The sequence below is a fragment of the Lampris incognitus genome, chromosome 6 (assembly GCF_029633865.1).
Source record: "Lampris incognitus isolate fLamInc1 chromosome 6, fLamInc1.hap2, whole genome shotgun sequence".
In the NCBI taxonomy this organism is placed as follows: Eukaryota; Metazoa; Chordata; class Actinopteri; order Lampriformes; family Lampridae; genus Lampris; species Lampris incognitus.
This window is the reverse complement of record NC_079216.1, coordinates 9,229,711-9,373,889: the sequence shown is the minus strand read 5'-3', so window position 1 is coordinate 9,373,889 and position 144,179 is coordinate 9,229,711. Positions and strand designations below refer to the sequence as shown.

Here is a 144,179-nt window from a genome sequence, read left to right as displayed (position 1 = left end):
GCCCCAGGCGGGGCCGTGGTCCTTGGGCCCACCGGACGCAGCAGACCGGGCTCCTTCAGCCAATCCAACGCCAGCTCTCCCAGCCAGACATTTTCGACACACCTCCCTGCACGCCACACCCTAAAAACGCGGTCAACGCTAGGCGAGGCCGCCGCCAGTCCGCCCTCGGTGGTATCGGAACTGCCGGTCTGCATGGGCTAGCAGTTAGCTTAGCCTGCCCCGCTTCCGCATCCTGTCAGACCGCCCTCGGTGTTATCGGAACTGCCGGTCTGCATGGGCTAGCAGTTAGCTTAGCATGCCCCGCTTCCGCGTCCTGTCAGACCGCCCTCGGTGGTATCGGAACTGCCGGTCTGCATGGGCTAGCAGTTAGCTTAGCCTGCCCCGCTTCCGCGTCCTGTCAGACTGCCCTCGGTGTTATCGGAAGTGCCGGTCTGCATGGGCTAGCAGTTAGCTTAGCATGCCCCGCTTCCGCATCCTGTCAGACCGCCCTTGGTGTTATCGGAACTGCCGGTCTGCATGGGCTAGCAGTTAGCTTAGCCTGCCCCGCTTCCGCGTCCTGTCAGACCGCCCTCGGTGTTTCTTCGGGCGCAGCTCCGGGCAGGGCCGTGGTCCCTGGGCCCACAGGACGCAGCAGACCCAAGCTCTCCCAGCCGATACAACGAAATTGACACACGATGACTCAGATGCAGACGTGGACGTGAACAAAGACACCGCATAGTCGGCACTGGGTGAGGCCGCAGCAAACATGAGTTCATGTCTTCATCTTCCCACATGCCTTGCTCGAGGGATGATTCCATTTTTTTCCACCACCTGCTACTTATTTTCATGTCCAGCGGTGGTCCCGTACCCAAAATCTCCACGATGAAGGATGTGCTGGTGTCAACGGTGGTCGCGTACGTGAGGGGACGGTAATACTCGCTCGGTGTTTTCCCAAACGTTTCCTTTTTCAGTCAGTTCAGGGATTCGAACGGCTTTGCAAACTCCTGGTCGTAAAGCCGACTTGCCTGGCCTCGAATGCACTGCTGGCCCACATCTGGAATACTCAGAGCAGAGGATTCTGCTCACAGAGGGGTCCGATCTGTCTCGCTGGAGTTGTGTTGAGGCTGCACAATACGCAAGGGATGTAATGCACGGCAAGGTGTGCGTCGCCTCTGCATCGTGCGTTCAAACCCTGGTACCCCACTTGTACCAAGGTCACGTACCGAAGAATAAAGCAATATTGAAAATAAAAGCATTCACTTTGTTGAACATGTTTGACGCAGAATTAAAAGGTTATGACGCAAAAGTTAGCAGTTAAGCTAACTTTGAATGTTTCCCGCGCTTGCTACTGGTCCAGTGTGTCGCTATGGTTACAGCATATGAATTTATAGCAGAGATTAAACCTGAGCTGAACTACGTGTGCATTAAACGGTTTTAACACGCAGCCAAACAGAGACCAATATTTACTGTGACCATGGTATAATTTAACATCACTACATGGGGGTCAACCCTGTGTTCCCTCATAAATCATAAGTTGATATAGTTGTTAGGTTAGGGTTAGGGTGAAGGAACACAGACACACTCCCTTACACGACTATGTTGAATACGGGTATCTCTGTATTATGGACTGTTGTCAAGCTGCGGCCTCATCACCATTTCAAATGAATGCGCATGACGCAGCCTTTGTAGGACGTTAGCAAGCTAAACACGCGGAAAGAGGTCTGCAGGCTGGTGTCCGGGTTGTGTGGCGGTCTATTCTGTTGCCTGGCAACACAGGGATCGCCGGTTCGAATTCCCATGTTACCTCCGGCTTGGTTGGGCATCCCTACAGACACAATAGGCCGTGTCTGCGGGTGGGAAGCCGGATGTGGGTATGTGTCCTGGTCGCTGCACTAGCGCCTCCTCTGGTCGCTATTCCCCCCAGTGGAGGGGGAACTGGGGGGAATAGCGTGATACTCCCCACGCTACGTCCCCCCGGTGAAACTCCTCACTGTCAGGTGAAAAGTAGCAGCTGGCGACTCCACATGTATGGGAGGAGGCATGTGATAGTCTGCAGCCCTCCCCGGATCGGCAGAGGGGGTGGAGCAGCGACCGGGACGGCTCGGAGGGTGGGGTGATTGGCCAGGTGCAACTGGGGGGAGGGATATCCAATAAATAAATAAATAAACAAATAAACAAATAAGGACCCTCGTGGAGGAACCTCCCCGCCGTGCAGAAGGGTTATTCACTTCGTTTATCGTTATAGTTTAGCATGTTTGAATGGTACTGTATTGGGGTGAAATTTGGACATTGTCACATCATGAAACACAATTTTGCCATCTAAGTTAATGACGAGAATCTTTTCGTAAAAACGTGAGATCTGAAAAATTTGAGGGAGTGAAATCTGAAAGCTAGTTTCGTTCTGACATTATATCCCACACATTATACATGATATCTTACATTACCAAACAGGTCAGTGTGATGAACTCAATTTGGACTCTTAGACATGGTATTTTTGCATACGTTAGCATGATCATAATGTATATGCATACTGTGTAAATGTCACTGTGGTTATTGTGATAACCATGTTTCTGTTCCACACTTTCCGTGATAACAATATTTTCCATTTCGCCCAGCCACCAAGTTATACCTGAACCGGCTGTGTGTGGATTTTCAAGTTTTGCTGAAAGCTTATCATGTTTGAACATACTAAGACCTTGACTCGATGGGATGCTCAGCATTCAGAACACATGGGCATGAACTCAATGTTTCAAAGAAGATTAAAAAAAAGAAAAAGAAAGAATATCTACCACTATCTGTGGGAGGGTAAAGCGGGGTGTGCAGTGAAAGGGTTGGCATTGATGGATGTTCGCTGTACGTTTCTGTATGGGTTTTGGTACGTCTCCGTGACCCGTGTCTCGCATCTTACTTGTTCCTTTTTTCCACACATTATGTTAATTGTGGTGTTTGGGTGATAAATGAATTTTCCCACAGTGAAATCCAGAAGCAATCTTACTACAATTGCTGACATAACCACCAGCAAACCTCGTCCTCATGCAGAGCCCTGATGGCGGGGTGACAGACAACCATACAAACACTGACATTATGTAAGAATCCCACCGGAGGTCTGCAGCCTTTCGATGCGTCCTTGGTAACAATCTCTATGGCACCGCCAATGAAAGGACAAGATTGCATAACAGCCAATTCATCGCCTTCCAAAAGCAGCTACTGCACATCTAAACACACACTCACACAGGTGACGGACTTGAGGAGCCTCGCGCCAGGTCCATATGATCAAATCGCACAAAAGCATCTTTCCAGAAGCCCAAGTTCCAATCTATACATATTACACATACAAACCAAACACCCAGTCTCTCGCTATATTTGTTCTGTAATATACAGCGTCACAAAAAAACACCAATTACGCTCATGTATCATGTAATGCATTCCTAACCTATGTTGCATTACTGGAACGTTGTAATGATTATAATTAACGCTGGGAAATGAAAATATTCATGCCAGTAGACTTTCTGTACATTGAATGTGAGTAGATTGGGATATTTCTGAGTTTTGACTTCAGGAAGCGCTCATGGTAAGGTCACACGGATGGAGCATTCCTCTATGGAGGGAGCAATACGGTTCAGGACTGCATGCATGCAGGAGTGTGGATGCCTGCATCTGTAGAAATGCTACAGATTTTATTCCTGTGGGGATGTTATGATGATTTTGCAAGCTGGTCGTGGTTTGAACATCAGTCTGCACCCCAATATAACCTGCCTCTATATTTGTGTGTGTGTGTGTGTGTGTGTGTTGAGCAGGAAGGGAGCATAATAGATGGACTGTCCTACACTTTGGAGTATGTATGTGTCAGATAATGGTCCAGAACAGCATTGTCGAGCTCCTCACAAACCCTGAGAAGGAGAAGAGCAGTTTTCTATGGCGTGTCCGGCTGCTTGTTTCATGTTGCGGTTTGTATTTGTGCATTGTGCTTTGCTCAATACGGTAACACTTTAGTATGGGGAACGTAGTCACCATTAATTAGGTGCTTATTAGCATGCAAATTAGCAACATATTGGCTCTTAATTGGTCATTATTACGTACTCATTAATGCCTTATTCTGCATGGCCTTATTATACAACCAGTAAGCCATTAACTATGAGTTTTCCCTCTATAACCTCAGAAGTATTGCTTATTAGTAGTACCATCTCAATATGCTTTGCTTAGTATGGCCTTTATAAGGTGGTAGTACCACAAGAAGAGTTATTCCCCCTTACTAACACTTAATGAATATGTTCTGTTCCTACATAACAACACACAAAACTACAAGTGTTCATAGTGTTAAATTACTGTAAATTAAGTTTTTGTTACTTAGAATATGTTCCCCATACTAAAGTGACATCTTGATCATTACTAATTCACTAGTAATTACGTTTTTTTATGTTCCCCATACTAAAGTGTTACCCTTAATACAATGCATTACATTTGATGATCCATAATCTGAACCTTTACAACTGGTCTCCTAAATCTCAGATCTGGCTGCTTAATGGTTACATTAACGGCATTAAAACAACGAGTTGGTCATCAGTTTATGTGTACAGAAAGGCCAAGACATACTGCAAAAGTTCTGTAAACATTTTAACATTTCCAAAGATTCAAACATATTTTTTTTTAAGATACTCTCAGATTGATATAAAGTATGAAGGCCAAATTCTATTTGGGGAAAAAAAACTCTTATTTTTGCCTCGTCTGGTTTTATGTCTTTGTAAAGCACTTTGTAACATTGTTTTAGAAAAGTGTGACATATAAAGTTATTATTATATTATTATTGTTATTATTATTACTCTACGTTGGCCAGGTCCACACAACTCCCTTCATTCACCAACCAGCTCAGACGGCAAGCCTGTCAACCCCCCAAATGTAGGAATCCCAATTTCGATGGCGGCGGCATTTGGGACTGATGGCCAGGTACACTACCAAGCAGAGAACAAATTACTGGTAGTGACTCGCAAGGAAAGGCAGCGCCCCTGGAAACACTTGCAGCTTGTGAAGCTGGGGGGAGATGCCTCCGTTTGCAGCGGCGCAGCGCCTCCAGTTTCAGGTGGACAAGCAGGTTTCAGTCTGCAAGATGGTGCACGTGTCAGAAGATCGAGCGTGCCCCCAGTGTCCACGGTGTGCCCAAATTCTCTGACCATGTAAACTGAGCGGTGTTTCCCTTTCACACCCCCCACCCCTCCAGAAAGTCAATTTTATATTTCCTTGTGCGACAGCTAAGAGGCTGAAAAAGCTTAATGTCAAGCCTTGTCGGTGGATGTTTAGAAACTGAAACATTAAGCGATAGATTAGATTAAAAGACACCGTCAATCTGTTCTGTTTAACTGATCTATGAATGAAACCAAACATAAATTTGTAGGTTAGCTTAAAAAAAAATGTCTCCAAAAACTACAGAGTTATGCAGTATAAAACTTCGGTTTACTTGTCTAGGAGACAGGTCCCTGCAAAAGGTTAACGTCAAGTCCTGTCAACGGATGTTTTGACACTGAAACACTAATACACAAATGTGATTAAAAACTGCCTCTAAAAGCTAACAGTCTGTGTTTCATTAGAATGCAAGAGCCACATACTTAAAAGGTATTCACTTTTATCTCTTTATCTTTATCTCTGTGATCTCCCCTTGATTAGTTTGGTAAGAAAAACAAAAAGAATAAACACAGACAGACACGTACTGTCACAGATATGAAAGCCCGATAGTTACATGTGACTTTGCTGTGAACAGAATGATACGGGACCGTTGCCTTAAGTTTGCCATTGGAAGAAGGCCTAATGCTGACTGCACGTGTTCAACTGAGTAGCTAATGTTACAAGTCTACGTCTGATCCCCATTGGATGTCTATTTTACACAAGTTCAACAGAGCTAAGTTAGCTTGCCTGTGTTGCATTTTTAACCAGAGACACTTCAAAACTCTTCCCTTCAAGATTGACCGGTCTGAGCATGTTAAATGTGAGAGAGGACGTCTTTACTTACATCTCCGTTGACGGCGGTTCATGAAATCCTACCTCGAATGAAACCTCACGGACAACACCAAGGGACAGAAAACAAGGGCCAGGCTGAGAGAGAATAGTGGTGGAGATGCAGAAAAAAATAAGGTTTGCCCCCCTTTTTGTTCCCTTTTTTTTTTTTACCAATGAAGATTTTAGTGTTCATTAAAAAAAATAGATCTCGAACCTCTTACAACACATCTTCAAATGCACTCAAAACATTTTTGAATGAGTCCTAAACCCCCCCCCCGAATCTACGCAGATGGTACAGCTAAATGTGAGATTAAATGCCAGTTTGTGGAGCTGGGTTCATGAGGTGCCTTTGCCATCTCAGCCGCTGCTATACCACCACCTGCCTATAGGTGACGCCAAGTTAGCGTGTCTAGACCTGCAGAATCAGATCCTGCTGGTTTTCTGCAAATGGGTGGCAGTGGTTTGAGGGGGACCCACTGCTGAAAGAGCAGCCTCGCCTCTGCGTGTGTTGCAGGGGTGGAAGGTGGAAAATGTCTCACGCTGATCTGGAGGATCTGAAATGGAGGTATGTATATTATTGATTTAAATGAACAGCACCTAATGCAAGATATCACATAGAAGCATATTCTGCATAATCAGAAGCATATTCTGCATATGCGACTCGTGGCTGGGGGGGGGGCAGCGGGGGGGGCAGGGATAGTGTCAGGGTGGCCGTGGCCACCCCTTGGGGGCGCCACTGGCGAGGAGGTGGACAGCAGAAGCGGAAGGCGTCTGAGGATGGAAGTGAGTCAAACCAACGTTCTTCTACAACAGTGTTTCTCAACCGGGGGTCCGCGGACCCCTAGTGGTCCGTGGTGTAATTGCAAGGGGTCCGTGAAAATAAAATATCTTTTAAAAAAATGATCCTATGACGTTTATAGAAATAGGATTATTTTACCCAAATGTGACTGAGAGCTTTATCTACCTAAACTATAAAGGGTAACAGGACTTTTTTCTCTAATTACATCTGTTTCACAAGTGTAATTTATTGTATTTTAATAAGAGATCTCGCTCCCGTTTGCATTGTTAAAAGTTACTGCATAAAAATTCAGTTGTTACATATATCTGAAAGTTACTGAATACATATTCTGTGTTGTTACATATATCTGAAAGTTACTGAATACATATTCTGTTTTGTTACATATATCTGAAAGTTACTGAATACATATTCTGTTTTGTTACATATATCTGAAAGTTACTGAATACATATTCTGTTTTGTTACATATATCTGAAAGTTACTGAATACATATTCTGTTTTGTTACATATATCTGAAAGTTACTGAATACATATTCTGTTTTGTCACATATATCTGAAAGTTACTACATAAGAATTCTGTTTTGTTAACTATATCTAAGTTACAACTGAAAGCTCTTATTTTTGCCCCAAAGAGTGAATAAATGCTATAATGCAATTTAAAATGCAGTTTCTACTGTTTCTATCAAATTGCAACCCCCCTCCCCCAAGATCAGGTGGAGGGGGTCCTCAGGGTAGATCAAAAATACGCAGGGGGGGTCCAGGACCCCAAAAAGGTTGAGAACCACTGCTCTACAACATTTGGGGACTTGACTTCTGAGACTCAAGCAGTTTCAGGGCGGTTTTTTATTTTTTCTTGCTCCGGGCACGTTTTTACCCACCGTGGGCTCCTTTTCCACAGCAATATATTCCTGCACCTCTATGGCAACAGCACAATCACGGCTATAAGGAAAGAGACGCTCAAAACTGTCTTTTGTGCAGCACAACACGCTTATATTGCCATAAATCATAAAAAAGAAAAAGACAAAACGCAAGTAGAATTTCTTTGATATTGTGACGTGGTCAAATAGTGGACTTCCCAGCCAACCTTTCAGAGGTAGTGTAAACTGCTAATAAGACCCGTTAGCCCCCTAGCTAACGGTTCTGACCCTTTAGTCGAGCGGTTAGCGATGCCTCCTGCGATGCGGGTTCGCTTCCCGGCCGCGGCAATTCCTGTGGTTGCGCTGTCTCCCGAATTCGCCACAATATGTAAGGTTTATAAGTCAACAGCGTCATAACGTTTGGATATTAAACACACGGCACATATTTTCCTCGCCATTAACGTATTAAAAGCAGTGCAACTCACCACTATCGCTGAAGCGGTGGGAGCCCCGGGCTGGTTTCCCCGCAACAACATGGTCGCCATTACTGTCGGTACGACTCGTATTTCCTTTAGAAGGACGTTTCCTTTATTCTTTTTCTTTTGCAGTCTCGGCCTCTGCTGTCTCTGCGTTATAATAATCGCTAGACTTTTTATTTCCCCTTCCTCTAACGAAGAAACTCTCAGGCAACGTTTGTTTTGTTTTGACTCCTGGTAGCTAGCTAGTGTAAACTACTAATAACACACGTTAGCCCCTAGCTAACGGGTCTGACCCTTTAGCCGAGCGGTTAGTGATGCCGCCTTGTGGTGCAGTACACCCCGCATCGAATCCCGCACCGGGCAAGAAAGTAACCGGTTACACTAGCTAGCACGCACCTGGAGTCGTTAAGCGAGCGATGACCGGATGATGACCCCGCGTGCGTTGCGTTACTCAGTTTCACGTCAGTATCCCCATCCTGTTGTGGGCGTGACAGGGAAGGGTGAGGGAAAAGTGCAGTACAGACGGCGCCAATGTCAATGTAATAACCGCACAAATAGCCTATGCTTATTATGCAGGGTTTTATTATTATTACTGTGGCATAGTTGAAGATATCGCGAGAACAGGGAGACCGGAAGTGAGGGGGACGAGAATGCGCCGGAGTGAGAGGATGTACAATAGAGTTAAAAAAAAACAAGTATTGCTTCTTTACTGGACGACACAACATTGGCGACGAGGATAAAGGGAGAGAATTGCAACGACCCCAAAGCAAGACGTACGAAACGAGCCTAAATAGGAGTCGTTGGCGTCCGGAATCGGGGCCATGGCAGCCTCTGGTGTCCGGCTATCTCCGCCTCCCCCGTTCACGCCCCCCTCCCGAAGACAGCGCTGCCAATACGCCCATTTCACGCCGCGGCCATCTTGGATTTTTAAAAAAAACCAAGCGGTGGGAACTTAGCCACGCCCCCTTCTTACTTCATTGAAAACACTGCCGGAAGCAACATGTCGTACTGTTGTGTACCGTCCTAAATTCAACAGACACATTAAGATGCCATATGGCTAAATGTTTACTCCTCCTGCTATTATTGCAGCAGACATTATGTACATGTAGGCCTACTGTATGCATTGAGCTGCAGAGGTTGCATGTACATTTAACCTTACTGTATGCATTGAGCTGCAGAGGTTGCACCATGTACAGCCAGTTAAATAATATTGGGGTGACCAGATTCACTGTGACTAAAACATCAGAAGGGAGACAGAAGTTTGACGCTGAAAAATGTTTCCTCCTTTTTGTAGTCGCATTGGTGACTTGATAGCGGAAGAAGATGAAGAGGAACATGAAGAGGAACATGAGGGAGATAGGTGAGTTGTTACTGTCAGTACAATACAATTTTTCAAACATGTAGATTACTGCATTGTATATATATATATATTCACTAATCTTTCAATAGTGGATAGCTCTGTTCTGACACATCATCTTGATAACAGGAAAATGTGTGGATTTATATTCCTTCCCACGTGTATGACATATCCTCATGTGTCCAGTGAGGTTTGGGCGACTCTACCTGATCATGGCTACGACGTGAAGCCGCTTTCTGTGGAAGACCAGCTTGACGCAGTAAAGAAACGCATCGCTTTCCTGGAGGACGAAAATAAAAAGCTGAAAAGTGAGCGTTTTGGTCTAGAACGCTTCCAGTGTGTGCCCAATCTGATCAGGTTTTACACTGGTTTTAAGGATTACCACACCCTCAAAGCACTCTTCCTAGCTTTACAGTCTTGATACTAGACTGCACAGAGATCCGCATCGAGACAGGTAGTTGGAAGGTTTTGAACACCATGACATACTCCCATTATAAAAGTGACACTACACTGAAATCCCTAATTGGGATCACTCCCTCAGGGTCAGTTAGCCTGGTAAGTAATCTATACACAAGACGTATTTCTGATAAGGAGATAACTAAGAGGTCAGGTGTTCTGGACCTCTTAGAGTCAGGTGATGAGGTCATGGCCGATAAGGGCTTCCTTATCAAAGACCGGCTCGATGAAATAGACGTAAATCTTGTCATCCCTGCATTTTTAGGCCCAAGTGGACAGTTTAGCTGTGATGAGCTCACAGACACACAGAGTATTGCTGGCTTGAGAATACACGTCGAACGGTCAATAAGACGCATAAAGGAGTACCACATTTTTGATGGAGCCATACCCTGTTCACTAAGTGGAACAGTCAACCAACTGTGGACTGTGTGTGCTCTCCTGACAAATTTTCAGGGACCACTGTTTTAAACCTTTGTTAAATTCAGCTGACAAGAAAATAGTGCACACAAACCTTAGATAGATTGAAACATATTTAACTTAATTTCAGTAGAGTCCCATTTTTTAGCCCACACCTTGAGATGAGCAATCACTATCTTAGTTAAGTAAACAATTGATGATCTGAGTTGGTAGCTAGTTCCAGTTTATTGCTACAACAGAATGACAGTTGACAGAACATATTTTAGTTTAAAATGAACCAACAGTTTTGTTAAAGTTAAAGGACAAAGAATGAAAATATTGTAGATGGGACAATCTAATGTATGAATATTGAATGTACAGTATAAAAATGAAATAAATCTTATTTTTTATTTTATTGTGATTAAACAGCTTCTTTGAATACAGCCCTGTGTGTGTGTCTCTCCTCACTGGCACAGGAGAGGCAGAAAGTACTGGAAAAAGAAAAGATCCAGCTTAGTTTTCATATTGTGGTAAATGACGGTAGGTGCTCGAGGTTGGTAGTCCAAACCATGTTTGCTGCTGCTGGCCCCGGCTGCATTGATTTCCGATTGAGTAAGAAGGGGGCGTGGCTAAGTTCCCACCGCTTGGTTTTTTTTTAAAAATCCAAGATGGCCGCGGCGTGAAATGGGCGTATGATTGCTGCTTCATCGAGTCCGGCCATAGTCGGATCTGACGAGACCGGGGCGCGAACCCCAGTCCCCAGTGGGCAACTGCATCAACACAAAGCCGATGCTTAGACCGCTACACCACCGCGGACTGGGACGCAATTTTTAAAAAGCCAGCGGATCTGTGGATGCAGAGGATGCAGCAAGGAGAGCTACACTATTGCATTGTATTGGTGAACCCACTCAGAGGATCTTTGCTAATCTTTTGGGAGTAAACGGTAGCACGTTTGTTCAGACAGTAGCTGCCCTTGACGCATACTTCACACCACGAAGAAATGTGGTTTTGTAAAGACACATGTTTAGACAGAGAGCTCAGTGCCCTGAGGAACCTATCGATGCCTTTGTTAATGCTTTGAGAGAACTAGTGAAATCATATGAATGTGGTACACTAGAAGACGACATGCTGAGGGATCAGATAATGGGAAAGTGTGCAATAAAAAGCCTGCAGGACAAATTATTGCAGGAGGAAGGGCTAACTTTAGAAAGAGCTCTCAAGGTCGCTAGACTTTCTGAAGCAGCACACACCGAGTCTAACGTGTTTTCAGAAAACAGTGGTGGCAGCAAGACTGGAGACAGTCATGTTAAGTTCACTAGAAATCTCTAGAAAAAGAAAACACCGGCCTTGAAAGATCGGATGAACACCAGGCGGTGGAATCCGAGAATAAAAGACATGAAAGAAACGGTAAATGAAAACACAAGGGAGAGGGTGATTAACTTACTCAAGAAGGTTGCACCGCAACGATGGGTGGGATAGTAGACACTGTTCATGGGGTGGGGAGAAAGGAGGGGAAGAGAACACGCCAGCTCATTATCCAACTTGTCAAACGTCAACACAGGGATGGGATTTGGGGAACGACGAACGAGTGGGAAATATGCAGGAAAGTGGGAGTTGGCTTTACTGAAGACTTAACCATGGCAGATAAACAGGCTAGAGACGCTCTACGGCCTCGGATACAAGGAGCGAGAAATGCCGGGAAGAAAGCATACGACCGGTTACTCTTTGGATTCATCGATGGGCAATGGATCTAGTTGACAGAGATGTAGTATAGCTGATCATACAGAGAGTTGATGAGATATCGTGAGAACAAGAGAACCGAGAACGACAGGGAACTGAGATGGTAGCTCAAAAGTGAATGCTCTGATTTGAACTGGTATATATGTTATTAAAGCAAGTTAAAAGAACCAAGGACTACTTCTTTAAACAACACAACATTTATGGCGACGAGGATGATCATTTGCTAATTTGCAACGAACTCAAAGGCAAGGAAGGACGACACGGAATTCACGTTCGCTTTGCCAGGAAAGTGCAAGTTTGGAACTGCTAGGCAAAGTGAGCTATAGGACAATTTAGCAGTCGATAGCCATAGATGGAGGACAGCAAGCCGCAGCCCCAGCCGCACCAGGACCCTCCTACCATGCTCAACTTGTCCAACCGACCCCACTGAACCTCAGAGCATCTGATTTATTCACGGAATACACGTTATGGAAGGACTCGTATAATTTCTTTGAAATCGTCAACGGAACTATTCATGTAAGGAGAGCTACTCTGTTGCACTGTCTTGGAGCGCCCACTCAGAGGAGTTTTGCTAATCTACCGGGAGAGAAAGGTACATATGCTCAGACTGTTGCAGCCCTAGATGCATATTTCACGCCACGGAGAAATTTGGTTTTGGAAAGACACAAATTTAGACAGAGAGCTCAGTTACCACACGAGTCTATAGATGCTTTTGTGAACGCATTAAGAGAACTGGCTAAATCATGCGACTTCGGCGCATTGGAAAATGATATGCTAAGAGATCAGACTGGGGAAAAATGTGCTATGAAAAAGCTGCGTGATAAATTGTTACTGGAGGAAGGACTGCTTTTAGACAAAGCACTGTCAATTGCGAGGGCTTTAGAAGCTGCACAAGCAGCATTAAAGTTGTTTTCTGGGAACAGTAGTTACAGGGCGAAAGTAAAACATGTGCACACGTGTTTCTCGCGCGCCGCAGCGCGAGAAGGAAGCAGACATGCTGACGGAGAACGACTCAACAGCGACACCCAGTGCTACAGATGTGGAATGGCAACTCACAAAGCAGTGGAATGTGGCGCCAAGACAGCAAATGTCTGTTCTGTAAGAAAATCTGACACTATGCGAGAGTGTGCAGAAAGAAAAACAGCGCACAATGGGAAAAGAACTGTGAATGAAATAAAGACAGAAATAAGGATAAGCAAAAGTCCAAATCCGGTAAGCCGGTTAGAGCAATATATGAGCCTTCTGACTCAGATTCAGATGAGTTTATTCATGCTGTCGATCCTGAAGGTACTGAGACAATAAGAGTAAATGGACTAAAGCTGAAAATAGTTATAGATACAGGAAATGGTAGAAACTTCATAGGAGAATATCTGTATAAGAGAGTGTTGTCCAATACAACAGAACTGAAGCCAACCAAGAAGCGATTCTATGCCTATGCCCAGACTACTCCACTTAAATGTGCAGGTTATTTTGAGGCAGAGTTGAGATGGCAAGACAAGGTCATAAAAGATGACATATCTGTGATAGAAGGAAATGTCGAGGCATTGCTGGGGAGGAAAACATGCTTCACTTTAAAGATACTGAATCCTGGGGTAAATGTGAACACAGTAGGCCAGACAAAGAGATTCAGTGAGTTAGCAAACGAATACCCATCACTCTTTAAATGACTAGGTCAAATGAAGGGTTACAGTCATAAAGTTAAAGTGGACAAGAAGGTCCCACCTGTAGCTCAGGGTTTAAAGAGAGTCCCTTATCCAATGATAGAAGCTGTAAACCAGGAACTAGACAAAATGCTTGAGAAATGAATAATACAGGAAGTGAATGAAGGATCAGAATGGGTTTCCAATATTCTAATCGTCCCAAAGACAGACACCAAAGAAGTGAGGCACCTTAGGGAAGTTAATCGTGCTGTGATCAGAGAAAGACATCTAGTACCAACTGTTGATAGCATCTTACAAGCAGTGCAGGGAGCAAAAGTGTTCGCCAAATTGGATGCACGTAAAGGATTTTGGCAGTGTGAGTTAGCCCCTGAATCAAGACACCTGAGCACGTTCATCACACACAGAAGGTGCTACCGTTTCAGAAAAGTCTCGTTTGGATTGTTGAGACTGAACAAAACTCTCAAGAATGGAATTCGAGCCTGTCTGGAGGAAGGGAAAACCTTCAGCACTGCACTCAGCCAAACTCCACCACAGGGGTGACACCGGCTCTGCTCATTATCGGGCGGGAACTAAAGCAACCACTGGACCACTTGAGAGTGGAGCCATCCACTGCACACGAGAGCCCAGGGCTCCAGAAAGCCAGAACTCAGGTCCGAAGCTCACAGGCCCGGATGAAACAGAGGTTCGATGCCTCCCGCCGACTATAGACTCCCTCTCTGTGTGTGGGGGACTGGGTCAGGATCAAACACGCCCACCGCTGAACAAGCTGGATGATGGGACCCGTTAGCATTCAAATCGCCTGCATAGGGTTGTAGCCCCTACAAACCCTGCATCATCCCTGTCCCCAGCTGCTGCTCTCAGTTGGCAGCCCAGACCGAAGGCAAACTAGGTTTGCTAACACAGACCCCAGACAATGAACAGCCTATGCACACTGAATAAAAAATTAAAATGCACCTGGCTACAGGTGAATCAGCCAAGTGACACTACCACCTTTTTTCCAGAAGGGGGCACCAAAGCCAACACAAACTCCTAGTAGTGTCTTGAAAGAGAGACTGACATGCCCTTTCTGAACACATTTTTTAACATTGGGAGTTTGAATCATAACCGAAAATAGGGGTGGTTTTGTGAATTCAAAGCTATTGGCTACTGTCTTCCTGGGTGGGTGGGGCTCGGTACCGCTCGTCACTTGCCGTAGAGAAAACGAGACATTCAGTGGCGCGAGGATTTGAATCACTGAGATATACAGATAGATAGATAGATAGATAGATAGATAGATAGATAGATAGATAGATAGATAGATAGATAGATAGATAGATAGATAGATAGATAGATAGATAGATAGCAATACGTTGTAGCAAGACCGATAATAAAGTCTCAGCAAAATAGCACAAACTCGAGCCAAGTAGCTAGCAGGAGGGGGGGAAAGAACCGCTTCTCCGTGGTTTTATAGTATCTCGATACGGACACGCCCTATATGCAAATTGACTGGTGTCACGGATCCACCGGCACATTTTGTCATTGGACACCATCTACAGCCAATCACAGATCTCTCTCGAGCGGCCGCAGACGCGCTGTTTTGGACACTGAATTTCTCCATGGTCACATTCCAACTCGGAACATGGCCTATCAATAGGAATCTTCAGATTTTGATGTCAGTATCACTTTAAATAAATAGCTTAAACTATTTATCGCAGTTCAAGCAGTCTTTTGCGATACGCATATCGCGCATGTTGACATCGCGATGAAGTTAAATGTTCAATATATTGTGCAGCCCTACATATGACTACAAAATAAAACACATTGTGGGAAAGTCTAATGGAGCAAACTCACTATCAAGACTACCCTTACCAGAAACACAAGAAAATGGGCATGTTGAACCATATGTGGACAAAGTGCTTTCAGTAACTATGCATGATTTGCAAGCTAAGACCCTTGAGGACGTTAAACTCCGGATGACAGAGGATCAAACACAAAACAGTTGACGACAATAGTGGAAACAGGAAAATGGCCGAACCCAATTCCAGAAGAACTACAGCCATACAATAGATGCTTGGGTGAGTTGTCGACATATGATGTCCTGACACTAAGAGGACACAGGACTGTGTTACCGAAACAGAAAGTGAAACAAGCACTGAAAATCGTACACGGAGCCACCAGGGAGTGGTCCGCACAAAACAGTATCTGAGGAGCAAATTCTATTGGCCCAATATGGACTTAGATGTTGAAAGACTGATCAGAAACTGCTCCACCTGTGTGCTCAACCAGCCGCTGGATGACGATCAACCTCTTCAACCACTTGAACTGCCACCCAGACCCTGGACTAAGTTAGGCGTTGACCTAGTAGGCCCCATAGAGAACTACATATTAACTCTAACTCACTATTATACTTCATACCCAGAGGCAATTGTCATAAATGAAAAATCTTCAGCCACAGTCATTCAGGAGTTGATGAAAATATTTGCTCCGTTTGGATATCCTCTAGAGGTTGTCTCAGACAATGGCAAGCAGTTTGTTGGACAGCTATTTGAATCTTTCCTAACAACGAGTGGAATCAAGCACATATGCGCATCACCGTATTATCCAGAATCAAATGGTAAAATAGATCAGTGTCACAGATACCCATCACGAGAAACACTAGCCAAGCTCATGTTTGGACGAGACATTCATACCAAGTTACCAAACCTGGTGGAAGAGGAGGAAAAGACAAAGGACATTCAAAAAACACCATCAAGGATACACAGACAAATTGAAAGACTATGCTGACAAGACACAACTTCAAAGTTGGAGACTTGGTGTACACTGCCAATACATATAATGGTAAACTGGATTCTAAATTAAGAGACACTCATTATGTACTCCTGAGAAACACCTCAGACTATTCGTCTGAACTTATAAACACCGAGGATGGATCCAGGATCACAAGGAATGTTAAACATCTTCGCCACACTCCCGTGGTAATGGACCTTGATGCTGCTGTGCCAGCAGAAGCACGTGAGGATGCCGGGGTTTTGGACATGCAGGATGTTCTGAGCTCTCCGGCAGCGTGCCCACAGGAAGCTGTATCGGCGCCAGATAATCAAAGTGTTACCAGAAGTGGCAGAATTATCAACAAGCCAGTCCGATACAGAGACACTTAGTTAAGATACACAGGAGAAAGAAACCGAATCTGTTTAAGTTAGCTTTTTTTTTTTTAAAAAAAGGTGGATTTATTGAATATTGAGATTTTAGATTGATTTGGAACATGTTGGAAATGTGTTGGTTTAAGAATATAGAAATGAGTTTAACAGAAATGTTCAAATATGTCTGTTTATGTTTGAGAATGGGGGAAAACAGACTAAGACATATCATTTATTATTCGTCATTAGTTTTGTTATGCTTATGTTAAAGTAAGGACAACTGTAACTCTAACGAAGGGAAAGATGTCGTATAGTTGTAGATATCGAGAGAACAGGGAGACAGGAAGTGAGGGGGGACGAGAGTGTACTGTTACCCTGTATCTCCTTTTAAGGTTCCTCCATTTCTTTTTGGCTTGCTCGCTCGACACAAGACGTTTTAGTTCCACTTCATTGAGAATTCTTCTGGGAAGAATCCACAATATTCCACAATAAAACAAGATGGAATTCTACAGAAATGGCTCTGTGATGGCCTGGCAGCCTGTCCAGGGTGTCTCCCCGCCTGCCGCCCAGTGACTGCTGGGGTAGACTCCAGCATCCCCGCGACCCTGAGAGCAGGATAAGCGGTTTGGATGATGGATGGATGGATGGATGGATGGATGGATACAGCTTTTATAAGATAAGCTGCAATGCATTTCGATGACCTCTATAGCCTATATTTCTTCATATTTCTGCATCATGATATGGCTGAATATTATTTCTGGCCTACATGATTCAAGTAACGCTTTAATGCAGTATCTGTTTTACATATCCACAAGTTTTTTTTTGTTTTTTTAGTCGACAATTGGAAAAAACTACAACGTTACATTCGCATTGCAAAGAATTGTGGGTAATTAAATCAGCGAAGTCCTGTGAAGTATGCGCCCCAAGCGGACTCTTTGGAAGTCTGCAGAAAGTCTGCTTGAGGCCCCTTGCGGCCCGGATGAAGTGTGGATTTGGACAAGCCTCAGCACGCGCAGACTTCCCCGGGAAGGCGCCCGCACAGACCGCAAATCTGCAAGTGCGGTGAAGTTCGTCTGAATTCAGCCAAAGCCTCCCAGTTGTGCTGAAAAGCGCAGAGTTGAATGTTTTTCACAGAACCTGGCTAGCGCAAACGGTTTATTTTTGTTGAGATGTTTAAATGATACATGTAGATTCAAGTGATTTTGATGAAATATAAATAGTGTAACGTGCATGGATAAGTAGACACGTTGGTCCTTGACTACCGGGTCGGACCCTTTAGTCGACTGGTTAACGCTGTCGCTTGCGGAGCGGGAGACACAGGTTCGCGTTCCGGCTGGGGCGACGGTCTCCCAGACTGCCCCCTGAAATTTGCTACGTTGGTGTCAGAAGTGGGAGGGAGCGACCGTAAGGCCATCGAAAGCGCATGCGCCCTGAGGCGTGAAAGAGCTGATATGCTTCCCGAAGGAGGGGGGTAGTGTAACGTGCATGGATAAGTAGACACGTTGGTCCTTGGCTAACGGGTCGGACCCTTTAGTCGACTGGTTAACGCTGTCGCTTGCGGAGCGGGAGACACAGGTACGCGTCCCGGCCATGGCGACGGTCTCCCAGACTGCCCCCCGAATTCGCTACATTGGTGTCAGAAGTGGGATGGAGTTACCGTAAGGCCATCGGAAGCGCTGATTTTCTTTTCATCTATTTTAGGCAGAGTCCATCCTTCACTTCCGTATATCATGACTGGCCATACGGCTGTTTGGAGTATCTTCATGTTCAGATTGGTTGAGATGGCGCCATCTTTCCAGAAGTTATTTAGTTGAATTCAAGATCTCTCTCTCTGTCAAGATCTCTCTCAAGATCTCGCTTTTTTTCTGACTATGATTTAAAGTTATTGCCTTTAACAGAAGTTATTTAAACAGGTACCGTTCGATGAAGAATTTGTCGCCTTTGTCGAGTTTGGACCGTTTGGTTAATGCAAATGTTTCGGCAATCTGTGGTACATAATCTAGCTGTATTTCAGGCAGGTTTGTGAACGACTGTGTAAACTCCACAGTCCGTCCGGAAGTTAGCATACCCTGCAAGGAGTCAGAACGGAAGTTCTCTGACGTCATGCGAAAAGGGCCTATTGTTCGCCTTCTCTGCTCTGCATGGCCCAAAAACAAACAAAAAAACGGGGCCACAACGAACTTTTTTTTTTATTGACAAGAATACAAACGATACAGGAACACTGTTCATATACAGACCAATCAACTATAAACAACATTACACCTTTACATCCGATGGTCCTAACAAAGGTAAATAAAGAAAATGAATGAACTGTAGTATTAACAATAATAATGATGATGCTGAACAAAATCAAAGCCCTTTTGCCAGGGGGTGAATTTACAGTGTAGATATAAGCGGTTTGGATAACGGAATGGATGGACAAGCATTATATGTTCTGACTGCTTTTCTGTTTGTGCTTCTGGAAATGGTAGAGATATATTTCTCCATTTCTATAATTAAAGCAGGAAAGAATGGCTTATTATTTAAAAATGTACTTTTATGGATGTGAAATTTTGCACAAAAAAAAAACCAAACCAAGATTTATTAAGTAAAACTTACTGTTACTTCCACTATTTGTGTCATGGAAACCAAACAATACATATTCCCATTTAAGGGAAAATGTATTACAGACTTTAGAGATAATAAAAGCATTTAGTTCCTTCCAAGGTTTTCTGGAAAAGGTGCAGTCCCAAAAATAAATGTGTGATCGTCTCAAATTGAGTTTTGCACAAAGAACAACAGGGGTTAATTGTTTTTACAAATCTTCTCTTCTCTTACTCGTTGGGGAAAACCTGGGCCACCACGAACATCGTTCACTTCCGGACAGCGTGATGGCGTCAGAGATACGCGTCCCGTTCTTAAAGCGACAGTAGCATAAATGTCGACATAACAGAAATAGGGCCTTGAATCGTGGTTTCCTAGTTCATAAGAACTTAAATGAATTTCTTTACATTCTACACTAATACTCCTTTACCACCGGGTTACATAAGCTATTGTGACGTGGTCAAATAGTGGACTTCTCAGCCAAGCTTTCAGAGTTAACCAGCAAGCTTTTAATGACCGCAAGCCAAGCCAGTCATAACAGACACGAGTTGGTATTGGTCTCAGCTCGTCTCCTTTTCTTGGCCACAGAAGCGAGCTTACCTCTTTGCCTCCTCTTTACCCTCATGGTGGGAAACAGCATGCTGCCTAATACAACTTCTCTCATAACATCCCCATTACCTTCCACCACATCCCCGCTATCTGCAACAGATATGCCCCTTTTTAACACGTTCAATATCCCACAACATAACCAAAACATTGACACTTCAGTGGCATCGTGGGTCATATGCAAATGAACCCCCTGACTTCGAGCAGGAGCGCTCCAGTAGAATTCGCCACATGATTCTCCATGACGGAACCGTTCGTCACACACGGTGCCACCAAGGACCGTCCGGAATTGGAAAAATCGAACGATATCTCTTATTTCTAAGTTTCCGGCAGTGATAAATGTTGCAATTTTGCCGGTTTTTTTCTTTAAAAAGAAAAACACACCTCTTTTGGGTCTCGGAAAGCTAAGATGAACGCGCATGAAGTAAATGCCGGGCCCTGAAAAATGTGTGATGTTTGAACCGTGGGTTGAAAGCGTCTCAAGCAGCAGGGAGAAATGAAAACGTGACCTATCATCTACCTACCGTGAGTAAGGAGAGACTAGCCTCAACGCACAACACACAACACACAACAATGCAAGTTTTTCTTTTTTTCTAAAACCCACATCGTCCAGCAAATCTACTCAAATCCTCTACCGAGACGTGGAGGAAAAGTGCTAAAAATGTGATGCTGTTTCCTGGTTTTAAACCCTCCCCACGAAAACAACACACGCACACACTCTCACGCACACACACACGTGCACACTTAAAAGCACAAACACAGATCAAAATAACACATCATGAAGTCTGGTGCTATTTTCATATGGCGAGGGTGCACTCAAACACAATTACACCCAGCATTATGGAGCAAAACACACCAGCCTTGTGCAAAAACACAATATAAGCCACAGATAAACAGCGTCGAGTTGGCCACAGCTTCCTTTCCGGCTGATGATGGAGGCACTTGACGTCAAGTCTGTTCTCAAAACCACTACAACCTGACTTCTGCTTTGCTTTTCCCAGCCTCCCTCTTCGGCAGCGGCATGGGCGGGTGGAGAAACATGCTATAAAGGTGCTATGGTAAAATGAAGAATTTAACAAACAAAACAAAACAAAAAGGAAAAACAAACAAACAAAACACCCCAATCACAACCCTCTTCTGGATTTTTCAAGAAACCCAAAGAAGTAGAAATGACAGGAATGAGGGTTAGAAAACAATTTGGGTGAACTTTTGGCAAATGAACCTACCATAATATGGGATAAACTTTGTTGACTTTAGAAACTATGCCAAAATAACAAATTCCAGTGAGGTGCACAGAGAGGTCAAAGCAATGATAATAACCATACTCGGTAGCAATACTAGGTGAATGAAGGCAGCTGGTTTTGAACTTGTTGGTTGTGCTGAACAAGACACACATCGTGCATGCTTTCACTAGTTTATCTAAACTATCTTCTGCTGATCTGAACATTCATCAAGGCCACACACATGCGAACACAAAGACACACACTTGCATGTGCTTGATCTGATTGTAGGTGCACCACAATGAGACAGGACCTGAGGCTCATGTAAACAAACCCATTGGTGTGTGTGTCTGTGTGTGTGTGCGTGTATGTGTTCTGGCCACCCAGCACTGTTACAAAACAGAAAACCATAACAAAGTTAAAGTGCCAATCTTGAAGAATACAGTTGCTTTCTTTTTTGGCATTCACTTCCCAGAAGTTATTTCAAAACCGCTGACTGGTTTGCCACAACACTGGAACCAAGCGGCAACCACCGGGACTGGAAGTTGAAGCCAATGCGGAAGTGCCTTAAATTGCAGTAACAAAATGGCCACCAGTCCGATGGAAGTCCATCCATCCATTATCCGAACCGCTTATCCTGCTCTCAGGGTTGCGGGGATGCTGCAGCCTATCCCGACAGTCATTGGGCGGCAGGCGGGGAGACACCCTGGACAGGCCGCCAGGCCATCACACAGGACACACACACACACATAGGGACAATTTAGTATGGCCGATACATGTCTTTGGACTGTGGGAGGAAACCGGAGCCGCCGGAGGAAACCCACGCAGAACATGCAAACTCCACACAGAGATGAACCGGGACGAACCCCAAGGTTGGACTACCCCGGGGCTCAAACCCAGGACCTTCTTGCTGTGAGGCGACCGCGCTAACCACCGTGCCGCCAGTCCGATGGAAGTAAATGAGAGAATTCCCAACCTTTACCTTCGAAGTCAATAAATTTAAGAAGTTGGTGCCTCAATCGCTAGTCCGTCACACAGTGTGATGGCGGTTATTTTGAAATTTTGTGTTCCATCACAGCCTGTAAGTTAGTAATTAAAATAAGGTAGGTTTTTGTGTGCCTATGCCATTTTTGTAATTTGTTTTAACAACCTTTGTTTTATAGAACGCTGAAGTCTATTTTGGTTGCTGTTGGTACAATGGCGCTAGCTATTCTGTCCCTCATATTATATTTTCATATTCATTAATTCATTTATTGCTAGAGTTCAAATAGATTTATCAAACGAGTGCTTTAATGCTCTACTCTGAGGTTATGTGTTTATTGCATGTAGCTTTACTATTTTGTTCCCAGTTCTGTGGTCAATACTCCCACCTAGTGGTAGAAAAACGTACATTACAAGTAAGTTGTGTTTTCGTAGCCATTTTGGTTAAAGAATTCAGCTAGTGATGCGTGCGTGTGTCTTTTCCTTCGTCTACTGTCCTTGACACGGGATAATCTGTAAATTCCCTGCTAGATAATGAAGTTTTATTATATGTTGTAGCTTTATTTAGATAAATGAAACGAGTTTCATCCTTTACCACTGCATTTACATCTTTGGATAGCATGAGCTAACTGATTGCTAACTTACCGTAACCTAGAATGCCATTAGATGTTAGCCGCGCGCATAGCAGAATTATGGCAGTTTTATCCCCTGCACGCTTCACACATGGCCGGATCTTGGGAGCGGATGATAGGAGTCACACGACGAATCCTAGATGCGATGCTACTACAACATATTACTACAGTGACATTCATGGCTGAGGTCACTGCAATAGTAAATGCACAGCCTCTCACAACAGTTTCCACAGATCCAGAACATCCTGCATTACATTACATTACAGTCATTTAGCCGACGCTTTTATCCAAAGCGACTTACAATAAGTGAATTTAACGTAGGAAATCAGGAGAACTACTAGTCATCAGAGGTCATAAGTGCATCTAAACAAGCATCTAAGAGCAAAACCAGTGCTAAAGTAAAAGTGCAAGAATGAGATTTTTGTTTTTAAAAGAGTGAATACAATAAGTGCTAGGAACAAGTAACAGGGTAGTAGTTCTTGAAGAGGTGAGTTTTCAACCTGCACTAAAAGATAGGCAGCGACCCCGCTGTCCTGACATCAGTGGGGAGTTCATTCCACCACTGTGGGGCCAGGACAGAAAAGAGCCGTGACCGGGTTGATCGGCAGCAAGGGCCTCTGAGCGATGGGGCAACCAGGCGTCCTGAGACAGCAGAGCAAAGTGGTCGGGCGGGGGTGTAGGGCTTGACCATGGCCTGGAGATAGGAAGGAGCTGTTCCTTTCAGTGCCCTGTAGGCTAGCACCAGAGTCTTAAACTGGATGTGAGCAGCTACTGGGAGCCAGCGTATGGACATGAGAAGGGGAGCTGTGTGGGAGAACTTAGGGTGGTTGAACACCAGACGAGCTGCAGTTTTCTGAACAAGCTCCAGAGGTCTGATGGCCGACGCCGGGGCAGCAGCAAGGAGGGAGTTGCCGTAGTCCAGCCGGGAGATGACCAGAGCCTGGATGAGCACCTGTGCCATCTCGTCGGTGAGGAATGGGCGAATCCTCCTGATGTTATAGAGGAGAAATCTGCAGGAGCGAGCAACCGATGCAACGTTTGCAGCAAACGACAGTTGGTCGTCCAGGATCACACCCAGATTCCTCACAGTCCGAGTTGGCGTCACCACGGTGTTGTCAATGGTGATGGCCAGGTCTCGGTGAGGGCAACCTTTCCCCGGGAGGAACATCAGCTCTGTCTTGTCCAGACTGAGCTTCAGGTGGTATGTTGCAATGCACTCCGAGATGTCAGTCAAGCATGCAGCAATGCGTGTCTCTACTTGTGTGTCAGAGGGAGGAAAGCACAAGATCAGCTGGGTGTCATCGGCATGACAATGGTAAGAGAAGTCATGCGAACGAATAACAGAACCCAGGGATGTCGTGTACAGGGAGAAAAGGAGAGGACCCAGAACCGAACCCTGTGGAACACGTGTAGTCAGTCTGCGAGGCTCCGACACAGATCCCCTGCATGTCACCTGGTAGGAGCGACCTGTCAGGTAGGATGCAAACATTGAGAGTGCAGAGCCTGTGACACCCAGCCCATCGAGGGTAGAGAGGAGGATCTGGTGGTTCACTGTGTCGAACGCAGCTGACAGGTCCAGGAGTATCAGGACAGAGGAGAGAGAGTTTGTTCACACAGAGTGCAGCGATTCTGTCACTGCAAGGAGGGCCGTCTCTGTCGAGTGACCGACCCTGAACCCAGACTGGTTGGGGTCCAGGAGGTTGTTCTGGTGGAGGTGCAAAGAAAGATGGGTAAGACAGCACGTTCGAACGTTTTGAATAGAAAGGGTAGAAGGGAAACTTGTCTGTACTTTTTGACGTCAGATGGGTTAAGTTTGGGTTTCTTGAGAAGGGGGGTGACTCTAGCAGTCTTGAAGGCAAATGGAAAACACCCTGCCTGGAGGGAGGTGTTGATGAGATGGATTAGATAGGGAAGGAGTTCAGGTGCTATAGACTGAAGAAGAGGGGAGGGGACCGGGTCAAGGGAGCTTGTGGTGGGGCGACTGCATGTGATGAGGTTTAGAACCTCATCGGGGGAGAGGGGAGCGAGGTGGGATAGGGTGGGACATGGAGAGGTGAGGGTCGGTGGGGGCTGAAGAAGTGTAGAGAAGGTTTCAAAGAGTTTCTTAGGAGTAGAGGCAGAGGATTGGATTTTAGAGTGATAGAAGGCAGCCTTAGCAGCAGAAAGGGAGGAGGAGAAAGTTGAAAGAAGAGATTGGAAATTGAGAAGGTCATCTGGGAGTTTGCCTTTTCTCACCCCTGCCATGCTGCTCACCCAAAAGCTTGGCACACCACCAGTACCACCAGGCCAGTTTGAAAGCAGAGACCTATTCAGAGCACAGTGGCGACGTGCAGTACCTGGCCAATGTCTTCTGGGGGTGGTAGCAGAAAGAATACATCAGTGGGCTCCAAGATCATCGTAAATGGAGGACAGGGAGGTCTAATCTAAAAGTAGGAGACGTGGTCCTGCTGACAGATAGCCAAGAGAAAAGGAATGACTGGCCTGTCGGACTTGTTCCCAGCGAGGACGGCAGAGTCAGGAAGATAGAGGTCAGGGTTGACCGAAAGGGCGAGCAAAGACTTTACCTTTGGCCTATAAATGAAGCCATTCTGTTGGTGCCTAAGGACAATTCTTAAGAGACTCTAGACTCTTCATTTTTATGTCCTATAATATGGTGTGCTTAGGTTAGTTTGGCTTGACATCCTTAAGATGTCAGGCGGGGAGTATTCTGTCCCTCATATTCTATTTTAATATTCATTAGTTCATTTATTGATAGAGTTCAAATAGATTTAGCAAACGAGTGCTTTAACACTCTACCGGTGTCAGGAAACTGAGGTTATGTGTTTATTGCATGTAGCGTTACTATTTTGTTCCCAGTTCTGTGGTCAATACTCCCACCAAGTGGTAGAAAAACTTACATTACAAGTAATTTGTGTTTAGGTAGCCATTTTAGTTCGAGCATTAAGAGTGGACGGATAGTGATACGTGCATCTGTCTTTTCCTTCGTCTACTGCCGTCCAACCTGAGCCGTCCCTCTAACATACTTATTCCTAATCCTGTCTTTCTTCATCACTCCCAATGAAAATCTTAGCATCTTCAACTCTGCCACCTCCAGCTCTGCCTCCTAACTTTTCGTCAGTGCCACCGTCTCCAAACCATATAACATAGCTGGTCTCACTACCATCTTGTAAACCTTCCCTTTAACTCTTGCTGGTACCCTTCTGTTGCAAATCACTCCTGACACTCTTCTCCACTCACTCCACCCTGTCTGCACTCTCTTCTTCACCTCTCTTATACACACTACCTGTTACTTTGAACAGCTGACCACAAGTATTTAAACTCATATGCCTTCACCACCTCTACTCCTTGCATCCTCACCATTCCACTGTCCTCCCTCTCATTCACGCATAGGTATTCCGTCTTGCTCCTACTGACTTTCATTCCTCTTCTCTCCAGTGCATACCTCCACCTCTCCAGGCTCTCCTCAACCTGCTCCCTACTCTTACTACAGATCACAATGTCATCCGCGAACACCATAGTCCATGGAGACTCCTGCCTGAGTTCATTCGTCAACCATTGCAAACAAGAAAGGGCTCAGAGCCGATCCTTGATGTAATCCCACCTCCACCTTGAACCCATCTATCATTCCAACCACACACCTCACCACTGTCACATGCCCTCATACACATCCTGCACCACTCCTACATATACGTCTCTAACACTCCCAACTTCCTCATACAATACCATGCCTCCTCTCTTGGCACCCTGTTGTATGCTTTCTCTAAATCCACAAAGACACAATGTAACTCCTTCTAACCTTCTCTATACTTCTCCGTCAACATTCTCAAAGCAAACATTGCATCTGTAGAGCTCTTTCGTGGCATGAAACCATACTGCTGCTCACCAATTGTCACCTCTGCTCAACCTAGCTTCTATTAATCTTGCCCATATCTTCATGCTGTGGCTGATCAACTTTATACCTCTGTAGTTGGTACAGTTCTGCACATCGCCCTTACAGTTTCTTTCGACGGGCAGTCATTCAAATAAGTGCTTAACACTGTCAATAAATCCAACAATTTTGTACATAGTGTACAAAATAACGTACGTATACAGGTACGCTTTGTCATGTCCCTCTACCTAAGGCATGTATGTAAGTAACCTGATAACATTTATTTCAGCATCTCTGATATATTCTCTGCACCATTGCACTTTATCATCTCTTATTTCACCTGCATAAACCAATCCTTGTGTATATATCCGAAGATTGTTGTGTTGTAGTGTTGTAATTCTATGTTAATTACATTGAGAGAGCCATGAAATCGGAGTCAAATTCCATGTTTGTGCAAACGTACTTGGCCAATAAACATAATTCTGATTCCGATTATTCTTGAAAATCGGTACCAGTATGCTTCTTCACTCCTCATGCATCCTCTCACTTTCCAAGATTGTGTTAAACAATCTAGTTAAAAACTCAACTGACATCTCCTAAACACCTCTATGCCTCCACAGGTATGTCATCTGGACCAACCGCCTTTCCACTCTTCATCCTCTTCATAGCTGCCCTCACTTCAACCATGCTTGTCCACCACACTACTTGATTCACTATCCCCACCTTCCCTCTCTCTCATTTTCTTCATTCATCAGCCCTTCAAAGTACTCCTTCCACCTTCTCAACACAATGTCTCAACTCTCTTGTCAGCACATTTCCATCGCTATCCTTGATTGCCCTAACCTACTGCACATCCTTCCCAGCTCAGTCTCTCTGTCTAGCCAATTGGTACACGTCCTTTTCTCCTCCGTTAGTGTCTAACCTCTCATAAAACTCACCATACGCCTTTTCCTTTGCCTTTGCCACCTCTCTCTTTGCTTTACGCTGCATCTCCTTGTACTCTTGTCTCCTTTTTCATCTCTCTATCCCACTTCTTCTTTGCCAACCTCTTCCTCTGTATAATTTGCTGTACTTCCTAATTCCACCACCAAGTCTCCTTGTCTTCCTTCTCCTGTCCAGATGACACACTAAGTACCTTCCTAGCTGTCTCCCTCACTATTTCTGCAGTGGTTGCCCAGCCATCAGGCAACTCTTCACTGCCACCCAGTGCCTGTCTTAACTCCTCCCTGAACTCCACACAACAGTCTTCCTTCTTCAACCTCTACCATTTGATCCTCGACTCTGCCTTCATTCTCTTCCTCTTCTTTGTCTCCAAAGTCATCCTACAGACCACCATCCGATGCTGCGTAGCTACATTCTCCCTTGTCACCACATTGCAGTCTCCAATCCCTTTCAGATCACGCCTCCTACATAAGATATAGTCCACCTGTGTGCACTTTCTTCCACTCTTATACGTCACCCTGTGTTCCCCCTCTTCTTGAAATATTTATTCACCACAGCCATTTTCATCCTTTTCGCAAAATCCATTTTGAGAGGTAGTCTACTATCAAGAGTAATGACTGACCTTCTATTTCAAAGATGTCACCCGCAACTTTGAGCCAAGGAAGCTCAGGGATGTTATGTGAAATCAGTGGCTCCTTCTGGTTTCTGGGCTGGAACTGCTGGCACGTCCCACAAGTCTCAACCATTTGTTCTATGTCTCTTGTCATTCCTGGCCAGTACCAATGCTTTCTGGTCAACTCTTTAGTCCGCTGCATCCCTTGATGAGCTACATGTAGCATTTCTGTTCTCATTGTGCTTGGGAGGATTATCCTGTCTCCAGCGAACATTAATCCTTCTCTCACAGCCACTGTGTGTCTGATAGGCCAGTATAGTCTCAGTCTTAAGTCTGCCTGCTTCCTGTGTTGGGACCAATCATCTCTGTGTATGACTTGCAACAGCTGAAGTGTTTCATCTTTCTTTGTTTCACCCTTGTGCTGCTCTAGAGTCTCTGTACTCAAGGCATCTGTGGGCTCCAAAGCAGAGACAACATTCTCGTCCATGATGTCATCTGCTGACGTGTGCTGTTCTTGTATTACAGCTAGTGAGAGTGTGTCTGCGATCAGCAGATCTTTACCTGGTGTGTAGGTGACATTTAAATCATATCGCTGCAGCTGAAGCAGCATTCTCTGCAGTCTGGAAGGAGCTGTTCCAAGTGGCTTTCTCAGTATGTTTTCCAATGGTTTGTGGTCTGACTGAACATTCACCCTCACCCCATATACATACTGGTGGAATGTTTTGACAGAAGACAATGGCTAAGAGTTCCTTCTCAATTTGTGCATACTTCTTTTCTGACTCAGTCAGTGCCCTTGATGCATAGGCTATTGGGTGGCCCTCTTGTAAGAGACATGTCCCCAGGCCATCTTTAGATGCATCAGCCTGTATTAGGAGCTGTTTCTTTGGATCAAATAACCTGAGCACGGGAGCATTTGTGAGGGCATATTTTAGTTGAGTGCATCATCATGTTCATGTTGCCACTGCCACACATTGTCCTTCCGTAGCAGCTGTCTTAGTGGCGCTGTTATGGTGGCCTCACCAGGGATATACTGTGCTAGGTATTTTATCATGCCAAGCACTCACTGTAGTCCTGTTTTGTCAGTAGGTGGCGGCATCTCAGCAATGGCCTTAACTTTTGCTTCATCTGCCTTAACTCCCTCTGCAGTGACAATGTGGCCCATTTAGTTTACATTGCTCACCTTATACTGTATTTTCTCATTGTTGAATTTCATGTTGGCCCCCTTCCCTCTGGCCATCACCTTCTGTATTATCTCATCATGTTCTTTCTCTGTAGATGCAGCGATGATCATGTCATCAGCTATGATGTGAACTCCTTGGATGTCTGCGAATGTTTCACAGTTACGTTGCTGCAACACTTCACTTGCTGAGTTTATTCCAGATGGTAGGCATTGTAACCGATATCTCCCCCATGGTGTGTTAAATGTGCACAGTAGCGATGACTCCTTGTCTAGTTTTACTTGCCAGTAGCCATCCTTTTCGTCGAGCACTGCGAATATTTTCTTACCAGCAAGTTTGCTCCAAACTTCATCAGTTGTAGAAATTGCTGTCTTAGTATTGCTTTGTTCAAATTACTTGGGTGCAAGCAAACCCGTAACTTCTTTTTGTCCTTCTTTTAAGTGACAACAAGGTTATTCACCCATGGTGTTGGTTCAGTTACCTGTGCAATCACATCAGCTTGTAACTGATCATTAAGAGTGGCTTTGAGTCTGTCCATTACTGCCAATGGTATTTTTCTGCAGACATGTATGACTGTTGTAGCTTTGGGGTCCGTGTGGATGTGATACTCTCCAGAGAACTCCCCCAGAACTTCAAAGACAGTTGGGCGCTGAGCTATCAGCTGCTCTTTTGTTGTTAGATGTTTCACATCTAGTGTGTCAATGGCCACCCTTTTTACTAGATGCAAAACTTCATACGCCTCCCTCCCTAGGATGGGTATGGAGGAGTGCCTGGATACATAAAATGGTAGACTCACTTGAGCCTTGGGTGTGGAGCACTTGAGAGTGAGTTTCCCTTCTGGCCTCAGTCTCATCCCTCCATATGCTACCAGCACTGTTCTTGTGGGCTGTAGTAGTAGGTGTGTTCTCCATTCATGCCTCGGCTTCCTTTTCATGGATGTAAGCATCTTCAGGGACAGGACATTGGCCTCTGCTCCTGTATCCAACTTGAACTTAACAGACATATTCCCTACATTTATCTCAGAGTACCACGTTTTGTCATCTTCAGGGTCTAGCTGATTAATGTTCACTGTTTCAATAAACAAGGCATCTATTTCAGGATTCACTTCATGTACTGTCTTTCCATGTTGTGCTTTGCCTGACATCCACATCTTCGCATAGTGGTTCTGCTTTCCACACTTTCGGCAGGATGCACCATATGCTGGACATGGCCTTAGCTTGTGTTATTTTCCACATTTCCTGCATGTGCTCCCTTGTCCCTTGTTCTGTGTGTATTGAACTGGCCGTTTTTGTCCTTTATTCCATGGTTGACTGTCCTTTTGTTCTCTGTTTTTATGCACTGCATGTACAGCTCTCTCCAGGGACGCTGCACCCATTGATTGTATTTGTGCTTTAGCAGTCTCAGCAGCACGACACGTGTCTCAGGCCTTTTCTAGTGTAAGTTATCTTAAAAGTCTCTCTTTCAGGCGCTGGTCGTTCATACTGAAGACAACCTTGTCTCTGATCACGTCATTTTCTGAGACGCCAAATTCAGTCTTTACTCGTTTGCCTGAGCTCTGTCACATATTTCTCTGTCGTGATAAATTCTGACACAGGGTGGACCCAAAACTGATGTCTTTCGAACACTGTTTTTCTTAATTTCTTCAACAGTCTCTTCTTCATCATAGTCAACATCACGTGTATTATACACTTCGAGAGTTTCCTCGCCTAATGCGTGCAGTACAATGGCTACTTTTACCTTTCCTTCCTTACGATCTGCACCACTCATGGTCATGTAGTACATTTGGAAGCGCTGCTCCCATCCTCTCCAATTTTCTCCCAAGTTGCCCGTCAGCACTAGCGGCGACGGTAACGTAAACGGGCCCGTCTCCACCTTTCGTTGTCTGTACACCGTACGCGCTAGCTTAGCTTTTAGCTAGCAGGAGAACTCCGTTCTCTCGACTCAACTGCGGCAAAACGACGATCTGGACCGACTTCTGACACCATGTTATGGTTTCACATGACCGGAAGACTCGACTTACTTGACTTTGACTGCATGAGGTGACTTTATTAATGACAACCCGTACTACACACACACACACACACACTGAACGCATGGCCGGACAAATCACTAAGAGTTACTCATTACACTACATCACCTTACTCATTTAGCCGACGCCTTTATCCTAAGCGACTTACAATAAGTGCATTTATCGTAGGAAAACAGAGCTACTAGTCATCAGAGGTCATAAGCGCATCTTCTCTCTGAACAAGCATCTAAGAGCAAAACCAGTGTAAGCGGTTATTTTCTTGCCCGGTGCGGGATCGATACGGGATGTACTGCACTACAAGGCGACATCACTAACCGCTCGGCTAAAGGGTCAGACCTGTTAGCTAGGGGCTAACGGGTCTTATTAGTAGTTTAAAGTCGTCACCCTCTACCGGAAGCGCGCCCTCGCGCTTTGTTATTCCCGCGCTCCGAAGAGACTTCTGAGGATCTGCACACTTCCGGATCCCGCCGCTGCCACCAATGTAACCGGTTATTTTCTTGCCCGGTGCGGGATTCGATACGGGGTGTACTGCACCACAAGGCGACGTCACTAACCGCTCGGCTAAAGGGTCAGACCCTGTTTCTTGCTACAAATAGGGTAGTACGCCACCTCCATCCACATCATCAACTTCCGGATTAGTATCAGCGCGCGGCACAATATACCACACCAACATGCCCATTGAAGTCCGATCCCATCACCACTCTCTCCTCCTTGGGTACCCTCTCCACCGCTTCATCCAACCCAGCCCAGAATTCTTCTTTCTCTTCCCTCTCACACCCAACTTTGCGGGGCATATGCGCCGATAACATTCAGCGACACACCTTCGATTTCCAGCTTCAACACACTCTTTTCGCACACTTCCTTCAGAATGACCCCTACCCCATTTCTCCCCCCATTCCCGCCGTGGTAGAAGAGTTTGAACCCACCTCCTATACTCCTGGCATTGCTCCCCTTCCACCTGGTCTCTTGCACACACGGTATACCTACCTTCCTTCTCTCCATGATGTCAGCCAGCTCCCTCCCTTTACCAGCCACAGTGCCAACATTCAAAGTTCCGATTCTCACCTCCACAATCTTATCCTTCCTCCTCCTCCTCCTCCTCCCGCGGTCACCCTCTCCTTCTCCTTCGCCCAGCGGCAGTATAGTTTCCACCGGCACCTTGCTGGCCGACAGTAGCCGTGGCGGTCGTTGGTAACCTGGGCCTCGACCGATCCGGTATGGAAATCTGATTCATGAGTCCACATATTTGATTTGGCAAAGACTTTACGACGCAACCCTTCCCATTTAGCCGGGCTTGGGACCAGCGCTAAGAACGCACTGGCTTGAGCGTCCGCAGTGGCTGGACCAACCGATGCTGGGCGATGTAAACACGTCACTTCCTGCGCGACGCTTAGGATTTTTGGCGGGAATGTCGCCACAAACACATTATTATCCGAACTGCATATCCTGCTCTCGGGGATGCTGGAGGAGCCTATCCCAGCAGTCACTGGGCGGCAGGCGGGGGACACACCCGGGACGGACTGCCAGGCCATCACACAGGGCCGAGACACACACACACACACACACACACACACACACACACACTATGTGAAAATCTTCCAGGTTGTTACTTTAAGAGACTGTCACCGGCAAGGGCGAGGGCACCGATCACACCTATATATTCATCATACAGAGACGAGGGTCAAGGCCTTAAGGCCGCATGGCTGACTTGACAGTTCACGACCTGTCAAAACCACCGAGGCTCGTTCTTTAAACGAGGTAAAGCAGCTGGCCAGTCAACGTAAAGAGAGATGAATATCTGACCCATTATGCAATGACAAATGGAATAGACAGGTTATCCCGGGGAGTCTTAATACCATATGTATAGGGCTGAACGATACTGGGAACAATATCAACAACAGTTACACACTCACATCATCATCATCATCATCATCATCATCAATACAGATGCAGGAAAAACAAGTTTTAATAGATAGCAGTACAAGCCTGTTTCGTGCATCGCGCACTCATCAGCCGCTAATATTCCGCTCCTCATTAGTTGAGCCCTTCTGTCAATGTAGCGTGGTTAAAAACGTCATAACCAAAAATGTTTTATAAAATTACACAAGGTATCACCACATGATTATTATTATTATGATTATGATTATTATTTTCATTGCCAACGTTGTTATTTTATTTTATTATATCATCAGGAAACGCTTATAGTAGCCCCTCCCTGTTGTGACCCCATTTCCTGTTAGTAGCCCCTCCCCGTTGTGACGCCATTTCCTGTTAGTAGCCCCGCCCCGTTGTGACGCCATTTCCTGTTAGCAGCCCCTCCCCGTTGTGACGCCATTTCCTTTTAGTAGCCCCTCCCTGTTGTGACGCCATTTCCTGTTAGTAGCCCCTCCCCGTTGTGATGCCATTTCCTGTTAGTAGCTCCAAAACGTATGTTCCCCCTGACTTCTGCCTCTTTCCCGCTGTAGGAAGAGGTATGTGTTCATTTTGTCTGCCCCTGTAATGTATTTTATCCAGTCCTAATGTGTCTCATGTGGGTCCCAATTCTTGCGTAGGCTACAGCAGGAGCTGATCTGACGTTTTCTGAAACCTGTCCTGTTTTGTTTATGTGCGACAGGATACAGATCCCATGCATGAGAGAAGTTGTCCTGTCTTTCCTACACAACGCAACAGAAACACTATATATATATATACTTTTTTGCGACCTGAATTACAATATTGAAGAATAAAAAAAGAAGTAATGTAATTTCAAAACATTTATGCAGCGTTTAACTTTCAGAAGGTCCCTCTGCAAAGGATTCGATGGCACGAGCAAGGACTCAGGTGGTTTTAGAGGAGAAATAAGGCGGCTGTGCATGAAGCCATTCAATCAGACTAAATCATATTACTCGGCAGATGCGCTAGAATATTCGTTTCTTTGAGAGTAGTGGTGAAAAAAAAAACAGACCTGGTTAGACTTCATTTTCTATCATGCAACTGAGAGTTTTAGCCTAACGTGACTGATGGGCCCGATTTGCCTTAAACTGCATCCCGTGCCACGTGACTCGTGCACGGGCGTCTATGTGGATCCTGAAATGACGCGGCTCAGCCCTGCTGCCAAGTCATGGCGTTAGGCAGGCGGCGAGAGAAACCTGTTGACAGACAGGAATGAGACGACGGGGACCACGTGACACGCTCCCGGTACTCCGGGCTCTCCTTGGCGGACCGAGGCGGTCCTGCAGTCCACGTCACACGTCTCTTGTTTTGCAGGGGTGATCGTTTAAAGACGCTGAGGGGCAGGTACCCGTGTGACGCTGACATTAAAGCCCAGGCGGAGCCTTTAATCTTCGGCTGCCCCGAACTTGAGCCGGCTCTAATCTCGGCCGTGGGTTGGGTGGGTTGTGGAGAAATCCCTGCAGGGCTGCGTTTTGGCTCTGTGTCGATATGAGACCCTCTCCCGAAAACCTTCCGGTCCGTGTGGGCTCTGACACTGGCTTTGCCACCCAGTGCCCATAATCCTTTTTCTATCTCGAGCGTGCGCGCGCGTTTTAATATGCGAATCCCACCAAATTCCTTGTTTGTGCAAACATACTGTATGAACAATGAGATATGAATTGAGGCCAGAGAGATCAGGAAACTCCCATTATAAAGCAACGGTGGTTACGTTGTTGTCTAACGCGTGGAAATGCAGGCTTGTGAGCCGAACGACGTTGGGATAAATCCCCGGATAATAACTGCCACGGTGCTGTTGAGCAAGGCACTCAGATTCAATTCCGTAACAACCGGAGGGCGCTCTCTCAGTAGAACTCTGACGTCACGACACATTAAATATAATACAGGAAAATGCACAGACAGTACAGCAATATAAAGACTGCAGAGACCGCTGTGGCTGTTGCACCTAGAAAAGCGCAATATAAAACGCAACTTGACCGACTGATTGCAAATAAATAAATAAATAAAAACGACCCGTTGTCGGTACAAAAAAACGTCTGCATTGCTAATCAGGGCTTGCTGCGCAGCATAAAGATAAATCGGTATCACTTAAAGAGCGCGTTTCAGTGTTGACCCCAACTTTCACGCATGCGCAGGTATACTGGCCTTTGCTGAAACCGTCCCAGTCTTCGTACCTCTGGGAACAGCGGCGCGTTTCTGTTTGCCACCATGTGACTCGTGACGGCTTGTCGTATTATATCGCGAAACAGCCCATGTGACCGTGACAAAGCCAGAATATCGTCATCAACAACAATAACACTTTCCAAACAGCAACCACCGAACAGCAGAACCGCGTCTGACTCCTGAGGTTTGCTACGACCCGGTGGCATCAACAGAGGTGTCTAGCGTGCGGCCTACGCACATGTTATGATTACCTCTTTGCACCCGAAAACCCCCGTTTTGTGTACCAAGCCGAATTTGTGAAAACACTGATTTTAATTGTTTTTTTTTTACTCCCGAAACGTATGTCAAGAAATATATATTTGAACAAGTATATAGAAATGTATATAAAAGGTAAAGAACGTCCATTATAACGCGCACATTTGAACCCCGACGTTTATATGGGCCCACCTCTGTCAACCGCCTCGTTGCAGCCGAGCATGAAGTGTTTCTGCGGGTGAAGAGTAAGAAGCGACTTCCAATGGAAACCCCTCACAACTTAAACGGGGAAACTTCCCTGTGCGCATTAGAAGCCCGAGGCGTGTGTTCCGGGAAACGCATGGCGGATTTCGACGAAAAAAAACCGTGCGCATATAGAAACGCGCGTAGGAAATGTATATTGGGGCTTGTGACGTCACGCACCGTCTAGTTTTACCGACGCGCGGGGGGGGGGGACGGGACGACGCTGGCCGTGCGTGCGCAGCATGACTGACCATCTCTCCGGACCCCCAACAATTCTCAACTACTCTGCGGGCCGACGAGTAAACGGCTATTTTTTTTAAAAAAAATGCGTACCTTCAGAGGGGAACTGACCTTCATCGGTGCGGTGAACTTCGCGAGAGAAGCGGGAGGGAGGGGGGGGGGAACCCCCACGAGAGCAACAGGACAAGACGGTCTGGGCGCGCGTCCGTTCCGGACTCTTCCCCGCTGAAAAACATTCCGCCTGCGCAGCATCACAGGGGACGCCAAAAGGCTCGGGACGCGCCGAAGTGAGCGACGTCAGACCGAATCAGTCGATCGGAAATCAAACGCAGCAGCGGCTCCTCGCCTTGGCTCTCCGGGACCCCCCCCCCCCCAAAAAAACCCGACGCTAATTAGCAGACGCGAGAAGGGGGGGGTCGATAAAGCGACACTTGACGCCGTAACGTGGAGCGGCGACTCCTCGCCTTGGCTCTCCGGGACCCCCCCCCAAAAAAACCCGTCGCTAATTAGCAGTCGCGAGAAGAGGGGGGGTGTGGGTTCGATAAAGCGACACTTGACGCCGTAACGTGGAGCGGCGCCGCCGAGGGCTCCGCGACAGGTGCGTCTCGCGTCCCCGCCGCCGCCGCGCGGGGGGGTGCGCGTGTACGAGAACGCGCGGACGGGTAGAGGGCTCGAGAAAAGAAAAGAGTTTTGTTTGGTTTCTTTGTTTCTTTTTTTGCGGGACTTTTACGGAAGAACAGGCGGCGGAAACAGACGGACGACGACGACTCGTCTCGTAAAAAACGATCCCATTCGCTTTCAGCCAGATCAGCAGAAACGGCACAGGTGACGTGGGGACAAGCGACGCGGTGTTCAACACAGGCCCGTCCCGTTTCTTGTCTTTTGCTTTTCACTTTAGGGTGATGCTGACTTGTAGTTTTCTGTCATATTTGTCGTTTTACTCCGACATACTCTTAACGTCGATTAAACCTCTCTGGCGTTTTTAGGCTGCCGTCTTCGGCCGAGAGTTAGATTCCACCGCTTCTCTCGTCCACTAGAGGGCAGCAGCTGGAAGTCTTTGCCGTGACGCTGGTTTAAACGCATCAGAGGCGCCATCGAGCTACGCAGCACAATAACCCCCCCTCCCCCCCCAGTATAATTTATTTCACCACATTTCAGCCAGAAAATTGGTTCCAGGGAATTGTTTATTAAGAATACAGAAACCCCCAAAGGTGTGTTTTGTGGTGCACATTTGTTTACACTGAGAAGAGCTCATCCACGCAGCCGAGATCTTTATCCTGTGCCCTCAAAGCGTTAAGGCACAGGTGTACATCGTTTTTAGGCAATACAGAAAAGAAAAATGAATTTTGACACATATGTTACACAGATAAGCTTGATGATTTTCTGTTAAAATGGAAAAAAAATCAAACCCGCTTTGGTTATGTTGCCTCTTGACCCACATTTGAGCAGCAGAAATTATCCCTTTCCTATTGCACTGGTATTGGCACTAATATGTCAGGAAACTTTGTACTTCCCCTACTGAAAACACCCTGTACCTACAGCGTCTCCACTAGTGTTCCTAGTATCAGGTCAGATGTGACGACCAGACTATCAAACGAGATGGCCTGATCGACTAAGTTTTTCTACAAAGAAGAATTAACAGACTTAAGAACTGAAGCTGTGCTCTCCCGCATCATCCGCCTTCCTGTCTGAACTGGACAGTTTGAATGGTCTGTGTCTTATGCTGCATTCACATGGAATCTGAGAGATGGTAAATTCTGTCATGGAGGACAGTAAAAAGTTAAAATATTTTCACTTTGGACGGCAGTGCCATCTGCCGTTGCCATTGTTGGCATAATTTGCCAGTGTCATCTGATTTTTACCGTCCTGGTCTCATCCACAATAATGACTTCTGGTTTGCAGTCTGCCATTTAACGGATTCCATGTGAATGCAGCGTTATGGTGAGTTTCATCCCGCTCCACTTTGGTGTGACAGTGATCCGTGTCAGTGAAATAAGAGGGTGGTTTGTCCATCAAGACGACCACATTAGCCTCCAGTTCTCAGCTTATTCTGGAAATATAAGAGAGAGAAGAGTTAGAATTTTTTTGCAATGATTCAAAGGCAACGATTTTCCATCGTTTTATAACATTCAGATACTTAACTATTTCCAGACCTTGCACTGTGTTGTTCCTACTCATACGCTGTAAGCCACAAGTACACAAATTTTATTTTTACTCATTTTTTAAAATATTTCTATAATAAACACATTTCTGCTGGTGCAGCAAATCAGTCACCTCATGGGGTTCATTAAAGTGCATCTAACTGAGGATAACTGGTGACAGGGTGGCCTTGCAACCCAGACTAATCTTGTGAAATCGAACACAATGATCTCTCGGGAAGATTGGACCTGGCCTCCCACTATTAAGGAATTAAAAAAACAGGGATGTCCAATGACAGCTTAGGAAACGGAGCCAAGGTTACTGTGTAGTTAGGACACAATGCAACACAATTGTAAATGAAAATGGCTGTCGTGAGAAGGTCAAGGACATCAACAACCGAGTCATAATCACAAAGTTCACAACTTGCAAGTGCTTCTGCTGTTAACATGAAAATCTGTGCATGCAATAAGATTTATAACTTTTTTCTTTGCTGCTGTTATCATTTAAAATTCAGCTGTGTCGCGTTTCAACTTTGTCAGTCCCATCAGCCTCCGAAGCTGTGATTGAGCCGGCTGGCTTTTTAGCCAGTGTATGACTTGATATTTCACTTTCAGTCCACCCGCGATTCATTTGAAACTCTCACAGAGTTGAAAGCCAGACTAATCTCAGGCTAGTTGATGATAGACTCCTCAAAACTGTTCTGGCTCGCAGGGAAAAGCAAGCAATCTCTGGACGCTAACAAACAAAGTAAGATGAAGAAGCTGAAGAGACCGGAGGTCCCACCTGCTTGGCGTCGTCCACACACTGCATGTAGGCCGAGGCGATGCGTGAGCAGGACAGAGTCTTGCCGGTATTCTCTCTGTAACACTTCAAGATCTGACTCTGTAGGTCACCACATATTGGGCTGATATCATAACGTCTGCATGAAGAGATATGAGGAGAAAAAGATATTAAACCAGACTGAATCACAAGGTTATCAGGGCTCTTGTGCCCTTACAGAGAGAGCTTTACAGTCCACAGCTAGATTATCATATTTTGCATCGTTTGCATTTTCTTTTTGTGCTGTATGCAGTTTTGCTTCTCAAATACAGTGATTCTGAACTTGCCTGAAGCGTCGGTGTGCCTCCTCCTTCCCTTTCTGGTAGCTCTCAGTAGTGGCTTTGTAGAACTGAGCGCTCTGTGTCAGACAGAGAGAAAACATAAAGATGGATGAGTTGGCATCCATGCTATGGGGATGAGTGTTTGATTTGGTAATAGCCTTTTCTTGCTCTGGTTGAGTGGCAGGGTCAGTTTGCCGGTGCACCGCCCCCTGGAGTGGACGGATGGTAAGTACGTTACACTCAAGGACACTTGACAGGCATGACCGCATGAAGCAATCTTAAGTGGTGCTCAAGGGGATGATCTCACTAACCACTAAGCCGTCCTGCCTCATAGGCACAGTGGTCAGAAATGGATAAAGATTGAAGGATAATTCGTGTTTTTTTTTCTCACCCTAAAAACCTGGGTCCTGTTGTCGTAGTTTTTTTTTTTTTCCTCCATCGTTCCTATTGGTTATGATGTCATTCTACTCACCGGCTTCGTTTGGAGATCCTGGATATGGGACCACTGTGCCTTGTAAAGGTATCTTATGAGGCAGTTGAACATGAGCGTCAGACACGTTTAAACGAGTCCAATTTAACCCAGTTATCTCAACCATGTATTTGGAAGTGAAAACTAAAGTGCCAAGTTAAAAATTATCATTCAAAATATCCAATATTATCAATAGTGGATCACATTGCTGACCTACTTCCTGGTTCAACTTGCTGGGATGAGCAGCCTATACTTAGCCTAGGTAGTAGTAACCATCCACAAACTACCTGGCTAGCGTAATCGAGAAGCCATAGTTGATGGACAATCATACACGCTCCGAGACACTGGGTTTTTTTGGTTGTTGAAAGGACAGATTTAAAAATGTGTTACACCATAAGATGCCAAAATCTCCAAAATAAAGCCAGCGTGTAAAATGATATCATAACCATTATGCCCAATGGCAAAACTGCAGAAAATTGGATCCAGGTTGTAAAAAAGAAAAAAAAAATCCCTACATTTTCCTGTTCGTAGTTAGAATGGGGGGACATTAACCAAGACGTCACCTACCTTTGCTTCAAGTTTTGCCAGATGGTCTCTAAAGAGAACGTCCTGTTTCTTCAGCTTTTTCTCCATCTCGTCCAGTTTATGGGCCTGAGGATGGAAGCAAATAATGTCTTTGAAACAAACGTCCAAGACGGAAGGTCCCCCACAGCGGGGATGATATCAGAGCACCTCAGTTAAACCTCGGTTCACCGTGAACATTACGTCATAACAGCAACTTGTTTCATCCAACAAAACCCTGAAGACCACGTATATGAGACAGTACACTGAGGTACGCACACTGAAGGCAACTGATTTGGGTAACTGCTTAAATAAAGCATGTGAAAGTGAAAAGAGTAAGCCGTGCATGTAGGAACATTCTCCTATCTTACCTTAAGCTCCATCCACTGAAACACCGCGACAGGGCAAGAGAGAAAGAGGAGGTGCAGTGAGAAAGGGAGAGAATCTCGTCATTATAGGAAACAGAAAATCAAAAAACCCCTCCCTCGAAAAAGAAACCGGTCTCCTTCGGAAGAGGCAAGCTCACGGAGGCTTTAGAAAGCTTGGGGGGGCTCAATCGTTCACGCCGGGGGAGTAGGGAGAGCAAATCCTAAGTGACCAATGGCTGATCCAGTCTAGGAAAGCTCTACGGGATAGTCAAGCTGATTAGACACAAGGGTAAGCAGGGGTTGTCCTTATTAAGTCAAACTTAAAAGCACAACTTGGAAATACCGAGCACAGTAAATGCCAAGATGTAAAATACAAGCCGACACACATACTCAATATGTCAAAACCTGACCTTAACGAAGGGAAGTCATATAATCTAGTGTCTATGATCGCCAGGTATAACAAGTCAACATTATTTATTTGTATGGCCCCAAACCACAGTCAACTACAAAACTATTAATATCTAAAAACAACTAATTAACAACGCCACTCCTCTGTGAGACAGACTACGATCGAACCAAACTCAATGTCGAGCAATAGTTTTGAGTCACCCGAGTAATGTCCATTTCATAAGACGAGCGAATGATTAAAACAAAGACTCTAAGTCTCCATCACATTTTTTCCCCCAGAGGTTTTACACCCTTTGTTCTCCCCAATTGTACTTGGCCGATTACCCCACTCTTCCGGGGCCGTCCCGGTCGCTTGCTCCACCCGCTGTGCCGATCCTGGGAGGGCTGCAGACTACCACACGCCTCCTCCCATACATGTGGAGTCGCCAGCCGCTTCTTTTCACCCGACAGTGAGGAGTTTCACCAGGGAGACGTAGCACGCGGGAGGATCATGCTATTCCCCCCAGTTCCCCATACAGGCGCCCCGACCAACCAGAGGAGGTGCCAGTGCAGCGAGCAGGACACATACCCACGTCCGGCTCCCCACCCGCAGACACGGCCAATTGTGTCTGTAGGGACGCCCGACCAAGCCGGAGGCAACACGGGGATTTGAACCGGCGATCCCCGTGTAGGTAGGCAACGGAATAGACCGCCAAGCCACCCGGACGCCCAACTCCCATCAAATTTTAAGAGACTTTTGAAAAGTTGAAAAGAAACTTCTGTTTCCGAAGCTCTTAATCTCATAAGCTCCTTATCCGCACGACAACTTCTCCAACCCCAACCGAGCGCGAAGGTGTTAATGGGATATTTTTTTTAGATGTTCGAGCGTTCAGAATTTCCCGCGTGCAACTTGGCGAGAAAAAAAACCCTGACGGAAACGCAGCAACCGTCAATTTCAGGCGACGCGTCTTACGTAGAGTTGAGCCATGAGCTTCTCGTCCTCCGTCTTCATGCGCTCCTTCATGACGGCGTCTTTGAGGTTCTCCATGTAGGCCTCTCTCTCCGCCTCCAGCGTCTTCTTCACCCGCTCCTGGGCTTGGGCCCGAGCCGCCGCCCTGGCCTCCGCCCTGGCCTGAGCCTTTATCTCATCCAGCCTGGACGTATGGACAGGTCACACACACACAAACACATGTAACACACAAGCTCGTACATGGACAGACACACACGGTCATTGCGATACCACCCAAACTGGCCGATAGTCACAGTGTTTAGTGTTTTGAGAGGCGGTGCTTCTCCTCACTGTTTCTGCAGCTCCTTCTCCTTTTGGCTGATCTCCTGCTGCAGGCCTCTCTGCAGCTGCTCCCGGATCTCCCTCCTCAAGGCCTCCTCGTCCACTTCAAGAGAAGAAGAAGAAACAAGATTTCAGCAGAATTATGAAAAATTAAAAAAAAAAATACATGACAACTTCTCATCAAATTACCCCAAAAAGTATTAACGTTGTTTCGGCTCACGTCAATCTACTGATTGATGAAGTGTTTATACGTCACAAATAATTTTCTCATAAAATGAGATGGGACAAGATGAGAACGAGTAAAAAAAAAAAAAAAATTATCAGTGGGCTAGCTGAAAGCTAGCACACATTATTTGATTATTCTCCACATTTTCTGAACTCCAACTACTTCCGCATACTCTCAGCAACAGAAGCCGTTCAAATATCAAAATGTTCAGCTCTTTGAAGGACGTTCAAATTTTTTTTAGAACTTTATAATTTTTTATCACAGTATAGGTTTTGTGATTTCTCACCAACAGGTTTTGAGTTTATAATCATTTTATAATTTATAATTTTTTTTTTTAAATCGCTGTAACTTCCTCGGGCGGCACAGTGGTTAGCGAGGTCGCCTCACGGTAAAAAGGTCCTGGGTTCGAGCCCCGGGGTAGTCCAACCTTGGGGGTCGCCCCGGGTCGTCCTCTGTGTGGAGTTTGCATGTTCTCCTGGTGTCTGTGTGGGTTTCCTCCGGGTGCTCCGGTTTCCTCCCACAGTCCAAAGATGAGGTAGGTCAGGTGAATCAGCCATACTAAATTGTCCCTAGGGTGTGAATGTGTGTGTGTGTGGGCCCCGTGATGGCCTGGCGGCCTGTCAAGGGTGTCTCCTCGCCTGACGCCCAATGACTCCTGGGATAGGCTCCATCATCCTGCAACCCTGAGCAGGATAAGTGGTTTGGATAATGGATGGATGGATGTAACTTTCTCAGTTCTCACTCTGTTCGGACACACGATTCAGCAAAATGTTTGCAGACTCCTTGTGACATCCACAAGTTCGGAGCGTCCGCCTCCATGGAAAATGCATTGACAGACTACTACTACGCTCGGCTGCTCCCACTCGGGGTCGCCACGGCGACAACGCATTGACAGAGACCTTTTAAAAAATTAACCGTCAGACCATCTGAAGATTAATTGTCATGGTGGCCCATACAGGGGGAGAGGGGGAGTCCCTCGGTGCTGAGACAGACAGACACAATCAGGTTTGTAATACATACATAGTTGGTCGCAGGTGTGTGTGTGTGTGTGTGTGTACTTCATGGTGAAGCATTGGTGGTTTCAAATTCAAACTGAAACTAGTTTCTAACTCCTGCGTTTACACTTTACCCAACACTTCAACCACTTTACTCTTTACCTGGCACTCAACTAACATCCGGCTCTCAGGGTTGCAGCACTGAAAAACTATTTTTTGGGGGTTTCTTTACTTATTATTCAAGTTGCCCTTAATGAAAAACTCCTTCCCTTAAACTGAAAGTTCCTCCACTTTCAGCGAATTCCAGGTCATATACAAATTTTGGAATCAGCGGCTTGAAAAATAAGCTGTGTTTCTGTTCTCTTCTTTCATGTATTTATCCTGTTTTTCATCGGAGCATTCAGCCTCTCCGCTCCTTCAGGAGACGTCACTCAGCTCCACGCTCCGGCAAAAACATCCAAGTTCTCAGCTCTTTAGGTTCCCGAGTGTTTTCCTTTTGGAAATGCACTTCAGCTCCCAATTCTGCCGGCGAGCGGTTATGTTTCAGCTTCTCGTTTTTTCAGGAATGCGGTACATTTCAGTTTTTTGGGTTTTTTTTTTTTTTTTTTACTGAATGCAGTTGAGATTTCAGCATTTTCAGCTTCTTTAGGCGCTGACTTCGGCTTCCGAATCTGCCAAGATTACACTTCAGCTTGCAAGATTTCAAGTGAAGCAACGCAACGCATTTTAGCCTTTTCAGATAATTAAGCCCAGATTTCAGCTTTTTTTTTAGCAATGCTTGGCAAACGAGTTCAGCTTTCAGCTAGTCCACACAGTTTCCCCAGAAACTGCACTTTTCTAGTTATACGTATATTATTCATTTAACTACATGTGTATTGATTGCTTAAATACACATATAATTATTCTATATTTATATTGAAATCCATGCACACTCATCTTTCAGTATATCTACAAACATTTCAAACGACCTCTTGTTACTGAACAGTCCACTTATGACCTCACACGTCTGGGCGATGACCACAAGGGACAAAAGACTCACCTGGTACAGACGGAGGCGGTGAGGTGATGACAGGAAATACATCTTCAACTTCTGGAGGGGGGGAAGGGGCCGCTGGGGGAGGTGGAGTGGGTGGAATTTGGGTGGAGGGCTCTGCAGCGGGTTCTCCTGCCGGTGGATCACAGGCCAGGACAGCCAGTTCCATGGAGACACAGGGCAGGGGAGGCTCTTCAGAGGTGGGTTCGGGTACGGGTGTCATGGCAGGGGCGGGTGTAGGGGTGTGCGTAGGCTCTGTTACAGGCTCGGCGGGAGGTGGAGGAGCGACTAAGGCGGGCGTCGGTTCTGTGAGTGAAGTCATATGAAAGAAAGCTGGGTCAAAAGGAATAAGCAAGGTCACAGACTTACATTCCAAGAGAGCAGCCGTTTGTGTTACGTTCTTGTTCTTTGTTACTGTTCTTATTTATCTCAGCTTTGTGCAAAACGCTGTGATGCTCCGTGTGAAACGTGCAACATAAATAAGGTTTGACTTGACTTGACCGGAACAAGTTCAACCACACTGAAATAAAATACGCAACTGCCTGGAATGGCTGCAACTGGAGGAGGTGAAACATGAGGGTTCAAATAGAGAAGTCTTCACAGAGGGAGGTACGTCGGTCTACCGTCTTTGTTAGTGTATATACTACAACTAAAGGCTTGGTTTGAAGAAGAGGAGAAATTTGAACAACAGAAGACTCACCGGTGTTACACTGGACTGATTCCACCGGTGGGAGGGTTGACAGGTCTAATGGTTCTACAGGTTCAACTGGGACAGCAGGTTCAACTGAGACAACAGAGTCAACTGGGACAACAGGTTCAGCAAGGGTAACTGGGAGTGCTGGTCCCACGATTTCAGAGGTAACAGCCGGGGCTGCGGGACCAGGTGGAGTTACAGGTGGTGTAACGAGCCCTATTAGCTCATCATGCGGCTGAACAAGTTCAACCGGAGGCTCTGCCTGCAGTTCTGAAGGCAGAGGTGGAGGCATAACTACCTCCTCTACATGAGAGAGAGGAGATTGAGGTTCTGCAGATAAAACTGGTTCCACAGGCACAGTTGAAACTGTTGTTTCCTCAACCAGGGAAAGCATTTCCTGTTGGGGAGCGGGTTTCGAGGGTGGTTCGGGTTCCACAGCCAACTTGGCAGAGAAAGTTTGAGGTTCAGGTTTGGACTCTTCAGGGTGAGGATGGGCAGTGGGTTCCACAACAGGAAGAGGTGGGGAAACAAACTTAACGGGGGGAGGGGGTATGAGTTTTATAGGTTGGGCAGTGGGAGGCGGTGAGGGAGGACCTCCTGATGGAGGTTCTGGTGCAGGGGAAGGAACTTGCTCCTGGTGGGGAGGAAGGCTGCAGATGGGGGTAGGAGGAGGAGAAGGAGGTGGCAGAACTGGTAATACGTGTTCAATGAAGGTGGTAGGGACTGGAGTGAGAGAAGGCACTACCGGTTCAGGAGGAGGTGAAGGAGCATGTCCGTTCGTTGAAGGCTGAGGACTCACCACCTTCGGAGACTCTCTCATGCGGTTGATGACTCTGTCCGACAGCTGTCACAAACACAAGAACCCTTAAGGTGAATTATCTACAAACATTACACTGTCAAAATGTTCTGTAATGCCATCTAGACTTTTATGCAAGCAAGAAACATTAGAGAGCTTAATTAACAGTGCAGTTTAATAAAAGATTCTTTGTATTGACTAGATACTGTTTGCCATAATCACAATCAGAATCAAGTTTATTATGTAGGTTTGCACATGCATGGAATTTGACTCCGGTTTCGTGGCTCTCTCGGTGTACGTAACACAGAATAAAAACACTACAGTACAACAATCTTCAGATACACAAGAATTTACTATATAAATGAGAGGTGATAAAGTGCAATGGTGCAGAGAATACATCAGAGATGCCGAAATAAATGTTAGCAGGTTACTTACATACATGCCCGAGGTAGATGGACATGACAAGAGTGTACCAGTATACATACAATGTACAGTGTATATACAAAATGGTTGGATTTATTTGATAGTGTTAAACATTCATTTGAGTGACAGCCCATGGAAAGAAACTGTTTTTATATCTGGTTGTTTTGAGGTACAGTTCTCTATAGCGCCTACCAGGCTGTGACCAGGTTGTGATGGGTCTGCAGTGGTGTTGCCTGCCCATTTCCTGACTGAATGGAGGGCAGGTTGGCACTAATGATTTTCTCTGGAGACTTAACTGTCAATTGCAGTCTGTCCCTGTCCTGTTTGGTGGCCGAGCCAAACCACATAGTGATGGATGTGCAGAGGACAGACTGGATTATTGCAGTGTAGAACTGAATCAGCAGTTCCCGTGGCAGGTTGAATTTCTCGAGCTGGCAGAGAAAGTACATCTTCTGCTGGGCCTTTTTGATGATTGTGTCTATGTTGGATGCCCACCTTAGGTCCTGTGAGATTAAGAAATCTGTAGGTTTTCACTGCAGACACTGTGCTGTTGAGTATGGTGAGGGGGGGGCACTGTCATCTTCACTGTTTTGAGTGTGTTCAGCTCCAGGTTGTTTTGGCCACACCAGAGGGCCAGCTGATCAACCGCCTGTCTGTATGCAGACTCGTCGTCATTCCGGATAAGGCCAATGATAGTTGTGTGATCCGCAAACTTCAGGAGTTTAACAGATGGGTCATCTCAGGTGCAGTCATTTGTGTAGAGGGAGAAGAGCAGAGGGAAGAGAACACATCCCTGGGGGGTGCCAGTGCTGACTGTCCGGGTGCCAGATGTGATTGTCCCCAGCCTCACCAGCTGCCTCCTGTCTGTCAGGAAGTTTTTAATCCACTGGCAGATGGGGGCTGGTACAGTGAGCCAGGTGAGTTTGGAGTGGAGGATATCTGAGACGATACTGTTGAACGCTGAGCTGAAGTCCACAAACAGGACCCTTGTGTATTTTCCCGGGGAGTCGAGGATACCATCTGTGTAAGACTAGTTAGCGCAGCCACGTTTGACCAGCCGCGTTCTATGTTTAACTGCTGTGGCTGTGAGGCATGGACGTCTATCTTGAACTGGTGCAGCCAACTTATAAAACTTCATAAAACTGTGGGGCTTGTGGAAATTAGCAACAAATATAGATGCAAGTTGTTGAATTAATTTTGCACAAGGGATATCAGGGGCGGTTTGTTCCTTTGGGCGATCGGACAAGGCACTACAAAAGGAAGAAGATTTTTCTATTACATTCTCCCACGGTGTTATGCTTGCTGTGACTGTTGTAGATGGTTTGTCCTGCATCTGAATATCATAGTGAAATCAACGTCAAGTCGTATTGCATGGAGTATTGCCCCTTTGGGGCAATTTCAATCCGGGTGAAAATTGCCTCCACCGGTGGACTGGGGGTGGGGGTGTCCACCCTGGTCCCCACATGTATGTGATATAGTACCCTCTAGGGTGCCTTTCCAGTGGTGAAAACGTGATAAAGTGCCTTTTGGGCAGTGATGGGGAGTAACTAGTTACATGTAACGGCGTTACGTAATTTAATTATAAAATAAATGTAACTGTAATCCGTTACATTTACTGAGAAAAATTTGTAATTAAATTACAATTACTTATGAAAATGTTGATGATTACAAAGGGTGGTTACATCTGAATATTTTCTGTAAAAAGCTTAGGCTACAGGTTGAATAATATTAATTCTGTTGCTTTGCATTTTTTGATGTGCACACTGCCTTCTTTTGCCATTTCCAGTCAAGGCCATTCAGTAAGGCCGTTTGATGCTATTCTGACGCTTTTGATTGGTTCTCGTTTGAATTTGCAGCGCGCCCCAAGTCTGCCAATTAAATCAATCCACATTGCCGCTCAAAGCTAAAAAACCTGTCAGAGATTGGCCATGTCTCCGGAGAAAAACGCGCTCCAGTGCTGGAAATTTAAAAAACATTTTATTTATAAATCAGAAAAGGGCTCGAACATAACAGTGCAATGCAAGATATGTTTACCAGCTGTTAAAATGTTATCGACGTCGAAAGTTCCCATGTCAAACCTGAGGGAACATCTGCAGGTATGTAGCCTGTCTATACAGTTACTGCAAGGGGTCACATTAAATAAAGGAGGACGCATTTGAGCTCTATATTTTGCTTGGTGCACGTCCAGTAGTTTATATTTAACGATGTTCATCTCCATTCATTACAAATTAGCTAGCTAAAGACGTCTTCTGCACAGCCAAGCCAAGACACACTCCCATTTATAAACCCTTTGACAGAAAATATATAGCTCATGTTTTTCCTCCTTGCATAAGGATGTTGGTTACCTATGCGAGATCTAATATTACAATTATTTCTGCATTGTAGCGTATACATTATACATTATTGACTGGCGAGGTCACTGGGTTGTGAAAACTAACAGGGTACCAACAGACTCCCCTGGGGGACGCAACCTCACCCTAACCCATTTTAAATTCGAGTGTCTTTGGTAAAGGCGGTGTTTAGGCTACTGCGTGATTTCCAGTTGAAAAGTGACTCCAGTAGATCGAAGGACGACACAATCTGCTGCAATTTCATACCGTTCCTGATGCAGGAACCGCGTTCGGAAGAAACAAAGTAACCATATTTTCTCCAAGGTTTGAAACTTTTGTCCCATGAACGTAAACCTGAAGCGCCACCTAGTGGACAAGTCTCTCTTTTAGTTTGTTCCGTTTTGACTTCCAAAATATAGCTATTTAACTAGAACACACATTACAACGACTGGCCATTTATAGTCTAAACAATATTTTATATGAAATATAACTTTATTTAAAACCACTGTTTGTTTATTCAAGACGTTTACAATGAACTCCTGGGTGTAGCTGTCCACAAGTACTGTACAGTGCATGGGCTGACAAGAAAGAAAACAAACCAAATTGTACAATTCAATGTGACAATGTCAAGTTAGCTAGCCGAATTAAGTTAATTTACCCATTGAACGGGTCTCCTTAGCCACCCCCCCCCACCTCCACCCCAGCGAGAGACTTGGCAGGAGCATCCAAAACTACAAGGCACTACGAAAAGTAACACGTGTTGCGGCGATAGCAACACCATGCATGTTATGTGATGGTGCACCGCTGCACAGCTGATGTCTGCAGACCTGGCTGAGTGTACACGACATAAATCCATTATCATACTGAACTGCTATCATCTTAACGTTACATAATCAGTATTTGTGCACGTTTTAGCCTATTTATTACAAATCACGTGTACTTTACCCAAACACCACCCATTCCCCTAAAGCAGTGGTTCTCAACCTTTTTGGGGTCCTGGACCCCCTGCGTATTTTTGATCTACCCTGAGGACCCCTCCACCTGATCTTGGGGGAGGGGGGTTGCAATTTGATAGAAACAGTAGAAACTGCATTTTAAATTGCATTATAGCATTTATTCACTCTTTGGGGCAAAAATAAGAGCTTTCAGTTGTAACTTAGATATAGTTAACAAAACAGAATTCTTATGCAGTAACTTTCAGATATATGTAACAAAACAGAATTCTTATGCAGTAACTTTCAGATATATGTAACAACAGAATATGTATTCAGTAACTTTCAGATATATGTAACAAAACAGAATATGTATTCAGTAACTTTCAGATATATGTAACAAAACAGAATTTTTATGCAGTAACTTTTAACAATGCAAACGGGAGCGAGGTCTCTTATTAAAATACAATAAATTACACTTGTGAAACAGATGTAATTAGAGAAAAAAGTCCTGTTACCCTTTATAGTTTAGGTAGATAAAGGTCTCAGTCACATTTGAGTAAAATAATCCTACTTCTATAAATGTCATAGGATCTTTTTTTTTTTAAAGATATTTTATTTTCACGGACCCCTTGCAATTACACCACGGACAACTAGGGGTCCGCGGACCCCCGGTTGAGAAACACTGCAAAGCGTATCGTGGCGTTCTGGATTTGCTGGACGCGTTCTTCCGCCTGTCCGACAGGCGGTTCGCTTCGGTGCACAGGTAGCAACCCACCAGACTGAACGTTTAGCCAGCTTGAGTTTAGTTAAACCGTTGCTGAACACGTGTCTCAAGCAGTGTCAAGTCTGTCGCGCCGACACGGACGGAAATCAAACGCATTCAAAACCCACAACGCTGCGGTTTTACTTTGGGGCATGTCGGGAATCATGCCGTAAAGTACACGCGTTTTGCCGTAAACGGGCTTAAACGTGTGTGTGTGTGTGTGTGTGTGTGGGGGGGGGGGGGGGGGAGACCAACACTGGGGTGGTTATTTAATAAGAGTCCCCAGTGTGTGTGTGTGTGCCCCAGTTGCCCTGAGCACTCACCCGGATGCCCTTCACAAAAGTAACCCCGCCGCCTTCACCACCGTCCTCATGAGAGAGATGACTCGGGCCGTTTCCTCCCATTTTCCCCCAGCTACAAAATCACGGTTTCAAACAGCAGCGCTGTAAAATAACCCAGTTTATAGCGACTGGACGCGTTTGTTAGACGTCCCCCCCCCACACACACACACAGCTGACAGAAAACTGCCCTTCCCACCTCCGCGATAACGCATACCGACGGCGTCGATTGGCTGGGAGTACAAACAAAGGTGCAGTAACGCGTCACCTGATTGGCCAATTGGTCTAGCGAGAGAAATACGCCGAGGCGTAAAGTGAACATCGTGTCCCCAGCACGAAAGCCCCGGAGCTCATTTAGGAAACGTTCGCAGGTACAAAATTTATCAAAGAGAAACGAACCTTGAGACCATATCGCACGAACTAAAGCAATACATTAATATCGTCAGAGGCCCTGCTGACGAAAATGACATTTTTAAAAACAAAAACAAAACTTGTTTGGTACATTTTAACATTTTACAAGTAAATTTTACATTGAGTTTTGTTTTTGAACTGCCCCTGTCATTTTGTAATATATATATATATAATGTATGTTTATTTCCTACATATATATGTGTATATATGTGTGTATATATATATGTGTGTGTGTGTATATATATATATATAGGAAATATATGTATATATGTAGGAAAAAACATACATTTCAGTGCAAGCTTGTTTCGTGCTCACTCATCAGCTGCCAATGTGAAGGCTTGGTGTGTACACACACACACACACACACACACAAGGCTTTCTTGGGGAAAACAACTTTAAAATACATAAAAATCATTGCCTTCCAAACATCAAATGTTTCTAGGACACGATTGCGGGACTTCATTTGATTTACAGATAATTAACAGTAGCTACTATAGTCATTTTTATAACAGCAGGCGGATGGCTATAACAGAGTTTAATGGTGTGCAGTACTGCATGAACACGGCTCCTGACGATAAATATTGGTCCAAAACTCCTGAGGCAGATCATATCATTGACACATGACAGTGCATCAAACCAAAACGAGTGAAATGAGCTGTATAAATTAACTCTCTGGATTTTAACAGTTCCGATTCCAACTGCATATTTGTACAGTATTAACGCACTTTGATCACAAATCAACAGTGTTTGTAATTTGTGATACTGGGCTATACAAATAAAATTGACTTGACTATTACGTTCAGCAAATTGGCAATGCATACGAAGCCGAAGGCAGCCGCAGTCCTCGTGTTTTGAAAAATATTTAAATCTACATAAATACTCAACGAAACGACAACGCTGACGAGACAAATGTGTGAAACAATATTGATTCTTAATCCAGTCATCTGTTACCATCAGCACTCCTGGTTTTCTGTTTACTTCATTCACCTTTTGTTCCAGTTATTCCAGCTTCCAATCAGTCAGGCTTTGCACCTGGAACAGGTGAATGTCTGAACTACTTGGCAGATCAGAAAACCAGAGGCACCGGTGGTATCTGAGGACCTGACAGAGAAGCACAGGTCTGGGCTTCTGCATATCTTTGCAAGTGCAGTGTTGACGAGGTATCCTGATAAAAGCGTCCTATCAAACAATGGAAAGGGGAATTTCCCTATACGGCACATGTTGCAAGCTTTTGCATGACAACGAAAGAGAGAACATTACCAACTGAAACCATAATAGCATTTTAAAAAAAAAAATCTCGACTGGCTGCATTTGCAGTATAGGAAAACAGGAAGATAACCCAATTTTTACAGGCGTATCCAAGTTGCTGGCCGAGCAACAAGTCTGTCCACGAGGTCACTGTGTCTTCTTCGACTGTTTGTCAGGAATGCGCAGGGCTGTTTGGATAGTGGTCCACACCTCCGTGTAGAGCAGAGTGCCCAGGAACACCACAGCCGTGCCGACCCAGTGCCAAGTGGTGAAGGGGTTTTGGAAATACAGTATGGAGATGATGAGACTGATGAACTTTCTCAGGGTGACCACCAAAGTCACTGTCAGGGAGGCGCACTCCGTTGTCAGGATGAATACGCCGCGGATGCACACATATCTGAGGAGGTGTGGTTAAGGTCTACAACAAAACAACCCTGGGGGGAGACTTTGGAAATAATACAAATGGTCTACGAGTTCCGTCTCATATTTGGTCACTTGGTTTAAGTGAATGATGACAGGCTGATAACACCATTAATCAAAAACTTGCTGGAGACCGTGGAAACTTAAACATGAAATACTATAATTTAAAAAGTATCTATCCATCCATCCATCCATCCATTATCCAAACTGTTTATCCTGCTCTCAGGGTTGCAGGGATGCTGGAGCCTATCCCAGCAGTCATTGGGCAGCAGGCAGAGAGACACCCTGGACAGGCCGCCAGACCATCACAGGGCCCACCCACACAAAAACATCCATTCACACCTAGGGACAATTTAGTATGGCCAATTCACCTGACCTACATGTCTTTGGACTGTGGGAGGAAACCGGGGGACCCGGAGGAAACCCACGCAGACACGGGGAGAACATGCAAACTCCACACAGAGGACGACCCAAGACGACCCCCAAGGTTGGACTACCCCGGGGCTCGAACCCAGGACCTTCTTGCTGTGAGGTGACCGTGCTAACCACTGCACCACCGTGCCGTCCGCACATATATATCCAAACTACAAAAAAGATGTATTAAAAAAGTTTGATAAGTATTAAATATTATATTATTATTAAATATTATGTTAGTATTTAATTATTAAAAAGAATGATAAAGTTAATTTCCTAGATTGCTAAAATCAACAACAGCAAGGAGTGCAAGACGGCGCACAAACCGTAGAAGTAATAAAAGTACCTGGCTAAGCAACTGGTAAAGATGTACAGAAAAGGCTGGAAGAAAAAAACTGTAAAAAGGCTAAGAAGTTATAGCTGGAGTTTTTTTTTTGTTAAGATACTGTGTAATGACATTCATCAGTAGGTAAATCCACATTACTGGCACTGCCAGGCCAAGCCCAGGGATGTCCACAGGAGCTGCAAGAGACGAAACGTATTTATACCCAAACTCCGAACATCACGTCCGCGCAACAAAACATGTGTGACGAAAGACAGTCAAAACAAACCCTTTCCACACACTTGAATCCCTACAGGCCTGTTAATGGAAGGATGACGCTTTAAGTTCTGTCAATACACTGACAGTATCCGGTTCAAAATAGAGCAGTTTGAGATCACTTTCAGGTAGCGTTTCATGTGGTATTTCCATTACGTATAACTGAAGAACCACAGAAGGATGAAGACAAAAAGGTCATCACTTCTGACGAATCTGGCCGAGCCCCCTCAAAATCAAAGCTTTACATCTGGCGTGCCGTCAATTTTGTAAATACACAAAAGGCGTTGTTAATTTTTGATGCGTTATTAATATCGAGTAGTTATTTCAAGTATATCAAGAGATGAACTCACTGCTCTGACTGAAGTACACGGCGTGGTTGTAAATGTCAGTGGAGAGAAGCAGAAACCCAGGCAGAGGGAGGCAGTGCTGTGAGAAAGAAATGGAAATTTGTCCCATTTCAGATGCAGAGTGATTAGCATATTTCATCTGAACATAAAAATAGTGTGATTTATGACATTTCATATGCAACGGTTCTTTTTAAAAAAAATCCACAGCTGTTGTGACAATTATCTTGCCAGAGGGAAAATTTCTTTAGGAGACTTCAAATGAAGTTTAAATTTCCTCGAGGGGGGGAAGAGATCTTTTAGGTATGAAATGCATGCTGGGGAAAAAAAGATAACTCACATTATAAAAGAGAGCCTCCTTGGAGTGTTTGCCGTACTGCTTATACAACGTCTCCTGGAAAATACCCATTCTCGCAGACATTAGCAAAGCAAATGTCAACATGGCGATACCTGCAAAAACAACCCCCCCACACACACAGACACACACACAAAGTATTGCTTTTAGATGGAATCAGGTCTTGATCACTTCAACATACTGGGATATGGCTGTTATGACACTTGACAGGTTAATGAATGCTACAAAATAGGCTGGGACAGTAGAAGGAGATAAAGTAAAGCAATTTTGCATGTTAATATGCAAGTACGTTTTAAGATGGTGCCCAAGTCAACAAGTAAACAATGTCTCACTGTGGTAATCAGGCAATGACAGCACTCAGATCTCACCTAAAAGCCAGCGCATGAATGCATAAAAACTGTCATCTCCTGAACCCTCATGCGTCACGTTCTGCAGAGTGAAAACCAAAAATCACAAAGGAGGGCAACTGAAGATATACAACTAAAATCATAAAAAGACAATTTTACAGTATCTCATGTAGGACTCACCACTTGTTTGGCAGACATAATGGTGCAGATGAGGATGCCAGCTGAAACCATCATTATAGACAAGTATTTGCTTGCAGAATACCTGCAAGGCGAAAAGGCCAAGCTGAGATGAAGAGAATAACAATCGAGAGGATCTTTGCTGTGCTGCCAAAGGTTTTGCGGCGCTGTCACCATGAACGAGTGCACGGTCAAGGCAGACACTGAAAGGGCTTTATTTAGACATTTTTGAGTTAAAAACATTTGGTCGAGCAAGTGTGTGGGGAGTTTGTTAACAGAAAGCCGGGATACCTTTTCTTCAGAATTATTATACCCAGGATCATGTTAGCAATTAAGGATCCCTGTGAAGACAGGAACATAGGGCCTTAGTCAAGCAGGGCATATTAAATGATATGACACAAGACTACTGTCCATGACATGAGGATTAGAGACGGTGGTCTATAGCAAGTTAAAAACAATCAAGAGTTTAAATGCAAAGCAGAGAGAAAGAAGTGCTTACAGATCTGAAGATCATGTGTAGTGGCATGGCAATGTTGAAGTTAAGGGCGTAGTTGTTGACCACACTGACCGTGAAGAACATGGCCACCATGATCACATAGTTACTGTAAAACAGATTTAACGAGTGTCTGTGAATGTTCTCATTCATCCAGGTCATGGTTATCCAAAGGAATTGAATCAAGCGCAACTGTACTTGGTATATATCCGTGAAGACGTTTCGCCTCTCATCCAAGAGGCTTCGTCAGTTCGTGCCTTTCTGACTAGACCAAGCTAGTCTAGCTTGGTATACCCAGGAAACTTGGACTTGGACCAAGCTAGTCTAGCTTGGTATACCCAGGAAACTTGGACTTGGACCAAGCTAGTCTAGCTTGGTATACCCAGGAAACTTGGACTTGGACCATGCTAGTCTAGCTTGGTATACCCAGGAAACTTGGACTTGACCAAGCTAGTCTAGCTTGGTATACCCAGGAAACTTGGACTTGACCAAGCTAGTCTAGCTTGGTATACCTAGGAAACTTGGACTTGGACCAGGACCAGGCTAGTCTAGCTTGGTATACCCAGGAAACTTGGACTTGACCAAGCTAGTCTAGCTTGGTATACCCAGGAAACTTGGACTTGACCAAGCTAGTCTAGCTTGGTATACCCAGGAAACTTGGACTTGACCAAGCTAGTCTAGCTTGGTATACCCAGGAAACTTGGACTTGACCAAGCTAGTCTAGCTTGGTATACCCAGGAAACTTGGACTTGGACCAAGCTAGTCTAGCTTGGTATACCCAGGAAACTTGGACTTGGACCAAGCTTGTCTAGCTCGGCATACCCAGGAAACTTGGACTAGTCAGAAAGGCAAGAACTGATGAAGCCTCTTGGATGAGAGGCGAGACGTCTTCACGGATATATACCAATTCCAGTTGCACTCGATTCAGATTTAACAAGTCAATTTTAGTGTCCACTTTCCACCTCACCCCAAATAGGAAACCTCACACCCAATCCAAGTGACTGGCTATACCTTATGGGTATTGCTGGTTTCTTCCTCCCGAAGTGTGTTTCGAAGATGAACCCCTCTATGGCAATGAATGCAAACTGAGCAAAGGTGACGATGTTCCCACATCCTGGAAATTCTCTGAAGGGGGAAAAACACACAGGGGCGTTTTGGAGGCAGCCGGGCAAGTGCAGACCATTGAAACAACGCTGCACATAGTTCAAGTTCATTAAGCTAAGGGCTCTTCAGACATGACGTGCAAGTTTATGGATTTTTGGTCATTTTGAACATCAGGCTCAACATCCTTTGAAACTTGCAATAAGATAATTCAGTTTAGAACAGCGACAATTAAGCAGACCCCCCCTCCCCCTCCCCGGTAGCTTCATCAACTGCAACGCAGGCGACGAATCAGCCACACGGATCAGTCGCGTGCAGCTCCCTGCGGGTCACTCACCTCACGAGCGTCTCCAGGAACACCACGTTGCTGCAACAGCCGATGAAGACGAGCAGGACGGCCCAAACCGTCCCCATGACTAGTGACTAAACCTCCACAAGACGCAGCTTATGGCTCACAGAGAACGACCGACCGGAGCCGTCTGGTGGAGGCGCATGACGCCGCTCGCCGGTCTGCCGCTCTAGCCCGACTCCGCCGTTGCGGCCGAACACGTCTCCGTCCTTCCTCCGCTTGCCCCTCCTCTTCCTCGTGCGCCGCTCATGGGCGTTGTAGTTCTTCTTCTTCTTCTTCTTCTTCTTCTTCTTCTTCTTCTTCTTCAGTTTAGCGGCTCCTACTACTTCTTCTTCTTCTGACTTGTTTACGGCGCTGTTTTTTTTACACATTACCGCCACTTACTGACTAGGAGGGGGACCAGGGAACTGCTAGAGCTCGATTCTCACAAAAAGAAACGGGAAATAAATGTTTTTTAAAGAATTTAAGAACTGAAAAAAGAAGTTGATATTGGTGTTGAAGTTCATAAGTCACATCGTCTGTGCAAACAAAATGCGCTGGGGGCTTGGCCGGGCTTCCCTACAGATGCGGGTGGGAAGCCGGTGTCCTGGTTGCTGCGCTAGCGCCTCCTCTGGTCGGTCAGTCGGGGCGCCTGTTCAGTGGGGAGGGGGGAACCGGGGGGGACGTAGCGCGTGATCCTCCCACGCGCTACGTCCCCCCGGCGAAACTCCTCACTGTCAGGGGAAAAGAAGCGGCTGGCGACTCCACATGTATGGGAGGAGGCATGTGGTGGTCTGCAGCCCTCCCCGGATCGGCAGAGGGGGTGGGGGGATGGGGCAACGACCGGGACGGAAGAGTGGGGTAATTGGCCAGGTGCAATTGGGGAGAAGAAGAAGAAAGGGAGGGACAAACAAACAAAAACAAAAACAAAACCGCGCTTCTTCAAAAGCCTTTAAACTCTATAGAAAAGCCAAAACGATTCAGAACGACACATATTGGAAAGCGCTTTGGGTGGTTGTTGCAGCTAGAAAAGCACTATATAAAATGCAACTTGATTGATAGATTGATTGACTGATATTGACTTGTCCCTCAAAATATTTGCACGCCTGTGGTATCGGCGCAAAAACTTGCAAAACACGCATAAACCCAAATACTGGCCAGTGCAACGCACGCGCACAGTTCAGTTTCAATTTTAACTTCATTTCTGTGCAAACACAAACACGTTAATTTCTATATGACACTTTCGGCTGCTCCCGTTAGGGGGCGTCACAGCGGATCCTCCGTTTCCATCTCTTCCTGTCCTCTGCGTCTTCCTCTGTCACACCAGCCACCTGCATGTCCTCCCTCACCACATCCATAAACCTCCTCTTTGGCCTTCCTCTTCTCCTCTTCCCTGGCAGCTCCATATTCAGCATCCTTCTCCCAGTATACCCAGCATCTCTCCTCCACACATGTCCAAGCCATCTCAATCTTGTCTCTCTTGCTTTGTCTCCAAACCGTCCAACCTGAGCTGTCCCTCTAATATACTCGTTCCTAATCCTGTCCTTCTTCATCACTCCCAATGAAAATCTTCGCATCTGCCACCTCCACCTCCAGCTCCACCTCCTGTCTTTTCATCAGTGCCACTGTGTCCAAACCATACAGCATAGCTGGTCTCACTACCATCTTGTAAACCTTCCCTTTAACTCTTGCTGGTACCCTTCTGTCGCAAATCACTCCTGACACTCTTCTCCACCCTGCCTGCTCTCTTCTTATCCTCTACTGCACTCCCTGTTACTTTGAACAGTTGACCCCAAGTATTTAAACTCAAATGCCTTCGTCACCTCCACTCTTTGCATCCTGACCATTCCACTGTCCTCCCTCTCATTCACACATAGGTATTCCGTCTTGCTCCTACTGACTTTCATTCCTCTTCTCTCCAGTGCATACCTCCACCTCTCCAGGCTCTCCTCCACCTGCACCCTACTCTTGCTACAGATCACAATGTCATTCGTGAACATCATAGTCCACGGAGACTCCTGCCTGATCTTGTCCATCAACCTGTCCATCACCATTGCAAACAAGAAAGGGCTCAGCGCCGATCCTTGATGTAATCCCACCTCCACCTTGAACCCATCTGTCATTCCAACTACACACCTCACCACTGTCACACTGCCCTCATACATATCCTGCACCACTCCTACATACTTCTCTGCAACTCACGACTTCCTCATACAACACCACACCTCCTCTCTTGGCACCCTGTCGTATGCTTTCTCTAAATCTACAAAGACACAGTGCAACTCTTTCTGGCCTTCTCTATACTTCTCCATCAACATTCTCAAAGCAAACATCACATCTGTGGCGCTCTTTCCTGGCATGAAACCATACTGCTGCTCGCTGATCATCACCTCTCCTCTTAACCAAGCTTCTACTACTCTTTCCCATATCTTCATGCTGTGGCTGATCAACTTTACACCTCTGTAGTTGCTACAGTTCTGCACATCACCCTTGTTCTTGAAAATCAGTACCAGTATGCTTCTTCTCCACTCCTCAGGCATCCTCTCACTTTCCAAGATTGTGTTAAACAATCTGGTTAAAAACCCCACTGCCACCTCTCCTAAACACCTCCATGCCTCCACAGGTATGTCAGGAAGTTAATTTCTATATATTTTTCCAGTCTATGACAATCTTCCAGGCAAGAAAATGAGCACCTTAGACTAGCAGGCTATGAAACTCTCCCGTTTTTTTACACATTTTCCCCCCAAAATGCATAAAAATCAGAAACAATAATCCCCATACACATATGGCCTCAAATTTGAGTATTTGTATATATAAGGTCGACTGGCATTCATAAGAAAAATTATACAATATTTGCTGCTTCAGATTATTTTGAGTAGAATTGTAATTCTCGTTAAAAAGGTACACAGTACCTTCATATACGTACATACGTGAAAGCCTAATTATAAACACACACATACTTAAATACTGGATAGGTACTGTACCCACGCTGGAAACCTTTGCAAGGACATTTTTTTAGATTTATAACTGTTAAAATTGACTCTGATTTTCCCCCCATGTTGGGAAATTGTTTTGCTTGTTGTAAGAACATTAGAAACAAAACTTTAAAAAAAAACAATATTTCATAGATTTAATCCAAAGGCCATGTACACAAATCTAAATTTAGCTCTCTAAACCCCGATATTTGACATTGAAACCAAACAAATGTTTATTTCACCCGCTGCTGTTTTCCTGCAATAACAAACGCGTCGGAAATGTAAAAAAAAACAACTACACGCATTTCTGCGCATGCGTGCGCGCTTCCGTATGACGTGGCGCTGGTCTACCCGGCAGCAGTCAACAATCTGTTTTCAGCGCTAGACAAGATAGGAAGTAGGGGTTGGAATCGGGAAGATATTTGATTTGCCAAATCTCACACCGCGGTCAAAATGATCTCTCTAACAGATTCTCAGAGTAAGAACGAGTCTTTTTCTCCTCATCTTTTGATTTCTGCCGAAAGTCCCGATGCCGCTGACTAATCCAACTCAGCGTGCGGAATGAATGGGACTCGTCGGAAGGTGGTGGGCCCCGCGAGCTGTCAGCACCGGTTTCAATGTAACGATTTGTGTGAAAACGAGCTGACGCGTTCGATGTGCTTCATCCGCCAGTTAATCGTGTTAAAAATGGCAACATGAATAATAATCATGCGTGCATGTAACGTGTGTGAAACCATAATTAAGCTGGCATAACAAGGACATTGCCTCTCCTCTTGTCGTTATAGAAATCGGGATGGGGCTGACGGGATTTGGGGTGTTTTTCCTCTTCTTTGGGATGATGCTGTTTTTCGATAAAGCCCTTCTCGCCATCGGGAACGTGAGTTGACCTATGACCCGTCCGCATGTGTCTGAACCTCACGAATCTTCCACTTCATGTAAAGCACATTTGCGTATGAAATGTGCCGTATGTGATTGAATGAAACACCTTATATCTGACCTCAGGGACTTGTTCCAGTTCGATATATCATAATTTGGGATACTATATAAATGTATAAGATATTAGAGATATATGATATGACATGTTCATTTGAAATTATTTCCTCAGTGCATGCCAAGTTAGCAATGACTTCCTCTCTCAAGCTGTGACAAGCTATAACGTGTTGTGTGTGTGTGTGTGTGTGTGTGTGTGTGTGTGTGTGTGTGTGTGTGTGTGTGTGTGTGTGTGTGTGTGTGTGTGTGCAGATTCTGTTTGTCACTGGCCTGTCCTTCGTCATCGGCCTGGAGCGCACGTTCAGATTCTTCTTCCAGCGACATAAAGTGAAAGCCTCAAGCTTCTTCCTCGGAGGGATTATTGTGGTTTTGATTGGCTGGCCGATCATTGGGATGGTCCTGGAGTTCTATGGCTTTTTCCTCTTATTCCGGTCCGTTCCAGGAATTTAAAATGTGGGCAGTGTCAAAGTGTCCTGTCTTTGATTAACTCGAGTTCTTTGACTTATAGTTGTTATGTGTCACCTCGTCCTCTCTTAAACAGGGGCTTTTTCCCAGTGGCGATAGGGTTCATCAGGCGGATTCCAATGCTTGGCTCCTTGCTCAATTTACCAGGGATCAGTAATGTAAGTATACTGTAAACCAGTTATGTCTGCACATTCAGATGATTTGGGTTGCATGTTTCATTATTTTGCCCTACGACCTAGCAGGCTGGGAGGCAAGGTAGCGCGGTCAGCGCCTCACAGCAGGAGAGTCCTAGACACGTTGGGCAAACTGGAGACCGTAAATTGTCTATACAAACTGAGCAGTATTGAGCGTGAATAAAGACATGTCCATACAAATGGATGTCTTCAACATTTATCAAGTAAAAATACCAAACATTTTCTCATTGCAACTTCATATTTGTTAAGATTTGCTTGCCCCTCTCAAGACTTCATATCATCACAAGTTTTAGAATATTTAGAGGTTCTCTTGGCTGCCGGTCTGACGAAGTACACAGTATTAAGACGTGACTTTGGGTTCGGGGGAACCTGTGTTGGCCATTTGTCATTATTTTTGACACTTCGTAGACTTTGATTAATAAGGTAATTGAAAAAAAAAATCAATACATTAATCAATAATGAAAATCAATAGTTGCTTGCTACCCTAGACCGGTCCAGTTTCTCTCCCTGCCTTCTACCCACTCTGCTGGGATGGGCACAATGAAGTAATAAATGAATCTTCATCACTTTACTTGCATTATATTGTCCAAGATGCTCTCCCATCTCTCCAGTAGGTCTGGATAAATAAGGAACCTTAAACAAATCAAATAGACACGTCTCCCTCCCCATTAGCATTACATGTATGTTCTCTGACGGAGCAACTGGAGAAAAGCATTTTCATTTAGAAATCACAACTTCACACATGCCAAGGGGGAAAAATACCATAATTTCTAGTCAGTGACAAGCAATGCCCGTGGCTAAACTTGTGTGGGGTGAGGATGAAGCCGAGCAGAGCTGAGAGTAGCTGATGTGGCTACTCATCAGCTAGCAGCAGGCAGTGAAGCCTATAGATACCACATGTTCACACCCACCAGCTTTGGAGCTTTACTATATAGCTGTGATGGAGTGCAGCAAGCATCATATGAGTAATATACATCCTCTCTTTCACATCAGGCAGTCAAACAGTTTCTTTGTGCACAGTGGACAGCTGATACTGGGAATAAAAGCCTATTTGGTGTGTAAATAAAGACATTGTGTTTGCCTTCCGCCACTATTTTTACATTATAGGGTTGACTCAGAAAATATACTTTGATCTGGAAATGGTGGAAAAGCAACGAACCAAACGGTAAATTAACAGATTTGAATTTCATCCTCTTTTTACGTAGTTAGACCCACTGACTGTGCGCTTGGTTAAAGTGAAAATCTGGCCTAGCGCTTTGTATTTAAATGCAAGACAAATGCATTATCATTGCTTCTTTTTTTTTTAATATCCTTGCACTGAATATTTGGGCTTGCTTTGAGCTAGAGACATGGTTGTTGCATGGATAAAACAAGTTGCAGTGTAGATACATAGGACGATACCGAATCGTCAGCGGTTACCACGTTTCCCGGTAGTCTGCTGAGCCTGGTTTCTCTTCAGATCTTGCCCTTGTTCTTCGACAAGCCACATGGCAAGCCTCAGAACACTGACTGCCTGTCTGTCCTACTGAACAGCACTGCGCTGTGCGTCATTGACGCCCGGGGAGATTCTCCCGTTTGTGAATTGTGTGACTTAGTGCTGCCATTTGTTTCTCTAAAGCCTTCATAAGGTTGTGAAGATGTTAGTCTTCAAGGCCAGTTAACAAAAGTATTTTCCCCCAGCATGGGAACTGTCATGCCTATGACTGTTGGTGTGTTGTGTACTTTTACCATTTGCTGCCGCTTCCTGAGCCATGATGGATACTGAGACTGGGGTCGTGTATGACTGTGACTTCTTTCTTCTCTTTCAGCTGGTGGACAAAGTTGGCGAGAGCAACAATATGGTATAACGACAGGTCGCCGATTGCTTCTGCTGCTGATGTGACCCTCCACTTCCTGGTCAGCGCCGCCGCCGCTTAGCAAAACGTCCAGACGTTGAACCTAAACATCTTACTGCACAAACGATGGAAAAGTTCCTTTGGACATTTGACTGAAGTCGTGGCGTTTCCTTGATTAAAAGGAAATGAATTTTTAACTCGCCGATATTGGACAGTGTTGTGAAAAGATTTTTATTATAAAGGCCTGAAGCAGGCCTGTCTTTGTGTGTATCGTTGCCTCTTTTTATCCACTGATAATGACGGACATGTTGGGACCAACCACTGGATTTGTTGCACTTGTTTTTCTTTTTTTGGACTCCTCAGCAGAGAAGTCATGAGCCTGTCAAATCTGCCCGTTTCCTTATTGCTTGCCTGTGCAGTCACAGAGAGTGTTCTTCGGGTCCTCAATGAAGTGCGGCTGGGATTTGTGCCGTTGTTAAAACATTTAACAACCCTGTAAACTCGCCAATCAGACAAGCTTCACGAAGTGATCGCATCGATTTTTTTGTTCTGGAGAGTGGCTCTTCCCGACCTGGCAACGATAGCCGTTTCGAAAGGCGTGGTTTTCAAAAGTGAACGGTTCAGTCATAGTTTTAGTTGGCCGTACGAAGGGGGCGCTGTAGTCGGGACTCGGAAAGGTAAACTGCGGCGGTGAGCACTTTTTTAGTTTTTTTTTTTTTTGAGGAAGAGATGATCACAGACCAAGTAGCAACACGACTTAAACACTTTTGGTAATGCGCAAACATGTGTGTGAAAGATAGATTGATTCTTTATTGTCCTAACTGAGGAAATGTGTGGCCACACTATGTAAACTGAAATATAAGTTTACCGTCATACATATTTACATATATCTACCTCCATACAGTTGGACATGTTATACAAGTGCTACCACATACTACTACGTGCAAATGTACATTACATTTAATGGAACATGGGTACAAAGTAATGGACAGACTATAGCTGGTGTACTTTATTTAAAGTCGCTATGGCAGAAGGGACAAAACTTCTGCCTACCCAACCCTTTTTTCCAGCTTATTGACCTGGCTCTACCATCGGATGGGAGAAAAGTGAAGCATGGATGGAGGGGGGTGTCCTGGGTAGAGGGATTTCTTGAGTATTTTGCATGTGATGATTGTGCTGTCAGGTTCGGCGGTGCTTCCCAAATCTTGAATCGATCTCTAAAGCGTTGATTGGACCCGTCCACTTTTTGAGCAGGCCGGCCTTTCTGAAATCACTCTCGATGAAACGGGGGGGCCCGAGAAAGCTCGATTCGATCATTTTCTGCCAGTCCGGCTACCAGAGGTACACAACAGTATCCAGGGCAAGGACATAGATGTGTTGTTATGGCGATCCATGGGCGATGTTACTGTATCACTCAGATGAAAACTGGTCTCATCACAACGCCATCCGTCTCTTTCTATTTAAATATGTCAGAGGGGCTCTTCAGAGATGTTTTATACTCTGTAACTTTTCTAAATAAATACTTGAAATACTTTTTTTTTTTTATTTGTATTGCTGTGTTATAGCACTAAAAGTCACCTTGGGGGGAAATTAAATTAAGAGTGCGAATATACGTTGTTTTTCCCCACAAATGTCACACTAGAGCCAATAACAGAACCAGCAATCCCCGTGTTGGTAGGCAACGGAATAGACCGCCATGCCACGCCACAATAAACTATTTATAGCGCATCTTTCTAAACAATGTTACAAAGTGCCTATACAGTTTGTTGTTGATGTGAGGCATCCAGGTGGCGTGGCGGTTTATTCCATTGCCTATCAACACGAGGATCGCTGGTTCGAATCCAATAGTTTATTATTATTAACTTTGAATGTTGGCACTATGACTGGTAGAGGGAGAGAGCTGGCTGATATGATGGAAAGAAGAAAGGTAGGCATACTGTGTGTGCAAGAGACCAGGTGGAAGGAGAGTAAGGCCAGGAGTATATGAGGTGGGTTCAAACCCTTCTACCATGGTGCGAATGGGAGGCCACGAGATGTGAGAACACAGTCACTCACAAGTCCAGTCTAACAACTGGTTTAATGACCCGTCCAGACCTAGTCTGTGACAGTTTCTCTGTACCAGCATGTATGCTGACACTGGGAATGTGTGGACCAGTCCCCTGTCCAACTGTGTCGTAAGGCTCTTGACTGGCATCCTTGCAAACCGGTGAGACAGGCGCTATGCTCCCAGCTGACTCTGGAGCAGGCATCGTCTGGAGATGGCGATGGTTACGCCGGAACATTCCACCCTGCTGTGTCTCGATGAGGTAAGAGCGTGGTGTGACACTCTCACTAGTCACTACTGCAGGAGTTGTCCAGGATTTCTGGTGGTCCAGCTTGGTGAGAACATGACCACCTGGCTGCAGTGGAGTTAGGGATCTCACTCCGTGACGTTGGTTATAACAGAAGGCTTGCTTCTTATTTTCGGCCTTGTCCTTCTGCTTGATCCATTGCAAATTAGGCCATCTAGGTTGCAGGTTTCTCTCGAGGGTAGGAAGAGTCGTCCTGATCTTCCGGCCAATTAGGAGCTCAGCTGGGCTGGCTCCCATGGTGCTGCACGGAGTTGACCTGTAGCACATGAGTGCGGAGAGGGTCCTTCTGTTTCAGGACTCTCTTTGCAATCTGTACGGCCCTTTCAGCGTGAACATTTCCTTGTGTGTTGTGCGAGCTCGAGCTGATATATTTAAAATCGAGCTCACGGGCCAGGTCTTGAAACTCGGCACTCGAGAACTGTGGCCCATTGTCACTCACGACCACATCTGGTACGCCATACCGGGCACATGTTGCTTTTAGCTTCAGAGCAACTTGAGCACTGGTTGTTGTTGTCATGTGTAGAATCTCTATGTATCTAGAGAAGTAGTCTGAGATAACTAAATAGTTCTGTTTGTTGTACTCACACAGGTCCAGAGCTATACGCTTCCATGGCCTGTCAGGGAGCAGAGTAGAAATCAATGGCTCCTTTTTCTGTGCTCTTCTTGACTCACAGCAAAACTGACGTGACGAGACCTTGTGTTTTATCTGTGAGGAAATGCCTGGCCATCAGACAGAGGCATTTGCCCTCTCCCGACATTTTGTGAGGCCCTGATGTCCATCATGAATCCTATCAAGAATGTCTGTCCTCAGTGTCTCAGGTATCACTATTCGTTCCCGTATACTCTGAAAGTTCACTTTTCATTGGAAAATACTCTCTTATGTTACCTGGGACTTTACTCACGTGTTCAGGCCACCCTGACCTGATGTGTCTGATCACCGCCTGTAGCGTCTCATCTGCTGCTGCTCTGATGCTGGCCAGCTTCTGTGGAGTAGCAGGCATGTTCTCAATGAAAGCTGCGATGTAGCACTCCACATCTGAGTGTGTGTCCCTCTCGTTCTCCATGTGGTGCACAGGGCTCCTTGACAGTGTGTCTGCCACAACCAGTGTCTTTTCAGGTGCATACTCAGCTATGAGTTTAAGCCTCATGAGCCGCATAAGAAGTCTCTGGCACCGTAATGGAACATTGTCTAAGTCCTTGCTGTTCATTAGTGGGACCAACGGCTTGTGGTCTGTCACTAGTTTGAAACTCTAGAGGCCATAGAGGTATTTTTCAAACTGCTCGCAGGCCCAGACACATGCCAAACACTTTTTTCCGATCTACGCGTATCTGGTTTCCGTGTCAGTCAATCTCCTGGAGCAGTATGCTACTGGCTTCCAGTCTTCCCCATGGAGCTGCAGTAGCACGCCACCAATCCCATAGCTACTTGCATCAGCTGAGAGTGCGGTGGGTTTGTTGACGTCGTAGAATGTCAACACAGGCGATGTCACCAGGAGCTCTTTAAGCCTCTCAAATGCTGTCTGTTGTGCTGGCCCCCAGGTCCATGCTGTCTTGGACCTTAGCAGCTCATACAGTGGCTGGTCCACTGTGGATAGGTTTGGCATGTATTTACTGAGATAGTTCACCATGCCAAGGACTCGTTTCAGGTCCTGCACGTTCTCTGGTGTGGTAAGCTCTCGGATAGGCTCCACTTTGGCTGGATCTGGTCGCACGCCAGCGGCATCGATCACATGTCCCAGGAAGTGAAGCTGTTTCTGCCTCAGCACACACGTTTCCTTGTTGAGCTTAAGTCCAGCGGACTCGACTCTCTCCAGGACTTTATGAAGCCGAAGGTCGTGTTCTTCCATGTCCCTTCCGTACACGACTATGTCATCCATGTACACAGCTGGCCCCTGTGCAGTGTCGCTGTCATTTTTCTTTGAAATATCTCTGGTACGCTCGTTATTCCAAACGGTAAGCGTCGAAAACAGTACCTGGCGAATGGAGTGATGAACGTCGTCAGCCTGGCACTGTCGCTGTGCAAAGGGATCTGGAAAAATCCCGAGGCTGCGTCGAGGCTAAAGAACACCATTGCTCCGCTCAGCTTGGCTATGATCTCCTGCGGTGTAGGTAAGATGAATCTCTCTCTCTTGACCTGTTCATTCAGTTTCTTTAGATCCACACATATTTGCACTTTTCCAGACCTTTTCCGGACGGGCACCATAGGGGCACACCAATCTGTCGGCTCTGTTACCTCCTCTATAATGCCGTTCTCCTCCATCCGGCGCAGCTCCTCTCTAACCTTGTGCATTAGTGGTATTGGGACCCTATGCGCTGTGTGCACTGCATATGGTGTGGCATTGTCCTTTAACTGTATCTTTACAGGCTCTGTCTTGAGAGTGCCATGCTCTCAAAATGCATTATGGACCTCCTCGACTCGCTTCACAAGGCCCATCTCTGCTGCAGTGGAACGGCTGAGTAAGTTATTGACACCCTGCCCTCTGATAACATACATTGGGAATGAGTATGACTTGCCCTTGTACATGGTGTATGCTTGAAATTGCCCTTGACAATTCAAATGACCCCCTGGACTGCATAGTGAAATGCTGGTCTGCTTTAATTCTCTCTCTGGAATTAGCATATTATCCAAAGGAGTTGAATCAAGTGCAACTGGACTATACCAAGTCCAGTTGCACTTGATTCAACTCCTTTGGATAACCATTACCTGGATGAATGAGAACATTCACAGACAAGAATTAGCATATTGAAAGTCCCTTCACACATAACACTAGTGTCTGCTCCAGTATCAATCTTAAACTCCACTGGTGTTGCACCAATGAGAAGCTGCACTGTCCATTTTTCATCACTCAAGTTTGCATTCACTGATCCCAAAAAGTATGCATTCTGCTCATCAGTCTTTGTAACTTCACTCACCGATTTGCTCTTACACATTCTCTCCCAATGTCCATTTTTGTTGCACTTGTTGCTTGCTGATTTGAGCGCTGGGCATCTTTCCTGGTTTTTGTGCTGCATTTTTCCACATCGGCCGCACTTTCCTCCGCGCTCCGTGTTTCTGGAGTCCTTGCCTCCTTTCTGTTCAGCGTTACGTTGCCATTTCGGGGTTTTCTCCCACGCGCCCTGTGCGTGCACCTCTTGCACAGCCGCTGCAGCGCTTGTAGCTTCCCCTTGCTTGCTAATTTGCATGCTAACGGTCTCTGACTGACGCACTGACTGTGTTGTTTGTGCTAGCGTGAGATCATTCACGAGTTGCAACTTACGAGACTGCTCTTTATCTAGAATCCCTACCACGATCCGGTCACGAATATTCTCATCCCCGTTTATCCCGAAATCGCAGTGCTCTGACAGCTCATAAAGGCCTCTGACAGCTCATAAAGGCCTCTGATAAACGTCTCTGCTTTCTCACCTGGCTGCTGCCCCCTGCTGGTGGAAAATGGCTCTCTCGTGGATTATATTCCGTTTAGGGGAAAAGTACTCGTTGTATTTATCCATGACTACATTGTAACCCTCCTCGTGTGCTGCTTCGGCAAAAGTGAAAGACTTGAAAATATCCCCTGCTTACCTCCCCGTCGCATATACTAGAGAACTAACCCGTACTTCACCATCCTCCTTGCGGAGCCTGGTCGCCATTCGGAATCTCTCGAAGCGTCTTTTCCAGTCAGTCCATTCCGTCGGTTTGTCAAAGCCGAAGTTTTCCGGTGGGCTAAACGTCGCCGTAATCCACCATCTCTGTGAATACACGCCTCACTTCTGACACCGTGTAATAAATCAGTGGATGTCCAGTCAGACGGAGCAGGTTAAGCGTCGACTTTATTCAGCTAACGGGTCGGCCCACATGTCTGCAACATGACCTCCACGCATAGTCTCCTGCCGTAAAACCCCGTTCATGCATCACAGTTTCCGTCACTGTCGTGCACATTACCGTATTAACTGTAATACTACGACACCATTGACAGCTATGCGTAACGTTTGAAAGACGCGGGATCGTTGGAAGATAATCGCTTGAAACTTTGTCAGGATCCATCTCATAACAGCCGACGACAGTCCTGAAGGCGTGTTTGCATTGCGGGAGCGCTGAGTAAGGAGAACAGTGACTGTCTCCCTCCCTGCTGGCGTATTTAGTCCGTGTGCTCCGTCTTCTGTGCCGGTTCGTCTGAATCCTTGCGTGACAGCGTTTCAGCATCTTTCCTCTTGTGATTTCCACGTGAGTGTTCTGGATCAGACCTGAGTGTTTCCGGACTTTGGCTTTGGCCTGTGCTTTTTGGATGCCTTTGCTGAGCTGGTTCGCCTCTGTGTACCCAGTGGCGCCTCCAAGGGGTGGCCAGGGGTGGCCACGGCCACCCTGATACTATCCCTGCCCCCCTCCGCTGCCCCCCCCCAGCCACGAGTCGCATATGCAGAATATGCTTCTGATTATGCATAATATGCTTCTATCTGATATCTTACATTAGGTTCATTTAAATCAATAATGTATATTTTTCTTAACTCTCATATTGACAGTTTTCAACTAGCCTATACAGTATACTAACAACAGCAGCATAGAATTCCCGAAATTCAGTCGTGGCTTTTGGTTTTGGTGTGCCACCCCAAGATTTTCAGTGGCCCCATTTGCCCCCCCCCCCCATGAAGCATTTCTGGGGGCGCCACTGCTTGTACCGAACCGATTTTTGCCCTGTCCCGTTTGCTTCCTGGGTCCTGCTCTAGTTCAGTGCGTGACGCTTCATGGCCGCCCTCTCGGGCGTGGTTTTGGGCGGCACATCCGGTTGGTAACACGCTGCTTCGCTTGCCGGACTGGCCCAGTTCCACACAGCTCGGTTCTTTCATGAAGTAAACCCAAAATTCGTTTGTCCAAGACGGCTGAACGAGGCGAATCTTACACAACCTACCTTTTTGTTCTTCTCTTTGTTTTTGTTTGTTGTTGTTGTTTTTTGCCCCTACCATCGCCAGTTGTTCTTGAAAAGCTAGCTAGCTAAGCTACATTTTCACTACCGCTGTAATGCTGCACTCATGGGCGGATCAGAGGGAGGGGGAGGAGGGGGGCGACAGACCACATCAAGGGTGGGGGCGCTCTCTTGCCGTCAAACACAATGGTGTATGTTGAGTAGTTTAAATCGAATGGTTCCGTTTATTTCACCACGAGGCCATTTTTATATTCAAAATATTTTTTCATCAAAAAAGTATTGCGGCGAATTCGGGGGACGACGCAACCACAGGAAGTGCCGCGGCCGGGACGCGAACCCGCGTCGCCCGTACCGCAGCACAACATCGCTAACCGCTCGACTAAAGCATCAGACCCGCCAGCCAGCGTGTCTTCTTATCCATACACGTTACAGTATATTAAAAAAAATTCTTACCTGCGTCACGTGCCCGTGGGCACGCGTGCCATAGGTTTCCGACCCCTGGTCTAAAGCTTCAATGGCAAGCTTTGCAAAAAAAAAGTAAGTCACTAAAACAACGACAGGTTGCTGTCTGAACAACAAGTAGTTGATTTGCATCTGTTCCAGCTCTTCTGGCGTCAGGCAGCATTATCACCCACACCACATCTTAACGCCACCCAGTGGCGTGGCATCCACATTGTAAAAGGCCAGGGGCCTCCTGTATCAGTCGTTACTATGGGCACGTTTGTATGTATGTACACATGGAATTTTTTAGCCCTTAAGATTGTCTGACAGTCAGCAGCAAAGCATGATGGTTATTTGTAATCCCTCCCTCCTAACATCTATTGTCTACCTCTTGCAACGAGCAATCACCCAGGCTTGCAAAGACACCAGTGTTAGCCAATCGGTGTCTAAATTCAGGGGTCACCCCAGGTTCTACGCTGGCCTCTGAGACAAACTTCAGGGCTAAAAAATCCCATGGGTGTGTACGCACAGATTTGCCCATAGTAAACGATTGACGCATGAGGCCCCCTGGTCACTGAGAGAATGGCAGCTTCCTCGAAAAAATGTCAGTCACACAGAAATCATACATGAAAATAACATTAATAAACAGACACATGCATTCATTTTTCAACAAACTTCTTTAATTACGCCTTGAAACATCACGAGTGACAGATTGTCCCTTATGCCAACATGTAAAAACAACAAATGAATGCAGCATTTGATTTCACACAGATGACCTCACATTTTGCCTCTTTGTGTATGAGCTGACATGTGCAAACCCTGTCTTCTAATGCAGTGGTTCTCAATCAGGTCCTCGGGTACCACCAGTGCTAGGTTCTCTCTTCTGCTAAGCAATTCATTACATTCGCCTGTTGGTCCAGGTGTAAAACCTCCCTGATGGGAGGCTGAACAACTGGAACAGCAGGTGAATGTAATGATTGACTAGGCAGAAGGGAAAACCTGCGGTACGGGTGGTGCCTGAGGACCTGATTCAGAACCACTGTCCTAACTAATTCTGTCCGAACAAGCGCCCTGTCCGCCTGAAAATCTACATCACTGAAAGTGTGAAAGGTGGGTGACCGTCTTTAACCTTGTGGCTGCTGAGTAGCTGGTGGTGAGCTACAGAGAGGAGTGGCTTATGATGCTCTCCCCCTGCCACTCAATTAGATGTCCTTCAGGTCCTTCTGGATGTCCCACAGTGTGTTGGCACTCGCCTGAAGCTGGGCTACCTCATCCTCTGTCAAGGTCATGTTGATGACACTTGCAACGCCCCCGCTGTTCAGCACACAGGGCAAGCTCAGGTACACCTCATCGCTGATCCCGTACATGCCCTGTCAATCAACAATGTCATGTGTCTTTGTTAGTAGCCCTGCACATCAGTTGCTAAAGCATGACATTGAGACTTTCCATCCATTCGTCCATCATTTATACCCCTTTAACCCAGTTCATGGTTGTGGGGACACTGGAATCTATCCCGGTAGGCATTGGGCGGAGGGCGGGGAGACACCCTGGACAGGTCACTAGTCCATCACAGGGTCAACACACAAAGTCAGTCACACTCCCTGATCATACATATTAGCAGTTTGGCGACTCCAGTTCTCTAATATGTGCTTGGCTGTGAATCGGCAGGTATTTCCCGGATTACAATATTTTAATGCCGATTTGATACTTTTGCAATTTTTCAAAATGACAATATCATAAAAGTTGCAGTTAGATGCTATGATTTTTTTTTTAGGCTCCATCCCCTGTACAATGTGACAACTGCGATAATTCAAAGAAAATGTGCAACAAAAAGCATTTACTTTAAACCATACGTGTTAATTTTCTTACTCGTTTTGTGAATAAGATTGGGGATGTCAGGTTAAACATCTACCCCTCATCTGCCCCCTCGAATCATCTCTCCATCTTGCCCATCTCTTACGGATTCTTTTTCACCATTCTCTTTCACTGACCTCACTGATATGGTGGGCAATATGAAACCTTCAATCCCCCTAGATGTTTTACCATAGTCCTTGATTAAAAATGCCCTTGGGCCTGTTGGTAATTGTGTGGTTTCAATTATAAATTGTTCACTTAAATCAGGCCGGGTCCCTAGATATCTTAAAAATACTATTGTTCAGCCTGTGCTTATAGGCTTATATCCAAGCTGCCTTTCATATCCAAAATATTAGAAAGGGTGGTGGCTAAGCAACTACATAAAACACTTGATGCCCATAACATATTTGACAGTCTGGTTTCCGCAAAAAACATTCCACTGAAGCTGCCATGCTTAGAGTCTCTAATGATATTATGTTATCTGCTGATGCAGCTGAGCTGCTCAATTTCAGCTCAGCTTTCGATACTGTTGACCACCAGATTATGGTTGATGGGCTCAGGTAGTGGGTGGGAATCTCTGGGAGTGGTTCTCCTCTTGCCTGTCAGAAAATAGTTTTTTTTGTGTCTGCTTCTTCTGTCCTGTGCTGTGGTGTGCCCCAAGATTCGGTCCTGGGACCCATTTTATTTGCCCTATATATACTTCCTTTTGGGCATATTATTAGTAGCTTTGATGGGTTCTCCTATCACTGTTAAGCAGGTGATATGCAACTGTATTTCTCATTTGACCCCCAAAAGCCTGATAAACTGCTGGTTCCTCACGATTGTTCGACAACCATTAAGGACTGGATGGCAAACAATTTTTTACAGCTAAATACTGACGAGACAGAAGTCCTTATTATCACCCCAGATATTGCGATTTCTAAGGTCAGGCTTACTTTGCATTCTCTTTCCTCTTCCGTCTGCCCCAGTCTTAGAAACCTTAGTGTTATATTTGATCATAGCATGTCCTTTACTTCTCATGTCAAGATGCTAACGCAGTCCCGCTTACATCATTTGAGAAACATTGCTAGGCTTAGGCCTGTTGTATTGGGTGCTGAGATGGAAATTATTATTCATGCATTCATCTCTACACACCTAGACTATTGTAATTCACTTTTTTACTTGACTTAGCAAATCCTGTCTGGGTCAGTGACAAATGATTCAGAATGCTGCTGCAAGATTTCTAATTAGAACTAGCAATACTCTCACATTACTCCCATTCTGGTGTTTTTACACTGGCTTCCAGTTGAATATCGGATTAAATGTAATGTTTTAGTAATTACCTATAGAGTCTTGCATGGTCAGGTACCCTCTTACATTGCAGATCTAATTTGTATTATCTGTATCTTGTACCATGCTGCAAACCAAGGGGATCGAACTTTCACAGTAGTTGTCTCTAAACTGTGGATGGCTCTCCCCATGGCTTTGCGGTCTGTTGACTCTGTGGACAGTTTTAAAAAGCAGCTGAAAACTCACATGTTTAGTCTGGCTTTTGTTAAGTGTATCTAATTAATGAATTGCTTGTTATTGTTTGGCTTACGTAAGCGCTGTTTAGCTTTTAAATCTTTATTTATTTATTCACATTATTATTTTTATTTCTATTTTATTCCATTGTAAAGCACATTGTGACTCTGTTGGTGAAAGGTGTTATAAAAATAAACTTTACTTACTTACTTACATAAGCTTAAAACATGAATTTGCTGCCCTGAGTGAAACATTCAAACAACTGAAAATCAGTCATTCAGCGATGAAGAACTCATTACACCAAACCTCTTCACAACATCTGTTCATTGTGCATCAACGATGTGATTCAGGGTAAATGCTGCCATATTTGCCATATTAAAATTGTCATAGCTTAGTATTGCGATTTTGCACAGAACCGATTCCCTCCACCTTTAACACGCACATCTTTGGGAGGAAACTGGAGTTCCCAGAGGAAACCCAAACAAACAAGGAGAACATGCTGCCAAAATTGCCTGCTGGAATAGGCTGCTCCAAATGATAGGCTAGAGTCGGTAACAAACCTTGTAATGTAAATGGTAGACTATGTGAATATGGACAGTGCGTTGTTGTGATTTGGTGTGATGTATGTGCAGGTTTAAAGGACCCTGTGAGTTTCTTAATGCGTTTGCTTGTCAGTTAAAAGGGCCGCTGTGGGTGCACGAGCCTTCACCTCCACCATGGTCGAGACGGGATGGATCCGGTTCATGTTCTTGATGAGACTTTCTGTCAGGTCGGCAACACTCATTCCAATGGCCCAGTTGGTGTAACCCTTCAGTTTGATCACCTCATAGGCACTGAAACACAACTGCTTCCAGTTACTAACACGGTTTTAACTTTTGGGCTACTTCATGGTTTGATATCCGGTCCCCGATGAAACGGTTGAGGCAAAAACAGAAGAGAAACTGGACAAATAAATGTCTATCAGGCATTTGTGTAACTGAAAAAAGAGGGCCTTAAAATCATCTCAAGTCAATAATGACTACAGGCGTTATATCACATACCTATTTTGTATAAAATAAAAATAAAATAAAAAATAAAAAAGATACTGAATAAAACTATTCTATCATTCACAGTAGATCACTGGGGAATATATTTCACATTATATCAGAAATAAAGTCAAGTTTTATTTCAGTTGAGCTTTTTTAAGAACTGAAAATATACCTTTATAATCCCACCTCCAACTAGCAGCACTCTTTTATTAATTTATTTTGGTCTTTAATTTCTTTTATTTACTAATCTATATATAATCAGCCCTCTTATTTTTTTCACTATTTTTAATAATTCTATTCTTAAATTCCTGTGTGTGTAAATGACCTATATTGTTTTCGTTTTCAATGCTAAATTGTAAAGCACTTTGTTTGCATTTTATGGATTAAAGGAGCTGTGTGAGTAAAATCTATTATTTTTAATTTTTTATTATCACCGATTTCTATTCGGTTTGTGCTAGAAAAGAAGTTCACTTTTGGCTATGATATGTAAGATGCCTGGAGACTGACACAGCAATATATATCTGCTAACTGCCGACTCCCTTCATGAGGCCTTTTAGAATAGGCTCAGTGAGAAAATGCAAAACGTTAATGTTTTCTTGCACCTACAATTGAGGTTAGCGAAATCTGTGACAACAATGTGGTTCTAAGAAAGCTCAGGTGTTGTGAGCATCTGCCCACCTGTCCACCACCATCTTGTGGGTCTCTTTCCAGTTCTCGGCGTCGTTGTCGGTGCCGATGTCGGGGTTCAGTGTCTGCAGGTTGACTCCGGCCACGTTGGTTCCGCTCCACACAGGCACTGGAACGCACGGGGATGTCATTGCCTTCTATACACCTCAATGAGCTTAACAGGCCTAGAGATGCGCTCATGACTATTTTGATTCCACTTTCTCCCACTTATTTCGTTTTCACTCCTGCACCTCTGAAGGGGGGGTCAAGGCAAGGGGCTGGGCTACAGAACTGAACCACTGGAAGTGGTAGGAACCCAATGTGGACACTACAGCAGTACAGGTTGCTGTCACTGGAGACTTGAACCTGTTCCAAAGAGTCCAGGGATTGACAGTTGACTCGTTACAGCACCGTGCTGCCTCAAAGCTTCTGTCAAGGTGCAGAGGGTGGATGCACACACACACACACATATATATATATATATATATATATATGTGTATATATGTAAGTACACACCGACCTATATACAAATGGACACTCACCACTGGTGTCTCCATGCTCTCCCAGTATCCAGCCATTGAAGCTACTGGAGTGGATTCCCAGCTTTTCGGCCATCAGGAAGCGGAAGCGGGCGGAGTCCAGGTTGGTGCCACTGCCGATGACACGGTGTTTAGGAAGACCGCTCAGCTTCCAGGTGACGTAGGTCAACACATCAACTGTGGGCCAGGGAGAAAGCATGACGTTACAGTGTGTGTGTGTGTGTGTGTGTGTGTGTGGTGGATACTGACAGGACGGGGGGGGGGTGTGAAAGAGGAAAGGAAGAAGAAAGAGGGCTGATAGGACAGGAAATCAAATATTTCTAACACCTGTCTATTTCTATTTGAAATGTGACGATACGCGTCTGTAAATCTTTGCTTTAATCATCATCTATATCGGCGGTGGCTAACCATGCCCCATGGAGAACCATGTGTATGCAGGTTTTCATTCCAGCCCGACTCCCCAATCACCTGGTGTGGAGTCAGGTTGGAATGAAAACCTGCATACACACGGCTCTCCATGGCGCATGGTTAGCCACCGCCGATCTATATTCATACCTTGATTTATGGGACTGTATTCGAGTCCTTGTGACCTAATCCCTATTCTCGGTTCATAGAGCAGGGGGTAAAACATCCCATCCTAGATACATCTCATTACCCAGAGGAACAGTGGTTTCCATTTCTGACCCTCTTTCTCGGCCTCCGAGATGTAACTCTGAACCTTCGACCTTTAACCTGCGCTTAATCTGCTCGCCACTAGTAGTTTAGTACCTGGGTTGGAGACCACAATGATGATGCAGTTGGGGCTGTATCGGACAATCTGAGGGACGATGTGCTTGAAGATGTTGACGTTCCTCTGGACCAGGTTCAGCCGGCTCTCGCCCTGCTGCTGACGCACGCCGGCCGTCACCACCACGATGCGGGAGTTGGCAGTAACAGCGTAGTCTGGGAGGGAGGTGAGAAAGTTCAGATTTCATGTTGGGGTTTTTTGTGGGGTTTTTGTGGGGTTTCTCCCCGATTGCACTTGGCCAATTACCCCACTCTCCGAGCCTTCCTGGTCGCTGCTCCACCCCCTCTGCCGGTCCGGGGAGGGCTGCAGACCACCACATGCCTCCTCTGATACATGTGGAGTCGCCAGCCGCTGCTTTTCACCCGACAGTGAGGAGTTTCACCAGGGGGACGTAGTGCGTGGGAAGATCACGCTATTCCCCCCAGTTGTGCCTCCCCCCCCGAACAGGTGCCCCGATTGGCCAGAGGAGGCGCTAGTGCAGCGACCAGGACACATACCCACGTCTGGCTTCCCACCCACAGACGCGGCCAATTGTGTCTGTAGGGACCCCTGACCAAGCCGGAGGCAACACGGGGATTCGAACCGTCAATCCCCGTGTTGGTAGGCAACGGAATAGACCGCCACGCCACCCGGTGTTTTTACTGTTGGCTGTGTACATTTGGACATACATTTACCAAGTACTACGTGACTTTGTGGGATCCTTGGCGTGTACTGTGTAGAATATTAACATGTTATATAGAGGAACAAACTGCTAAGAGTATCCAGGGTTCCCTGTCTGTCACAGAAATCACTTTCCAGGACGTTTGCTTGCATATACCTGACAGCCGTGGCTCATGGAAGATCATATTATTATTAGTTATTAACTGTCAGTGGAAGTCTCAACAGTCTCTAAAGGGACGGTGTAACTTTATCTGGGGTCACTAAACACACCGCCAAAACGTCACACACTGATGTGACGTTTCATCAGCCGGAAATACAACTTTATAAGCTAACTTTATAACAGTTATATATCAATAATATCCCTATGATGTTTGATCAATTTTATAGTTCTGGTGTTTTCCATACCTGCAAAGCAACAGGGCTGCAACTGATGTTTATTTTCATAATCAATTAACCTATTGATTATTGTTTTGATGAATCGATTAGCTGTTTAGTCTATAACATGTCAAAAATAATGACAGATGGGGTGTCTGGGTAGTGTAGTGGTCTATTCTGTTGCCTACCAACATGGGGATCGCTGGTTCAAATCCCTGTGTTACCTCTGGTTTGGTCGGGCGTCCCTACAGACACAACTTGCCGTGTCTGCGGGTGGGAAGCCGGATGTGGGTGTGTGTCCTGGTCGCTGTACTAGCGCCTCCGCTGGTCGGTCGGGGCGCCTGTTCGAGGGGGAGGGGTAACTGGGGGGAATGGCATGATCCTCCCATGTGCTACGGCCTCCTAATGAAACACCTCACTGTCAGGTGAAAAGAAGCGGCTGGTGACTCCACATGTATGGGAGGAGGCATGTGGTAGTCTGCAGCCCTCCCCGGATCAGCAGAGGGGGTGCAGCAGCAATCGGGACAGCTCGGAAGAGTGGGGTAATTGGCCGGATACAACTGGGGAGAAAAGGAGGGGGGGGCGATTTTAAACCTGCCTTTGTCTGCGACTATCTTGGGTGTTTTGAGGAAGAGGCTGCCGTGCTGCAGGTCCATCATCTCCCCCTTCAGTTTGTCCTCCATCACATCCACCAGGGCAAGCTCATCTGCCAGCTCCTGCATGCACACAAGGGGGAGGGGGGGGGTGTCTATAAATACTTGGCTGACCAGTGAACTCCATCCTTGTCTTGAAATTCACACTATGCAGTCCAAAGCTGATCTACTTCACAAGAACAAAATAGCATCAATTTTCTTATTCTCCGTAATAGATTTATATTAACTACAATATATTTCCGTCAATTTTATTTGTATAGCCCAATATCACAGATTTGTCTCGAGGGGCTTTTAGAGGGTCAAGCTGTTATTTGTTTAGTGTAGAATAAAGCTTTGTAACGAAAAAAAAAACAAAAACAAAACAGTTTGCCTGCTGTGGCTTTTATTCCTGCCAACAGATACACTGATCATCCTGTGAGAAAGAGACGAGAGTCAGCTACTATAGGCCAGGTGTCATCACATACAAGGAGTTTGACTTGGTACGTTGCATTCAGGTACACGTGTACACGGTGAGATAAGAGAAGTGTAAATTAAGAATGGGCAAAGTACAAGGTGAAAAAAGTGAAATACACAAGTATAAAAAGTCAAAATATGAGTATTGTATCAAATCCAAGTATGAGCAATATTAGGGGTTTTACAGAACAGAGGTGTGAAGTAGTATGATAAGGCCAGTTACTGTAAGGAATGAAGAATGGAGTATTGCATAGTGGTAAATGATATTGCTCAGATCCTTTTGCATGGGTTATTGCCCCCTTTACTCTACATCTCTTGATATTACTGCTATATTCAATCTGGCACCAACAAGTACCGTCCCAATAGTCTTTCGATCAGTATGTGTCATTTCAATGGTAAAGGAGATTCTAATTGGAAGATTAATGTGGCCTTATTTCTACTCCTACTTCTGCGTTTACTTTACCCAGTTGCAGTTTTGATGTGAAAAAGCCAGCTGAGCTGCTACTGCATAAACTGTAGCAGATTAATGCCCTTTATAACGGATGTTTTCCTGAGATGAAGAGGGATAGAGTGATAGTATAATACCCAGGCGGACACCAAGAGATCAGTAATCTAGTGTCAGTCTATCGGTCCAGATCTGGGGAATTAGCTCTCCTGTGACACCAGACATGTCACATGTGCAGGAGCAAATAGCAAGGGCTCTTACCCGGAGCAGGATGCTGACGGCACAGGCCATGCCCACCTGGCCCACCCCCACCACCGTCACCTTATTCCTGGGTGGCTCGGCCGGGCCGCTGAACAGTGGGGTGATAAGCTTCTGCAGAAGTGAGGCCATTTTCAGAGCTGGAGGGGTTTAAAGGGGGGAGAGAAGAGTGAGAAAATAAGATGAGTGTGTATTTGATCAGGCAAAAATGTTGCTTTCCTGAGAAATATGAGGATGTAAGTGAGATCATCCTCAGTGAGACAACAAACAATCAATGCATCTCTGTGCCAAACTTACACTAAGTCCATATCAAGATATTCAACACGGTAAATCACACTACATCAACCAGTTCTCAGACGTCATCCCTCTGCAGAGTTCACCCTGACATACGCACTGCGGCACCTCACTGATTCAATGATGGAATACTTGCATTTTTCGGCGAAGCTCCGAGCTGCGAGGTACAAATACCACCATATAATCAGCATGGCAGACTAACCGGATCCCTATACGGTGTGTGTGTGTGTGTTCCTCTAAGCTCAGCGGCCCATACATCCACGACACCTCCCAGAATCTGTGATGTGCTGTGGAGGACAGAGCCGTCCTGTCCTCTGCATGGGCCGGAGTCACATGCAGCATGCAGAGAAGGAGAGAGAGAGAGAGAGAGAGAGAGAGAGAGAGAGAGAGAGAGAGAGAGAGAGAGAGAGAGAGAGAGAGAGAGAGAGGAGGAGGTGTGTGTTTGCCTCCTCCCTCAACCCCAAACGGAGCACGTTCCCTAATCGGATGCTGAACTTGATCGACTGCCTGCAGACTGTTAAAGGAGTTACTGTAATCTCTTAACACTGCCTCCATCTGCTCTCTACCTGCATCCCAGATGACCACTAACCAGCCCTGTATTCCTAAAAAAGACAGCAACCGCAATGGTTTTTACCAATACACACACACACACACACACCATAGCCCATTATATATATATATATATATATATATAAAATCCAGTGAGTCAAGTAAATTCTTTATGAGACAGTACAAGCCTGTTTCATGCCATAGGCAATCATCAGCTGTGTGTATATATATGTATGTATATACACACACGTGTGTATATAATATACACACATATATACACTACCGTTCAAAAGTTTGGGATCACCCAAACAATTTTGTGTTTTCCATGAAAAGTCACACTTATTCACCACCATATGTTGTGAAATGAATAGAAAATAGAGTCAAGACATTGACAAGGTTAGAAATAATGATTTGTATTTGAAATAAGATTTTTTTTACATCAAACTTTGCTTTCGTCAAAGAATCCTCCATTTGCAGCAATTACAGCATTGCAGACCTTTGGCATTCTAGCTGTTAATTTGTTGAGGTAATCTGGAGAAATTGCACCCCACGCTTCCAGAAGCAGCTCCCACAAGTTGGATTGGTTGGATGGGCACTTCTTTGAGCAGATTGAGTTTCTGGAGCATCACATTTGTGGGGTCAATTAAACGCTCAAAATGGCCAGAAAAAGAGAACTTTCATCTGAAACTCGACAGTCTATTCTTGTTCTTAGAAATGAAGGCTATTCCATGCGAGAAATTGCTAAGAAATTGAAGATTTCCTACACCGGTGTGTACTACTCCCTTCAGAGGACAGCACAAACAGGCTCTAACCAGAGTAGAAAAAGAAGTGGGAGGCCGCGTTGCACAACTGAGCAAGAAGATAAGTACATTAGAGTCCCTAGTTTGAGAAACAGACGCCTCACAGGTCCCCAACTGGCATCTTCATTAAATAGTACCTGTTAGAGCCTGTTTGTGCTGTCCTCTGAAGGGAGTAGTACACACCGGTGTAGGAAATCTTCAATTTCTTAGCAATTTCTTGCATGGAATAGCCTTCATTTCTAAGAACAAGAATAGACTGTCGAGTTTCAGATGAAAGTTCTCTTTTTCTGGCCATTTTTAGCGTTTAATTGACCCCACAAATGTGATGCTCCAGAAACTCAATCTGCTCAAAGAAGTGCCCATCCAACCAATCCAACTTGTGGGAGCTGCTTCTGGAAGCGTGGGGTGCAATTTCTCCAGATTACCTCAACAAATTAACAGCTAGAATGCCAAAGGTCTGCAATGCTGTAATTGCTGCAAATGGAGGATTCTTTAACGAAAGCAAAGTTTGATGTAAAAAAAATCTTATTTCAAATACAAATCATTATTTCTAACCTTGTCAATGTCTTGACTCTATTTTCTATTCATTTCGCAACATATGGTGGTGAATAAGTGTGACTTTTCATGGAAAACACGAAATTGTTTGGGTGATCCCAAACTTTTGAACGGTAGTGTATATACATATATTATATATACATGCATATATATACACACGTGTGTGTGTCGGTGTGTGCATATATGTATATATATATATATATATATATATATATATATATATATATATATATATATATATATTATGCGCAGAGAGCGAGAGACAGACAGACAGACAGACAGACAGACAGACAGAGAGACAGACAGAGATAGAGAGGTGTGTAATGTTTCCTTTCTAGGGCATAAGAAGAACGAATGTAATTACTTTGCGATATATTAAAATATTAGGCATTAGGCAACACAAGCATGTGAGACTGGAATTTAAAATGAATTAAACGAGCATTTAAAGAAGCCAGTATGTAAATCGATTTGTCCTAAGAAAAAGCCTGCCGCAGAAGGCTCAGCACAGATGACACTTTGCATCCACCCGCCTGTAAGCTGTGATAATAGGATGCAAACACAGGCGTCCCCGTCTTGTAGGAAAGCCTGTGTGTTATTGTGAGCCACAGGGTGAAGGATCATCTCCTATCCAAAAACCACCGAGTCTCTTCCCAGATGCCTCTATCCCAGGGGGCTCTACAGGGAAAGTGAGCGAAACGTGTTGATTTATATGGCTTAGAAATTAAACGGGATTATCGAGAGACGGCAACATGCACTCCCTCCCTGCATAGGGATGGAGAGTTTAACACGGCTTAGCCGGCAAGGTCAAACTGAGACGCATTAAAGAACCGTTCTCATGTCAGGCCGACAAACACATTCTGACCACGCGTCTCGTTCGAGTAACCGAGAGATGGAAAGTGTCACAAAGCCCTTTCCTAACCACTGTCATCTCATGATAATGGATGACGGTTTCTAGCGAACGGCCGCGCGGTGGTTACACGAGATAAGACTTCAACCTGAAACAGGCTTGAAAAGGCAAGCATTTCAACATTAGTGTATAACCGGGCCATTGTGGGTTGACCATAACACATTTTGCACAATTTCGATAATGCATGGCTCAAGCTTTTCTTGATAATGAGACGGCACATGGCCCTAAAAGTGCAGGTTACATCCAAAATATAATCAGAAAAAAAAACAAAAACCTAACAAATCTCCAGCAGAGTTTTTAAATAAACTACAGCCCGGTCACACAAATCGAAACGAGGATATACCTATTGAGAATCTTTGAAAAAAAAAAAATCCTTCATGTGCCTATTACCTGAATTGGTGATCAGGCCGACTGATAATAAAGTAAAAATTAAAAATTAAAAAAAGTACAAGCATAACAGAAACAGTAACACTGCCTGAATGTCCACACTAAACATGTGAGGTCCGCACGTTTTACCGTAGAAAAAGATGGTTACTGGTCATTTTGCTGGTCCAGATGAGGACACAGCGGTTTGCTGGTGTGCAATAGGGAAAACCTTCAGCAGATCCACGTTGCTTTAAACATGCACCATGAATGGCTGAATTTCACAGAGGTGTCTTGATCTGTGAAGTTGGGGCCCCCCCCATACACACACCGATAGGCAACAGAGATTCTCGGGCGCCACACTAAAATACAGCTACTTTAACTTATCAACAAAAAAACTAACTCACAAGTCAAATTAGTATGCAATTCACGAGTAACAGGAAGTGAACAAAGTACAATTCACGGCGCGGCATGCAGACGGGGTGCAGAAGGCAGGTGCATCAGTAAAGAAAAGCAAAACTTTATCAAATAACAGGCCTGCAGGAGCACACCGAGAGTTAAATCCCAGAGTTACGCAGTCCTGTCCCACACATATCCACGTGCACACACCTCACAGATGCACATTCTAGACAAGCCGTGGCTCTTAATCCCCTTTACTCCAACGGTCTATGCACCATCACCGCAAATGTACCGCCGTTAAATCAGCGACTCCTTTGCTACCATGGCCCTCTCTCCAACGCTACAGACAGACTTACCCTTGACGCCGCGCAGCGCTTCGTGTCCTGCTCCTCTGCTGCTGCCTTCGGGATTTGACTGACAAAAGCCTCTCCACCCCCTCAGCCCAGCACAGCCTCGGTTTGGCCACTCAAGCACTTCACTACCTCAGTCAGCTGGTACAAGAGTCACCTATAGGAAAACAGTCGCCTCTTTGGAAGAAAACAAACTAAATCACACCAGACTAAAGCAAACCAAAACACACACACACACATGAATCAAGAGATAAAAAAGGGTCAAACAGCCGCTTAAAATTCTGCAGACGATATTGTTATTTCAGGTTTTTATTAAAACACTGATCACCTTCCACAGTCTGGTGTTATATAACATATGAGCGTTTCATTCGTCTTCTCAGTAAATCCCCCAGGTCTGGGGTGTGTGTGTGTGTGTGGGGGGGGGAGTTGGGGGTGGGGGGGGTGCATGGAAGAAAGTGGGGAGGCTTGTTCCCAGTTTCACAGAATGAAAAAGTCTGACCCGTCGCCCGGCACAAGTGGGCCACAGAACCGCAGTGGCTGTAACAGATGAGTAACCGTAGGCTGTGCAGCTGGCTATGTATAGTAAGGTAGTGGTTGTAGCAAGGTGGGGTTTGTTGTTGGTTGTTATATATATATATATATATATATATATATATATATATATATATATATATATATATATATATATATATATATATATATATATATGTTTAATATATGTTATAGATCCCTTTATTGATTTTTTCATGACAAAGGCAAAAATACAATAAATAAACACCAGAATTTACTTCCCCCATCTCACCCACCCGCCCACAAGCCCATTCCTCTACGCCCGGTTCTTAAACTTCAAAAAACTTTTAAAAAAAAGTTTAAAAACATATGGAGAGAAACCCCCCCCCACAAAGTTCAATATAAATATCAAGAAAAAAGAGGCGCAAAAGCACTTATATACAATAAGCAGTAAACACGATGAATGAAATTTGAATAAATGAAAATAAAAAAACAGATTCAAAGGTAAATAAAAATATAGAATATAAAAAAGTGCAGGTAAAAAAAAAGAAAGAAAAAGAAAGAAAAAACACCATAAGGTTATCTCAAGGCTATGACGGCATATTAGGGCCATTGTAGAAATATATATTTTTTTGCCATCTCAGAGAATATCCGAGTATTTTTTCTTGTAAATTTACGACTTTAATCTCAGTTTTTTCTGGGCATATTACCCCCTCCCCCCGCTCTGTAATCTTTTTTACATTTTTTTTTACCTGCAATGGCCCTAATACGCCGTCATACAAGACTGGCATATTTTTGAGAAACAATATAATATAATATGTGTGTGTATATATATATATATATATATATATATATATATATATATATATATATATATATATATATATCGTTTTTTTCTGAAACCATCAATGGTGTTGAGTGCCCGACTAATGAGGAGCGGAATATATAGGTATATAAGACTGTGTGTGTGTGTGTATGTATATAAATATATATATATATATATATATACACAGTCTTATGTTAGAGAGAACTCACCATGTCTCAAAGAAATGATGTGATACCAGAAAGGTTTCCACTTTTTTCCCCAAAACTTTTCTGTCATTCCTTAACTTTCTGCAGGTGCAACAGGCTCATCAGGTCTCTCCTCCCTTGAATAAAGGTGGGGGATTCTGTGGTCTCCAGTTCTGAAGAATGAGACGCCTAGCCGGTAGTGTTGAAAAGGCAAGAGCATTACTTAGTTTGGGGGTACTGAAGAGCCCTCAGGCACCATACCACAAAGTGCTACTACAGGGAAGGGTTTACTTGAAACAGAGGAAACGTGAGGTTCGTTTTAAGGCACATTGTCTCATTCAGTCGGTCCCAGTTTCTTCTTCAGGGACTCTGGCATCTCCGGTGGAGGTGGGCGAGGCAAGCGGAAGTACACTTTGACAGAGTCGTAGATGAACCACTGCAGAGCCGTCAGGGTACCGATCATGATAATACGGGCCACCAGACCCTTCCACACACCTGGGTTGGGACAGAGGACAGGGAATAAAGAGAAGTTACACCGACACAGGTGAGAGTGGGAAATTTTCATTTGTTGGCTCGCACACATATTACAATGAAAAATAAAATTAAAGGACCACTTCACCGATTTTCAACCTTATCTCTCCACCTATCGGATTTTAGGATATAGAGTGAAAAACATCTGCCGTTGTTGCCAATGTTCTGTGTCTCTGGGACACAGTTGCAAAATCTGTCCTTTCAGCACCAGTGTCGTCATTTGACACATCAGTGACATCGTTGGTGACAAGGAAGAACTACAGACAAGTTCAGCTTGAATTTCTAGTCTCCACCTCGTGCTACGTGCTATACCACTCAAAAACAAAACTTCCTTGTTCTCTTCACTTGTATCAAAAAAAAGCTACTTTTTCCAACAGCAAAAATGGCCTCCCAAAACACGAGTGCAGAGGATCTTATGGACCAGGATACATTTCACAATGTTTTGGCCGACTCGGTTATTCAACCATATTTATTCAAGCCAGACTATACCAGTGTTTCTCAACCCAGTCCTCAAGGACCCCCTATCCTGCAGATTTTCTTTGCAACCCTGAATAGATACCTGTTTGTAGTTATTCAACCAATCAGCAATGAATTTTGTCAGATGTTGCACACTTTGCATAATTAAGTGCTGCGAGATGATTGGTCGAGTAATTACAAGCAGGGCTACCTATGCAGGGTTACAATGAAAATCTGCAGGATAGGGGGGTCCTTGAGGACTGGGTTGAGAAACACTGGATTATACGACTGAAGAAACGCAGCGGAGAGAGGCCAAGGCTGCTGCTGCATCAGCCGAGCAAGAGGACATGGCTGATGGCGACCACCCAGAACCTCAGCTGCCGAGAGAAAACAGCGACTGGTGGTGCTGTTGCTCAAATAGCCCTCCGATGCTAACAGAAACTGAATCATTCTGCTGCAATGAATTTCAGCGTGGGGAGTTTTTGTTGGATGCTGTCGCCGATGCCAACCCCGAGACGATGGGGCGACGTTTGTAAAAAGTTGCACCTTCTGTTTTCCTGCTCAATTTTTGCACATTTAGCATCGCCAAAGGTAACGAAATGCAATACAATTTTCAATTGTCACTTTTTTTAACATTTAGAGAGAAAAACAGGTTGTATTAACTCTCAGATGTACATCGCTTTGGATAAAAGCGTCTGCTAAATAAAAAAAAAATAATGCAAAATATTGTAATATCGTCTTCAAGAATAATGATCAGCATTAAAGCAAAATTATAAAATAATATATAAATATAAATGTTAAATGTTGAATATAAATATAAATTTTGAATGCAAATATAAATGTTAGATGTGAATGTTAAATGTTGAAATATAAATGTTAAATCTAAATGTATGAAATATGCTAATTGATCACGCCCCTGATGTGTGACAACAGTTTTTTGCATGGCGAGTGGTCTCTCCATGCAAAAAACTGCATACAGCCAGAAAAGCTGCTGCAGATCTGAGCTGCTCAGGCAGAGCAGTGATGACACAGTTATGCCCCCCTGAGGTGGACTTAAGGACATGTGGTTTAAATCAGGTTACCTTTTCTGCAAAGCAGTGGTTCAAAGATGACATACGTGCACTTCGCCCTTACCCTACCCAGTGTTGGTATTCAAGCTCTATATGTATAAGGGAATATTTGTCCATTTTTCTTCTCTCAAATTCAGCTCAGTCATGGAAAGTGCATTGCATTTATATGTACAAAATGTGCTATATGAATACATTTTAGCTGACTGACTGACTGATGAACTCACCCATAGGTCCAAGTTTCTTCAGGACGCCGACTGCCGTACTGCCCTTCTCCTTGTTGAGCACCGACACCACGGAGTCAGCGGGGTGAGAGACGATGGCACAGAACACACCAGCTGCATGGAGACGAACATTAGCATGCACCGACAATGTCAGGCGGCAACAGTCAATAAGTACAGGCTCTGTTTGTACGGTCCAATAGCGCATTTGTGATGGTGACGCATTTCATGTTCTCTGAACAGTAGGATTGGGGTAGTTGTGTTAGCAGAGGGGTAAAGATGAAGTTTTTTTAAATTTAAAAAACGTAAAAAAATTTTCTCCCCATTGTATCCGGCTAATTATGCCACTCTTCTGAGCTATCCCAGTCGCTGCTCCGCCCCCTCTGCCAATCCGGAGAGGGCTGCAGACTACCACGTGCTTCCTCCTATACACGTGGAGTCACCAGCCACTTCTTTTCACCTGACAGTGAGGAGTTTCACCAGGGGGACGTAGCGCGTGGGAGGATCACACTACGTCAAGTTCCCTCTCATGCCCAAACAGGCACCCTGACCAACCAGAGGAGGCGCTAGTGCAGTGACCAAGACACATACCCACATCCAGCTTCCCACCCACAGACACGGCCAATTGTGTCTGTAGGACGCCTGACCAAGCCGGAGGTAACATGGGGATTCGAACCGGCGATCCCCGTGTTGGTAGGCAATGAAATAGACTGCTACGCCATCCGGACGCCCCGTGGTTTAAGTTTAACAATAATAGTGGTGTGAGTAAAATAAGTGACCGTTCTGTTTTGTATTACACACCACTCACCAAGCATGCCGGGTTTTTAAAAAATGCTGCACACAGAGACAGTTTCCGATATTGTGCATGTATATGTAGAAGTGAAGCGTGTTTCAACAGCGAATGACCGGCACTCCCTTCTCGAACAACCACGGTGCCTTGATGAAGCACTGGGATAAATATTTCTGCATTTCCACTTTCAAACTGTAACCTGACACATAAAATAGTACTCGCATCTCCCACAACAGCATATACAGTGGCTATAACAAGTCTACACAAAAAGCAGGTTTTTGTGATGTAAAAAAAAAAATGAAACCAAGATGAATCATGTCAGAACTTTTCCCCCAGAATTTTGTGAAATTGTAACCTATAAAAATAAAGTGAAAAACAATCAGAAACATTGGGGGGGGGGGGGGGGGGGGACACAAAACTTAAAATAATATTGCGCCAAGCTGATAGACTCTTACCCAAAAAGACTGAGTGCTGTAATAAAATCAAAAGGTGCTTCAACAAAGCATGAGGTTAGGGGTGTGCACACTTATGCTACCGGCTAATTGCAAGGTTTATTTCCCCCCCCCAGAAGGTTTCAGCTTGTTTTTCACTTCAGTTTTATAGGTTGCAACTTCACATTAAAGGTGCAAAAAGTTCTTAAATGATTTAGCTCGGTTTCCTTTTTTTACATCACAAAAACCTGCCATTTTAACAGGGGTGCGTACACTTGTTATCGCCGCTGTAATCCACGGCACGTTTACAGGGACGCACAGCGGCTTTTCTGTGTCGGACTCACCGATGTATCCGGCCACAAAGGTGACCAGCAGCTGCTCGGGCTTGGAGCACTCGCTGCGAGGCTTGGGCACCGCGTGCTTGTACAGCAGCTCAACGGTTCTCTCGAAGCAGGCGAACTTCATCATGGTGTAAGGGATCTGCCTCATCCACAGGGGCACCACACCCTTGTAGAAACTAGGAAGCAGAAGGTGGTTAACGACAAGGCTGTGTCTTGAGTGGAAAACGTAAGAGGTTTGACTGTAGAATAGACTGGCCGCAATGGCACCGTTTTTACAGAAGTGTAGCTGCCTTTCAACTGTTAACTGGGTTTATGTTTTACCACAAGGAAGGAGTCACTGGTGTTCCATGTTGTCCACTACTAACTGACCCCTCCTAAGTCCTGCCCCTTTTCGCTCTGTGCGCCAGTAACAATTGAGTAGGCTTGGTACCTGCCAGAACCTCCGTCAACTTTCCCCTTTCCTCTTATACTTGGATGTGTTATGTGCTAGGCTCGTCTATGTTGGAAAAAAAAATTTTTTTTGGAAGATGGTTAAAAGATGTATCTGGGGGACCTGTAAAGGCAACACTCCATACCCTGTCCATGTGCAATGCGTTGTGTTTATTCCACTCCCAAAACAGAAACAAATGTTGTCCGATATAAAGAGTGGAACAGAATAATAGGAGAAGAGGAAGGCCAAAGAGGAGGTTTATGGATGTGGTGAGGGAGGACATGCAGGTGGCTGGTGTGACAGAGGAAGATGCAGAGGTCAGGAGGAAATGGAGAACGGGGGATCCCCGTGTTGGTAGGCGACGTAATAGACTGCTACGCTACCCGGACACCCCAGAAGTAACTTCTGGTATTATTTATTTGGATATACACCATGTCTAGCATCCCAACAGGGAAAGTTACCATTTAGTGCAGGAGCAATGGTGACCGATAGTCTTGTCATCCCCCGTCTCCTCGCAAAGAATCTGTGACTTCTCCCCTTTTCATTGAGATCGGAATGACTTCGCCTCAATTTCGCGTTGTTTTGTCTCGTTCATAAAAGTTAACATCGTTAATATAGCCTTCCACTGCATACCGTTGACCTTGCTGTTGGCTTCTTGAAGCTATATTGCTTGACGCCCACAAACTACCTAATATACACTGCGGCACCCGGCTAAACAGAACCGGCGTCAGCCGTGTTGCCATGTTTCTTTTTGTCAAGCTTGTCCAACCTAGCAACAAGAACTTAGGGGGGCGGGACTTTGGGCCATTCAATTTGATACCAGCAAACAGAATGTGACTGAACGGTGACGCTAGGCATGCCCCCTAAAGGTGGATCTATGGAGCATGTTCTTTCTCCATCCATCCATTATCTGAACCGCTTATCCTGCTCTCAGGGTCGCGGGGATGCTGAGCCTATCCCAGCAGTCAGTGGGCCGCAGGCAGGGAGATCACAGGGCTCACATACACACACACACACACACACACACACACACACACACACACACACACACACACACACACACACACACACACACACACACACACACCCATTCATACCTAGGGACAACTTAGTACAGCCGATTCACCTGACCTACATGTCTTTGGACTGTGGGAGGAACCCGGAGCCCCTGGAGGAAATCCACGCAGACACGGGGAGAACATGCAAACTCCACTCAGAGGACGACCCGGGACGACCCCCAAGGTTGGACTACCCCGGGACTCGAACCCAGGGCCTTCTTGCTGTGAGGCGACCGCGGTAACCACTGCACCACCATGCCGCCTATGTTCTTTCTCATGCAGCAAAGTTTTAGCCAGAATAAGTATATTGTTTATTTATGTACATACACCGTGAGTTTGATTTGATGCCTTGCAAAATGTCCCAATTAGACCACAATGTAATAAAAAAGGAAAGTGAAAAAACTCATGCACTCATATGTATGAATGTGGACTTGTTTTTAATCCATCCATTATCCAAACCGCTTACTCTGCTCTCAGGGTCGTGGGGATGCTGGAGCCTATCCCAGCAGTCACTGGGCGGCAGGTGGGGAGACACCCTGGACAGGCCGCCAGGCCATCACAGGGCTAAGATACAACTGTTGGCCTAGGTGAATAGTAGCATAGTTAAAGCGTCAGGTGCGTATGTTGAGAAACGTGTGGCAGAAAGAAAGTTTTCAACCGCGCGCATACACACACATAGATCAACAAACACATGATAGAGTTTTGTTTCAAATATTCATTTCGGTTTATGTGTTGATTTGAACCTGGATCCCTGCTCTGTTGTGGTTCAGTTTCCCCCTTTATCTTGACACGTCGGTCATTATTTACCACACATACACACACCCCTGCCATGAAATCATCCCCTTGGATTCCATCATCGGAAAATCGTCAACCAACCTCATAAAACCGCGAGCAGCCGAAGCAAACAACAGCAGAAAAGTCCACGTGGGAGCGCATAGTTACCCCATATTATTTCGGCATAAAGGCTGTTGGTGCAAAACAAGTGAACAAACACGGAGCACAGCAGAGGGACAGTGAATATAGCGTCACTCGAGCTGACGACCACTACACTCGTTACATTGCTGTAAGGGCAATAAAAGCTTCGTATCACCCCCCAAAGCAACGTTAATGCGGTGCAACGTGAATGTGTGAACTCGGCAGCAACAGCACACAAAGGAGAAAATGTTACACTTCATAACGTATTGTATTCCCAACACGAGGTACGGGCTGGGGTCCGGATTGACTTGCCATTCGATCCGGATGCGGACCGAGGTCCGGACTTTGAGAAGCCCTGCTGTACAGCCAAGTCTGTGCAAACCGAATTCCCCTACAGAGACACTAAAGCCGGACACGTTTATCTTGCCACAAAACATGTTACTGTAGCATGCTGATCAAAAAATAAATAAAAACTAAAATTAAACAAAAACAAGCACGTGGTTTCTCTAGTGCTTTTTTCAGCCCACAACATTTAAAACTGCTTTGCTCTTGTGAAGTCCTGTGTGGGATGAATGGATGTGCTTGCAGAGAGGGAACACGCTATCCTCTTGTGTAGCCTCAGTCACTCATTAAGTTTAACGTGTTACCAAATACTCACGCCCAGAGTCCCTCCTCAGCGTACATCTTGGGTGCGCACTCTCTCAGGGTGTTGGCGTACCCGGGCTGGGTCTGGATGCGAACTTTACACGCCTCCATGGGGGCCAACGCAATGTCAGCGAAGAACTCTGCACTGGCCGAGGCCGCCAAGTAGAGGGAGGTCCTCCAGAGGTAGGTGTTCTCCTGGTTGTTCCACCAGGCAGGATGGAAGAGGGAGGGGAGAGATACAAGACAGACAGAGCTATTAGATTAATTCACATTTATTTATTCAAATATCAATCTTGGATGTACATGTATGGAACCAAGAGGGTCCGAGTTAAGAGAGACCTAGAGCAATGTCCCTGAAGATGGTAGAGAGTCATTTTATGGCCCAATTATGTTATTAGAGTCACAATAACTACTACTAGTAGTAATAATAGTAGTCCCATTGATAATAATGATAACAAAAGGTACATAAAAATAAAATGGTAATTAAAAAGATGATAAAATAATATTTCCAGTACAGCGCTCATCTAAACAGAACTACAAAATGCCCTAAAAAACATGAGCAATAAATACGAATCTCAAAAGATTAAAATACCACAGAGTAAAATACATAAACACAAGCAAGACTAGAAAAGTGTGATGTTGAAATCGAGTCGTTGAGCTGTCCAATATCATCAGACTGGTCAATCCAGAGCCCAGAAGCTGCGATGAAGTAAGCTCAGTCACATTTGTCTCTAGACCTGACTGTGGAATTACCAGCTAAGAACACTTTAACATAGATGGATATTTTGCTATGTTGGGGGGTTTTAACCTGCAGCCGTCTGGTTATGGGGTGATCTCTCCAACCACAGGCCACCCAGAGTTCAAGTAAAGGGAAAGAAGGAGCGTACTTTGGTTGACCGTCAAGCAGTACTCACTTCTCCTAGGATGTCACTGTACAGGGTCTTGAACACCTCGTAGAAGCCAAACTTGCAGAGGCCCTGCATAGAGTAACCGATGAAGGTGGGAGCCCAGCCCTTTGCAAGCCCGCGGACACCATCCTCTTTCACGGTGACAGAGAATCCATTGAAGATGCTCTTGTACTTGCCAGGGTCCACCTTAAAGATGAAGACAGCACAAGTAGTGAATGTCTGCTGAGGACATTCAGGCCAGAAATGACAGGATTAAGAGAGGCTGTATTTATTTAAAAGTGCCCTATACTGGTTTATTCCACAGTATGTACACAGCAAAGTTGTAATACACACCTGCAGACGGCACTTGACCAGGTCAAGAGGCACAACGGCTGTGTGTGTGATTCCGCAGCTAAGGATGCCCCCGAAGCCGCATAAGGCGTAATATTTTGTCGAGCCAAACCCACAGCTCACTTCAGCATCTGCAGCAAAGAATGAAACACAATCACACCACGTCATCAGCGATACCAGAGTTCACCAAGCGATGACACAATATACGTAATTCAAGTACAACAACATTGTCTTTTTGCTGGGTTTCATATTCATTTCCTTTTTTTTTTTTGTAATTTGAACTTTGACATAGGTGGGCATAACCCTTCCCCATTGGAAGCACGTGATTAAAACGGCAGCACTCCAAAAAAATGCAGTAAAACATGGTTATGCTACAAACTCTGAGTTGAAAACAACTTAGAGGAGAGATTTACTGTAAAGGACTAAAGGTTACACACTCGGGAAGATAAGTGACTCATGATCTAAAACAGCATGAAACAAGTTTACTATTTGCTCCCGTGTTTCAGGGAAGATTTTGCTAGGCCTTTCTTTCACTCCCTCAAACGAAGAATAAATGGTTAATTCCCTCACACTGTCAATGACTGCAATTCTTCACTAATGATGGTAGCAGTACATTTACAAATCAGTAGCTTTTACATCAAAGTACAAACAAAATGAGATATCCGTGCGGTGTCACCATAGGTGAGGTCGCCAACCTGCATCCTGTACATTACCGAGTTGGGGTGGGTGGGGGCATAACAGTTCAGTCCCACTGGAGTTACAGAAAATGAAGCACCTCAAAAGGCAAAGTCAGCTATTTCCATGTGATGGAAACACACTGGGATGTCTGTCACATTTACCCTCACACATCCGTCCCCACAAAACACTTGAATTACCGGACAGACCAAGTTGACTACTGAACAGTCACAAAGTAATTTTGGAAGACTTACAAAACGAAAGCCCCCCCCCCCCCCCCATCATTACTCACCAGCCACCGCAGCAGCTGCCAGTCTGCGTTTGGGAGGGGCCCGGCTCTGCGGGGGCTCCCGGACCTTCCGCAGTGTGAACAGCGGCCTGTTGAAAGGGTTTGTCCAGGCAAGCTGCGTCAGCGTACTTGGGTACATTATTTTTAGTGGTGGCTACAGGAAATCAGGGACAAGTCAATTAAAATGTATCTACGCAGCATATTTCATACCCTAATGCAACGCACTTCACAACAAGCGAAAAGAGCAAAGATGAAATGAGGTGACGCCAAATGAAAATAACAGACTGAACAAACAAAGACAATGAAGAAGTCCAACATTTATGAAACAGAATGAACAAATATATATCGAAGAAGAATAAAACATTGGTCAGAATGAATTGATCACATCACAACAGACAGAACTCGTCAACAGCCCATTAGGAGCTAATTACTGAAGGCAGGGGGGCGACACTTGGTGAAAGCTCCCCTGAAATGAGGGTTTTAAACACTTGAAAGTTGCTGTGAAACTGGCTCGTCTCCATCTCGATGGGAGGGTGGTGCAGAGTCTAACAACCTCGGAGTTACGTGTATTTTCTGGTGAAGCACTCCCGACAGCTGGACATGTGTTGAGCATCTTCGTCTTCTCATCTTCTTGTGAGTTTAACTGTTGATAAACCGGGTTTGCTCACTGCTGCTGCTGCTGGCTGGCTGGCTGGCTGCTGCTGCTGGTTGGCTGGCTGGCTGGCTGCTGCTGGCTGGCTGGCTGGCTGGCTGGCTGGCTGCTGCTGGCTGGCTGCTGCTGCTGCTGGTTGGCTGGCTGGCTGGCTGGCTGCTGCTGGCTGGCTGGCTGCTGGCCGCTGGCTGGCTGGCTGCTGCTGCTGCTTGGCTGGCTGGCTGCTGGCTGGCTGGCTGGCTGGCTGCTGCTGCTGGTTGGTTGGCTGGCTGGCTGCTGCTGGCTGGCTGGCTGGCTGGCTGCTGCTGCTGGCTGGCTGGCTGGCTGCTGCTGCTGGCTGCTGCTGGCTGGCTGGCTGGCTGGCTGGCTGCTGCTGCTGGCTGCTGCTGGCTGGCTGGCTGGCTGGCTGGCTGGCTGCCTCTGCTGCTGCTGCTGCTGCTTCACCCACGCCGGCCTGTGGCACCATTATGCAGCATCCTTACCGGCTAGCTCGTACGCCCAAACGCCCCCCTCCTCCCTCCCCTCATATAAACCACACAAGTCCCCATTCAGGATGCGGCTCGGCTGCGTTTCTAACGCTATCTAGCTGGAGTTAAAAGTAGCTGTTTATGAATTCATAATAACCGTGTCTTACTATAACCCCGCTGTACTTACCGCTCCAGACTCCGCCGGGGGGGGGACGAGCGGCTGCCGGCCCGGGGTTCCGCCGGCGGCCAACGTCAGGAGGAAGACGCTCTCTGTAGACATTCTCTCGGACACCACGTGAGCGGCCGATTCGTAATCTCAGCGAGCGACGCGCAGCGATTTAAAGCTCGTCACCCGCAGCAACAAAAGGTCGATTTTCGCTCCTTAGCGACAGTAAACGACAGTTCTGTTGCCTAAATTTAAGAGTAGGAACTGGTTAAATTTAGAGTTAAGCGTTAGACATTGGTCCAGGTTGGTAGTGGTTTAGGGGTTACGGTTTAGGTCTTTCACGTGGTTTCCAGAAGAATGTATAGTTCTCCAGGGGAGGCTTGATTTCAATCTCGGCACGTCCCAAACCACCTTCCTGCGTGGTTGTAATCACATGAGAACAGGTGGAACACCGCCCTGCAGGAGTAGCGTGGAGCAGAGAGAAACGCACCACATTCATGACACGAACCGGTCTCTCACCGTCTTGTCAGTGATTTATTTTACACCTTCAGAATAAAATATTTCATAAAAACACAAGAGAAGTCAACTTTCAGATAGTATATATATATTGTCCATGATGTATAGCACACCAGCTCATATCACTCAAGATTATTAGAATAATGGATAAATGTTGTTTTTACAAAGATGAAGAGCAATTCGTTTATTCTATGGCTCTTTTGGAGAGAAATGGAAGATTATGTTACTCAACATATCTCAAAAATATAATCGATATTGAAGCTAAACTATTTAATGGTTTTTAAAAATAGGAATCATAAAATATAATTTATTGTTGTTTTTAGTATCAGGTACATTTCATATCAAAATTCTGAACTCTTTTGATGGTTTGCATTGAATTTTGAGAGCCACATTGACTCCCTTATAGCTTATTAATAAAGAAATGCCCAAATGTGGTTGCTTATTTTAATGTCTTATTTATCTATTTTTAAAATTCTTTTCTATGCAAGAAGTATATGTTTATTTAACATTTCCCAAATGTTATGAATGTTATGAATGTGACAAAGTTATATATTTTTTTAGAAAAAGAGAAAAAAAATGGCCCCATGCAAATTCTCCCTCTCAGAATGTACAGATATCTCTGACACTTGTGTATTTGTAAGAGAAACTTTAATTCACATCTTTAGAGAAAAGAGTTAAATCATTTTGGGAAAAGTTGAGTAGCTGCCAAGCTACTGTGAAATATCGGCTTGTGCCTTTATATGTTACCACATAACACCAACACACCGATTCATTGGTTCATTGCTCAATTTCCAACAATCAACAAAACAAAAAGAAAAGAAAAAGAAATCCTTAAATATGTGCTGAGGTCTGATGCCTTTTAATAGACCAAAACATCTGATACAATCTTCTTTTTTTTGATGGCAAAAAAAAATTTGATTTTTTTTCACATTTTGATGAAACTTCCGCCGCATAGCTCTTGCATTTTAGTTTAAATGTATCCTGAATTACATTTGTTTCAATCTTTTTTGTCCTTTTTATTTTTCCCCCCTTTTTTCTTAGTTTTCTGCTCTATGTGTTGTTTCTCTAGGATTAATGATTTAGAAATACTGTCGAGGAGCAAGTCCCTGATTTGTAATGCTATGCTGCAATTTTTTAAATTAAAAAAACTGAATAAAATCATTATAAGAAATTAAAGGATCAAAACATTATTGACTGCGAAGGCGGACAAGGAGAACATTTCCTGCTTTCTCCATAATCTTTGATCAGTTTGTGTGAATTCTGGTCTGGATATTATACATTTAGATACGCCACAGAGTATCTCCCATCTGACGTCCTTTACAATTCTTCTGTTTTAATCTTTGTTATTCAGCTGTCGTCGTTATCAATCAGTGCTACAATAAGATACAATTTCACAAAAAAAGGTGGGAAATAACGAAGTTTATTTTAGAATACCATCTACATTATCATAAATAAGAGATTCAAAATCCTTACCCACATAATCCCTACTTTATCTGTCCATGGTCGGAGAGCTGCCTGATGCAAGACCAAATCACTTGTAAACTGGGTCCAGATTAAGATAAAGTATCACTTTCAGGGTTCAATTATTACCTTTGCATATTATGTGAAAATATGCTATAAAAAGTTAAATAGACCACGTTAGAAAAATATCAAAATAGAAACAAAGACACCTGTGAACAATTCAACAAAGGCTCCTCAGACTGCGCTCACTGCATCCAAGAGCTTTCAGTGGGTGAGCGACCCTGTATACATTAGCCAAGAGTTTCTTGATTTTGTTAATTTACTCAGGCAGAAGTAGTCAACGGTCAGGGAAGAAGATCAACGGAGCAGTTATTCAAACAAGATTAACTTCCTCCGTGGATCTTTTTTGGGACCAGCGGCGTATGGATGCATGCTGTCAGCGAGGAGGACTATGTGGGCGCACCGTTACAGCCAGTCCTGCAGATGGGACTGAAGGATCAGAAATCTTTTTTGGGGGGGGAGGGGGGAAGCACAACAGAGCACTAAGAACCAAAGCATGTAAACTCTGTAAACTCACACAGGCACACTGGTAGGGCTGCACAAATAATCAGGTATAGCTGCAGTTGCAATTTCAACTTTTATTTATTACATATTGGCATATCTGAATTCTTCAGACATTTCATTGAAAACGTCTGCTGTTATCTTATACATGTTGCCAAATCTAAGTAAAAAAAAAGCTGTAATTCAGGTAACAATCTGAACATCCAGCAAAATAAGTGGAATTGTTATTTCTGCCATAAATGTGCAGCCCTACACGCAAGGATTCAGTTAATTTGATCCAAGTCTGCTGTCATAATTTTGTTAAATCCTGCAGGCAGGTCTTATACTGAGCACAGCAATGATTAGGGGGGGGGGGGAATTCTACCTCAGCTTCAGATAAGACTGATTTTCATCATACAGTGATGTGACCTGAATACACATCTCCCAAGCACAGATCATATTAAATTTAGAGAAGACTTGACCTGAGCACCATAAAAATGACATTCTACCTAGCTCTACGACTACAGTGTCAGTTTATAAACGCATAGAAATACAAGTAGACTTTCATTGTTAGTATCATTGCGTTGTGCTTTAAAACGGAAGGGTATTAAGTGCTGACAGTGTCCAGGCACTTCACCGTCAGAAAACACCTGGCACAGAGCATCGGAAACTACGTCCTTTTAAAATTACAACCATGCACTGATAACTGGCCTTGCCATTCTGCGCTGATTTCTACATATACGGGTAAAACACAAAGACACAAACATTTCACACAGATTAAAACAGACTTAAAAACGAGTCTCTTCAGAGGAAAACAGTGTTGTCCATGATCTGCTGTCAGAAGTGAAATAGACCTCCCTCTCGCTGGGGAGGGAAGCTGCAGGGGCGAGAGAGCGTGTCTATCACTCCCAGTTAAAACTGTGTCCTTGAGGGGTGTCCGGGTACCGTGGCGGTCTATTCCATTGCCTACTAAGATGGGGATTGCCTGTTCGAATCCCCGTTACCTCCGGCTTGGTTGAGTGTCCCTACAGACACAACTGGTCGTGTCTGTGGGTGGGAAGCTGGATGTGGATATGTGTCCTGGTCGCTGCACTAGCGCCCCCTCTGGTCGGTCAGGGTGCCTGTTCAGGGGGAGCGGGAACTGGGGGAATAGCATTATCCTCCCACATGCTACATCCTCCTGGCAAAACTCCTCACTCTCAGGTGAAAAGAAGCGGCTGGCGACTCCACATGTATTGGAGAAGACATGTGGTAGTCTGCAGCCCTCCCCAGCTCAGCAGAGGGGGTGGAGCAGCGACCGGGACGGCTCAGAAAAGTGGGTTAATTGCCCAAATACAGTTGGGGAGGAAAAAAAAAAAAACTGTTTCCTTAATACGACCATGTATAAAAAGGGGAGGTGATCCGAGTTTGCTGCTTGGGTTGTGGTGAGTCGTGGTGAATGGCAGGGTGTGGCATGAGCCAAGTGTGACATACAGCCAGGGGGGGGCCTTACTTTCCACTGCTACCTTCAGCACTGCTTCCTCCTCCGATGCCCAGGTAAGTGACCGTGCTGTCCACCAAACTCTGGAGGGGGACGACCGCGCTGTCCAGGAGGCCCTTAAGGGCGCTGATCCGTTCAGCATCCAGGTTGTGGTAGACGTAGTAGAAAGAAGCTACCACGGCGATGAGGAGCAGCAGCCTGAGTAGCAGGGACATGAGCCCACGTCGGGCTGGGGGCTTGGTTGAAGAAGCCATGTTGCTGACTCGGGAGACGGACTCTGAGTAGAAGCGGGTCTCAGTGCGTACACTGCGCTGCACACGGGACTCGTCCAGCCAGTACTCACTGGGCTGCAACGGCCGACCAGCTGCCCCTCTAATCGGTCGCCTGCAGGTGGCACTGATGGGAGAAGAACGTTTGAAACTGAAACCAGAAAAAAAAAATCTTCCAACAACTTCTATTTTACACTAGAACGACCGCGATTTCCCTCCTACCTAAAACGACCACGGGCGATCAAATTGACGGCCGGTTTTTAAACTCTATATTCTTGAAGATAAATACCCAATTGAGATATTAACGCATGTTAGCACGTCTGTTAGGAGACAACTGACATCAAAATTAACATTTTAACATCTGTAATACTATTTTTAAACTTCAGAGAGATATGGTTGAACGTCATTCATTCATTCATTCTCCAAACCGCTTATCCTTACTCAGGGTCGCGGGGATGCTGGAGCCTATCCCAGCAGTCATTGGGCGGCAGGTGGGGAGACACCCTGGACAGGCCGCCAGGCCAGATGGCCTGACGGCCTGTCCACACATGTGATGGCCTGTCACAGCCTGTGATGGTCGAACTTGAATAGCAAAATTGAAAAAGTGAAAATATTACCTGAAAAACAAAATGGAAAAACCAAAATCAATATTTTAAAGACTTTAATACTATTTTTCAAACAATTTAAAATCGCCGGTGTCGAACGCCTGTAAATACTGCAACGCCTCGGTGGTAAGTCATGGTGTGTCTGAAACGGGGGCTGTACCCAGACATGTTGGAATTTCTTTTTGTAATTTGTGATATTGGGCTATACAAATAAAATTGACTTGACTTGGAAATAATACCTGAAAAACAAAACGGAAAACACATATTGCTAATCTAACAAATGTAACAAGGCCTATAAAACGTGAAATGTAAAACAAACAAAGAAACAAACAAAGTGAATGTTGCGAAGGAAATGACATGAAAAACACACGTGACACGATGCGCACGATGACGCACAAATTACACGCGGTCATTTTAACTGTTCATGGTCATTTTAGGTAGATCTTATCGTAACCTTTTTTGTGTGCAACTGATCTAAAACTCATTTTAATGCAAATATATGCAGTTTTAGGAGCATTTAGGGAGCGGCGGGTCTGTATCTTTTTTTTCCCTCTCACAAAATTATTAAACTTTGAAAATCCAGAATGGTCAACATGACCGCCATGGTCATAGTTCTTAAGTTCCGGTCGTTGTTCGGGACTGTTTAAATTGTTTTTTTATGTTTGTTTTTTGCATTTCACGTTTTATAGGCCTTGTTACGTTTGTTAGATTATCAATAGGTGTTTTCCTTTTTATTTTTCAGGTAATATTTTCACTTTTTCAATTTTGCTATTCAAGTTCAACCATGTCTCTCTGAAGTTTAAATTGTTTAAAAATGGTAAAATGTTAATTTTGGTGTCAGTCGTCTCCTAACAGACATACTAACATATGCAATGCATCAATATCTCAATTGGGTATTTATCTTGACAGAATATAGAGTTTAAAAACTGGCAGTCATTTTGACCACCCATGGTTGTTTTAGGTAGATCTGATCATAACTTCTTTTTTTGTTTGCGATTGAGCTAAAACTCATTTTAATACAAATATATGCAATTTTACGAGCATTCAGGGAGCGGTAGGTCTGTATCTTTTTTTCGCAAAGCTATTAAACTTTGAAAATCCAAAATGGTCATAATGACCGTCCTGGTCGTTCTAGTGTTAAACAGAACTTCCTGATATCCCAAAGCACTATTGTGTCAATGTCTTAATGCATGCTCAATAATCCAGGTAAGAAAATCAAATAAGGTTGAATCAGTTCACCTGGATACAATGTAAATACCGTACTGACTTCAAGATCCTGCTTCTCACCTTTAAGGCCCTTAACAACCTAAATCCTTCCCATCTTTCCAAACTCCTTCATATCCACACGCCCTCCCGCACTCTCAGATCCTCTTCTGCTCTCCAACTCACTGCACCATCGGCCCGATTGACTACCACGGGGACTAGAGCCTTCAGTCATTGTGCCCCCCGCCTATGGAACTCTCTCCCACAGGACATTCGCAACATTGACTCTCTTTCAACCTTCAAATCCCATCTCAAAACGTACCTTTTCAAACTGGCATATTCAGTCTGATACACGCTTCATTGAGTTTTGTGCAGATGATGATTTTATACTTATTTGTAGTATTAACTTTTTATTGTTTATGCTGTCTTGATACAGCACTGCTTATTTTTTACTGTGTTCTGTAAGGTGTCCTTGAGTGCTCTGAAAGGCGCCCACAAATAAAATGTATTATTATTAACATTTATTGAGATGCGTTTCATCACTCAACTAAGGGACATCTTCAGTCTAAGCTGACTGCAGGTATCCCCATCCTTTATAAACAACACAGGCAAGGTAAGGCCAGGACTCCACAGTCTACACCCATCTACAGGCCAGTGGCCACTCTTTCATGGATGAGGATGAGCACATCCTTGATAGTGAGGAACCATGGTTTGAACGGGGAGTCAAAGAGGCCATCTATGTTAAGAGGGGACAACCACCCCTGAACCAGGGATATAAGAGTACATCTGTCGACATCTTACAATGCTGTGATTGCAACTATTCCCCAAACATAACAATACATAAGAAAATAGTTTTCTTATGTATTATGTTTTTATTTCTGTATTAATTGTTGTTTGTTTGCCTGCCCAGGGACTGCAAATGCAAATTAGCTGCCGGCTAACTCTGGTGCAATTGTAAAATTGTGAGTTGTCCCTGTCAAATAAACAATAAACTAAACTAAACCCTCTGTGAATAGTACACATGGTCATCAAAGCTCTAGTCAATGGGCACACCCATCTTCAATCATGAAACTGATCGTTGGTTTCGGTCGTTATACATCTGTCGCCATCTTACAATGCTGTGATTGCAACAATCCCTAATCCTCGGTGAACAGTACACATGATCAATGGTCACACCCATATTTGCATATGAAACTGGCCGTTAGTTTCGGTCGTTAGGTACTGTATTGTACTGTGTTGTTTATAAGGGGTGGGGATACCTGCAGTCACTTTAGACTGAAGATATCACCTATTGCGTCTTCACACTGGTCAAAAAACCTGCTAACATCCGGCTTTGGTCAATGTAACATTCACCACCAAAGGCGGATGTTAGCGGGGTTTTTTGGCCAGCGTGAAACGGCATTTCGTTGAGTGATGAAACCTATCTGTCAATAAACGTTGTATCCAGATGAACTGATTCAACCTTCTTTGCCTATTGTGTCAAAGAGCGTGAATATAAAAGTTGTAGACAACACAACTAAAATCCCTCCCCCCAACAACATATATTTGTTACCTGATGCCTGCTGGTGTGCTAATTTCATTGGCAAGAATATCTTCAACAACACTCTCACCAGTCTTCTTGGGGGTCTGGTCACCACTAGCCAAGTTCTCTTCCACTGCCTGTCAAAATAATGACACGGAAAACAATCATATCAATACGAATGTTTCCTACACAAGCTTTCATACAGAGCAGCTACACACGGCTTGGTTTTTGACAGTGTCTTACTTTGGCTTGTCGTCTGCTGCTGGTCCTGACAGTGACAGGCGTTTTCCCTCGGCTTCGCACGGGTTTCTCTACAACAGGAATTGGTTCTGGCTCTGGGGCAGCTATCTCCTCTGACACAGAATCAGAATACATTTTATTAGCCAACTAACTCTGAACATACAAGAGTTAAGAGGAAATAATCAAATGGGTTGAATCAAAACGTTACATATGAAATAATACAAGAGGAGCATATAAGACAAGTAAAATTTTAAAATGGAAAAATATGAAAATGTGTGTCTATTCAAAACAAATCAATTCAATTTTATTTGTATAGCCCAATATCACAAATTTGCCTCAGTGGGCTTAACAGCGACACAACATCCTGTCCTTAGACCCTCTCATCGGATAAGGAACAACTCCCTAAAAAAAAACCTTTAACAGGGAGAAAAAATAGGAAGAAACCTCAGGGAGAGCAACAGAGGAGGGATCTCTCTCGCTCCCAAGACGGACAGCGTGCAATGGATGTTGTGTTCACGCAATTTACAAATTGTCTAATTAGTCTATTCTATACAATATAAATAGACTAATTGCCTAATTGATTGCACTGATGCCAGACTTGAGTTACAAGAAATGACACCAAAACTAAAGCATAGGTGGGAACAACACCCTGGCAGCTGCCAAGGGCTGTCACTTAAATCTAAAAAAACAAAATTCAAATGCAGTGGCCATAAATCACCCTCAAATACATTGTTATGTAGTGCGTTGGTTTTCTAACTATCAGAAGCCCAGGGACAGGTCAGAGAACGATTACAAGATCCCCAAATTATTCTGAAGAATTTTAAATCCGAAAGGTATGGGAAATGTTACGTATTGCCAAACCATTATTTGCATCTGGATGAGTGATGATCAGTAATTTGTGTTGAGAGCTCACCATCCTCCTTATCACTGTACTGGTCAGATTGTGTGTTGCCATTCTGGTTGCTGTCAGCCTCAGGCACAGCTGTGATTTCTGTGGCTTTTTCAGGTACACTGGGAGCTTCAGCTGGTGGCTGGTCCAAAATCTTCTCCAACTTTTTCTCGTACAACTTACGGGTGGTGGCTGAATGGAAGAGAGATGGGGGTGAGAGATGAAGAGTGAATTTTTTGGATCTTTTTTTCTTCTTCACATTTTATTTCAAAATCTGTGCTCGTTGAGCGGCAAGAGAATGCAACACGAGAATTAAGATGAATTTGTAACGTTATCAGTTGACACCAATACATATACAAAACTGATAGATTTAAACACATGATATACAGATGCAGGAAAAAAAACTTTTAATACATAGCAGTACAAGCCTGTTTCGTGCGTTGCGCAGCAGCTGATGAGTGCGCAACGCACAAAACAGGCTTGTACTGCTATGTATTAAAAGTTTTTTCCTGCATCTGTATTGATATTCCGCTCCTCATTAGTTGAGCACTTCTATCAACCCCACTGATTGTTTCGGGGGAAAAAAAACGCTATATATATAGGTGTGTGTATGTGACTGTATTGTTCATGATAATGTGTGGAGTGTCTGTTGTTGTCCATGTATGTATTGTGTTGCAGTGTAATGTGTACCAAAAACCAATTCCACTGGCCTATATATATATATATATATATATATATATATATATATATATACACACATACACACACACACACACACTATATATATCAACACAGATACAGGAAAAAAGGTTTTAATACATTGCAGTACAGGCCTGTTTCGTGCGTCTTGCACTCATCAGCTGCTAAAATGGTTAAACAAAGAATCATACAGTTGACGTTGCCCAGCTTCACGCCCCTAATTTCGGTTGGACAGCAACCAATCAGATGAGGAAACATTTAAACCATTCTTTTTTTGGGTGTTAATTTTAACGCCCCAAAAAAGAATAGTTTAAATGTATCCTCATCTGATTGGTCGCTGTCCAACCGAAATTAGGGGCGTGAAGCTGGGCAACGTAAACTGCATGATTCTTTGTTTAACCACTTTAGCAGCTGATGAGTATGTGTGTGTTATGGGCAAAATATGCAAGAAAATGTATATGTTGGTTGCTATTTGAGAGTTTCTATTTGATTTTGTAGCGATAGAATTTTTTGGATCTTAAAATAGAAAATGATTTCTGTATGGATCTTTTACTCCAACAGTTCATTCACAAGTTTTATTAATTCAAATAACCTTTAGATGATAAAATCAAAATAATCTAAAGCAAATTTTAAATGCCTATCAATTCACAAACACCTAAAACTACTACAACTCGCACTCTTCGTTTCAGCAGTTTTTAAATTAGCTACCACCGATTATCTCATTATACTAAAATGACAAGTGTTGACATTTAATCATGGACTATATTATTACGTTGTGGTAATAATTATTATCATTACCCCCCCCCCACACACAATTTACATTACACAAAATTTCCCAAATTTGTTGTTGTTGTCATTATTTGTGGCCTGCGCATTTCAATGCCAGCAATGTCTGCCACCATCGCATTGTTCTGCATTTGATAAATAAAAAACTTGAAATTATTAATGACTGAATAAGCTCCTTTCGGAGGAACCTACCCACAATGGGTCCAGCATCTACACCATGTTTTGCCAGCTGTTCTTTCAAGTCTTCATCAGTGAGATCTGTTACTTCCACTTCTGTAGGAGGCTTGTCTGTCTTTCTGGTGGCTTTCTGCAGAAGGACAATGCGGGTCAATGTGGAGCTCTTTAAGTCACGATGAAACACGTTGAACTCAATCTTTAGACACATGAATCACCTACATGAACAGTAAACGCTGAAACTGCATCCGCTCACAAAGCAACTGCACATCTTATATATTAATCCCCATTTATTACATCCTACCACTATACCAGTGTTTCTCAACCCTTGCCTCAAGGAACCCCTATCCTGCAGATTTTCATTGTAACCCTGCATAGGTAGCCCCGCTTGTACTTACTCGACCAATCACCTCGCAGCACTTAATTATGCAAGGTGTGCAACATCTGACAAAATTAATTGCTGATTGGTTGAATAACTACAAACAGGTACCTATTCAGGGTTGCAAAGAAAATCTGCAGGATAGGGGGTCCTTGAGGACTGGGTTGAGAAACACTGCACTATACAACACAGTGCCCGTTGACCAGAACACCATCAGTTGTTGGGGTTTTTTTTTTTACACTTATAATAACACTGTTTGATTTTTCTATTGCCACAGCTATCAACAAATCTAGGATTATTCGTTATTTGGCTGTTTCTTATTCTTAAGATTACAGTTATTTCGCCGATTGTCTTCAAGTACATCTAACGTGACATACCCTCCCGGAACGACTTCTGCTGGAGACAAGGGGGGCGGGCATGTCGTCGTCGCTGGAGAAGGTGTCTGGAGGCGGACTCCTCTTGCTGTTCAGGACGGTCAAGTTCTTCAGGTACAACTGGACGTAGACCTCCTTCTTGTGCTCTCCGCTGGGAAGCGTCACATTGTTGGCCGTGAGCTCATTTTTCAGCTTATCTTTCGTGAGTACCGACGGATCTTCGAGGAATTCTGCCATTCTTTGTTTGTTTTGTTGTTTAACAGGCTTTTTTTTTTTTAAAAAAATTCTTCTTCTCGCCGCTTCCAAACCGACAACAAGCAGACGTGACCGTACGGCGCTGTTGTCAAACGGGGCTGGCGCCTAGTCGCTGGAAATGTAGCTTACGCTTTTAGCGAATGTTGCGCAAAATAAACCCCCCCGGTTTCGCCCGTTAGCCACGAATCCGGATTTTTTTTCCCTCGGGTATTTCTTACTAAGTAAAAGCGTCTATACGCGGGCAAATAAAAACAACGCGCAACCCATAAAAACGAACTAAAACCTGGCAAATGACTGAACTAGCTTAGCTTCCGATCACAGTCCGCTTGCCACCGTCCGTTCGCGGTCGCGTCGCTACCGATCAACATTCTCAAACGCTATTGGCTGAAGGCCCCAGTGAGCCCGACTCTAATTGGTTGGCCGCGGAACGGAATGGTTGCCATCAACCGCCACAAAGAAACCACAGACCTGATCGGACGCGGAGCTTTTTAAAAAAAAAAACAACTTTGTATACATTTAACGCGAGAAATCAAGGAGCATTGTTGGCTTAATAGAAACATATTAAACTGAATTATCAATGAGAATTGATCAAGCGAGAAAACCTCAGCGCATATTAATTAAACCTTGCATGTATCTTTACAGCCTTTTGGTTTTTTTTTTGCACGCTTATTACTCCAGACACTTCACCTAATTATTGTACCCCCCCCCATGGTGTTATTAATGGATATGGTCATACAATCCTGACCCCCCCCCCCTCCAGACAAGGTCGGAAAGGGGTTCAAGTCCTAATACAGGATAAGGAACGCTGGACTATTGAGATGAATTTTGCTTCTGCAGCAGAAGAGGGCAGCAGCAACCGCTCTATGCAAAGTTGAAAAAAAAGGAAAGCACAGGTAGACCTGCTGAAGGCTGAGCTTTATGCGTTCTGACAGCTGGAAAGAAGCTGAACATGGACAAACTGGTACAAATTTCTTGAAAACCGTCAATTGTTTCCCATTTGAACCCCGGTTACAAACAGGCATAGCAAAGCAGCAAAATCTCTCTCTCTCTCTCTCTCTCTCTCTCTCTCTCACACACACACACACACACACACACACGAGCGGAGAGCGAGAGAGAGAAATGGCAGTTTCTGACCACTGTTGGTCTGTCTTTGGTCTCTGAGCATGCCAGCCTTTAACTCTGTGGTAAAGGGCCCTATGTTGCCTTGGGGACAGTGGTTTGAGGTGGCAGTGTGGCCCCACCCACCTGTCCTTCAGACCTGCCTCTCCGGAGCTCTCTGCAATTCTGTTGCAGAAACCATGCAATTGATCCCCAAACCACACTTAATACAGCACTTGAGGTATAGTTCAGGTTTTCCACAGTGGATTTGCCAGTGGAGTGCAAGCGTAAAAATGTAGAGCCCCTGAGAAACACTTCTTAAGCTTTCTTTGTATGTAATTTATACAGAAAATAAGGTGCGGGCCAAGAATCATACAAAGTGCCTCTTTAAGCATAACAGTCATGCCCTCTGAAAAATGATCAAAGTGCACTTTTTAATCGTCAACATTTATGTTTTCAGAATGAGTTCATTTAAAATGGAAGTGACACACAGTTGTAGGCCCACCAGGCGGTGTACCGCGCAACATTTTGATAGATGTTTTGGAAATTAAGATGAAACCGGACGGCAAAGAGGGAAGAAACTTGTGAAATTAAACTTTGACACATAAAGCGATAGTAAATTGCGTGTGTGCAGCTACCTCTTAAAAGTTCAGCCAAGAAGGGAAAATTCTTATCTAACGAAGGCTGGAACAGAGGGCACAAAGGTCTGCAATGAACACTGAAACATCCAAGTTCTAAAAATGGATTTTTTCTCGTAGAAAAATGTTATACACCGACTCCCTGGTCCAGTTTATTTTGGACATAAAGCATTTCTGAATCCCAATTGAGCCAACCACAGGAGCAACTTAGGAAAAGTAAACCTTTACCACCCAGAGATTGTCTGATCCAATTCCACTGACACAACAAAAGAAATACTTGTGAAATTAATCAAAGTTATGAAACTTCAACACACTGTTTGATCCCCAGGTGAGCCTGTCACCTTGTTCGCCTACATGTATTCATATATGTTATTTTCAAAAGCTTATCCTTTCACCCATAAGTGCACATTTACACACTTTGCATTCATGAGGCCTCTTGCATGACCCTTTTTGAGCTGCATCAGTAAAATGAAACTGACTATTGAATGCATTGTGCAGTTGGTGTGTGCCATTACTACACAAAAGTACATATAAGGGGTAGGTTTCTTTTCCTTGCACTAATCTCTAACAACAACCTGTAATCCTCTAAGGATGTTATTCCTCACTGCCAAACTAATTAAGATCAGCCCCTCTACAGTTTCCTGTGCCAACAGGAGGGTAGGATGCGGGCAGCGGGGCACGGTGCATTTCACAGGAGCTGAGATTTGTGTGTCCTGGCCTAGGAACAGCCATCTACAAGTGCTCGCACAGTATATTTTCATCTGTTGACAATCCAAACTGTATTTAAAGGACACACACTTAGTTGTAGACATTTCCTCTCGGAAGGAAAAGTGAGACTCCCTCTCTGGAACCTTGCTGATGCCCATTTGGCACACCATGTGCTTGTCTGTGCCATAAGTACTCCTCCATATATTTGTATTACTACGATTTGAGCTTTTGGCCATTTTGTTTGGCCATTGAATACAGAGAATACTACCCGTGTCCTTAGTGAACGCTGGGCAAATATTACTGAATATGATTCTCTATGTAGTGACTCCAAAATTTGTTAAATCTCCACCGAGATGCCCATGGGATGCAACGTTGGAGCATTTGGAGGCACACTTAGTGTTGACTCCCCTCCTTATCCTGAAAATGTAACACAGTCACGTGTAATTAGTGTTAAGGATCAAGACAAACTTGATCTGTTACATCCAGTACAGATGTCTTGCAAGTTAAGGAACCTCAGTGCTGTAGATCCTTTTATCCGCTCTGAAATTCGAGAGATCACGGACCGCATGTTGCATAGCTAAGCAGAGCATGTGCCAACGAGCTACCGTGCGCCAAACCCAATCACCAGCCCTACCCAAACAGAAATCTATACAGTGTCCCCAAGCACGGCCTTGGCTGGTCAACCATAGGGCCTTCAGGAACTCCCTGCAACCCTATACTTCAACAATTAAGGGAATTCAATTCAGCCAACAAACCCACCTTGCGGAGTGAAACACTTTCTTATTTTGCAGGCAACAATACAGCGTGATACGATACGCACAGTTCACGTCGGATCACCAAGGCTTTTGGCAAACTGCAAATTTGATATGGCTCGCGTTCATTTCGTGTGCTGTTCATCGCTGAATAATCTTGCAGTAAGTGGCTGACATGGCTGCACCCAATGGCCAGCAGCTCACGACGAACAGAGAGGGTAACCTCGCACAGGTGACTGCCAGACTCTTGAGTTAACAGGAAAGAAATATTTCCGTGCTTAACTTGGCTCAAGCTCTCAACAGACCTGCCTCTGCTCAGTTTTTCTGTTCGCATGGCTGAACGCTGGTACCGGTCCGCTATAGGAAGGGCCAAACAGTTCTGAAAAGCCTCCTGTGATGTGTTGGTTGTGACACTACCGTGCCCTTAAACTTGCTTCCTTTCTTCCTCAGATTCCTGGGTTCTGAGCTCACAGCCGCCCCGCCGAAGCAAGTCGCCATGCAGGAGCCTCGGCATTACCGGCCCCTAATAAATGAAAGGCAGATAATCAACAGACCCACCAGCGCTCACAGGCGCCAGTGCCAGGTTGGGGAAAAAACGTCCAACAACTCAATGCATTCATCGTTTCACTGCGATTGTTGGCAGGGCTCGGTTTTCAATTAAGCACGAGAGGGGATGTGGAGAATGGGTTTTATCAAAGCTTACAACGAGAGGACCTCTTTGGGGACCTTTGTGTGAGGTCAGCTCCTTCGCAGACACGATCATCTTTGTAATTTCCTTACCGGAAGGTTTGGGGTCTTTTGGGTAAGTAAGGTAATGGCTCTCAGCTCTAACATATGTGACCGTAGCAGCAAGCACACATTCCTCAAAACCACCAAGCACTTTCCTGATATTATCTTATTTATGCAATCATGAAAACTGAAACTTTGGGGTTCCATCCCTCTGCCCGAACACACTTCTCCACAGCCTGACATTTATCTCTCAGGAATGGATGCACCGTCTTAAAAATCCCACCCGCAGTCGTGGCGTGCTGTCCCTAAAGAACGCCGCACGGCCCTCGCAAGGTCAAGCCTCATAACAACTCATAGTTTTGGGTAGTAGAACACCGGGGGCCTATCGATGCTCTGAAGCCTCACAGCGTGGCTCATCCGTGCCAGCGGTGACGGACAAATGTGCCAAAGTCTGCTGGGCTTGGCTCTTTCCTCGCCCCCCTGGCTCCCAGCGCCGATGTATCCAGCTGAGGTTCAATAATTTGACACCTCTTAAGAAGCAGGACCCTTTAGCGTGACAACCGCTGCTTTGTTTCATACTCTTGCCTATTTTGAACGCAATAAAAAATTACAGTCAGCAACATCCAAACTGTGTTTTTATCCACTTTGGACATTTGCCCCTCCCCAACCCCTTCAATCTCCTTTATCCCTCCCTTTCCTATGTGGGATTTAACGTACACTTTGTGGTAACCTTGCTAAGTTATCAATTTTTTCTATGTTCTCCAACACTGAATAAAGGCTTGTTTCTCTGCGCCTGCTTGTTAAGACTTCAAGGACAGCTCCCTCCATCTGGCATTAAGTATGCTTTGTGCCAGGGTCGGGTTAACTGACACTCCTGCACTTAAACTAATGGCAGCGAACAGTCATCTCCCATGAGGTGCTCACCTTGGAAAAATTCACCCAGCTCCCTCATCCCCAATCATAGTGGTGCTCTCACCACCCACCGAATGAGACCATAGGCATGAAAAGAGGGATTGTTTCACTATTCAGGCATATATAAGAGCAAATGAAAACATGTAATACGCATGTCCTCTCTCGGATTTGCCCTCTTTCCAATTTCAATGGGACATTGAGAAGCAGGGAGAGCAAAACAAAACATCCCACGATTGTACAAAAAAAAAAAAAAAAAAAAGAGCTGGCAGGGCTTCGTCAATAAAACACATTCATTAGAGACACGGAGGCAACACAAGTTGCCCTTGAATAAATAAACGACCAAGGTTTTGTTTTCAGTCAGATTTCGAAGATCCCGGTGCTCTCAGACAGCCTGGGAAGAAAAGGTGCAATGAAAGGTTTCAACCCCAAATCCTGAATCTTTCAATGTGGGTCAGGGCTGAGATCTGACGAGATTTCACAGAGATCTTTGCTGCCTATCTCAAACACTACAGAGATGTGGAAGTTGAGGCACTTTGAGGCGAGTCAATGAAATAAAGCCCGATGAGAGAAGTCCCAGGTTGCACCAGCACGGGATGAGGAAAATTACTATTGAATCTTTTTAGATCATCGTTAATTTTCTGAAAGACTTGTTTCTTTCGACAAGGGAGGATTCTTCTTCCGGAGGTTAGACGTGATCTTGGCCGAGGCCTGTTTGAGGCATGCCTGTATCCTCCTGCCAACGTGTGTATTATGATTCTACCACAGGACCCTTTCCACTCCTGGGAGAGTTAAGACTCAGTGGGTGCTTTCCTTCGCTAATTAAGAAAGAGAAAAAAAAGCTGGTAGCAAAAGATTTTTCTCCTTCAATAAATAGTTATTTTGTCCATCTGGAATATGGAGTCAGCTTACATGTGGTTGGAGATTACAAGGGTGGGAAGTGTTTACTGCTGAGCTGACGGCACAAGAGCGACAACGGCTGGAGGGGCAGATCAGGGAAACCACAGCTTCCACCCAGGGCTGTGCGATATGACGATACATATCGTGTGACGACCGAAAACATCTCTATCGTCTATTCCAAACAGAAGGACAAAACGACCAGCCAGGACAAAACCAGGACCCCGTACCCCAAAAAGAGGGGCTACTTCTATCGTGTGGACGTGGTTTGGCTGTGAAAAGTCTGACACGGACCAGAAAAACCGTACTTGGCAAAATATGCTGCTCGCCGGGTCCCCAAACACCACTCGCCTCTTTCGCCACCCACGCAACTATAGCTGAAAAGTGTTTTCCATTGACTTTTTTATATTTTACACATTTATATTTTATATTTCGTTACAGCTTAATTGAAAGGTTCTCCGTAAAAGGAGAAAAATAGTCAAATATGACTACCTTTTATTTGTCGAGTATATGATAATAGGCTTTTCCATGTCATTTTATATAAGCTATTTTTCACTTGAATTTACGGAAAATGTGCTATATCGTGATATGCATCGTTATTGTGATATGAATGAACTGTATCGCGGTATGAGAGTTTGGCCATACCGCACAGCCCTACTTCAACCTATACAACAACTATGGGATGCTCCATTGGTGTAGTGGTTCTCAACAGGGGGGGGGGGGCGGGGCCCACAAGGGGGCCTCAGGGAGCTGCAAGGGGGACCTCGAGATGATGATTTAAAGCAATGAGCCTCGTTTATCGAGTGAAATACGCCGCCATTTTTATGGAGCGCTTTTTAAATATGTACTCAAAGTCATTTCTGTTTAAAATGAGATTAGAATGAGTCATGAAACATTTGGCACTCATATGTTGTGTTTTAAGTGAATTATGGCACCGTATTGTATCAACTTTCAAAGTCTGACACGTGAAAGTATTGATAAATGACACCCATTACAGAAAGCTTCAATCACAAAACCTCAAAACCAAAGAAATTATTAAATTAACACAACGCAAAGAAGCTTATATTATACAACAATAGCCTTTTTACTGTCTCTGGATATATGAGAGTGGGAAAAGGGGAAATGAAGGATTCCACATGTGATATCTGAGGATTACTGGAACAGCAAAAGTTGTTTTTGAATGTTTTTATGAGGTCAAACGGAATAAGCTCGACTAACTGCATTGGACTTTGGAGTGCGTGGAGATGGAGTCACAATGACGACAGGCAAGCAGGTTATCACGTCTCCTGTGGGGGGCCTGGAATATTTCCTTGGACACGGGGGGGGGTCTTGGGGGCAAAAAGGTTGAGAACCACTGGTGTTGTAGATGTATACACTAGTGCCTAAAACGCTGAGGTTCTCAGTTTGAACCCGGTGTTGCCTCCAGCTCTGCTGGGAGCCGCGGGGAACACAACTGTCAATACTTCTGTGTGGGAGCTGGCAGGGGGTAAATGTACCTTCATTCCAATGAGTGATTCCCATAGGTAATGGAGCACCTGTGCAGCTGCTGGTGGATTTTCTACATCCCCCTGAAGACACCTGTGGGTGAAAACAAGAGGTCACCTGGCTCCACATCTGTCAGAGGATGCATGTGGAAGTCTATGCTCCCCAGTCGTGCAATGATGGGGCTTGGGGAGAACAGGAAATTGGACATGTCTCATATGGATGACGAAGGGGAGAATAAAACAAGGCATAAATTGGTTGACAAATCAGTTGCACCTACACCTACGAGGAGACAAAAATTCCACTAATTGAATAACATTAATAATGCTAAAAGTGCTAGCTAGCAACCCATGGCCAGGCTAATCAATGATTGACTGCAGATAGGATAGATATTACCAAAACAAGAATCAGACAATTAGAAGTCTAGGATTCCAATTTTCCATCATGGTCCCAAATTTGAACCTCCTGTGCAGTATGCGATGGCTTGAGAATGAGCAGAGTTTTATTTTTTGAGAAAAAAAAGGAAACTAACTAAACGTATTTATACAGTGGCATCCCTTTTTTTTTTTTTACATATAAACACTATCAAGCAGCAGCATGGCCAGGGTAAATGAAGTGAGGGTGGGTATAAAAATGAGGGGGTCTGGGGGGACACCCTTTTTGGGGACACGCCCTTTACTTTGGCTTAGAATGCATCTCCCGATATCATGTTCGCCATTGCTGACGTGGAAACTTTGACAATTTCTTAACAGTTATTCTATAAATCAGCACCCAAAGGTAAATTTTTGAAGAACATGCTTTACTTTGGCTTGGAGTGCCTCTCCTGATCCTATGGTTGTCAGTGCTAAAATGGAAAATTTGACAATTTTGTAACAGTTATTCTACAAATCAGCTGATATGATTATCTACCATTGTTTATTTCTCCGCCAACGTTGAATGGGAAAGACTATATTAAGATATTGCAGTTTCTACCGACACACAAAGAGGTCAATTTGTCATTGTTTAGATCAATAAAGTACCTCATTATGTGGATTAAAACACCTCATTATGTGGATTGAAATTTGGATACCTTTCATTGCTTCCAATGTCTTGTGTGATGAAGCAATCCAATACTGATGTATGACCTCACCACATTACATCACATCACAATTACAATGACCTCAAATAAAAGGAGCACTTTCGCTATGAATGGCCATCACGTAATTCACTTATGTAATCTTCCAGCATTTCTCCAAAAAGTTCTTACCGCACTCAGCCTATACCCAGGCATTTTTTCCCCGGTTTTGAAGGAATCTCGAGGACCATCTTTTGACAAAAGTGGGAGGGGGGGGGCAAATGCCCCCCCGTGGCCACGCCACTGGTATCAAGTGGTACTCAGAGGATTTTTCGATTATACACCACATAGCATGGTGGACCAGTGGTTAGCACTGATGCCTCACAGCAAGAAGGTCCTGGGTTCGAACTCCAGGCCATCCCAGGTCCTTTCTGTGTGGAGTTTGCATGTTCTCCCCGTGTCTGCGTGGGTCTCCTCCGGGTGCTCTGGTTTCCTCCCACCATCAAAAAGACGTGCATGTAAGGGTTAATACTCCTGCCTGTGCCCCTGAGCAAAGCAATGGAAAGAAGAACTGGAGTTGGTCCCTGGGTGCTGCAGCTGCCCACCGCTCCTATACAATAGGATGGGTTAAATGCAGAGAACACATTCATTGTAAGAACACAATGACAAAATGAAATGGCTGGTTTTCATAGACAGTAGCACAACGGTAATGTAAAACTGAAACTGATTTTGGTTTATCGTCTTAAGCTGATATCAGGGTTATGGCTGTGTTCATTGTCTTCCTCTCAGCGAGGCTGCTTTTTTTTTCTTTCTGATAAGACCTATGTAATTTTAATCCTATATGCGAGCATATATAGGACTATACAAGCATTTTCTGTTGACATGACAGTGTATTCCGATGGATTTCCCAGCGACCCATCCTATTATTTGATAGCATTCCTGTCTCTCTAGCGGAGCTAGACAGTGAAAAGTGGGGGGACTTGGAAAATAAATATCTTGTACAGGTGAGTGCAGGGCAAAGAGGGGTCTAAGCCTTACCTCTGAGAGCGTCAAAACCCGTCCTCCTCTGAACTCCTCTTCTCAATGGAAATCTAAACAAGCTTTTTAAGAATGAGGAGGTTTTTCAGTTTTGTTGCTAAATATAGCGCAGGCCGGGCAAGAGGTGGCAGGTTCCAGAGCCATTTTCAACAAAGACAAGCCCCAGGTCCTGCCCAGGGCCCAGCGGGTGGTTACTGCCGGTGGTCCTCCGTTCTCTTATGCACTGGCTCTTAAGTAAACACTACAGTCCTGCGGTCAACTACAGCATGGCAACCAGCGAAAGGACTCACTGTGCAGCTATACACAGCGATGGTGTGTTGTCTCCTCCTTCTCCACATTTGACCCCCCCAGTTCACCCTCCCCGCCTCATCCCTGAGGCCTGGGCAGGGGTCGAGGGCCAGCGACAGACCTTGATGTGAGATCCCAGAAGCCCTGCTGGGAACTCCTGGTGGGGGCAGTGTTGGACTTCAGCTTCAGGGCCTCTGAAATGGACCCCCCCCCCCCCCACTGTCATACCAATATAAAAAAGGGAAATAAAATCATTATTGTAATGACTTGAATTCATTGTTTTGATCAAAAACAAAGTGTAGGGAAATACATCGGCAGTGACTGACAACATGTTGGCAACCTCTTTCGATATATTTCCCGATATACTGCAGAGCTTGTGTTGAATTTTCGACCATCTACTGCGAGTTTGGATTTCAGCACACTTCATTTCAAATGTGCACATTTTATATTGAATAACTTGAAATCAACCAGATAGATGGAGATCAGTAGTAAGACTTAAAATCATTTCCCCTCACACGTGTGAGGGGAAATCACACAAAAAATGTCATGTATTCAGGATGTTTACATGCAGATATATCTAAAATAAAGTTCCAGTTGTTTCATCTCCAGTTTTAGCCCAAATAGTTTAATTGTAAGATTTCTTTATCTAATGGATAAACATGATTTAAACAATTAAGCATTGTTTCAGTTATTCAAATGACATCCACTGGAACTAATTTCACTCAGGTTTGATGGACATGACTGATATAATCCATCCTACATTCTCAAAGGAGAAGGATATTCACGGGCACCGTATAGTATCGTGCTCGTTTCTGCTATTTCGCTGGCAAATCACACAAGTGAAGTTCAGCTTCAAAGCACTCCGAAAAATTCACAAATTATGGTATCGGAGGGACCGTGCACGTGCACGGCGGTCAGAAAAAAAGCCAAGCTCAGCCAGCAAATATGCGAAATCATAACGTTTTTTATCAGCAGGGCAACCATCCCACAATAATATCCCATTAATCACCAGGATCACATCCAATTAGGCACTAGATTATTCAGCACAGAGGAAAACTGACAGTCTTTATTCCACTGAGGAAAACAAGGGGTAACAGGTAGGCCTTTATCCATTGAGCTCTGTTCTTGCATTGCTACCCTACACATGGAGATCATAATTTGGGGAGGCTCAGTGGCTACCTGTTAGGACCACAGGGGTGGCAAATAGCAGGCCTGTGGCTTTCTGAGCTTCTTAGTGGTGCAAGCAGAAGGATTTACGGTAACTCTCAGACAAGCGTTCACAGCTTGGACTCTTGGCAAGGATACGATATTGTCCCTGGCTGAGCATCAAACCCACTGGACCCGAGGTCCAAAAGTACCTACACAAAACCCTGGGATGTTTGAATGATAAATCGCCGACATTTAGTGGCAGAACAAAAAAATATTGGCCTTGCTGGGGATATCAATTTTAATTTTAATTCACAGTGAGAACGCATACTGGGTGGCTTGATTGACCATAGATCGCTCCCTGGCCCAATTGACACAGTCTCTCCCTTTGGGCCAGAATATGGGTTTTCCTGCAAATTCAGCACAGGTGCAACAGTAAAAAACAACCCTGTCTGTTTTGGGAATGCCAATAGGGGTGACATTGAATACACCCTGTGATTTTAAGAGCTTCGACCAAATTGTCTACAAGTTCCTGTCTTCTCCTATTTGGGACACAGAATTTATTTCTCCATGTAACTGAACCATAACTGAGTGCCCGCCTTGGCTTGCCATCACCAGCACTTATGGTTTTGATAAAAGACAAGCCAGTTCTGTGAGATTTCCTGACTCAAGTTCAATAATAAAACCATATGGTAAAAATAGCTGAGGACGTTAATACGACCGACACGCTGTGTTAAACACATCGCTCGCCTCCGTAATCGTCGTTTTACGGGTTAAGATGCAGCAGATAAAGGGGTTTTCATGCAAAGCGGTATCATCTCACACTTTTTACGGCGTCAAATTAAAGTCACATTCAATGCAAAATGAAAGAAAAGGAAAGAAAAAAAACCCCCAACAACACGAGGTCAACACAGGAGGTTATTAAGAGTGTTGACTGCTGCTGCTGATGCCAACTCAAGCGGTGCTTTATGAAGCCCCTGCAATGAATCTAGGGTCAGAGACGACGTATTGAGCCAAACACACCAACTGCCACCCTGGAGAAAGAAGAAAAAAAAAAAAGAAGAAAAAGCACATGCAAAAAAACAAAACAAAAAAACAAACCCGCCCTGTTGCTAATATTAGGGGAAGACTGATTACAGGGCTGCTATTAGGTTTTGGCGTCAATTTTTGCAAGTCTGAAGTAGGAACGCCCTCAGTGCTTCTCCTCGGTGTTCATTCGCGGGGTCCTCAAAGGCACACTCCATGATATTACGAAGAGCCAGACCAAACATGCCGAGGCCGACCACAGGGTTACTCACAGCCCCTGCACATTCTTCGGAGGGTGAAATGTGACCCGGTCCTATTTTTCAGCAGCTTGTCAGGCTCAGTGTGGTGCGTGGAGGTAAACTACAGGGGGAAACTGTTGTCACTTCTCTCTATACCGTAGCTCTTGTTTTTTTTCTTTCTCTTTTTTTCATCTATTTATTTTTCTTGCTCGCGAGATGGCAACTCCCAGTGGCAGAATGAGAACAGATGGGTGGGCCGGGGGAATGCTAAAAGTCAAAGTGGAAACGGAAAGCTAAGACGTGCGATGTCAAAAGTTAAGAGTCAACGGAAATCTGTCTGCGGGTGAACGCTTGCAACAAGTTGATATACAGTCCACAGGAACTTTACAATGTATTACTGTGGCACTATGGAGGCGCGGGGTACAAGTCGCTGAACAGCCTGGAGGCCTCAGGGGCGCTGTTCCCGAAGATGGTGGTGACCACTGACCTCTCGATGGAGGAGAGAGGGCCAAAAGAAAATTCGAAATAAAGCGTGAAATATTCACTTAAGCACCAGATCTGATGTTAAATCCCTTGTGCTGGTGATTAAGCGGCTACACACAGAAGCCCAGTTCCACCAGACAACTTTGCACACTTGTTCCTTCATTTAAGGAGAGGACATCAGGCAGTGCCATCATAAATCTCCATAAAGCCAGCTCCAAATGGCTTAGTTGGCTACCAAACTTGACAACCACTAAGAGTGCTGTCATATTTCATCAAGAGGGCTCCTAGATACACAACAAATGTACATGTAAATTACAATATTAATATTCGCTACTATGGCAACAAATATAGAAATATGCGTGAAGATATATGATGATTAATTGACTGACTTAACGTTTGAGGCTGATGTGCACGGAATAGAAAACCTCTATGCTCGCACCACCAAGACAGCATAACTACCCCTGCTGAATTCAATAAAGGTCTTTGTGAGAGTAAGCAGCTCAAGCAAGTTTTGCAAAAGCCCGTGGACACACTTCAAAGCCCCCAACACTCCTCTCAGAAACACGTCTGCGCCATCTTCCAAAACCATCTTTTTCTATTTCCTTCCGCTACACGTTTGCAGAACAGACCAGAGTCTTTGCTGGACAGCATCATCAGAGACTTGGATTGGAAAACGCTGTTGGGCCATTCAATATGTCCGAGCTTGTCATCGGACCAAGCTCATTTTGAAAAATGCTTGTTATGACTGCCGCTAACCATATCCACCCACTCTGTCTCTCAGTCGGCCAGGTTGTACTTCATCTCAGCAGGCTATCGGGCTGTCCGCGCCGGGGTACGGACAGCACTTGAGTCGGAGGCGGAGGTGGAACTGCTGCTCCCTTCTCCCACTGAGCAATACAAGAGACTTCAAAAGAGTGACACCCTCTCATACCAGACTGTGCATGGTGTCGGAGAAAAAAAGGAAAAAGAAAAAAAACATTAAAAAAGTAAATAAATATTCCTGTACACTGTATCGTAACTGAAATCACAAGGTCTTTGAAATAAGAGTGAAAAATACAACCCTTCTGATCTGGGGAGTACTCTACTGGATGAATACCTGAGAATGGATGCTAAACCAAAGTGCTGCATTAGTCCTCAATATTGAAATGGGGGTTGCAACCATGAGACACCTGACCGAAATACTTTCACGTCACAATTTGGTATAGTCCAAACAATTTCTTCGCTTTTTCTGTAATTGACCCTTTGCTGGCCTTCTGATTGGCCTGCTATACCCACCAACCAGAGGGCTCCTAACCCATGGTTACCGTTGCTAACGTACTTGGGGTTAGACAAACAAATCGAGTGGATAAACTCTGATGCGTTCCGGTGGTAAGTGAATTTGAGAGCGAAAACAGGAGGAAATTGAGATTGAGCGGGGAAATGGTTAAAAGGTGTGCGTGGGGTACCTGTAACAGTGGCTCACGAAGTCCAGAACGCAATCCTGGAGTTGGTTTTATTCCTTTCATCAAACCCAAATATTGAGAGATGTCGCCACTGGACCACACGGGCAGTCCAACCCTGCCGCTGTCAGCAAAAATATCTGCATATGTTCAAAGGTAAGAGAAAACAATATGGTTTTCAGTATATTGACAATATTCTAAATGATCCAGTAATGTTCGCTACCTATACTGAATAACGTTAAAAGCATGCTGGTAACATTGCCATTTCTGTTGCTAAGCTAGCTAACATCAACAACTAAGTGCTAGCCTACCAAGCCAGATAGAAATCAGTAACATGTGTTGTTTGTCCCCTTCAAAATAAGCATTTTGTTGATGGAGCCCCAAGCGAACAATGTCCTGATCCTGTGGATGCAGCAGGAACAGCTGCCAGACCGAGTCGAAAAAGGTTCACCGGGGATTGTCTTGCCCCGTGGTTTGTGCCACATTTGTGGAAGGCTGGTACAGGATATTGGAGTGCAGACCTCTATTTGCCCACGACAAAGGTCTAATGTGTGCATCGGTCCAACACCGTGGGAACAGCAACCAGCAGATCTGAATGAGCAGAGCCAAGATCAAAAATGTTTTAATGTTAACACGGGATAATGAAAACGTGTAGTAGGCCTATATTATAACAACATAATACTAATAATAATTGTATCATTAGTATTAGTGTTACAATTATTAGCATTATATTTAGCATTTATATTTCTATATTATCGTTATCATTGTTTTATTAGGCCTAGGTCTTTTTTAGTTATTGTATTTGTATGATTACAGTGTTGTCGATGAATGCTGTGCATCGCTTTGGATAAAAGTGCATGCTAAGCACACTAACCATAACCATGACCTATATGACGTTACAGTCGTTTAGCAGACGACCTTATCCAAAGCGACACAACAAGTTCATCTAACGTAGGTAGGCCTAGTCAAGAGACCTGCTGGTCGTGTGTCTCCTTACTAAACAGGCATCCAAGAGCCTAACCAGGGCTGAAGTACCGGTGCAAGAACTACAAATACAACACAATATCTGCTAAGAGGCAGGGTCAGGGCAGTACATATCCTTTGCTATAAAAACCTGATATAATATTGTTTGCTACTTACCCAGCAGTACAGGGGCAGTTCTGCCCTGTGACAGGCCCGCTGGCCATCACTACCACAGGCAGCAAATGAGGCTTCTCTCTCTTTTTCATTGAGCGGTAGCATTTTGCATTTATGGATGTAGCTTTGATTGTCACATCGTGAACATAACGCTCCACAGCACGGTGAAGTCCCTGTTGTCAGGCTTTAGAAGATATGTGAGACCCCTGGTTCCAGAAATGCTGGCTGATAAGTCTGTGGAGGCTAGACAGGGCTGCTAACGTTGGCAGCCATTGGTAAAAATACCTCATTTTAATCCGTTTTTAGATTTTATGTGCTGGCTATTCCTTCCACTGTACACACACGTTCACTGTATGCTTTTTACGTTTTTACGAATGAAAAATTATGAGTTTTAATGTTAACTACGTGTACAAGTTTTCAATGTTTTTCTATGGGAATGGACCCCCTCAGAGCTTTGTTTGTCTAACCTAGCAACAGTAACACTGGAAAGCGGGACATGGGCGGGACTTGACAAAGGGTCAACTGAGCCTCAATTTAGTGATTTTGTATCTTTAATCCATCCATCAACCCAACCATCTGTCCATCCATCCATCTGCCCATCCATCCCATACCCTTACCCATCCATCAATCCACCCATCCATCCTATCTCCCTACTCCCCACCATCCATCTATCCATCCAACCACCTCAGTCTTTGCTGTCTCATCCATTGTTTGTAGAGACCTATCACCGATCCTACCAGTTTTTCCATCTGAATGGTTTCAGCCAGCCACAGACCTGAACATTTTTAATGTACCTCCTCGCACAGCCACAAAAGGAGCGCACCTCCTCGTTAACCAAACCCCACCTTTCAAGTTTAAAAAGGGGCCTGACTGTCCAAGAAATACAGCCAACTTTACCACTGAAATAGATGTCAATAAATTTTAATTTCCGCAGCCACTTCCCCCCACCCATTACAAGAAGGTAATGAATTAGCAAACAAAAGCCTCAAAAGAATTCTCTTCAAACTCTCTTTATTCAACGAATTACCGTCAACCACACAAGGAAAACAAAAAAATGGCAAGTTTATTTTTCTGTGGTGGAGCCGTTTCAGCAGAGCGATTATTCACTGACACCACCTTCAAAGGTTCCTCAATCAAGGCTTTCAAGCACCATTGATAGTACTTGATTTGAGCAGGAACAGGAGGGTGCCGTACATTATATTGTAACATTACCATTTGTTAGGAATGACCATATTTTCATAATGCCTTTGACTACAGTTAATAGCTTTTAAGTATTTATCCAAGAAGGCTTTGCTGCAGAGGTATGTTCTCGGCCCGTTGTTAATGTGTGTAATTGCGAACTACCACAATGGCCGGCATATTATTGTTCCGGGTGAACACCAGACAAAGAAAAACAGCAATTTGTACGATCACAGCGGCACGCATCTGTCGTTTGGTGGTAGTTTGCGGCACTGGCGAAAAGAAGCCCGAGCAGAAAATGCGTGTGTGTTTGTTTGTGTGTTTGCATAAATGTGGGTGTATATGTGTGTATAAGTGGCCTGTGTGTGGCCAGACTCGCTGGGCTGATCTTGGCCCCTGGCTGTTGCTGGCGTTCAGCATGTCTGTAAAGAAACAGCTGGGGGCAAAGCCAACACCCGTCCCACTCAGGAGAGCCCTGCCAGCAGCGACAGATTCCAGAACTTTCCATGGTCCCTCGTCGCCATGCCAACAAGGTCTTGGCACGGCGCGGTGGTCCTGATCTGCACACCTGGCCCACCAAGAGTCCAGAATCACCTCTCCTGTCACTGTGTGATGAACAGGTCATTTAGAACCCAAGTGTTTGTGTGTTTTTAAGAGTTATGGGCCCAGGTAAAGAAAACACCGTGGCAGTGGACCTCCTGTGTGCAGCCCTAATCAAACAGAGCTGAGAACCTTAGTAGTACTGTAGAATGGCTGCATGGCACTCAGGCTCGAATTCATTCAACCTTGCTCGGTGGAAAACCTTTCACAGAGACGTATATTCACAAAGAGCTGGCGTTTGGGAAATGGAAACCTATGAACGTTGGTTTCGTTTGTGTCGTCGATAACGACTATCACTTCCAAGATGGCGGAACGAGGCATTCTTTCCTAGGAAAGGAAAAAAAAAACCTTTTAGAAGAAACCTAGTAGAGAAGTTGGGTCTAACGGCATGTGGAAATATTTTTTTTTACGGTTTATTTCAGCTAACGTGCCACTTGGGTGGAGCTTGCCATACAAGACAAAATGGAAGTTGGTAACAAATTCAATAAATCACAGGACAGCGCTTGAAGGCTGACTTGGTATACGTTTTGGTGATTGACAGCTTACTGTGCAAAATGTAAAATAACCTTTAATAGTTCAATAAATCTTTTCTCCGTGGAGTTTTTCCTTATCTGAACTGATGGTCTAAGGATACGGGGTGATGCATGTTGCACAGACTGTAATGTGAATTTAAAGCTCTCGGGGACAAATTTATCTGTTAGTGAAGAATATGATAATATATATTTTTTTTTTTGGGATTTCCCCCCTTTTCCCCCCCAAATGTACTTGGGCAATTACCCCACTCTTGCGAGCTGTCCCGGTCGCTGCTCCACCCCCTCTGCTGATCCGGGGAGGGCTGCAGACTACCACATGCCTCCTCCCATACATGTGGAGTCACCAGCTGCTTCTTTTCACCTGACAGTGAAGAGTTTCACAAGGGGGACGTAGCACATGGGAGGATCACGCTATTCCCCCCAGTTCCCCCCTGAACAGGTGCCCAGACCGACCAGAGGAGGCATTAGTGCCGCGAGCAGGACACATACCCACATCCGGCTTCCCACCCGCAGACACGGCCAAGTGTGTCTGTAGGGAAGCCTGACCAAACCGGAGGTAACACAGGGATTCGAACCAGTGATCCCCGTGTTGGTAGGCAACGGACTAGACCACTACGCCACCCGGACGCCACATGACAATATTCTTGCATGAGACTTCCAGAGTGATGGAAGTGGGAATAACAACAGAAATGTTGCTACTGATAACAAACCTTTGGGTCCTATATGACATTCTCACCTTCTCTCTCACCTCGCGATGGAAAATTAAGTTTTATTGTCCACTCAAACCTAGAAGAAAGGCGAACCTTGACAATAGGGCAGATTTATTTGATGACTTTGGGGGGGGGGGGGCCGGGAGGCTCCTATCTTGGTCTTCTTTGAAAGTGCCTTACGGTCCTGTGGGATTTTAGACCTCCACAGGACCTTTTACCCTGGTGTTCACAGCATCTTGTAAGGGCTCCTATTTGGTCTAAACACGGCCATAAAAACCTGAACTTGGAACAGGATTTGAACCAGCAAACTTAATGGAGCCCTCTAGAAGGTGCGATGCTACAGTTGTCGTAGTGCCAGCGAGACACCGTTAGGTTATTAATTTCTTTGTGTCATTCTAGCGGTTTCCTCAAGGTTCACTTACATTTTAACATTTTCGTATTTGGCAGACACTTTTACCCAAAGTGACCTCCAAGAGAGTCAGCAATTAGCAGATATATGTCATTATATATGTCATTAGAGTAAGTGCACAATCACCAATAGCGACTTGAGTCATTTCGAATTAGCTGCACGATGCCACAAATCCACATCACAGTCGTGTGGCGAGACCACGGAAAAGGAAAGTACTCCAATCTTCCTTGAAACAAGCCCGAGTCTGCGGCCCCGATGGAAGTTCGTTCGACCGTTTTTGGGGCCAGGTGAGAGAAAAGTCCGGACCAAGAGATTCATGTCATTCCCCGCCCCCCCCACCGGAATCTTAATTTCATTATCATGTGCTGTACCCAGCACAACCGGAACAACAGGATCACAGTCCTGGAGGGAACTACAACCACTGATCTTCAGATGTTACCAAATATTAAATGTAGAACTAATTCTAGAGGGCCTGTTAAATCCTATCTGAACCACACTGATTTATGCTGACCTTCAACTGGGATAAGCTCCCTTGGCTGGAGGCATTAAATGCAGCGGATTTTTTGATTCAGCGCGGAGAATATTGTATTCGCCGAAGAGAAAGAAAGACCCACACGACTGCTCATGTCAGCCTCTGCCGAGCGCAATCCGACTACATGGCAGGCCTCGGTGCCTAAGCATCCTGTTCCTGGGAGGTATGTTGACAGTACAAGATCCCTGTAACGCGAGCGTGGTATCTGAACGCGGCCAGATTCATGACAGCCAACACGGGCGATACAAGAGCGGGCCTTCAGTCCATGTAAGCAAGAGATCAAGTGCCCCTAATCTAATATCATATGAAACGTGGTAATTCGATCAAGATGTTGCAGCGGAGTCCGATGGTGCAGCAGCTGCTCTGATTGCAACCATGAGGTCTGAGCTCAGCGATCGGGACAATCTCCCGTTCAGCTCCTATTAACTTGTCCGTCGCTCCGGCCAAGCAATCCTTTGACAGCATCTGGGCTGGAAAACTCTGTGGATGTATTCTCGAGTCAGTTGTGACTAGCCACTCTAATTCAATTATGGAAAAACCATTTCAAAACCCGATATTTGAAGAGGAAAAATAGGAGGTTATGCACGTCGTAAAAACGCACATTTCACCTGGTGTATCTTGGCCCGACATGTTTCAAAAAAGGCCAAAAAATATTGCTACTGGAGGAAAAATTATAACCTCTTGTATGGTGTATGTAGGGAGGATTATATCAAGATTTGTTTTTTTGCTCTGTCTCTCTGCAAAGTCCACATACACAGTAGTTTCCACCTCCAATAACTAACCCCGAGCTGCAAACAGAAATGCTCTTGCTCGAGGGTGGAGTAGGCTAAGGATGGAGAGAAAACATGATTTGTATGTGGATGTCCAGCGTTTGAACATTTTGATGGATGAGCAGCTAGAGAGCACAGGGCCTATCCCTATTAGACAGCGGAGGCTGCCAGGACGGAGGGATGCGTGGGCATGTCCTCCCTGGTAAGTGATCAGGTGTTTGACTCCGTCTGGGAGGAAGGAAGTCCTTATTAATGTTAAGGAGAGGGCCGAGTCCGAGCAACCTCAGGCATGCCTGCCCACACACACACCGAACACACACACACACACACACACACACACACACAAACTGAACACATTCACACATCCACAGACACACATATACATACTACACATACACACACATATAAACTGTACACGTTAACACACACACAGACATAGACACACACACATACACATAATACAAATACACACCAAACACACACACACATACACTCATATAAACTGTACACATTAACACACACGCAGACACACAGACATAGATGTACCGTACTACACACACACACACACACACACATACATACGCACAAACTGTACACATTCACACACGCGCAGACACACAAACATATACACACTACATACACAGTACACACAATGGACACACACGCACACACCATACAAACTGAACATCCACACACATAAATACACACACAAAGTGATGACATGCACACATATGCAGACACACGTTACCCGTGCACTCTCTCACACACACACACACACACACACACACACAGAGCTTGCCATGCAGATAGCGCGGGCCTGCTGTCGCTGTGTGTGTGTGTGTGTGTGTGTGTGTTGCTGTGCGTGGCACATTGCTGTGAGCGCCGGCCGAGTGCGAGGTGTGCCCTTACAGGAAGAGCCCTGATTAGGAACAGATATCTACAGCTGCAAAAGTGTAGGATAAACCTGCGGGCGACTCTTAGCTCCCTTCGCTCTGCTGACTTTGTTTTTCCTCTTCCAGGCACTTGGCTCCTTCCAATTAGCTTGATAATCTTCGTGTCTTCGTAACTGGTCTGACCGCCATCTGCTGGGCTCGCCGGGCCGGGCCGGGCCGGCCGGAGGGGGGGGTGGGGATGGGGGGGGAATCCCCTACGCTGGAGGAAACAGAAAGAGAGGAAAAAAAACAAAACCATGAAACGAACAGATCGCACCTACACAACCACTTTAGTCCCGCCATTAACACTGAACTTTAAAGGTCTGCAACACCCACCCCCCCCCTCCCCGCCGCCGCCGCCACCCCGCCCCTCCCTCCCTCCCTGTCATCCATGTGCACCACCACCAGGTTCAGCTTTCCCGCGGGACAATGTAACGTAAACATATCCAGCATGTCTCAAAGTTTCCAAAGCCACCCACACAAGAGAGGGTGTGTGTCTGTGCACACGCGTGTGTGCGTGTGTGTGTGTGTGTGGAGGTGGAGGGGGTGGGGTGGGGTGGGGTGGGGGGCTCCACTAAGCCCGAATCAGTTCTACTTTATTTACAACTCGCTGAAAACAAACTTTTAAAAGCTGGTTCCCCGCTCCGCTCATATATTACAGGCAATGAAAGCGGAGCCTTATGTGACAGGGCTGTGAGAGCGTGGGCAGCACAAAAACAAACAGTTGTGAGCTCTGCCTTCCTTCCTCTGCTTTTTACAAGGCTGGGGTGAGGGGCGGCGGTGGGAGGGAGGGAGGGAAGGGGGGGGGGATGCAGATTGGAGAAATATGTTGGCTGTTGTGAGCAAATCCGCCTCATGGATTTAGACTGTTGGAAAACCACAGTCGGACAGAAAACAAGCCGCCTGGCGAGGCCCCGTGTTTGGATTACACTCAGTGTTGATTTATCTGCTGCCCAGAGTGTGTAATCGAACGTCTAATGGACTCACTGTTCATTAGTGAATTAACACGTTTGAACGTTTACATCATCAAGGCCAAGCATGTGTTTTTAATTTAAGAATGAACCCTAAAAAAATAGAAAAAAGCGAGAGAAGTTTTTTTTTCTTTCTTTCTTTCTTTTTTAATATATCGCAGTTTTGGGTCAGAGAGGGTGGAGATGTATTTTTCTAGATGGGGATCTTCTCTTGAAAACATTACAAAAATGACCAAGCAGGGCGCATCGACTGAAGATGAGCCCCTGAAACATCTAAAAGCAACAGCTCCTTCAGCCTCCTCAGAGGGTGGCGTGTGCCGGGTCCCCACGCTGCTGTAGTGGGCTGAGATGGATCAGCACCATGTGCGTGGTCGCCACGCCGCTGTAGTGGGCTTACATGGATCAGCACCGTGTGCGTGGTCGCCACGCCGCTGTAGTGGGCTGAGATGGATCAGCACCGTGTGCGTGGTCACCACACTGCTGTAGTGGGCTGAGATGGATCAGCACCGTGTGCATGGTCACCACGCTGCTGTAGTGGGCTTACATGGATCAGCACTGTGTGTGTGGTCACCACGCTGCTGTAGTGGGCTGAGATGGATCAGCACCGTGTGCGTGGTCACCACGCTGCTGTAGTGGGCTGAGATGGATCAGCACCATGTGCGTGGTCCCCATGCTGCTACAGTGGGCTGAGATGGATCAGCATTGTGTGCGTGGTCCCCATGCTGCTGTAGTGGGCTGAGATGGATCAGCACCGTGTGCGTGGTCACCACGCTGCTGTAGTGGGCTGAGATGGATCAGCATTGTGTACGTGGTCGCCACACTGCTGTAGTGGGCTGAGATGGATCAGCACCATGTGCGTGGTCACCACGCCGCTGTAGTGGGCTGAGATGGATCAGCACCGTGTGCGTGGTGGCCACACCGCTGTAGTGGGCTGAGACGGATCAGCACTGTGTGTGTGGTGGCCACACCGCTGTAGTGGGCTGAGATGGATCAGCACTGTGGTCTCCAGTGTCACGTCTGGGCTCTTCATCCGAGGACAGACGGTTTGGAGTCTTATGCTGGTTTCAGGTATTCTTTCCAGCGGTCATATTTGGTAGCTCCATGGTAAAACAACGGTGTTATTTGAAGTTGTGATGTGTTAAGAAAGCACTCAAAAAGTTTCTTGTTTTTTTTTGTAATTTCACGTGACACCAGAATCCAGGTTGACAAACCTGGATTCGAGACGTAAAGGGGAATCAAAAAGACTGATTCCCCTTTACGTCCAGCCTGTTCAGAATACTCTCACACTCGGGTTTGTTTTTCTCCAAACTTGAATTTAATTGGATTCATTTCACTGTTAGTTTTACCCACTTGGTATTCTGGATTTGCTCGTTTTCATTTACTTTCTAACCAAAATGTTTCCTTTATGTATTCACAACCTTTTTCTTTTTAAAGTTTCTATCTAAACATTAGGGTTTAAACTTCCAGATCCAAGCAGAACGTCCCTAAAGCATTTCAAGTATTTTTTTTTTTACTTTTATAATTTTGCTGTATCGGGACATCAGAATTAGAATCACAATCAGAACCAGAACCACAATCAACTGTATTGGCCAAGTGTGTCTATGCACACAAGGGATGTGACTCCAGTACTCTGCAGCTTCTAGCACTTGCAGACATCACTCCCACAAAAAAAAAAAAAGGGTGCATCCGGGTGGCGTGGCGGTCTATTCCATTGCATACCAACACAGGGATCGCTGGTTCGAATCCCCGTGTTACCTCCAGCTTGGTTGGGCGTCCCTACAGTGTGTGGATGGGAAGCTGGATGTGGGTATGTGTCCTCGTCGCTGCACTAGCACCTCCTCTGGTCAGTCGGGGTGCCTGTTCAGGGGGGGGAGGGGGAACTGGGGGGGGATAGCGTGATCTTCCCTCTAGCTACGTCCCCCTGGTGAAACTCCTCACTGTCAGGTGAAAAGAAGAGGCTGGTGACTCCACATGTATTGGAGGAGGCATGTGGTAGTCTGCAGCCCTCCCTGGATCGGCAGAGGGGGTGGAGCAGCGACCGGGACGGCTCAGAAGGAAAACAAAAAACAAAAACAAACAAACAAAACAACAAAAACAAAACAGAAGAAGTAAATGGAACAACTGGACATGTATGCACAACAGGTATGTCGCCACCATACAGAGTTGTGTTATGGCTGAATAATCATAAAGCTATGCCCATATATTATACATTACAACTTATATACTATATTGCCCGTACACTATACCCTACACCATGCCATGTCTGCCCATATACAATGCATATACATAGTATTTACAATCGTGTTGACATGGCGGCTGAAAGTACCAACATGTTTGTTCGGACAGAGACACAGACATGCACACAGATGAACGAAGGAAGACAGAAAAAAATGAATAATAATAAACACCACCCATCCTCCCAGCCTCCATGTTGGTCCACATTTTACAAGACTACATAGTGTGTGGCAGCATGTACGTATAGCATGCTATAGCTAGCATACATAGCCACATATGGCCAGCATCTTGGAGACTTCCAATACGCCCGCTGGATACAAAGTGACGAGAAGGTTGATTCCTGTACAACGGGAACCGTAGCCAGCCCATCACATGGTTTCCCGGTCATGCATAAGTTTAATTTATTATGATTATTATTATTATCATAAACTGTCTTAGTCGACTCTCAGAGGGAGTTTATTTTTTTTCCAGTTTAAGGAACGACATTCGATCGGTCTGCCAACAGCCATTTCTAGTATTTAAAAAAAAACAAAAACAACAACAACAAAGCAACTCATAAGTAGGTGTTTTGGGAAAATTACTTCAGAATATTCCTAATGGGCAGCAAGGTATTTATAGAGGATATGCACCCTTTTCCATTGTTTTTTTTTTTTAATCTTTATTGATTTACAAGTTTGCTGGTTTCCATGCTGCCGCATCGGGTCGGCGGGCCCCTCTCCCCCTCCGAGCCGCTTGAACGGCGGTCGCTGCTAAATCACACGGGACGTCCCCCCCCCCCCCGAGAAGACGGTTCACACGCAATTTCACGCGGCCTTCTGCGTTGACAGATATCCTCAAAAAACAAGGATGTGGCCCTCCGTAAAACGGCATGAGGTCATCGTCCGCCGCAATTTGACGATTTCAGCGGCTGGAAAACAAATTCAACAAAACGGAGAACAACTCCCTTCTTGGGTAAGTTACAGATGCGGCGATGCCTTTTATGAAACCGAGGCCGTAAACAAAACCAGACCCGGGAAAAGACCCGCTGTTGTGATAAAACACGACAAGTCCACGCGCCGCACATTAAAACGCGGCGACTACACGGCGCTAATGTGACTCGTTCCTGGCTGAATTTGGCCTCCCCGACCCCCCCCCCCCTCCGCCGCCCGGGGGACATGTCTCGACAACGCTATCTGGGGTCGTCGCAGCCTCCGAAACTACGGCCCCTCTGCACAAACCACATGTACATCTGCCCCCCCGCTCCAGCAAAACTTACTGACTGGGAGATTCTGGGCTGTTTCTGGTATGCAGACGTTTGCAAATGTTGCACAAGATGACGGAGTTTTCCGTAGAACGGTTTGATGGGAGTCAGCCAACATCGTCTCTGATCGGGAAGGAATCTCTTCTAACCCGTCACGTCTCCCCAATTAGGACGTGATAAATCAGTGTCGGCCAGCGTTTCGACACTCGTGAAAAGCAAGACACCACTTCCAGCGCCGTAGTTCGCGCAATTGTTGACCTCCTCCGCACAACCTTACTCTCCCCTGACGCCGACGGTTGCCTATTTCCCCCCCCCCCATCCTTCCTCTCGTCCTTCTTCCTCTTTTCTAAAACGACACGGCTAACGAACGCATTCACCACCACCACCACCTTACTGTAATCCCTTCCTATTCTCTCGGCGGCCCCCCCCCCACCCCCGATATCCCTTTTCAGGGTCACGGGGCTTTAGAAAGCACACAGTGCTCTCCAGTTTTTCTCGGGAGAAGCAGAAAACGGAGCGAGGTGAAAACCGAGGCCGGCGAGAGCCGGTGCCAGTCACTGTGCCCCGGTGAGCTCGAAGCGGGTGGCCTCTCCCGACGCGGGATAAAGCTGTCCAGAGGCCGCCTTCAGCATCCGCGTCTGTCTGCCAAGCGCTGCTCGCATGTCTCCCAGGGTACGCCGGGAGGACGAGACGGCTCAACAAGGCCGGTGCATTGAGTGCAGTCCATTTAAAATAACATATGAATAAATAAATAGGGGCCCTAAGTTCACTGTACAGTAATTGGTCAGGAAACCAACAGAGACAAGCTCATTTACAGTAAATGGATCAGCCTCAAGTCAGTGAAGTGCACTTGGCTCACACCGCGCATTATAACGATTTGGAAATTTCAACCGAGAGCTTTTTTCTTTTTCTTTCAGCGAGTAAATATTCAGTGAAATGTCTTATATTTAAATATTTTTTTTGAACATTTTTTTTCTCCGCTGGTAAAACAAACCTCTATCTGTGCGTTGCAGCACAAGTAAATATAGAATGCTGTTAAAAATAGCAACATTACAGAGGGCGCTTATGGATGATGTAAGAGCACATTAAGGTGGGTAAGGAAAACAAGGGAAGTCTGACAAATCCTGATAATATGAGTTCAGTCTCTGAATGTGGTCGTTTTCCTCAGGGTTCGCACACTGACACACACACACATACACACACACCTATACACACATTGGTGGTTAGTCTGGCCAACTTTGTTGACCAATTGGCTTAACTGTGGTTGCACGCTGTACGCAAAGCACTCATTAACGGTTTGAGCCCGCTCTTCGCTTGTGCAAACAAACAGACTCTGCCCCGTCATTACCGTAACACCACGTGTGTGTGGTCTTCTCAATCAGACGTCTATTGATTCTCCAATTTTCGCCGGGGCTAAGGCAATACCAAAATGGCAGGATTTGTCAAGTAAGCAAAGCAGACCTGCTGCATGTTTCAACGGTTCCTGCTGGCTGACACCAAACACCCCCCCGCCCCACCCCAACCCCCCCCCCAAACACACACACACACACACACACACACACACACACCACCACCACCACCACCCTCCCAACACTCAAATACTGTACAGTAGTTGCGGTGGCGGAGGCCTGTTCCACAGGCCATGCCATGGCATCCCCACAAGCCACAAAACATAAAACACCACAGTGGGTTTTTATGTTGTGTGTAAAATGCCATCATTACCCAAGAGCGCTTACCCCTCTCAACTAACTCTGCTCTCTCTTCCCTCAGACAGAGCTGTCTTTACATGGGCGAGCAGAGAGCGAGAGAGAGCGAGAGAGAGAGGGGGAATGAGTGAGGGGGAGGGGGGGGTCTGACTATGAGCTCTGCTGTGTGTGTGGCTTGGCAGTGGGGCAGAAGTTTATGGTAATGTCTTGGGTGATAGGTCAGGGGCAGGATGGTGGCAACCATAGGTGGTGGCTGTGTGGTGACTGTGTGGGGTTTCAGGCCCCGTCCAACTGGCCTGAGGTCTACCTCTGAGGTCAGGCAAGTGAGAGAGGGGCATCAGACACGGGGCAGTTTGTGGTTTTTGGGGGCAGGGTGGGGGTTGGGGGGGGCCCCCTCCCCAGAGCCCCGAGCACAGGCCAGTAAGACGCCCCGCTAACTGCATCTGCCAAGAGAGAGAGAGAGAGACGCTAATGTGGTGGCCACCTTCACAAGGCCGGGTCAGAGACTCCGGCTCTGAAGTTGTTTTTCAGCTTCTCGAAATCCCCCTGAATCGCATCGAGGGAGTGATCAACCGCATTTTTTTTGCCGTTTTTAACAGGAGAAAACCTATAGCGGAGGGGTTTTCTTTGCCGCAGCTCAGTCAGCCGTTGAATTGAAAAACTCAACTCACAGATTCAGATGAGAGCACGAGCCGTGCCAGGCAGGAATCATTTCATCTTAAAAATACATTTTACAGGCAAAATGTCCAATGGCAGATATTTCCTGTCTGAAAAAAAATAATTATTTAATATACCTGTTTCTCCAGACTGAGTCTGAACAACATGCTTTTGTCCCGGCAGGACCTCCCCGACTCACTGTCTCCAGGAGTTTGACATTTATGGCAGTATGAAAAAAAATGGAAGTTGTAAATAAGAGATCAGCCTCCAAGTGTTGCCATACGTGGATCATCGTATATCACGGAGCAAAAGCCAGCAAAAGCCAGATCTCGAAGCTACCCTCAGATCAAATAATGGAGTGACAGCGGAGGCCATGTTTTGCTAACCCTGAACAGGCATTAGGTAATACTGAGGATGTCGGCCTTTTCGGGGTGTTCAGAGAAATGACCCATTTTTGACATCCCCACCAAACCTGCACATTGTTCATTGTAGCCCCGAGTCTTGATTCACTGCGAGATTCCTAAAGTCAAAAACAGTTCATTATCGTTCGCATCTCAGACTGTGCAAGCAGGGGAATATCGAACAAGTAAAGTTTAAAATACATTTTAAGATGGGGGGGAGGGGGGAGAAAGACCATAAATGTTCAGTGTAGATTGTGTCCACAGTATCAGATTGACCCGTTTCTCATATCTGTGACTGATCAACGAGAAATGAGGCACCACTAGAAACCACCACACTAAAACAAACTATTTCATCAAGTATCAGCAGTTTATCAATAGAAAAGGGGACTTTTAAACAATGGGTTGTTACAGTTAACAATGAAGGCCATTTCCTTTTTGTAATGGGAATGGGAAATGTGTACATAATGGTGTCTTTATGGCTCTCTCTCTCTCTCTCTCTCTCTCTCACACACACACACACCTTGTCAGCCTATACTTGTGAGGACCCCCTCATTGACTACAATCATTCTCTAGCTCTTAACCGTAACCTTAGCCATCATAACTACTACATGTCTAACCTTAATCCTTACCCTAACCTCAACCTAATCCTAATTCTAACCTTAACCTAAACCCAAGTCCTAACCCTAAAATAGACCCTTTTCCTCATGGGGACCCATAAAATGTCCCCACATGATAGGTGTTTCAGGTTTTTCTGTCCTAATGGGGACATTTGGTCTCCATTAGGACAGAAAAATCTGACACACACACACATACACGCCAATGTCACAGAATCACGTTACACAAACCCTGATGTTAGCAAATGCTGAAAAGTTGAAATAGCAAACATTAAGGAATATTTGTGTGTATATATGATATTAAATTATCATCTATTAATCAAAACCCTCAAGTGTCAATCCTAACATGCAATCATCCTACAATCAATTATAGAAAATATAATGTGTTACACATTTTTCTCGGTTGCCTCGGCTCGTGTCTAAAGCGGCGTTAATGTCCTCACAGCTCTGGGCGCATTAGTCACAACAGCTTATATGGTGTGTATGACCTTATGTGGTGCAGCACCACACCACCCATCACCCGCATAAGGTCTCGACTCAACCTCAACATTTAACGCGTTCTGCAAAGCAAAGTTATCATCTCATGTAAAAAGCCAAGGCCCTCAAAGTGAAAAGGTCCTTCGGGTCAAAATGTTGAGATGTTTGTCAGTGTGGCACCGGACCCCGGACACGTCCCTTATATCCACATTTCACTCTTGTCCTTGTTCTTCGCCGACACTGAACGTTAACTGTGCTAGAATGATATTTTTGTCGAGCTAACTGAATGCTATTGTGCATTAAAATGAGTACTATTCAGATGATGATTTCCACAGTACCAGGTTTTACATTACAGGTTGCACTTAGATTTCCATGGAAATTGTTACAGCAATTTTATTTACGTAAAGTAACTGTCTTACACCACAGTACTTAGAAAACGTACACAGTAAAATATAATATAAACATGCATCGATACAAAAAAAAGGAAAATACAGTAATGTATCGCCCAACGCTGTAACACAGTAAAGCTGGAGAGCTACACTACAGACTCCACCTCACAGGATGTCCCGTCGCTCCTGTCTGTCTGGCCACAGATTTTCCTCGACATCACACCTGATGTTAACCCTTGCGACGCAACGGGGGGGGGGGATTCTTCTTGCATGCTGCAACCATCCCCCGCAGTGTTCTGCTGTGATGTTGTCACAAGCAGCATCCATGGCAGCGGGCAGAAGAGACATTTGGTCTCGAGACGGATGATCGTACACCTTCCTCCTCCATGCAGAGAAGAATTCCTCCGTTGGATTCAGGAATGGAGAATATGGTGGAAAAAACACCGTCAGCATCCTTTGGTGGGCAGCAAACCGTTCCCTGATGACATTTGCACGGTTGCATGGTGGGAGCTTACGGTATCCCACACAATGACATAAGTTGGCAAGTCACGCCTTACCAAACCTCGCTCATTCTCAGGGATAAGATCTCTGCAGAGCGTGTCCGAGAGCGTCAGGAGTTTCTGGGTGCCGTATGGGCCAATATTGGGGATATGTGTACTCACACCATTCTCAGATATTGCAGCACACAGTGATACTGTGCCCGCGTTGGCCTGGCACATCCACCGTGGCTCGGTGGCCCCATAAATCCATATTCATGTATGCCTGACAGATTTTGACAGTGCATGGGATGACTTACACAATGAAAGAATTCAGACATGTTTTGCAGAGTACAACTATTCCACTGAGAAGCAACACAGTCAGCTTTGATCAGCGAGACATATTCAATCGGTAATTTGCACGAATTGTAGACAATTGTACTTACTCATTTGATTAGATGCGCTAAAATATTTGCCGTTTGTTTAAAAGAACAAGAAATTCAAACCTGTCGTGAACAAATGCGCAGCGGTTCGGAGGTCTGCACATGTTGTTTTGAAAATGTCATCTGAGAATTGTGCAAAAGCAACTGGGGAAAAACTGATTGACTGGCTATTTTACAAATGCATGATGGGCGCATACGAGTCTACAAGCACTACACAGTAGTTTACCGAGTAAAATTGACCCATTTTAAATTGATTCTCGAGTTGTTTGACTAGTAAATGGACACTGACCTCAAAACACAGGCCTGTTTCACGCCACTGCTAATAAACAATGGTGTGGGGGGGGAAAAATAAAAAAATAAAATATATATATATATATATAAATCCAGTGAGTCAAGTAAATTCTTTATGAGTCAGTACAAGCCTGTTTCATGCCATGAGCAATCATCAGCTGTCAGTAAAGCTACTCGGGAAAGAACATACTTTTTACTGCCTTGTCATGGACATCACGTGCACAATGTCCAACGGGAAAGGAGAGGTGCAACACTCAAAAATTCAAAAACACGTGATCGCCAACGGTCCAATGGGGGGGGTTGGTATTTGTCTATTGGCATGATTTATTTATAATTACAAAATAGGTGCTTATATCTATGTCTGCAACTGCTGGCCAATTCATTCCTGTTATTCAATGTTTTGGACATTTGTGGTTTGCAAATGATAAAATATTTGTCAGTTAGACATAGATTACACATTTTTACTACTGGTTGAATATGCTTTGTTCTTTGAGAGGATTTTCCAGGTGGTTGAATAATGAATGTTTCTGTCCGCCAATGACCAAATATAACGGCTTAAAGATGTTACATTCTTTAAACGGTTGTTTCTAAAAGCTACACGTGCGCATTAAACCTCCTTTTGAATGTTCCCTGTTAGACCCACGTGTCTCTATTTTGCCGTTGTCATTTCTTGTCACCACAGCTTGGCAGATATCTCCTTTTACTCCTTATTTGTTGAGCACTTTCCCTACCGTTGAGTGTGTGTGTGTATATATTCAATCTCATAAATCCTAATGCTAACAAATCCTGCTGTTGATTGACAGCATGACAGCCTTTTAACCAGAGAGACCGTCCTATGATAACAGAGCGGCCTCTGTAATTACAGACTGGTTTCTCTGGCTGAAACTGAGCATTGAAATGATATGATATGATATGATACGATATGATATGATACACTCTATTGATCCCCGTAGGGATATTACGCTCTGCATTTGACCCATCCTGGCGGTGGAGCTAAGCAGCAGTGGGCAGCCACAGTGGGCAGCCGCCATGCAGCGCCCGGGGACCAACTCCAGGTCATCTTGCCATGCCTCGGTCAGGGGCACAGACAGGAGTATTAACCCCAACATGCATGTCTTTTTTGATGGTGGGGGAAACTGGCGCACTCGGAGGAAACCCACCGCAGACACGGGGCGAACATGCAAACTCCACTGAGAGGACAATCTGGGATGACCCCCAAGGTTGGACAACCCCGAGGTTCGAACCCAGGACCTTCTTGCTGTGAGGCGACAGTGCTAACCACGGGGCCACCGTGCTGCCCCGAAGTGGTCATGTGATAAAATCGAGTGGTGTGTTGTTATGATTATTATCGTCATACCATCTTATGATTGTTAGAGTGTCAATATTTTCTGTGACTGTCCCTTTCAAAGTCAAGACCAGTTTATTAGTGTCCTTATGATTAAACAGTTTTGAGTGGGCCTACGGATTGGTGACAGAATATACAAACTTTAGATTCAGTCACGCCCAAACAACTAACTGCCTGCAAGGCTACTTTGCTCACTGGTCTCATGAAACATGCTCACACGCTCAAATGATTGTCCCGCCCTGCGTGGTTTGTGCTAAAGCGAGTTTAATCAGGACTTTCCCACCTGCCAAACACTGATAACCATCCTGTTTTACTGTGTCCAGACTTTATGCAGCAGATGCAGAACACGAAGAGGGTCACGGGTTTCACACAGCGAGGGACCACCAACCGAAAAGAATACAGTGTGCATCAATTTCAACATCTCCTCTTAAAGCTCTGTGAATAAAATGCTGTCTCAGTAGTGGAGCTGTTGAAATAGTTGAAATAGGAGGACGGCAAAGTGGAATAAAAAAGCATTCCAGAGATGACAGTTATGATTGGTAGGTGTGAAAGATTAGCAGGACAGCCTTCCAACTGCCCAGAATGCAATGTTATAGAGCACACCTCAAATGAACCGAGGGAAGCTGCCCATAATTCACGATTAAAAAACCATTAAGGGGAAAAGTAACGCTGTCAAAACCATTTTTCAAGTGAGGTTTTCCAAGTTAACAAACCTTAAGTTCCCATGTGAAGAAACAGCCAAGCCATCAAAGCACTGGCTGCCCAGTAAAGGGACCATTATCAGGCCATTTATTAACCTCGGACTTCTGTTGCTCGCAGCTAAAGCTGCAGCCACATTTGCAAGTGACGCCTGAGCTCTTCACGTGTCTGTTGACTGTCGAGTTTGAACAGTTTTTCTGAGTGTTTTTGAGAGTTTGAACAGAACTTTTGCAGATTCCTCCCTGCATATGGAGATTTATATCTATATTCAGGGATGGATATTGTGGAATACACACACTCTGTATGTTTTGACAAATGTGTTGTTCAAAATACTCTTCTTTTCACTTGTAATTTTCAAATTTCACTTGGAGCTGTGGCGGTTTTCAGGATTTGAGTGGACTTGGCATTGGGAATAGTGTTTAGTGAATGTTGTCAAATGCAAAGTGGGACAATGGCCCCCACGCCCTTTGGGTGTGCGACTCAGCGTTGGGCTCTTGGCACAGAGCGAATCGGAAGGACCATGCAAAGAGTTTAATAGGTCTGCATGTAACTCCACAACAAAAGGAGGAATTGTTACCATAAGCAAAGCCAGGATTTATGACATAATCGGGCGGGCCAATACAGGCAACGGGTATAACATATCCAAAAATAGATGCTGAACTCTTGAATTTCTGCATGAAATGAGGGTGTTTCTCTGGATTCGGCATGTGTACGAGCTGGTTTGGACCAGAGAGGTGAAAATTCTTTGAAATGGAGGCAGGCGAGGGTGCTTGTGTTTCTGTATGTGTGAATGTGAAGTAGATGAAAAACGGACAGGAACACTGCTCTGTGTTGAGAGTGCAATTTAGCATGAATCAAAAGCAGCTTTCCTGGCTCCCGTACTGCGTGCTGCTGTCTGCCAGGAAATGGGATTTTTTTCATATTTTTTTGCAGGTAAAGTCCTTGCAGAATGGAATCAAATGAGGTATTTTTTTCCCCTACCAAATGTTAACGTGTTAGAAGTTTGGGGGCAGACCGGTTGGAAACAGAAGGGAGCTGAATTCTGGAGACAGCGAATGTGTGTGTGTGTGTGTGTGTGTGTGTGTGGGGGGGGCTGTTCTACCATATAGTGGTCCCAAATCCAAACCCCCTTCAAGACCCCCTTGGATTGAATCATGACTGCTTGTAAAATACTGAGCCCTCTCTTAAGTAATTTGCCACCCACTGGGCATTCAGTTTAGCCTCGAGTGATTCCACTAATCAACACTACATAATACTCAGAATGTAATGCATGAGTTATAGTCATGAGTAGAATTACAAGTTATTTTACCCAGTAAAGCGATGCATGTAACTAATCTCAAACTGCATAAAAGGGAGATCTCAAAAGGGGCTTTTACAGCTGAATCAGCATGCAGCCAATGTCGAAAAACAAGCTTAGAAAGTGGAGCGGTACCATTTTTATGCCACATCACATCATTCAACTCAACAGTTTTGTTTAGTTTTTTTCAGGTTTAAAACTTGCTTTTATACGATTTTCTCTCTATCGTCACCAAATGAATCTCTAATGATCACGACAGAGCCCCGATCACGTTTTCCTGCACGGCGTCGGAGTGTAACACCATCCCAACACCCGTCATCTTTTCAGTAATTTCTAGCAATTCGGTTTGTAATTTCAGGTAATTTGCAGGTAAGTAACAGCTAACACATGTAAGATCCGCCCATTAAGGAGAATGAATAAATGTTAAGGTGTTTTTGAGTTGAGTTACTCTTTTAAAAGCGCTGAAAACGGATGTGAGGTGATGGAGAGACGGCGAGAAAACAGAATAATCGAGAAAGGAAAACACACCGGAGAAGGTGAGACGATGAAAGACACTAAAGGGACTTCATCAAATCCAAAAAAAAAAAAATCCCATCTCATCCCAAAAGACATAAAAAGAGCGGAGAAAGGGAGGGAAATGATGCGTGTCTGGTAAGGGATAAGGAGCGGGGACGTCTCGGGGATGCTGAGCAGAACCCGGAGACTGTGGTCAGGAGCCAAGTGCAGTAATCCTGCTCGGTGTTTTACAGCAGCGGGGTCATGACCTAGAAATGAGGTGTAGAGCAGTTCGAACAAGGTTACCGACACAATGGCCAAAATAGAACAAAAAAAAAAAAGAAACCCAACAAACCGGTGGAGTCATTTATGGTGACTTTAAAAGACGCGGGAGCCTTATAAACCACCAGTGTTTGATATGGTTGGAAAGATAAAATTTTAATGATTCACCTGAGGGTACTTTGACTTGACGCGGATTCAAATGGGGATCTTTGTGAACTGACGGTTAAACTGCATGGACTTAGTGTGTCCGACGGGAATGTGGCAGACAGCAAATTTACAAGCGAGTGTGATGTTTTCAAGACCCAAACATTTTGCAGCTTTAAGTCCCCTGGCCTCAAATTCTACGGGAATACTTTCAGTTTCACTGGAAAGTGCCACCGTGGACATTAGTATTATTATTATTGTCTAGACATAGAATGATATGAGTCAAGACTACGTGTTTTCAGGTTGGCACTCAAGACAGCGGGGTTGCTGCTTAATTTGCAGAATCAAACTTTTTTTTTTTTTGGTATACTATATTAAGCCCCGTATGGAAATTATGCTCTACATTTAACCCACCCTGGCTGTGTAGCTAGGAGCAGCGAGCAGCCGCCGGGGACCAACTCAAGGTCTTCTCGCCATGTCTCGGTCAGGGGCACAGACAGGAGTATTAACCCTGACATGCATGTCTTTTTTGATGGTGCTTTTCGACCAGGAGACACAAATAGAACGGTTATCAGTCATCATTACTGATCACTGATCAAACACTCAAACCTGCAGGAATGTACCCCAAAACCCTATCCTCCCTACCTCTCCCTCCTTAATGGACTCAGCTGCAGCCTTCTTGAGCCGCTCGATGGGCTGGTTGTTGTACAGTGTTGCGTCCTCCCACCATGTTTCCCAGGAACTCAGTGCCGTACAGCTTCCCATAAGGCTTCTGGGGCTGAGGGTCATTCACCAGGCAGATCTGGGCACACAGAGAGGAAAGGCTAGAGCTGACACCGCACGGCTTCCCAGTATAATTTTGTGGCTCACACCATTTACAAGACATGTACAATGATCATCATTACTGATCACTGTACATGCACAACGCATGCACAATGCAGCATCTTCATGAAATTACCTGATAATTTCAACACAATAAAACATGCACCCTTTGACAACCCAGTAAGTCGGTTCAGTTTTCTGTA

The 144,179-nt window shown here is 45.0% G+C and overlaps 6 protein-coding genes across 6 annotated transcripts; 1 reads left to right on the top strand and 5 right to left on the bottom strand.

The window, feature by feature from the left end:
* Positions 1-37,483: 37,483 nt before the first annotated feature.
* LOC130114202 (uncharacterized) lies at positions 37,484-51,477 on the bottom strand. Its single transcript, XM_056282011.1, has 9 exons — positions 51,142-51,477; positions 45,578-46,415; positions 44,884-45,183; positions 42,633-42,726; positions 42,306-42,486; positions 40,584-40,667; positions 39,554-39,624; positions 39,231-39,366; positions 37,484-38,358 (listed from the first exon to the last, which is right to left on the bottom strand). Exons 1-9 carry the CDS (start codon positions 51,220-51,222, stop codon positions 38,335-38,337), a joined length of 1,809 nt encoding a protein of 602 aa, XP_056137986.1. The 5' UTR covers positions 51,223-51,477; the 3' UTR covers positions 37,484-38,334.
* Positions 51,478-51,848: 371 nt separating this feature from the next.
* slc35b4 (solute carrier family 35 member B4) lies at positions 51,849-57,612 on the bottom strand. The gene is made up of 10 exons (XM_056282069.1): positions 57,402-57,612; positions 56,975-57,088; positions 55,970-56,072; positions 55,762-55,811; positions 55,474-55,555; positions 55,315-55,375; positions 54,932-55,041; positions 54,598-54,673; positions 54,096-54,171; positions 51,849-53,212 (listed from the first exon to the last, which is right to left on the bottom strand). The coding sequence occupies exons 1-10, from the start codon at positions 57,476-57,478 to the stop codon at positions 52,963-52,965; spliced, it is 999 nt and encodes a 332-aa protein (XP_056138044.1). The 5' UTR covers positions 57,479-57,612; the 3' UTR covers positions 51,849-52,962.
* A 3,097-nt stretch (positions 57,613-60,709) lies between these two features.
* On the top strand, positions 60,710-65,369 carry LOC130114271 (vesicle transport protein GOT1B-like). The gene is made up of 5 exons (XM_056282102.1): positions 60,710-60,845; positions 61,153-61,244; positions 61,610-61,788; positions 61,899-61,980; positions 63,825-65,369. The coding sequence occupies exons 1-5, from the start codon at positions 60,821-60,823 to the stop codon at positions 63,861-63,863; spliced, it is 417 nt and encodes a 138-aa protein (XP_056138077.1). The 5' UTR covers positions 60,710-60,820; the 3' UTR covers positions 63,864-65,369.
* A 7,176-nt stretch (positions 65,370-72,545) lies between these two features.
* Positions 72,546-85,099, bottom strand: LOC130113712 (L-lactate dehydrogenase B-A chain). Its single transcript, XM_056281312.1, has 8 exons — positions 84,986-85,099; positions 80,766-80,902; positions 79,552-79,669; positions 77,900-78,073; positions 77,135-77,308; positions 76,605-76,722; positions 75,608-75,731; positions 72,546-72,911 (listed from the first exon to the last, which is right to left on the bottom strand). The coding sequence occupies exons 2-8, from the start codon at positions 80,892-80,894 to the stop codon at positions 72,744-72,746; spliced, it is 1,005 nt and encodes a 334-aa protein (XP_056137287.1). The 5' UTR covers positions 80,895-80,902; positions 84,986-85,099; the 3' UTR covers positions 72,546-72,743.
* A 1,447-nt stretch (positions 85,100-86,546) lies between these two features.
* On the bottom strand, positions 86,547-95,726 carry LOC130114418 (phosphate carrier protein, mitochondrial-like). Its single transcript, XM_056282292.1, has 7 exons — positions 95,591-95,726; positions 94,627-94,754; positions 94,300-94,479; positions 93,399-93,580; positions 90,341-90,513; positions 88,782-88,892; positions 86,547-86,995 (listed from the first exon to the last, which is right to left on the bottom strand). The coding sequence occupies exons 1-7, from the start codon at positions 95,724-95,726 to the stop codon at positions 86,835-86,837; spliced, it is 1,071 nt and encodes a 356-aa protein (XP_056138267.1). The 3' UTR covers positions 86,547-86,834.
* Positions 95,727-98,040: 2,314 nt separating this feature from the next.
* Positions 98,041-108,246, bottom strand: tmpob (thymopoietin b). Its single transcript, XM_056282021.1, has 6 exons — positions 108,013-108,246; positions 107,275-107,389; positions 105,622-105,789; positions 104,712-104,821; positions 104,499-104,605; positions 98,041-101,265 (listed from the first exon to the last, which is right to left on the bottom strand). Exons 1-6 carry the CDS (start codon positions 108,244-108,246, stop codon positions 100,878-100,880), a joined length of 1,122 nt encoding a protein of 373 aa, XP_056137996.1. The 3' UTR covers positions 98,041-100,877.
* Positions 108,247-144,179: the final 35,933 nt, after the last annotated feature.

Coding starts and splice junctions, on each gene's coding strand:
- LOC130114202 (XM_056282011.1), bottom strand. CDS start 51,222: ATGGGAGGAAACGGCCCGAGTCATCTCTCTCATGAGGACGGTGGTGAA. Junction 42,487..42,632: donor GAGAAGGAGCTGCAGAAACA/GTGAGGAGAAGC, acceptor CCATACGTCCAG/GCTGGATGAGATAAAGGCTC. Junction 40,668..42,305: donor AGCTCATGGCTCAACTCTAC/GTAAGACGCGTC, acceptor TTCCATCCTCAG/GCCCATAAACTGGACGAGAT.
- slc35b4 (XM_056282069.1), bottom strand. CDS start 57,478: ATGGGGACGGTTTGGGCCGTCCTGCTCGTCTTCATCGGCTGTTGCAGC. Junction 55,812..55,969: donor TACACATGATCTTCAGATCT/GTAAGCACTTCT, acceptor CTGTCTTCACAG/GGATCCTTAATTGCTAACAT. Junction 53,213..54,095: donor CTGATGAATGTCATTACACA/GTATCTTAACAA, acceptor ACACCTCCTCAG/ATATGTGTGCATCCGCGGCG.
- LOC130114271 (XM_056282102.1), top strand. CDS start 60,821: ATGATCTCTCTAACAGATTCTCAGA. Junction 61,789..61,898: donor GGCTTTTTCCTCTTATTCCG/GTCCGTTCCAGG, acceptor TCTCTTAAACAG/GGGCTTTTTCCCAGTGGCGA. Junction 61,981..63,824: donor ATTTACCAGGGATCAGTAAT/GTAAGTATACTG, acceptor CTTCTCTTTCAG/CTGGTGGACAAAGTTGGCGA.
- LOC130113712 (XM_056281312.1), bottom strand. CDS start 80,894: ATGGCCTCACTTCTGCAGAAGCTTATCACCCCACTGTTCAGCGGCCCG. Junction 79,670..80,765: donor CCGTCAGCATCCTGCTCCGG/GTAAGAGCCCTT, acceptor GTGTGCATGCAG/GAGCTGGCAGATGAGCTTGC. Junction 77,309..77,899: donor CATTGTGGTCTCCAACCCAG/GTACTAAACTAC, acceptor CCTGGCCCACAG/TTGATGTGTTGACCTACGTC.
- LOC130114418 (XM_056282292.1), bottom strand. CDS start 95,726: ATGTACCCAAGTACGCTGACGCAGCTTGCCTGGACAAACCCTTTCAAC. Junction 94,755..95,590: donor GGCAGCTGCTGCGGTGGCTG/GTGAGTAATGAT, acceptor TCTTTGCTGCAG/ATGCTGAAGTGAGCTGTGGG. Junction 93,581..94,299: donor ACAGTGACATCCTAGGAGAA/GTGAGTACTGCT, acceptor TGGAACAACCAG/GAGAACACCTACCTCTGGAG.
- tmpob (XM_056282021.1), bottom strand. CDS start 108,246: ATGGCAGAATTCCTCGAAGATCCGTCGGTACTCACGAAAGATAAGCTG. Junction 107,390..108,012: donor GCAGAAGTCGTTCCGGGAGG/GTATGTCACGTT, acceptor GTCCTTCTGCAG/AAAGCCACCAGAAAGACAGA. Junction 101,266..104,498: donor AGCACACCAGCAGGCATCAG/GTAACAAATATA, acceptor TTCTCCCATCAG/TGCCACCTGCAGGCGACCGA.